General features: G+C 43.5%; 1 protein-coding gene across 1 annotated transcript; it reads right to left on the reverse strand.

Moving 5' to 3' along the window:
- Nucleotides 1-22,085: 22,085 nt before the first annotated feature.
- On the reverse strand, nucleotides 22,086-76,698 carry LOC147893074 (uncharacterized). Its single transcript, XM_087387682.1, has 18 exons — nucleotides 75,250-76,698; nucleotides 74,494-74,604; nucleotides 74,361-74,417; nucleotides 74,194-74,267; nucleotides 73,941-74,040; nucleotides 73,766-73,836; nucleotides 73,512-73,615; nucleotides 73,264-73,367; nucleotides 68,456-68,509; nucleotides 68,259-68,314; nucleotides 67,745-67,783; nucleotides 67,427-67,571; nucleotides 67,143-67,327; nucleotides 66,895-66,962; nucleotides 45,038-45,110; nucleotides 44,826-44,887; nucleotides 25,271-26,639; nucleotides 22,086-22,601 (listed from the first exon to the last, which is right to left on the reverse strand). The coding sequence occupies exons 1-18, from the start codon at nucleotides 75,412-75,414 to the stop codon at nucleotides 22,310-22,312; spliced, it is 3,129 nt and encodes a 1,042-aa protein (XP_087243808.1). The 5' UTR covers nucleotides 75,415-76,698; the 3' UTR covers nucleotides 22,086-22,309.
- Between the last annotated feature and the right edge of the window lie 67,481 nt (nucleotides 76,699-144,179).

A 144,179-nucleotide genomic window follows, 5' to 3' on the forward strand; every position in this document is an offset into this window, starting at 1 on the left:
AGGAGCATGGGACGTGGTGGAAATGTGGGATGGGAGTGGTGGCAATGGGGAGGAAGAAGAAATGGATGGATGGGGGGAGGGCTAATGGATGAGAGATGGGGGTCCAATAGGAGAGGGGGAGTAATGGGAGCCAATGGGAGAGGGGATAAATGAAAAGCCAATAGGAGAGAGGGGAGGAATGGAAAGCCAATAGGAGAGGAGGAGGAAAACCTAATTTTTCTTATATATAGTCTTCCTTCTTCATTCATTCTCCCCTCATTTCATTCACTGAAGCAAGAAAGCAAGAAAGCAAGGACGATCAAGAGAGCAAGGAAGGAAGAGCAAGAAAGCAAGAAAGAGCAAACTTACAAACTTTTTCCAGGTACTTGCAAAATTTTTTGATTAATTTTTCTAGTTTCTTTTTTAAAATTTGAAGAGAGAGGAACTAGAGAGAAAGGTTCAGGGGAGGAGAAGAAGAGGATGGAGGGAAGGGAGGAGGAAGGGAGGCAAAGGGTGGGGCTGAGTAGAGGAAGGAAAGGAGGAGGGAGGGGGGGGAAGGGAGGGACTATGTCTCCCATGGAGGGAGGAAGGGGGGAGGGGGAAGGGGGGGCTGGCGGCCTGGAGGGGAGGAAGGGGGCTGGCGGGGTGGGGAGAGGGGTGGGTGGGGGGGAAGAGGATCGAGGGCCAAGAGAGGGGGCGGCTGGCGGCAGCAGCTGCCAGCTCGGGGGCGAAGAGGGAGGTGGGTGGGAGGGAAGCGGGTGGGAGGGGGGGCGGGGAGGGGGTTGGGTGGAAGGGGTGAGAGGGGTAGGAGGAGCGGCTGGTGGCCGCGGCTGCCAGCTCGAGGGCGGGGCGAAGAGGGAGATGGGTGGGAGGGAAGGGGGTGGGAGCGAAGGGGGTGGGAGGGGGGGCTGACGGCCGCGGCCGCCAGCTCGGGGGCGGGGCGAAGAGGGAGGTGGGTGGGAGGAAAGGGGGTGGGAGCGAAGGGGGTGGGAGGGGGGGTTGACGGCCGCGGCCGCCAGCTCGGGGGCGGGGAGGGGGTTGGGTGGGAGGTGTGAGAGGGGTGGGAGGGGCGGCTGGCGGCCGCAGTCGCCAGCTCGGCGAGGGCGAGGAGGGGGGTGGGTGGGGCGGAAGGGGGTAGGAGGGGCTGAGAGGGGGGGGGCTCGGTGGCAGGGAGGGGGTTGGGTGGGAGGGATGAAGGGGTGGGAGGGGCTGAGAGGGGGGGGCTGGCGGCCGCAGCCGCCAACTCGGGGGCAGGGAGGGGGGTGGGTGGGGGGGGTGGGAGGGGTTGAGAGGGGGGGCTGGCAGCCACGGCCGCCAGCCCGAGGGAAGGGGGGGTGTGGGGAAGAGGGGGGGAGGGTTGGGGGGTCGCGAAGGAGGGGAGGGTGAAGAGGGGGGAAGCCTGGCGGCCACGGCCGCCAGCCCGGGGAGGGGGTTGGGTGGGAGGGAAGGGGGTGGGAGGGGTTGAGAGGAAGGGGGGGGCTGGCGGCCGCGGCCGCCAGCCCAGGGGAAGGGGGGGTGGGAAAGGGGGGGAGGGCTGGGGGGTCGCGAAGGGGGGGGGAGGGCTGAGAGGGGGGGAAAGGGGTGGGAGGGGTTGAGAGGAGGGGGGCTGGCGGCCGCGGCCACCAGCCGGGGGTGGGCTGGGGGGGTCTCGAAGGGGAGGGGATGGCTAAGAGGGCGGGAAGGGGGTGCGAGGGGTTGAGAGGAGGGGGGAGGGGGGGGAGGGCTGGGGGGTTGCGAAGGGGTGGTGGGGAAGGGGGGAGCGCTGAGAGGGGGAGGGGGGAGCGCTGAGAGGGGGAGGGAGCTGGCGGCCGCGGCCGCCAGCCCAGGGAGGGGTGGGAGGTGTGAAGGGGGTGGGAGGGGTAGGAGGGGTTGAGATGAGGGGAGGGGGCTGGCGGCCGCGGCCGCCAACCTGGGGGAAGGGTGGGTGGGAAAGGGGGGGAGGGCTCGGGGGGGGGGGGGGGGGTCGCGAAGGAGGGGGGGGAGGGTTGAGAGGGCAAGGGGGTGGGAGGGGTTGAGAGGAGGGGAGGGGGCTGGCAGCCGCAGCCGCCAGCCCGGGGGGAAAGGGAGGGAGGGCTCGGGGGGGTCACCAAAGAGGGGGGGGGAGGGTTGAGAGGGGGGCAAGGGGGTGGGAGGGGTTGAGAGGAGGGGGGGGCTGGCGGCCGCAGCCGCCAGCCCGGGGAAGGGGGGGTGGGAAAGAGGGGGGGAGGGTTGGGGGGGTCGCGAAGGGGGGTGGGGAAAAGGGGGGAGGGTTGAAAGGGGGTAGGGGGAAAAAGGGGTAGGGGAGGAAGGGGTTAGGCGACGGGAGAGGGGGAAGGGTAGTGGGAGGGGAGGGGTCGACGGGGGGATTTTGGGGGAAGGAGGGAGGGGAGGGGAGGGGAGGGGAGGGGTCGAGGGAGGAGTTTTGGTGGCGGAGGGAGGGGAGGGAAGGGGAAGGGAGGGGAGGGCTGGGTCGAGGGATGGATGGATGGAGGGAGGGAGGGAGGGGAGAGGAAGGAGAGAGAGGAGAGAGAGAGAGGGAGAGGAGAGGAGGGAGCAGAAGGAGAGAGAGGGGAGAGGAGGATTTGACTTACTATCACGAGCAAGAACGACAAATAAGATTTGACTTACGAGAACAATGAAAAGGACTTACGAGAAGAATGAAAAGGACTTACGAGAATCGAGAAGAATGTTGAAGAAAGTATCAAGAAGAATGTTGAACACAAATTTGAATTCAAAAGGAACATATGAGAAGAAAGTATAAGAAGAATGTTAGAAGAAAGTATAAGAAGAATGTTGAACACAAATTTGAATTCAAATTTCCCTCTCTTTTTTGAAAATTCAAATTTATGCGTAGGAGGAGTGGGCTAGTTTTAACTCTCTCCTCATTTCATTGAAGCAACCAAGAGCGGAAGAGAAAGGATAAGCGGAGCCTTACTTTTTTCACTTTTTCCAGGTACTTGCATTCTTTTTTATTCGTCTTGTAATTCTTTTTCTTTACTTACAATTCTTTTCAATTAGTTTCTTGTTAAAGTTTTTGAGTTCTATTTCTTAAAATTCATCTTGTAATTCTTTTTCTTTACTTATAATTCTTTTTCAATTAGTTTATTCTTAAAGTTTTTGAGGAGGGTGGTCTTTTGGAAGGCATTACAATTCTTTTTAAATTAGTTTCTTATTTGAGTTTTTGAGTTCTATTTTAATTAGTTTTTTATTTATATTTGAGTTTGTAAATTTGAGAAATGAGAGAATAGGGAGGGAGGGAAAGAGAGAAATTAAGAGAGAGAAGAGGGGCTCCTTAAATGAGAGAGGAGAGGGAGAGAGGGAGAGAGAGAGAGAGAGAGAGAGATTCACACAGAGAAGAGGGGCTCCTTAAATGAGAGAGAAGAGTAGGGCGAGAAAGAAAGAGAGAGGAGAGAGGGGGAGAGAGATTAAGAGAGAGAAGCGGGTCTCTTGGGGGCCGTGGCTGCTTGAGGGAGGGAGAGAGTAGGGAGAGAGAGGGAGAGAGAGAGAGAAAGAGAGAGAGGGAGAGAGAGAAAGAGGGAGAGAGGGAAAGAGAGAGAGGGAGAGAGAGAGAGGGAGAGAGAGAGATAGAGAGAGATGTTTATCAGAATGAAAGGTGGCGAGAGGAGAGAGAGAAAGAGAGAGAGAGAGAGAAAGAGAGAGAGGGAGAGAGAGGGAGAGAGAGAGAGGAATGAAACTTCTATGCTAGAGGGAGGGAGAGGGAGAGAGAGAATAAGTGGGATGAGGATAGAGAGAAAAATACTTAAGAGTTGTCAGAGAGAGAGAGAGAGATTAAGAGAGAGAATGAGGTGTCTTGACTATGGCTACAAAGAGATTTAGGAGTCAAAAGAGAGAGAGAGAGAGAGAGAGAGAGAAAGTAAAGAGAGTTTTATATTTTTACATCTTTTATATTATACTTTTATAAAAGAGTGAATTTATGGTTTGTTTTGAAGGTGAGATAATATTTTTATATATATTCATCTTTTAAATTGAAAAATTTTAACTTTTCTTTAGATACTTGTTCTTCATTTATATCACATGCAGGTTTAGCCTCTACATCACAACCCCTTCTTTTGCATATTTAAGCCTCTTAAACCCCAGCACATTAAAATGAACACAGAAAAAGAAATTATTTATTGCTTTTCTTCACTTCGACGGTTGGTTTAGCATAGTTTAGCATAGATTAGATTGCCTTAGAGGAGAGACAATTCTCCAAGTTGCCACCAATCGAAGCCATGCTCAAATTTTTCTAACTAGTTCCTAATCGTTGTCAGTCCCTTCGCTCACATGCAGTTTAACACTCATAACATGCTATTAAATAAGACCTTTTACCATTTACCAAGAATTTTATCAGTGGGCAGATTGCATGAGCAGATATCAGTGGACAGATTACATATATCAGTGGACAGATTACATGTCATGTGACATATTGGAGCTTGATGATTATTGGTTATTTTTGTTGCATTTGTATAAATATTTAAGCTCCTTTATTGTCATAAAATCCCTTGTAAAGCCTTCTATGCTATTTTTTACATTTATTGTCATATGAAGCGCCTTGTAATAAACCCAACCATCCCGACCATTCACTAATTAACGAGTATCAGTGGGATGCATAAGTGGATATCATGTGGGCTGCATAAGTGATATCAGTGGAACAGTTTTTAGTGGATAGATTGCACCAGTTGGGTATCAGTGCATAGATATCAATGGATGGACAGATTACATGTCATCACGAAGATTGAAGCTTTATGACTAGAGGGTAAATCAATGGATGGACAGATTACATGAATCTTCACAAAGATTGAAGCTTTATCACTAGACGACATTTTATATTACTTGTAAAGCTTTATTGGCTAATTTTTTTACATTTGTACAAATATTTAAGCCTTGTAAAGCCTTTTAGGCTATTTCCCAAATTTATTGCCATATGAAGCCTTGTAAAGCCTTTTGGGCTATTTCCCACATTTATTGTATCAAGGGTTATATATTGTACTTTACTTGTATGTATCTAAATTCTTCATTATCTTTTCTTGTAGGATTATGGAGCAATCAGCTAATGTGATGGCTATCCTAAATGACTCTGAGATCAGAGAATGGGTTTCTGATGTCACTTTGAATTTCAAAGGAAAGGAATATAGCCCCAATGGCTTTGGTAGGCGGACTCGATATCACATGGGCTAAAGAGCTTGGTTTCTTCATCAAAAGGAAAAGAGACTCTTTCTACTTATGTCAAAAAGGGAGTTCAATGGTGTTGAAGATCCATGGGATGCTACTTTCTTCAAAAAAGATATGACTTCAAGCCTTGTAGTAGGCATAATAATACAGCGAAAAGACACCTTTGTGGATATTTTAACAAAGAGTTCAGATCCTAAAGTTGGCGGTATGCATTTTATTGTGTCAAGGAGAGATGCAAAGACCTTTGTGATGCCTCCTCCTCAACCATCAAAGTTTCCAGAGCTGCAAAGGGCATTGGAGACTCTTTCATATACTTGGGAGCAATTTCCTAGTGTGGTGGCAAAAAGGATGCATGCAAAGATAATGTTTGAATACTTTCAGGATGCAGAATATGCTCCTCATATTCAAGGATCTTCACATGAAGGAGATCAAAAAGCTTAGACTTTGATGTAGGGACAAGAAGAACAGGCACACTGTCACAAACCTGTAGAACATGAGCGCAAACTTCTAGAGCCAGAAATGGTGGATGTAACTAAGGATGATGAAAAACAAGCCTTGAGTGCACGGGAATTAGCAAAAATTGAAAAAGATCAAGGTCGATCCACTGCAGTTATGCTAGAAGCTCTTGCTAGCAAACGACGACGTGAAATGCAAAAGGCTAGTACTGCAAGAGCCACGGTTCCAAGTAGTAAGAAAAGACATCGTCCCACTGTAGAGAAATATAATGTGGATGAAAAACGATCAAAAAAAGAGAAAGATGAAGAAGACTCAGAATCCGAGGCTGAAGATGATCAGGATGAACTCACATCAATCAAAAATCTTAATCTGCGTCTTAATGAAGCAGTTACAGATGATGATGTGGGATATATCTAGGGTCAAAGGACATGGTTTGTGAATGCCAAAGATGTGGAAGCTGTAGCTCTCTTTACTAATAGCCGAAGCCTTGATATATCCTATGCAATGCAAATATATGAGGCTTTGAGAGATGGTAAGAAACCTGTGGCAAGCAATGTGGTCTTGTGCCCAATAATGTTTTCTCCAACCAAAATAGTTTTCTGGATCAAATAACATTTACAGGGCCTACACATTTCGAGGAAACCTTCAGTCAATTCTTTAAAGACACTCTTAAAAATATTCCACATGAACAAGGCGAAGAGGCACAAGGTGAGAATATGCTAAAGGAAGTAAAGAAGGAATTTCTCCTTCATTGCAGATTCCAGCCCATTGATGGTCAACATTGGGCTTATGCTTGTAATCAGATCGCAAGGGAAGCAAAGGAGGGCAAAAGACTCACTCCAAAACAATTTGTAAAGATAAGCTCATTCCATTATTATCCTGCAACAATTTGTATATTAAAGCATGAGATCAAGTATTTGATTGAGTCCGAAAGACTTAATCATTATGTCCATGGAAAGCGTAAGATATCCTCAACATCAGAGGTCTTACAGAAGGCAAGGGTTATATGGACAACATTTGGTTCTCCAAATCCTAATTTGAAGCGAAAGGTCACAAAAGTAGACGCCGACACACTCACAAACTTTTATACTTCTTTGAGTGCAGTTGTGCCTAGGGGAACTCAAGAGCGAGAAGAAAGTATGACAAGCCTCAAGGTGGTGAGGGACAGATATGCCGACTACACTTCTATCATATTTCGTCCTATTGAAGTGTTCAATGAGATGCTTGAAACGTGCATTGCTTGTGAGCGTGGACAGCTGACCTATGAAGCTCCTTTTTTTATCTCCGGCAAGTCAAAGGTAATGGATAAGAAGGAGTTGATGGCAAGGATGTGGAGGCCTGTAAAGTACTTACCTGATAAGTATGCATCCATGGCAGCACAAAAAATTTTAAAGAAAGAATGGTTTTTTGGAAAAAAAGACAAAGACCACTGCATGGAAGAATGCATCAATGTACAGGTGAGGCGTGATGCAGTGCATAGTGCCATTAAGTATTTGCTGTCAGAGAAACAAATTCCACTTACTCATTGTAACATTGACTATAATGTGGTGAAGCATATAGCTTCTTTGTCAACACCCAAGGTAAAGCTATGGGCAAACAGGTGGATTAAAAAGGATGAAGATGGGTCGGAAATAGTAACCTCTTATATGAGAAAAGAGATCCCACAACAGGTGGTTGCATATGTGGAAAGATTAATCAGCGAGATAAGAATGCCGACAGATATGCACCAAAGCTTTCAATTCAATGTAGAGGTTACGGCAGAGTCTGGAAAGCTTGTCAACTTCAGGGGAGTCTCAGAAGATGACTTCTTCAAGAATGAGTCAGCATGGGATAAGCCACAACTATTCTTTATCAATGAAGTTTCTAGCGATGATATCCATAACTTCATTGATAGAATAGTATATACCACCATTAGCAAAGTGGCGATTTGCAACATTGTCATTTTTGTTGATAAAAAAGACAAAGAAGCCATGCAGGTTACTCTAGAGCGAGCATATTCATCAGATTTGAAGATCTATAGTGGTGTTTATGCAGCAAAGAGAGGCAAGAGAGAATGTGGCATAGCGATTCAAACTCTTGAATCATTCTTTCTGTGTATGCGGAGTCCAACCCTGATCACTCCTTACAAAAGAACATAAGAGGGAATTCAAATAATTTGAGATTGATGCTAGAAGAGCAAGATATTCCCAGGTCCATACATTATCAAAAAAACATCTATGGAAGTCCTGCAAAAAGTGGGAGTCTCTTGCTTACCATGATGGAGAATTTGCTGCCGGCAGGTTGGGAGGTCACCTTGTGCAGGATGGGATATTGAGGATCTCCTAAGAAAAGGCAACTCCACAAATATTATTGAAAATAAGCATTTCATGGCTTATTTCTAGCTTCAAGCAGATCTAACCATAGGCTATGAAAAAGAGATAGACCACAAGGACACTGATGACATGGATGATTACCTTGAAGATCATAATGTACCAGTTGATGATGATGAAAAGATGGACTTACATGACCCGTTCACAGAGAGGTTGGTGGATGAAGACAAACATGATGATGCCTTCTTTGATAGTTATGGCTCGCAGGGTTATGAAAAAAGGCCACTACGACAATACTTAGCGGTATGAACTCTCTATTTCTCAACTAAATACAATTTTTTAAATAAGATTTAAATTTAAAGATAATGAATCTAATCTCTCATATTTGTTTACAGGCAATAGAGGGAGAAGAAATGGATGAAGTCAATACAGAGGCACTCCCTTCTACTTCAACAATGCAACCACCTCTAAATTTGATGGAAAAATCAAATTTAACTACATTGGATAAAATGGAGAGCTCATTTGAAGTCAGGATCGTTTTGAAACGAGAACCTCAGTATTTAAGCTTTGGTAGAGAGGAGGTTTCAATCCTCTCCAATCCTTTAAAAGAGGTTAATGACAATGTTACCTTGGCCATTCTCAGGTAACGTTTATTTATTTGTTGCTACTTCAATGAGCTAACATTTGTTTATTTATTCACAGTTCAGTTATATATCAGTTTCCTAGTACAGAATGCAAATCAATTCTATGAGCTAATGTTTGTTTATTTCTTGGTGCAGTGTAGTTATTTCTCAGCTTCCTAGTATAGTGTAGCATCGCGTCTACATGCTCGATGCTCTCCTTTCTTCTATTCTTAGCTCTCCTCAAAAGACTATAGAAGATGTTTGTACCTGGTTAAGCCCTTTGAATTTAGATGGGGTGCGAGTCATCTTAATGCCTTATCATGAGGCATAAGTATCAACTCTAACCTTATTTTTACTATTTCTTTGGCAAGTTTGTGTAAAACAATAATCATTTTTATTCTGGTCGTGTAGCTCACATTGGAGACTGATCTTCTGGGACCTTGAACTCAACCATTTATGGTTTGTGAATTCAATAGAAGGCTATCATGCCAACTCCCCAAGGTAATTATTCTCTTAATATTTTTGATACTTTCTTATTTTGTATCTTATGATCATGACATATTAATATATTTCATATGTCATGCTGGACAGTGCTGCATATATCGGCTAGTATCTGCTGTCAGAACAACCACGGAGCAACAAGATCAAGTAGAATTCAAAAGACGTCTGCCAATGGAGCAAAAAGATGGACACAGTTGTAGGTGGCGAGTTGCCTACAACTGCATGTTGTTTCTTAGAGAGATTTTTGATTTGGAGTTACCCGTCAAAATGGAATCATATACAGAAGCTGATCTGCTAGCATTTCGGGCTGAGAGTATTTTGCATCTAATTACTACCATTGGGAAACAACATGAAAATATGACTACATTGCAGCATGTATAAAACCTTATCTTTATACTTGTATGCTTGTTCCAGCCTTTAATTGGGATGTGTAAATCTCATAACTTTTTTATATTTTCTTCCAAGAGGAGAAGAGACTGAGTCTAATGAAAGCATGCTATCTTTTTACTTTTATGATTATTTAAACCATTATTTTTATTTGGGATGTGTAAATCTCATAACTTGTTTAATGAAAGCTGGCCACCCTTTTGGGATGTTATTAAGGACTTCCCTGAGCAAAGACGATTCCCTGTTAAAGAGCATAAGTTGATCTCTTATTTGATGGGAAGCGACCTAAAGACAACCATAGCAACCTACTCTGGATCCTTGTTTTCCCACCCTCTGCAATTCCAAATCTTTAATAGCATCCTCAACTTCCACCAGCAATGTAGTTAAGATAGCAACATCCAAATCTACGGGTATAGCTCGAGAGGCTCTGCACTCCACAAAAGAACTACTGAGAGTACTTTCCAATCTAATAAACTTTTCCCACTACTTTGTTGATGAGACGATCGCTCTAAATGCCCTATCCCACCTTTCACCTAGGTTAAGGGATGAAAACCTTTATGCTCCACAACTCTATCACCTCCTAGACAAACTTCTCAACCTGCATCAAATTCTTATCAAAATTATAAGGTAATTCAAGAGATCTCCCAATCACACCCGGAATAGCAAAGTGCCACAATATTGGTAAATGATCTGATAGGCCAAAATTTGGCTAGACATCCCCCCCCCCCCCCCATGGGGGCTGAGGTCCACAACCCCTCAGCAAAAAAGTAAAACATGTCCAGTCTACTAGCACTAAAATGAGCCCCATTCCTTTTGTTGGACCAGGTGAAACCACTCAAACCCTCTTTGTCTATATCGAGAGCGTCCACTAGCCCTTTATCTAAACAAACTTCCTCCCAAGCTTCTAATTCAGAACCAAAATGAGCTCCATGACCGAAGTTCTATCCTCATCAGATAAAATCATTTCCAATATCCTACTAGAATCCACTTCCCATCATTCATCAAGCTATCTATCAAAGGCCAACTCTCCGTTCTAGATCAAGCTTCATTTGGGGCATAAACTCCTAGCACATTGAACTTAATACCAACCGCCTCCATCATAATAGCTAGATAATCTCCCTCCACGTCTCTAAAGACCTCTCTCCCACCCAATCTAGACCTTCCTCCCCTCGAATTGAAGAGTTTACAAAGAAATTAAACCCGAGCTTTTGGAAGTCCAACCAAATGCCATCATCTTGACCACATTTGGCCTCTTGAAGCACCACTAGATCCAGATTCCATCTCCTAATAGCGGCAATGCAAACTTTTTCCTTCAATTTGTTGTAGCACCCTCAACCACCACTATTCTTGGCAAGACTTCCTTACGTCTCGATTTGGGCAATAGCTTTGTAAGCATACCGGATGTATTTTCCTCACCTCTAGTAGATCTAGCCATATTTTTTATTCTTTTGGAGACACCCTTTGAGAGCCCTTTAACTTCATCTTATCCGATGGAAGCTGCTTCAAATTTTTCATAATCTGAGCTCTGTCCTCCAAGACTCTCTCCTTTGCATAGGCATTTGGGAGTTCCTTCTGAACGTCATTTTCCACAAGCTTCCTCCACAACAATATTGTTATCTTTTGTCCTCTCTAGAGGTCAAGGGGAGTCTTTAGATCCAACATGCTGATCCTAGAACCTAGTTCTACCTTTATGACCCACCGCCTTCCACTACTCTTGAGATTTATTATCATGAGACTTAGTCGACTCACATTTCGAAGAGGCTAAATCCTACTTGCTGGGTACAATTGCATGCACTGGCTCCAAGGGCTGCTGACCTCCAGTCACCTCCATCCTCTCTTGCATGTTTTGTTTTTGAGTTGTGTTAGTTTCCATGGTCTTTGTAGCTGGAGATGCGAATGTCGTAGCACCTGATAGTAGATTGTCCCTAGATTGCTGAGAGCTACTCCCAGTCTCATGCATGATCGACTCCTTAGGCTTGGGGTGTTCGTTCATTTCTCCTGTCATGTTACCTTCCTTATCGATCCTTGCAAGACTCGTGGTATCCTCCTTTGTGAGATAGTTTCATGCATAATGTCACATCTGCTTACACAGATAGCATGCTAGTTTGACTATAATCACACAAAAACTCTCTTCTAGCTCCAAATATAGCTTTAGTCGATGGCGGAACCACTAGAATCCACCCAAGTGAGTTGGCCACCATGTCGAACAATTTACCCCATCCATGCAAGCATCCCAGGAAAACCACCCATATAGGACACTCCTTAAACAAAAACTCGTCCACACTAAAGGATGGACTCCACGGAATTGTGAGGACCACCACATTTGAGAAGACAAATGAATGACCCAAAATTCCATTTTTAATCTCCTTAAACACACAACAAAGGAGGAAAAACCCTCTTTCGATAAATCTTGCCGCATAGCCTTCCACTATAATTTCACATTCATACACCAAAAACTCATGTAGCTCTTCCAATGTAGGAATCGTGCTTATGAAAAATAAGTAAACTCCTTCATTAGCCAGCTTCTCTACTTGTGGCTTAATGGCATGAAAGTGAACATTAGGGGAGAATTGGGGTCTCCAAAGGGCCCCAAATTAGTGTTTCCTAATTTTAAGGGATTGGAGACCGATTTGAGGTGTACCAATGAGAGCGCTCTGAGGTGTGGGGCAATGCCATGTTGAAGTTGACAAAAGCATTTATGGGAGAGGAGGCCTCTAACCCATAGTTTATACCCATAGTCGTCACTCCTAACCCTTAGTCTAATCTCCAATCCAAGGGATACATTCAAATTTGTGGTAGAACACTCCCATCCATTAGATCAAGGTGTCGATCCAACGGACACCATCAAAGGATAGAGGGATCAAATTTGAACCCTTGAAAATGGCAAGGATCTAATGGATGAGATCAAAAGAGAAGGGGGTTCATTATAAGCCATCCATCTAGAAATAGATCTAAGGGTGGAGATGCAAGGAAAGGCATTGGAATCTAAGCCATTGATCTCAAGGAGATCCAAGGGTGGAGATGTAAGCAAAAGCTGCTCAAATTTGGGCCATCCATTATGCGCCTAGATCTCAACCGTCGATTTAAAGTGCTCCATCCACACCCTCCAAAATGCACCTAGATCTAGGCCCTTGATTAGATTCTTTGATCTCCACCATTAGATCTAGGCCCTTGATTGGATTATTTGATCTCCACCATTGATCCTAGATCTAATGGTCCACATCAAATGGCAACCTCTCCCTCTTTATTACACCTCCATTTTGTCAACCTTTGCCAGTATGGGGTCCACTAAAGGCGCCTCCCACCAATTTAAGCATTCTAAGCACCTCCATCCAAAGCCCAAGGTTTCCCAAATTCAAAATAAAGGTACCCATGCCTATTGAATCAATGCTATGGGTGTTGAGATTAGGCATCTCCAGGGGTGGCTGGCCGACCAGCTCCCACGCAGCAAGGGGGGCCAGAGGGGGTAGGCTGGCCGACCAGCCCGGCTTTGGTCGACCAGCTGGTCGGCCCAGTTGGCTGACCGACCAGGCTGGTCGGTCTAGGCAATCTGGCCGACCCTCCTGGCCTTCCCTATAAAAGGGTCTTCCCCCCTTCCTCATTTGTGCACTTCTTTCAGCAGCTCCTCAAGGCTCTTGTCTTCAGCCTGCTCCTGGCCATCTTCACCGGAGCCTCCCTTCAGCTGTTCTGTTGGCTGCCCACGCTCCCTCTGCAGATCTTCTGGTGCAGGCCCCTCCAGCCTTCTTGCTCCAGGCTCCTCCTGCCTCCTCGTTGCAGGCCCCTCCAACCTTCTTGCTCCAGGCTCCTCCTGCCTCCTCGTTGCAGGCCCCTCCAGCCTTCTTGCTCCAGGCTCCTCCTGCCTCCTCGCTGCAGGCCCCTCTAGCCTTCTCGCTCCAGGCTCCTCCTGTCTCCTCGCTGCAGGCTCATCCAGCCTCCGTGCTCCACGCTCCTTCAGCCTCCTCGCTCCAGGCTCCTTCAGCCTCCTCGTTCCTAGGCTCCAGCCTCCTCGCCTCAGGCTTCTGCCTCCTCGCTCTCATCCAGGCTCCTCGTTCCAGGCTCCTCCAGCCTCCGTGCTCTCAGGCTCTAGCCTCCTTGTGCCCAGATCCTCTGCTCTAGTTCAGCCCCTTCTGCAGCTCCTGTTTCTCATCCTGTTCAGGACTCCTTGTATTACAGTTGCTGCCCTGGTTTATGGGCTAAGTTACAGCAGATCTGTTTGTGGCACATCTTGTCGTCTCTAGTATTCTCTGTGTGATTCTGTAGCTTCAGTTTGCTTACATCTTCCGCTGCCACTCTTGACAATGGGTCCCTTAGCCCATGGGTTACGATAGTAGGTTCAGTTCCGCTTATCTTAATCCATTCCTTACAAGGCCCTTTTGAGACCCCATTTCTCCCCTAATGGATGACAAGGGACCAAATGCTTGACTCCATTTTCCCTGAGTTCTCTTTTGACCGACTTTGCTTCTCATCTATCCACATCTACACATCCCATGCGACCACATTGGATAACTCCGAGAACTCTGACTTGAGCTTCTGTAAGACTATTTCAGTGTAGGATGTGGGACGCTCCTTGGAACCCTCTCCCTCTATCTCTGAGCCTCCTTCTCCCTCGAGCAATCCCCACACAAAAGCTTTTGCATGCTCAGCTAGAAGAAATCTTACTCCCCCATCTCTTCAAACCATGACTACCTGCTCCTTGATGCCTTGGGATAAATCTAGGGATATCCCCTTTGTCATATGCTAGGCATTGGAGAGGCATGGACCCCTCCCTCCGGTTGCCAGAAAAACAGAGCGTAAAAAAGAGCAAAACTTTATGGACGTGGGGATCGAACCCACGACCTATCTATAGACCTATGAATGCTCTAACCACCACACCACACACATGCTTATGCACATGTGTGTCTTAATTTATAAACATATGTTCATAGACAAGCTTGTTAGATATCAATGCTCCACTCTTGTGTAACTACGTGGGAACCAGCTAACTCTACTTGTAAGCCCCCCATATGAGGAGAAGGCATTTGAGTAGCTCGGTTATCCGGTAGGTCAGGCCTGGTTTGGACACCAAATGGGGGCCATGTGTGGCCTGATGGCTGGATGGCTTTAGATAGAGTTGGCACACTGCCAACTAGGCTATATGCAAGTGTAGGAAGGCTTCCCATGACTGACCGCACTGAGGGTAGATGGAGCATTTCTTGGGGCAACCCACTCTCGGGTTGCGGGGCCTATTTGGAGCCCCAGATGATCCCAAATGGCTCTAGGCCGAACATAACCTTAGGTTAGTTGCTCTATTTTGTGCCACGGTTCTAACATGTGGTCGGTGGCCTATTTTGACCTCCAGTCGATCGTTTTGGGCCGACTGGGTCGGTCTCCCAATGGTTCTAATCGACTACGACTGGTGGCTATATAAGAGCAAGCCCGTGAAGCCCATAATCATCACTGGCTATAGCAACTCTGATTCCTTAGCATCCATCCTCTGTCCTCTACTATTTCCAGCATGCCATCAAAGCTTCGCACAGTGGAGCGCATGGCTGGGAGGCAGTGCCATCTATTGTATCATTTTTACAGTAATCAAATTTTTTATTCTCCATACTATCTACTTTTCTCTCTTTTGATCCTGTTATCTGTTGAGCATAGATGTTGTATTGTTCTCTTACAAAGCTCCCTACTATATCTAGAGTCGAAAAAGAGCTTCAACAATGGTTGGGCCCGTCGCATCCACTAGGGACAAACCCGATACCCCTAGATCTATCCTCTTCTCCCCAATCGAGGATCTCACACATTCAAGAATATCACATGTAAGCAACCTCGAAGGTCACTCCTCACTACCTTAGACTCCCAGCACTCTCCCTTTTAGAAATGCCCTATTGTAGTTGAACCATGTAATGGAACCCAAGCAAATGGTGGTGACCTGCACCTCTAGGAGACAAAATCAAAGAAAGTGTAAACCTCCCCACTTTACATCAACATGTTAAGCATGCTTTTGAAGCACAATGTGTGGTGTCAAGCTTTTGACACCGTGGCCTATGAAAAATGTGCCAAGTTTCAGAAATAGATGCCAAGTCAACTAAAGCCTCAATGCCCCTTAATCCCTTAGGCCCCCTTGGGGAGACGTTAATCCCCGGTGTGTCATCAAAGAATCATAGGAGCAAGTGTTCCTTTTGAAGGAATCTCATCTAACAACTCAATGGCATCAGCGAGAATAATGCAAGTGGAGACCTCATGTGAGAAGTTCATTAGGAATCTAGACTTTGGCTAAAGTTTTGCCTTGAATGTATTGAAATGGACCTTGAGTCCTACCCTTGGTAAGGATAAAAAGGTCGCATAAGTCACAGAGACTTCTGTTAATGGAACGCTCCTTTTGGTAGGTTAGTCTTCTTATTGAGTGCAAGCGCATTGTCAAGTTTGAGTAATGTGACTATTAGACATTGAGTGCATCGTCTTATGAAAATTTGGTACTCTCTTCATCCAACCATGTGGTTTCCTTCTTTACCAATTGAGTAGCATGCAATTCAATGAAAGAATGTTGCTTATATTGAGTAGCATGCAATTCGATGAAAGAATGTAGCATGTAATTCCATGTGGTTTCATTCTTTACCGATTGAGTAGCATGCAATTCAATGAAAGAATGTTGCTTATATGCGGAGTAATGAGGTAGTCATCATATCTGTCTAGTGAAGTACTCGAGCATACTTGTCATGACCTATCGAGGATAGAAATTAGAGAAAGAGAAATAGTATAAAGCTCCCTTAGATCTCTCAAGAGGCAATCCCCTTTTGGGACATATCGCTTTATCCCTCCCAAAAGAAGGTAGCAATCATCCAACTATGAAGTCACCCCCTTGGGCTTCGAGAAGATTCTTGATGGTAGAGAAGAAAAGGTTAATATTATTGACGTCTCACAATCCTTGTGGTCTTTAGAGACGAGCAATATTTCTTCACTTATTCAATTGTTTATTTATATATTTTTTTTAATCTATATATTTGATCGCTATACATTAGCTCACCAAACTCTATTGTGGGAAAATTACTTTTAGAGAAGAAATAATGGCTTCGTTTTTTACAATTTTTACAGAGTTAAAAGAGGTAAAAGGACTTTTGACATGATATGGAGATGCACAAACTTCTCTTTGTAGCAAGGGACAACAACTATAATCATGATACATATCTTCCTCTGAACCTATTTGAATACCTACACAAAATAGGGTGGCAAGTACAAATTACTTGTACCTAGTGGTTTGGCCATTGGGTCTCAAGTTTTAGGTCATGGATTCAACTTTTTGGAGGCAAAGGTGATTAGGGCGGTGGTGGGAGGGTAATCTCCATCCCACAAACCCCTCAAAGAAACCAAAAAATGGGGAATAGGCAGGGGGGAATCAATCTATCTATCGAGAATAACCTATTGTAAAAGAAGCTAGAGCATGCCCCAAACACTTGCAAATAAACAACCTAGCTATCCCTTTTGAATGTCTTGACAAGAGTGGCGGAAGCCCTCTAATGTCATAGCCAAGGCCGATTGGAAAAAGGGGAGAAGACACTTCATGCCTTCCCAAAGAGTGTTGACGAGCAACGGAAGCAGGGGAAATAAAGAACAACACATGAAGTAGAGGGATTTGTTGTTGCCCCAACAAAGACCATCTCAACCATGTCCAGCGATGACATAGGTCAGCCTACTCAAAGAATGACAATGAGCAATAGGACCAAAAGCAAATGTCCGAGTATGAAGATGAAGCAGGTCCAACATCGTAAACGTCCGAGTATGAAGATAAAGCAGGTCTAGCATCGCAAAAGGGAAACAATTAAGAGCACCAAGGGCTCATCCGAATGGGAAAGAGAAATGGATTGACCAGCCACCATAAGGAACGGCAACTACATGGACCAAGGCTAAGAGGGATGAGGAGGGGGCGAGGAGAGGAAGGGGCATTGCGAGCCTATGCTCAACGCTGCCCCCACTCAAGAGCAACGGGAGAGAGGACAAGAGTAGTGCAATGATCAATCGTGAAGGGCTGGGGGGATCCTTAGCCTCCCTCTGCAAAAACCTGAAAATTTAGTGCTCAAGAGTAGATGCAGGCATCCGATGCAGCATCGATGGAAGCCCCTCTGCAAAAACCTGAAAATTTAGTGCTCAAGAGTAGATGCAGGCATCCGATGCAGCATCGATGGAAGCTAATCCTTGCTAAAAACTACACGGAACTCTTCACGGATCTCGACCCATTAAGAAGAAATCAAATTCCAAAGAGTTCGTTGAATTGGATATCCATCCCAAACCGCGGGTACCTCACATGCCCACACATGCTGTGCCTTATATATATAAAGTGAGGATCTCCATTTGTCATAATTGATAGCATTTCTATTAGAAGTTGAGCAAGGTGAAACGCTAGCTTTTCAAAAGCTCCGTTGAATTATGTGAGAAACCGAAGACAAAGATTGCCATAGTGAAGATTCCTCATCAGCTAGAGAGGGCGGGTGATAAGGATATTGTTTCAGAGCTATTGATTGGTTCGCCCTGACTCCTTCATAGTCCAAGCTCCACCATTGAGATTCGATCTAGATGACCACATGCACGATTATGTGACACTCCCGTAAGCAAATAACTATGAAGTTCACACCGCTCTGTCATTTTGCACGAGTTGTTGCTCTTCCACTGATCACTAGCCACAAAATTCTTTTGCAAAACCAGCCTATCTTGTGATTCTATGGGATTTTTTCATAAAGTCGCTCCAGCATACATAGATTTTATATTGCGTTCAATTCCACGGATTCAGGGTATCTGTAGAAAACTCACAGGTTTTACTATCCGTGCAACGACCTTAAGGATGTAAGTGCAGGGGGAGATGAAGTCATGTTTTGATGAACCTCCTCACTAATTAGAGGATCCATCTCTGCAACATCGGCAGTAACATCTTCGAATGTGCACGAGAGACTACTCTCAGCACGATTGATAGACTTTTCTTCCGCAATTTTGCTTAGCCATGAAGAGGTTTTCAGTTCGGGATTTTCTTGCAAATTTTGCCCAACGTAAGGTAAATTAGAAGCAGAAAGATGACGACGATTTGCATTACTATGACGGCTGGTGTCCCGCCTCCACAAGACTCTACCAGTCGCGTCCGATCCAACAGGAGGTCAAGGGTTTGCAAATCCTCAAGCTGCCAGAGCAAATCTTTAAGTTTTGAGCGAGCCCTATCAACAAGTGTGACAAATTGATTGTCTACCACATGAAGAACTTCATGATTTCCAAAAACCAGACTAGAACCCCCAAGAAATAAAGGGAGGATTTGATTGGGACTGGTACCTATGATGAGGCCTTGTAAAAGCTAAAAGCAACCCAAAAAATTCAACAAATACGTTTTGGAGAGTGAAAATTTTATTAACTCAAACCATTGGATCTTCATTAAAATCAACGCTTATAATTAAGACACATGGCTTAATGAGGGCTCAAAAAAGAGAAACTTCTCCCTAGGCTGCCTATCGTAATAAATTATACAAGAGTTGGGAGCGTAAGGCTCCATCCCTAACCTCTACAATATGACAAACAAGCCAAGGGGCTGGTGGTCTACAGTCATCCCATCCTAGGTCCTCATGGATGAGACACTGCAAAGGACCTAGTACATCTCCCCCCACTAACTCCTGATGGTCAAAATAAGATCTTCCCAAATAGAAGCCAATATATCAGCCGAAGGAGATGGATGAACGCCTAAAATGTGTGCACATCTCGAACACCAAATCCGCCACAATTTAATGTCAGGTATCAGCTCCCAATCCAAACCAGCTTATGATGACGAAGGCAAGGAATCTTGAGCTGGACTATGAATCCTCTGAATGCATGATGCTAAGATCTATAGGACCATGTCTAAGCGATATTGCATGAAGAACAATCCTAAGACTCATAAGCAAAGGCACAAGAGCCTCTGGAGTCTGCCTCATATAGCTCCTCCCCATTTCATAATAAAAGACTCGAATGTGATATAAGAGAACAATCTAAAAACCAATCCAAACCACCTTGGTAATGTGACAACTCCACAAGAAATGCTTACAGGATTCCTTTGCAAGCTAACATCTCATACAAAGAGAAGGTTTACACATCTACTGGTGTAACCATGGGCCCACTGGAATGCCCCTGTGAATGGTAAGTCAAAGAATGTATGAAACCCCCCAAAATGAGAGCTACTTAGTAATCGCTTGTGACTGCAAATGCTATACGGATGTGGATATATGGTGAATATCTCTCTATTGAATCTTGGATCTGGTCCTTGTCAAATATTGAAAAAAGAGCAAAGGCTCTGAAGCAGTGGGTGCTAGCCAAGACCACTTCCCTAGACTAACTTTGCTAAACGTATCCCCTTAAATATCCAAAGTCTCCATCTATGCTCCTCTCTGACAGTCAAAGGTCACTGCCAAGGGTAACACCATAATACTGTAACAAGATGTTCATGGAAAAGAGGTTGTCTAGCTATCTCTTCTCTAATGGAAGAAATTGCACGAATGAGTGTTAGACGAAAAAAATTGAATGAGCCTTCTCACTAATGGAGAAGTTAAGGCTTCCATAGTGGATCTAGAAAGAGCTTTTAGTTTTCTTTCAATTTTTCTTGCCTTCATTTTTGCAAGAACATGTAACAAAAATGATGACACACATACAAAAAGCTTGACATCATTGAAAATGTGTTAGCACTAATTAGGTACTAAAACAAGACATGATGTCTTTTTTAGGGGTTTGCGAAAAGTTGATACTTCTATTTTAAAAAATAAACCCCTTTTGCATAAGCAATCAACATTATTGGAAGCTTATTAGCAAATTCTTTCCTTGGTTGAAAAGTTCTCGTGGAGAAATTACATTTACACAAAATGAAAATGTAAACATAGGTAAAAGGACTTTTGACATGATATGGAGATGCACAAACTTTTTGGTGACACCAACCTTTAAGGCTTCCATGGTAGATCTAGAAAGAGCCTTTAGTTCTCTTTTAATTCTTCTTGCCTTCTTTTTACAGAGAACATGTGAAGTATGAATAGATTTTTGCAATTCACAAAAAAGTGATGCACATGTAAAGTACGAATAGATGTTTGCCACCCACAAGAATAGCGTCGCACATATTGCAAGCTTGACATCATTGAAAGTGTGTAATCAAGACGGATGTCTTTTTTTAGGGTTTGCAAAACATGTCTTGTCAAAAATTTGTTAGGTCTTTTAAGAAAAATCAATTAAGAAACCTTTTTCACATGCAATCTACATTATTGGAAGCTTATTGGAAAACTATAACCTTGGGTCAAAAAGTTCTTAAGAGTTTTACAATTGTCTTTTAATGGACCGAAAATTTTGATACTTCCAAACAAAAAGCCGATGAGAATTCCCACTTACACAAGCAATTTGTAACATTGGAAGCCTATAGGAAAAATGTGTCCATGGTTACAAAAATTTCAAAAAATGATAGATTTCAAGTCACAAGCTCAATTATCCTTGTCCCCAACTTTAGGGTGAGCATTAAGGATTCAATATTTTGAGAGACCTACGACTTTGATTTCCTTTTCAAAAAGGCCAAGTTTCATTTAAAGGTGAATGATGAATTGCAAAAAGAAGCATACCAAAAGACCCCCCATCGTGTTGGAATCGATTAGACAAAGGCAAACCAAATTTAGGTGAATGATGACTTTCAAAAAGGATCATGCCAAAAGACCCCCCATCGTGTTGAATCCATTAGACAAAAGCAAACCAAAATAAGACCAGAGGCAGCACTTTCATGTCCAAGGGTATTCTCTGATCATTCATCAACTATATAGTCTTAATGCACATTCTTCGTAACTTTTATAAGGACATGGGTTGATCTTTTTTTTTTTTTTGGAATACAAAGAAACATGGGTTGATCTTTAATCAATTCATCTATTTTGGTGCTCAATGAGAGAACTAGCTTTCGAAAAGTGTAGAGTTCCAGCCTCCATATTCCAGGCAAAGCCATAAACCTATGTTCTTTCTTAATTTCAGGACAATAATACTAGCTTGTCTCTTCTCTTCCTTTAGATGCCATGTTTGTTGTACATATGCTAGCTCTTATAATTTGAGGTCTAATAATTTGGTCTCAACCACCTGGAAGAGACAAACCTGTTTTGCTGCTCAATTCACAATTAGCTTTCCAAAATATGTAGTGGTTGTACCCTCAGTATTAGAGTCAGAGATTTTCTTATTTGGGATCTATAATGATGTGATATAAAGTTATAACGGTGTGCACATAATTGCTTTCACTAATGTTCACCTCAAGTCTCGTACAATATCTTGAATTGCATTGATCCTCATACAATAAACTAACACAAAGAAGGGTATTGTCCATACTTGATTCAAAGACCGCAAGAGGGATCGAAATGCATTGTGAAAATGACAACGAACTCCTGAGTGAGGGTGACATTGAAAAGACAGTCGGCAAAGGCATATAAGGAGGAGCTGCCAGGCAATGGGATAAAAAGAATAAGACGAGTTCTAGAATGGTGATTTCGCCCTGCGAATATTTTTCTTTGCTTTGGATTTGGGGTGGGGGTGCCATACCATGTGATGCTCCCTATTTAGTAGGTACAAATACTGACATTTCCGTATTTAGCTACTTGCCAAACCTCAGACGAGATATATTTTAATGTTGGTATCCAAATTATCACATTATTGAAACTTCTGCATTAGCAGCCAGATGAAGACAGCAAGCAAATATAATGAGAGCTCATAGATTAAATAATGTTTTAACTTAACAAGCACTAGATGACCTTTTCATCTGGCTGTTAGGTTAAAAATCGCTTGCATTTTTGCACGCATTTTTGCACGCAACAATTTCCATCAGAATTATGGAAACTGGAATAGGATCCAAGCTTCACGTAAGTTCAAGAAATGTGGAGAAATCGGATCACCCATGAACAAAACTCCACCCAGAAATTAAGTTACATTTCCCCTTCTACAAACACACTCATACAGATACTGGAAAAAGGCGCCAATGTGTGCTGTATCTGCACCAGGAACAATTTTTAGAGCCTCTGCAACCCTTGCAAACCCCATATGATGATGTAAGTCTATGTCCCTGTCCATTGAAGGGATTCTTGGAGCTTCCAAAACCCTCAGTGGTGGATAAAGCGCCCACTGCATTGACCATATTGCTAGAGGTCGCATGTAAGCAAGGGACCTGAAATGGCCACATGTAGTCCACGCTTCTGGCGTTTGGAACCAATAACTGTGACAGGAACATGGCATTACTCAGCCACAAATAATGAAAATTTCCACTACTATATTGATCATAAACTTCATTCAGCTATGTCTAGTCTGCATACTTTCAATCCAAAAATTTAATAAGATAATCTAATTTGACACTTTATAGACGCATAACAACTACTTTTGACTTCAGAAAACATAGAAAAAAAAACAATTATCTGCATATGGAGAAAAAGAAGGCCACTGCAATCAGGTCGGATGAAAAGAAACGGATCACATCAACTGGACTAAATATTCTTGCATTACTTAACCAAAAGAAAACAGAAACAAAATCAAAATATCCAAATTTTCCTCTCTATAATGCAAGGCCAGCACAGCCTCAGTACAAAGCAGCCTCAGTAAAACTTGGGTTAACAAAGGACTTCGCCCTCTCAATTCTGCATTTAACATAGTAGAAACAACCTGGGATGTGTCGTCTAACAGAATTACCTGGCCTTTACCCATCTTTCCTTTTACTTAAAAGAAGAATCTTCTTCTCCAAATTGTTGGAACATAGTATACCTCCACACAAGAAGACTGCAAACTGCTAGAACATGCTAAAATGTTTCGTTGACCAAAAAGGCTAAGAGGCTGCTCAACTTGGACAAAGCAAGGACTTAAACCAACCACTGACTGGTGGGGAATATATAAAAGAGGTCCCTATCACCTGTCGGTTGCCTAGTGCCAGCAAAGTTGTCACCTAGTGAAGCCACAAACTGAGCAATACTGCACCAAGCACCACTTCAAGAACCCTGCAGAAGACAGAAAGTACAGAAAAGAAAAGGGCTTGAAGCAGAGGGCTCCACACCAGTGCTGGTGAACTTCTCTGTGGTCAAGAATGACAGGTGAACGAGCCAGTAAGAAGGCAGCGAGGAAAAGGGCATTAAGGCTCCGTTTACAACAAGATTCAAATGCAACTTTTGTGAGCAAGTAGTCCCATCTTTTGAGTGTGTGTGAGATGGGAGTGAGGAAAAAGGCCATAAAGCTCCATCTACAACCATATTCGAAGCCCACTTCGGTGAGGCTTCACATTGGGCTATGCAGAGCAGCCATAGGTTTGCCATTCTACTCTTGAATTTTGAGAAAGCTTCTAACAAATTTTTTTTGGAGGTCCTTTTACGCTTTGGATCCGACCTCGGGGATGCGAATGGATTGTTGCAGACCACCAAGAAGAGTGAAGGAGATTTGAGAGGCTACAAGTGATTACCAGTTTTGAAGGAAGCCTCAGTCCATCAGCAGATAGTACAAGCATGCTGCATGTTTGCCATGACACCAATCCAAATCCATGTCATTTTTCAGACAATGACATATCTTCATTGGATTTGGGCCTAGAGACTACCGAGTTTGGCATTAGATTCATTCAGGCAACTAGCATTCAGAGGGACCCTGATATGCACATATATCCAAATGGTTTGCTAGTCAGGGTTTTAGATGGGTCGAGTCTTGCCTTTTCAGTATAGTTTGAATGCCTTGCCCTCTCAGATTCCACGGAATGAGATCAACTCTATCATACAGTTGGACAATTGGACAGTTGGACCTACTCCAACTCCATAGGCTGGACTAGGAGTTCCCCACCGAGTTCTAGATCTATCACGATCACTACCTGAGAGTATCCAAGGATAGAGTGATAAATTGGAGGCCTGGAGGACAAACGAGTCTCATGCAATGAGGGTTTCTATTGGACAGCTCTTGGTCTCGTCCCACTAGTTGAGACAAGGAGAGCCATTGGCACACCTAGAGAGCAGCCAATCTGTCGGCTATGCACATTGGGCACGGTGGAGATAGAGGAGCAGTTTCTATGTACATGCCTAGTCTACTATGAGATTCGTGGACAATATCACTACCTTTTCTAGAAGGGACACGAGTTCAAAAAACTTTCGCGGCTCATCCATCTTCATAATCAAGTCTGCATGGGCCTCTCCTTGATCGGGATGCCATAATGTAGAGACACTCTATTGAGATAGATCAGACAACAGGAGCTGAAAGTGACACAATAGACAAAGCTAGACTCGACAAAGCGGCATGTCATAGATTTCTACACATTTGAGTCAGCTCCGGGTCACCATGGAGAGGAGGAGAAGGAGCTAGCCAAGATGAGGACGTAGAGGATTAGCACAATAGGAGACAAGGAGCAGTGGAGCCAGAGACACAAGGACAATGCACAGTTGCAGAGACATACCAAAGCATGCACAATGGAGGTCCAATCTATCCTAGATTTAATCAGAGGATGCGTCAGAGTCGAGGTATCACTCTTATTTGACCACCGGATACTGACATCAAATACATCCATCCAGCTTAAATGGCCATCTTGGTCACAAGCAAACTCAGCCATTACTAAGGCCAGCGCTGAATAAATGTATGTATGTGCACATACATACATACATATATTGTAGAGAGCCAGCAAGCTAAGGTTCCTCACGCGTGCCAAACATTAGAATCATTGTAGTCAATCATGTGAAAGGCTAAAAGCCAAGCAAGGGAAACCAATTGCATAGCTCATCATGAGAGCGGGAGATGTTAGTAACAAACAGTAAGAATGCACATCTTTCAAGAGAAATGATTAAACATATATAAACATTACCAAATAAAAGGTGCAACTCTAAGAAGAGACAGTTCCAAAATTTTGAAATTTCTAGATTTCAAAGCACTCACCCGAAGCCATCCGCAGACCATCCGGCTTTGAAAACACCTTCTGCTGTTTTAAAAGCTTGTTCCACCAAGCCTTCATATATCATAGCTGCAGCAACAGCATATGTTGTTCCTGTCCATATTTCACGAGATTGCATGCAGGATTCATCAATTCTGCCATCTGGATGCATGCCATTGACTGCTCCCATCTTTCCTGCATTCATCTTCATGACATTGAATTGAAAAACCTTTTCCAAAGCACTTCGTGCCTTATAATCATCAAATAGAGGCGGCAAACCAGATGCCCATGCATACCACTGACCAGCCATTTGGTCTGCTTGTATTGAATTGCTGCTGCCATATGTGCGTTCATCATAGTTGAAGTATGAACCATTCCAAAGCTTGTCTTCATATACCTTTTTTGCACGCACAAACTTTGATTGAAAATGTTTAGCGGCACTTTCATCATTCACCTCTACTGCCAAAGCTGCTGCTGCCTGAAGAGCTGCAAGCCATAATCCTCCACAATATGCACTTACACCAGTAACAGCCCATGTGTCGTACGTCTGATCAGGGAAACCATCATTTTCTATCATGCAATCCCTATCTCTGTCAAACTGATCCATGTAAGCCATTGCAGTATACACAGCTGGCCAAAGGGCTCGTGCAAAAGACTTGTTACCAGTTGCAACAAAATCCCTGTACACCTGAAGAACAAACTTTGGGTTAAGATCTTTCCACCTGCTGGTATCATGCAGGTTGTAAGCATTCACTTCAGCCCATGGATCATGAAGCCCAAGATCATGAGGCACAGCACCCAGAACCTTTCTTGGACCTGTATCCCCTTCAGCAAGAAACTGCACTACTTCATTGTTGTATGACAAAGTAGCAGCCGCAAAATCACGCTGGACACTAAGTTCAAGCTCAGGGAACAATGAAAGCAGGGCAAATGATGCATAGAAGTGCACATCATAAGTAGACCACATGAGATATTCTACTCCTTCCAAATATAAGAATTGCCCTACATTTTCCTCCCCATCTTTCAGCAAAGAAGTGCCATAGGGCAGTTTCAAGGAGGCAGAACCACCCATTTCACTTGAACGTGTTGCTGACATCGCCTTCAAAATTGTTGAAGAAATCTCTGAAAATTGCACCTGGTCTGATTCTTGGACATTCCCTGTCAAGTTAGTTATCGAACTCAACTCCTGTGATAAGCAAGTAGGTTGATGATTTATAGCTTCTCCCTTGTCCCCTGCTGATTTGTTAACGTTCCCATCAACCTCCAAGCCATCAACATTTGTCTCAAAAGGAGCCTCATCAGAGTAAAATGATGTTCTGGAGCTGTGATCTTCTGCAGTGTCTTTCTCTGATCCAGAGATGGGAGCCAAACCATCTGCAAGACAATGATCCTCAGATTGGATTTGAAGGAAAACAGTTCAAAATTTTCTCTAGATATGCATCGAGAGAAGACTGTCCCTAAGTTTTTGGGTGAAAAGAAAATATAAAAACGCAAATATGTAACACCCTGAAAGAACCAATAAGCAAAAAGGCCACTCTATTCGACCCCTACACTCATCAAAAGCAGCCAGAATGGAGCCCGAGAGTCAAGCCCTGTTATGCTTCATTACACTATCTTCTTGATATAAACACCAACAGCTAACCTTAAAACTGAAAACATCTAAAGCCACTAGATCACTTGATGAGCAACTCTAGGATTATAGAAATTCATGGAATTGTTCTTGTTTGCTTTTCTGTTTTACCACTTCTCTATATATTATGCCCCTATATCTTATACTTCCATACGATTCAAAATTTCAGAATTTCTCATAATACTCAGAAGCAAGGGTTCTTACTTTAGCGCTAGCCTGAAGCACAACCAAGTCCCTGTTAAAAATGGAGAAAAGTGAATGTATTAAAGCCTCATTTCTTTTGTATTATTTTTTCACCTATTCTTTCTATTTTTCCTCCAACACGGACACATAGAAACTTTAAGAGTGTCAGGGAATTTCCCTTCTTCATGGAGGACGGGAACAAACTTTAGGATTCTCAAGCAAGCAGTGTTACCTTATTTTTAGCAGGGAATGATACCTTCTTCACAAAGTAGGCAGTGTTGCCTTATTTTTAGCAGGGAATGATACCTTCTTCACAAAGCACAGGAAAAAATTTTAAGATTCTCGAGTCTTTACCACAGGATGTACCCTCTTTGTGAAAAACAAGAACGAATGTAGGGTTCTGTTAGCTAAATATAACACTCATGGAATCACTATGCAATGTCGGTACACCTGTATGAATCCCCACATCTCCCACTAGCCGATCAGGCCATATAGCCTCCTTGCAACCCTCTGTGGCTACAACATACTCAGCCTCTGTGGTAGACAAAGCAACACACTTCTGTGCACGAGACATCCATGACACTGCACCAGCTGCAAAGGTGAACACATAACTAAAAGTGGATCTCCGCCTATCCACATGCCCTGCAATGTTTGAATCTATGTACCCAAGTACATGCATCTCTCCTCTACCAAAGTAGATGCACATCTCCTTGGTACCCTTCATGTACCTCATGATACACTTAACTGCCTCCCAATGCCTCTATCCCATGTACCAGCTAACAAATCAAAATTGTCTCGCTTGCCTGCTTTTTATATCCATGCAGCTCAGAACAATGAAGCTAGAACACGGACTGTACTCCCACTCCAAATGCAATGTCCGGTCTAGTAGCTATCATAGCATACATAAGACTCCCAACCGCTAATACCTAAGGAACCTTGGCCATCATGGCCCTCTTCTCGTCTGATTTAGGACTATCTGCATGACTCAGTTTCACATGCATATCTTGTAGAGTAAGAATGATACAAGAGGTAAGGGAGACACGGGGAGGCGAGGGGGCTACTTAGCAAGCGGGGGGCGAGGGCGAGGGGAACAGGGACGGGAGGGTCACGGGGTGGAGTGGGGTGCTTATATCAAGAAGATAGTGTAATTGAGGCATTGAGGAGATCCTTTTCTTGAATAGCCTACAAAAAGATGAATGGCATTGAAGGGAGATTCTGGTCCGGATTATTAATCCTTTTATTAAAGATCTAAGATCCTTTGAGATCCACAAAGTTAGTCATGGCTGACAAGATGATTCCAGAAACAATTACAAGTTGATATTAGAGTAATGAAACATGTAATTGAGATTGAAATTGATTGACAACACAATCCCTACCATTTTAGGACAAAGAGATACTCCTATTCTCACTAACACTCAAAGTGATGTTGCAGATCCTATGTTCCATACTTAAACGAGCCACGTTGAAATACATTATCAATATGTCAAAAAGAGATTGCATGCAAGAGAGATCTCTTTATTCTACTGTCCTACACATCAGAATGTTACATACATTTTCACCAAGGCTCTTCCTAGAAGTATGAAGCTTTGTGCAAAGCTTTAGGCTGACTAATCTATCACTTGTACATGTTCACACTATCACTACAGGGGGGTTTGTAAAATGTTAGTAGTTGGTTAACATGAACAACTCACCCAATGGGCATTTTTGCCCCCAATTAGGGTTATTTCCCTTGGGTTAGTTAGGCCTAGTTAAGGTTGTGATTTTGCTTTGAGGGTACATAACTATAAACATGTGAGTACAAATATCAGCATTTCATTTTGCCTCACTCCACACTCTATCCTCTCCCCATTTTTTACATGTGCAGAAGGATTTGTTTATACTATGACCTACACAGACCATTGGGTGACGTGGTGGAGATGTCATATAGGTAATCTTTGGTATGCGTAATGGACGTTATGGTTTTCAACCTTATGAGTGACTATCATGAGATTAAAATTGCACTATTTGTTCTGTTTTTCGAAGAATGAATTTGGACATGCTTCTAGATTCATCCGCAATATCAATGAACGTCAACGCCATATCAACAAACATCAACATGCGAAAACTTTGTCCATGTTCCGCCTAAAGGTAATGTGATAAGTTCTTTGTATCCTAAGTGGTGTGTTTCACTAGAGACTAAAATAAAATACAATAGTCTACAAAGCAATTGTAGCTTGAAGGAAGAGAGGTGTGGACAACTTTTTGATTAGCCTTCAGACTCAGTGCCAGCCTCTGTCACGACTGAGTCTGCCCTTCACCTTTGGAGTATTGATAGAAACTTAGTATGAAGACTTTTGTATAAACGAATGCTCAAGAGTGCATGAGTATGTGGATCTGTATGTGTAAGAGAATTTGTTTATACTATCGTCTACAACATCATGGGGATTTTATAGTAGCTAGTCCCTACTACGTGTGATGGAGTTCATGGTTTTTGACCTGTGAGTGACTCTCGTGAGATTGAAACTGCACTATTTGTTGTGTTTTCAAAAGATGAACTTGGGCATGTTCCTAGATTCATCTAGATATATAGATCTGTCTAAATTTAAGTTCAATCATAGTCACAAGAACCGTTTTTTGAAGCAATTCTAGACTTTGCCAGGTGTTTCATCTAGAAATCGGGTTTTAAAAATGTATTTTATATGAATTATATATAAAACATAAATAATTATCTTCAGATTCTCTCTCTCTCTCTCTCTCTCAACCCTTGATCATACGATTTCATGACACTCAGGCACGACTTTCAGCTCTACGACGCAGGTCACTCCTTCGAGATCAGCCAGCGATCTCTATGGATGAGGACCTCACACCTCTACAGGTTGAGGAGAGGCGCTCTTTGCTGTAGCAGCGGGATCAGGCCCGGAAGGAGGGAAAGTGGACAGTGGTACGAGAGGGACGCCTTCCTACAAACCCCCGTAGAACACCTGCTCCCTCCCCTACATAGGAAAGCGGGGTCTATGAGACTCAGATATCCGAGACCCTGTCCTGCACCATTTGCAACTGTAATGGTACCTTATGGTCAGAACCAGGAAACTTCTAGGAATCCTATACAGGCCACGACATAGTCTTCTATACAAAGACACATCAGAGTCCAGAACGCCCTCTTCCAATAGTCAGCGGATATACATGGGAGTCTGCCTACAGAGATGAGATGAGGGGTATAGGAGGAGTTCGAGGTTCAGGTGGAGTTGCAATCCTTTTCAGATCCACACTTCGGGGAATCATTTCAGTAGAGCAGAGAGATACACATTCCAGATTTCTTTGGATCCGGATACGACACATGGACAGCCAGGATCTATTTGTCGCAGTTTGCTACTTCCCCCCGGAGACCTCCCACTTTGCCAGAGATATTCGAGGTGATGATGAGACATCTCCATTTGCTGCCCTTTATCAGTCCATTGTTGACTTTTCTAGCCACGGAGAAGTCCTTCTAGTGGGGGACTTCAACATGAGGACAAGGGCCCGTGAGGTACCACTTCTTGATTTCAGAGATGATTCCACTCTACTGGCAGATGTTGACCTTGAGGAGGCAGGTATGCTACGGGTTTCGGCTGACAGGCGAGGTCCATTCTCATCCTATGGGCAGGCCCTATTAGACCTAGGCAGGATACATTATCTCATTATCTATAATGGTCTTGACAGATGGCCCGCTTCAGGTGGTTTCACATGCTTTCCACATGGGAGGGGCTCCAGTGTTATTGATTACATCATGGGATCCCCTGTCTTCACATCTCGCATTACTGACTTCACTGTAGCACCTCTCCACCAAGAGGCTGATCACACATATCTTTTCTTTCGCATCTCCACCTCCCTTCGCACAGCACCTTCCACCCCCCTCAGTGCTTACTCCACTTATCACGAATTACACTTTGATCGGGATCACTCACCTTCTTACTCTGGCCGTCTATACATAATTCTCGCTTATATTGACTTCATACCCCTTTTAGAGGATCGTGCTGCCCTTGTCACCCACTCACTACACGAGGCTGCCATTTACGCTTTTTCCCACACCACCCGCTCCACCCGCCCACCACCCCCTGGAAACGTACCCTGTAATAGTTGGTACGATGATGACTATAAGGCCTTTTGTCGTCAACTCAGATTCGAAACCAAAAACAGTCTTCCGAGCGCACTAGATACACTACGTGAATACCATAGGCTGGTACGGAAAGAAACTAGACTTCGTTTGTCGAAACAAGGAGAAGCTACTGAACATTTTGTTTAGTAACAACTCTAAGGACTTCTGGCGGAGATTTCTAGAAGGACGGTTCCCTCCGCCACTCACTAACACCAAGATTTGGTTTGATTATGCACGAACACTTTATGACATCCCAAATCAGCCAGTCCCTAGCCTCACACATGCCTCATCCCACATCTTGCACCCTCTTCACTAGAGGAGGGGTAAAGGAAGCTGTAATGAAACTTCATAATGGCCGAGCGAAGGATCATGAGGGACTATGCACTGAGTTCATTGCATATGGGATTAACCTCCTAGCCCCGATTTTAGCAAAGCTTTTTAATGAAGCGGTTTGTTTGGGATTTCCACACACTTGGACCATTAAGACTATCTCACCCATCCACAAGGCAAGGGATCCCATGAGCCCGGAGAACTACAGGACCATTATGATTGGACATGTCATGTCCAAGACTTATGCATCAGTACTTGACTCCGAGGTTAGCAGACTTGCAGAGTGTCGAGGACTCAGAGCAGTAGGACAGGCCAAATTCTTGCGTGATCATGGAACCATGGACCACATTCTGATGCTCAGATGTATCATCGAGGAGGCGAGGTCACAGAAGCAGAGGGTTTATTGTTGCTTTGTGGATTTTCGCAAGGCATTTGACACGGTCCCGAGAGCCCGCCTCATACGACGCCTACAGAACTTGGGTTATGACCAGCAGATCATTTGGGCTGTCATGGCACTTTATGAGAGAGTTTCTGGCAAAGTTCGAGCAGGATCCGGGTGGACAAACGAGATCATGAGTACCATCGAGGTCAAACAAGGGTGTCCTTTGTTGCCTACCTTGTTTAGCCTCTACATTGACGAGCTTGAGACAGTGATGCAGACACAGGGGGGTGTAGGTTGCTTTCTTGCGGGCACGCTCATCCAAATTTTGCTCTATGCAGATGACGTGGCTCTCTTGTCTTCCTCAGCAGAGGGGCTTCAAAGACACCTAGACGCACTACAGTCCTTTTGTGAGTCTCATAATTTGAAGGTCAACCTGGGTAAAACCAAGGTCATGATCTTCAATACATCTCGAGCCATCATGCGTCAGGAGCAGTTCACATTTGCGGAGTCATCTGTTGAGATAGTTTCATCACACACTTATCTTGGGGTTATCTTCTCCGGACTGAGCTTCACAATGAGAGCCGCAATGCAAGCACGCTTGAGTAGAGGGTATGCCTCATTGGCCAGGCCAGAGAGGCAGTGCTTCCGCTCACACTTTCAGGATCCACGCACCAAGGGGTTGCTTTTTGACTCCTTGGCTCCCCCAGCGGGGATCTACGGCAGCCCTTGTTGGGGGCCAGACTTGTCGGATACAGAGTGGGCCCGTGTGGAGCGGCTACAGGTTCTCATGCTATCACAGATGATTCGTGGTAAGTCATCCGTTCCTCACCAGATCATTCAGGCTGAGTTTGGGTCACCCCCTTTACAGCTAGATGCTGCATTTCAGGTCATCACATATATGTACCGAGTTAGGGAATATGGGGATTATAGCTCGGGGCGTAGCAGGCTACCATGGATAGCTATATCCTCTTCTATGGCACTTGCAGCAGGAGGAGATCAGAGGTGCTGGTGTGCACGTACAGAGATATGGTTTGAGCGACTAGGGCTCCACATGGATAGACTACCTCCCTTCCAGTATAGCATGGATGCTCCGTTCTCTCCCCTCTTATCACACGAGGTCAACCAGGTTATCCGTGAGGATCTACTACAGCAACACACTTTTCAGACCTGGTTGGAACCGAGTGAACTCCCAGTGAAGCTAAGCTTCTACAGAGATCACTTCTTACATATCACAGCGGAGGGTTTCATTGACCCACCAGGATACACACAGATTCACCTACCCCACTCGATGAGGATCTCTCTTGGGCAGTTCTGGGTCTCTTCACACAGAGTTCGCGTCGAGAGCGGCAGAGCAGAGCAACTACCCAGGGAGCGGCGCATATGCACACTATGTGACATACAAGAGGCTGAGACAGAAGAGCATTTCATCTTCAGGTGTCCTGTGTACTATGAGATCCGAGGACGTTTCCACTGTCTCTTCAGAGATAGTTATGGGATTTTAGCCCATTTCCTCTCCTACCCAGACCAGCGGTGTTTGGCAAGTTTCATTCATGAGGCACTTAGACACCGCGAGAGGATACTCCGAGCATGAGACAAGAGCAGACTTCTTCCTCGGTTGATCCCTCTCAGAGCTCTATCACGGAGTTCTTTCAGCTAGATCACATGGACCCCAACGAGATGAGGCCTCGACATGACCGTGACCCGGAGCCTGTGACCCGACAACTTAGACAGAGCGTCGACACCCATATCACACTTGGAGACATCCCCTCCTTGTTTAGAGTCGGAGCTTGACCGACGGGGGTCACAGTAGCCTTGGTTAGACGCAGAGCTACGACCAGGAGACGTGCTATTATCGCACCTCTGAGTGGCCGACAGCACTCTATTGCCGACTTCATGCCTTCACTACCTCATCCATCCTGATATCTTGCTTTTGCTGGGATGATGATGATATTGATGATGATGCTGAGATTGATATATAGTCGACCATCAACACGACTATGCTGTACTTAGGACTTAGGACTTAGTACTGCCATTCTGCATTTTTGCTTTTTTTTGCATTTTGCATTTTGCATTGGTATCGACGCTCGTTTAGTAGCTCCACTACCACAGCTCGTTGTATCAGGATTTTCACAGTCTCATAGACCCATTGGTCTTCCAAAGACTTCAATAAACTTTCTTTCTTTCTTTCTTTCCCTCAAAAGAGCTCTCAAATATGCATTTACACATTGAGCACTCTCAAAAGAGTCAAGACACAGGTGACAACCTGTACTAGGGCATTTCACCCAATACACTGGCATTTCGCCCGTTTTGGCGAACGTTTCGTCTAGAAACGTTTCTAAGTGTTTTGCATACTAGAAACGTGTTTTTTGTTTACACACTATTCCATTGATTATGGTGTTGCTTTCTGCTCAACCAAAAAAACACACGGACTGCCAATAAAGAAACAATTGCAAATGTTGAATCACTCTTGTGCATCCTAACACTATCAAGCTGTCTTTTCACGTATAAATCTGTAGCCTCATTCCTTCCCTCATATCTAATATGTATCCAAGCTTGCTTGGAAGTCCTGATATGAGGTATAATGAACCTCTGAACAGACAAAGCAATAAGAGACATAGCCTAGGCATCCTTGGCATCCCATCCCCTCTGACCCTGAGTAGGAGCAACAAGTACAACCAGCCTTACCTGAGCTTGCTGCCTATCATGTGCATTACCTCCTTGCTGAGGCAAAAACTGCACCTGATGGGTCCCCAAAGACTCTGTGCAACTAAGAGATAAAACTTCACACGGAATAATTGGTGCCATCCAATTCATCATCCTCGGACAAAACCTTGAACACATCTCTAGGATTCTGATTTTCGTTTTGAGGTTTCTTCAACGATAAGCATCAGACTGAAACAAAAATAACCCAACAAAATTCTGCAAATGACACTAAAGCAGAATATCAAAAAGCTGCAAGTCCTTGGAAAATGTCCCAAGCATTGCAATAGAATGCCCAAATCTGCAAACTACCAAATGGCATAGCATCTGCTTGCAAAGAGTGCAATGTCCTGTAAAGGTCTGCCAATCTCATTGAATCTGCCCACAACAAGCCAACCCAAACTGCCAAAATCTGCAAATGACTGAATTTGAGGCAAAAGCTCCAAATTTCTCACTCAGATCTGAGGGTGTCTCCTAGCCCATTTTGGCTTGCATTTGATCCCTCAAACCCCCCCGGTATCTGGCACCTGCTGCGAGAACTCCCTGCTGGCCTCTTAGACCAGCTTTGATGCTCTAGACAGCAAAGGTTTTGAGCCTGGATGGTCTTCTTGGGTTTCAAGTGCAGAGTTGGGCTTTTCTTGGTGATTTTTTATGCTCATTCCTTAGCTTTGGGACAGCTATTGCTGCCTGAATCTTTCCTGAGACAGGCAGTGGACATTGGCTCAGTTTTCGAGCCTTTTTGGTGTGAGAGTAACCCTTTGCCTAGCGCTCTCTTGATCCTGGTCTTTTTGCAGCTTCTTGGCAGTGGTTTGGAAGGCCCGAGCCTTCCTTTTCTCTACTGTAGGCTCCTTTTTTGCTCTGCTGGAATTTTCCAGCAAGCCTTTGAGCCCGAGCCTACCTTTTCTCTGCTGTAGGCTTCTTTTTCGATGTGCTGGAATTTTCCAGCAAGCCTTTGAGAGGAGCTTTATCTTGGTTGCCACCCTTGGTCTGGCAAGAGGGGTTCACATAGCAGCACCCTCGACTTCCCAAGCCGTTAAGGTTCTACTTTCTCCAGCAGAGAAACAGCAGGTTACTACTGTAGGCCAATCAATTCAGGACAGAGCAACGGTGCGCAAAATCGTTGGACTTACTCCCACAAGGAGTTAGGTCAATGATTGGATCCGAGCGAGTTTAGCACTCGAGGGTAACCACATCTAGGATGTTAACATCTACGGGAGAGTAGTCTTTCTTCTACAATTGAGTCCCCTAACACCACCGAGGCCGTGGCCGAGAAGAGCCCCATCTTTCTAGTCCCTCACCTTGTGTACTTCATCCCCTGGTATCATGGGTTTGCAGTCAAGGACATGGACACGACACATCATGTGCCTTGTTTCCCGATGACACTTCGCTTCCCAAGGCTCCAAAGGGAGTACCTGCCCATCATCCCATCCATTACACATGCTTTTGGCACACTCTTAAGTGTCCCCGCTGGTTTCAGCAGCTCATTGTGGCAAATACAAGGTGCCTCGACTCACGATGATAGTAGAGATTCCAAATTCTCTTCATGAAGAGATTTTTCTTGAGACCCTTGATAGGGACAGTTTCGTCAGAGGAGTTGCACACTTTGCTGAGGGGCTCGTGCAAATTCTTCATGTTCGTATATTTCTTTGCAATGACTGCTCGGAGGCCAAAGGCAAAACGCACCACTTCCACATTGAGGTGGTGGAAGTGGGAGATCCCCTCCACCCATTTCATGAAATAATATGCGGCCAGGATAACATATCTGGTCCTTATTCCTTTAGTTGTTGGGCTTATCGGACCAATAAAATCTATGCCTCATTTCTCAAAGGGCTGATTGGTTAGTATTCTCGTTAGGGGCATCATGTCCGCTTTATGTGGGATTTTCACTCTTTGGTAGGGATCGCATCGCTTGATGAACTCGACTACATCTCCAAAGAGAGTTGGCCACCAGAGGCCTGCTTGTAACATTTTACATGCCATAACGTCAACAGCGAAGTGATCGCCTGATGTCTCGAAATGGGCTTCTTCCAACACGTCGATATATTCGTGTTCGCACACGCACCTGCACATAATGCCATCCTTGCCCATGTGGTAGAGTTGGCTTGTAATTAATTGATATGGTGCAGCATCCTTAATGAGTTTGCAGGATTTGTCCAGGGGTAACCCATTTGAACATCAAAGAGTATCTCGGAGCACTTGGCTTTCTTCTATAATCGGACTACCCCTATGAAAAGGGTCTCCCTTGAGGTTCAGATGCGGATATTAGATCCTGCTAAGTCATCTTCTATGCAGGAACATATCAATAAGCTTTAGGAATTCCAACAGGAGATACTTCAGGTAGAGAAGGAGATATCATTTGAATATATGGCCATTACTTTGTTGTCTCATCTCACATCCCAAGTTCCAATACTCTACTTTTTATTCTTCCCTGATTACGAGTGGCAAGATGAGTTCTCTCACCTGGGAGGAATTAGTGCCTATGGTGCTGGATCAAGAGGACCGTTTTCAAAGTTCAACCCATGGCAGTGGCTCCAATGCCCTTGCACTTTCGAAGTCGGGCAAGTCTCAAGGACGTTGTTCCCCAAACACGAGGATCGTAGCTGAGAAAGAGGCATTAAAGGCGAAAAGGTCGTGTAATCATTGCGGCAAGAACAGACATTACTAGAGGCAGTGCCCGCATCGGGCTAACAACAAAGGCTCCGGTTCCTCCAGAGGGTTAGGATCCTCTTCTTTTGCTATTAATCCCCCTTTTGTGCATATTGAAATGCTTGATTCTCTTGCATCCTCTGTTGGAGAGGAGGTTTTGTCTCTCCATGCCTCAGATGCTCAAACCTGGATCATTGATAGTGGGGCATCCCAGAACATGAGTCCTTCTGCAGTAGGGTTGAAGGATTTTGTGATCTCCGGTGTGATGTCTATATTGGCGATATCTCAACTATCAAAGTTTGTGGTGAGGGCAACCTCGACATCATTCCCAATGGAAAAGGAGGGATGTACTCCTGTCGAGTTCTATTCGTTCCTTCTCTTGGGTTCAATCTATTGTCTATCCATGAAACTTGCCGCCTTGGCACCACTGTACTGTTTGATAAAAATTATGTGGAAGTTCGAGATAAGGCAACTAGTCAGGTGATTCAAAATGGTACAACTAGTCATGGCATTTACACCTTGTTAGCACTCTCCACAATCTCATCGTCTCGTCAAAGAGATATTTGGCATTTTTGGTTTGGTCACTTGGAACGTTGATGCTCTCTAACGTGCTGCTCGAGGACAAATGGTCCTCGAACTACCAAATGTGGGCAACAAGCACGGATAGCACCGGTCATGTATTCAAGGCAAGCAACACTGAGATGTGTTCCCGAAGCAGGCCTCACGGTGGGCTTCCTTTCTGTTAGAGTTGGTCCATGTTGATCTCTTTGGACCCATGTCTGTTGCCAGTCTTGGTGGGGCTCTCTACTTCATGCTACTGGTGAATGACCTCAGTCAGTTTATGTGGATATACTTCTTGCCCATAGAATCTTTGACATATTCTCACTTGCAGGAATGGTATGCCTTAGTTGAGAATAAGTCTAACTTTCATGTCAAGGCTCTTCAGTCGGGCAAAGGTGGTGAATTATGTTCTCATCCATTTGAGGAGTTTTGTGTGATCAAAGGCATTCGACGGGAGTTTGCCAACACCGGCACAGCATCTGAAGTAGGCAATGTTGAACGCAAGAATCGTACCATAGTGGAGATGTCTCAGTCCATGCTTACTCATATGGAAGTTCCTTGGTTCCTATGGGCTGGAGCCACTACCACGGTAGTTCACATCTTGAATCGCTCTCAAATGTCTGCTGTCCCCAAGGCCACTCTTTTTTAAGCCTATTTTGGGAAGAAGCCCGACGTTTCCTATTTCCGCATATTTGGGTGTGATGCCTTTGTCCACATTCCCAAGTAGCAGAGGGGGAAGTTAGATGTCAAGTCCACTCAGACGATCTTTGTCGGATACAATTCCCAATCTACAGGCTATCGACTGTATGATCCTTCCAGGAAAGAGATTATTCTCAACAAGGATGCTTTTTTAATGAGAAGCTTCCATCTTCCGTCATCGATCATTCCCCACCTCTTCTTCCAGCACCTGAGGACGACGACAGTAGCGATGAATCTGTCCCTTGCTCCGACAGTTTCTGAGTCTTCTCCCGAGAATGACCCTGACATTGATCCAAATGATTCCCCCCCTCTCCTGGACGCTAGGGATTGTTCCGGGTCAAGTTCTCAAAAGGTACCTCCTTGGTTGATTGAGACTCTTCGTGATTCAGGTGTCACTGATATTCCTTCCTCATGGCTTCGAGAGGAGGATGGACCCTGGCTATCCCATCGCAATAAGGAAAAGGTTCTGGAGGTAGTTCCACTTCAAGTAAACTATTCCTTGATGTCCCGTATCCTCAAAGATGCAAAGCCTTCAAATGTCCGAGATGCCCTCTCTCAGCCCCACTGCATCCTAGGCAATTAATGAAAGTCGTGATCTCATCAATGTAAAGCGCAAAGAGTATTGATGAGAGAGGTCATCCTTGCTTCACGCCAATCGTGCTCTTGATCCAATTCGATAGACCTCCAGGGGCACTTGATTGACGTATATAGTCTCATCGCCCCCCAAATCATGACTCCCTATATCTGCAACTCTTGGAGTTTCCGAATCATGCAAGCTTGTGGGATTGTGTCAAAGGCCTTCCAAAAGTCTACAAAGCAAGCATAGATTGTCTAGGATCTCAACCTCGCCTCCTCAATGACGGCCCGTAGGGTGAAGATGTGGTCAAGGGTGGAATGTTGCCACCAAAAACTAGCCTGCGCCAATGCCCATAGAGAGGAGGGATCGTGTAGAGACCTTAAGGCATCTACAACTAAAGGGACTTCCTTGCATGATTGCTATTTTGTGGGTTCCTGGAATTGCTGCATCGACTGGGCTTGTTGGAGACAATGTGCCAACTAGTGCGGGGTTGCCTGGTACTTTTGCTAAGCTTCTTCTGTTTTGAAGCATGCTAGACTGAACGGGGAAGAATGTCCCTATATAGGGATAGGATTGGTGGAGGGATGACCGAATCTGTGGTGTGCAGGATGCCACATGCTGACCCAATTGCTGCCGCTGCTCCTTGATGACCAGGCCACACGGTAGTAGAGTGCTTTTGAAGGGTTTTGGCCACTCTTATTCTCTTACGTGGCAGTAACGTACCTATGGTGCCGCTTGAGCATCCACATGGCAGCCTTGTACAGGCTACCCTACTATACTACCAACCTGTAAATGCTGGAATTGTCTTGCGCTTGAAGGGGGAGAGAGATGTAGAGGGAGCTTGTTGGAAAGGGAGATGGAGGTGGAGAGGGAAGGAGAGGGAGATCGAGAGGGACTCGGGAGCTTGGTGAGAGGGAGGTTGGGGTTGCTTGGTGGAGAGGTAGATGGAGAGGGAAGAGAGCTTGGTGGAGAGGGAGAGGGGGTTGATATGCAGGTTTGGAGGAGAGGAGGCCCGCGAATGGGAGATAACGGCTCACCAAAAAACGGGCAGATTTCAAATCTGGAATGGCTATTTTCTGCAGCAAATGGTTGGATTTTTTGGCATCATATGAAATGTACATACAGTATGGGATGGTACAAGACGGTACGAAACGTTTCATCTGTCGAACATAGGCAACCTTGACTCAAACCTCACACTAAATGAAATAGTTGAGGCAAGCTCATGGAGCAAAACCAGTCTAAGTGTCATGGATGATGTCTGTGAGGTGAGGCCGCAACCACAGACTCAAGACCTTGGCTAAGATCTTGTAAGCGGTGTCCATCAAAGTGATCGGTCGCCATTGACGGACGTCAAACCTTCAGGATCAAACAAATCCAACCTTTGCTGAGGACTAAGGAAAGAAGCTCGAGTTAAAGATCTCCTAAAAAGCCATCTGAAGGGAGTTCGTGGACATATTCCCTGAAGTTAGAAGGATGCTGTCAATCCATCCTTCCTTGGGCATATCTGGGATAGGGGGGCCTTGAGGGCCTCCCGAAGCTCCTCCTTTGTGAAACAATGCCTCCAACTAAGTACCCATACTCTAAGAGACCACTGGCGGGAAGTGGGCGTAGATTTCCTCCCGGGCTGTAAGGACCTGGGGGACTCCTTAGACTGAAACAATTGCTGATAGAAGTATGTGGTCATCTCTACAATCTCCTAGAGGTCTGTGTGCGTTTGTCTACTCTCATCCCTCAATCGTTGGAGCTGTGTCCCTGCTGAGCGAGGGCTGGTGGTTTGGAAGAAACCTTAGTCATCGTATGTCCCTACTGTACCCACCAAGCTCGGGAAGAGTGATAGGAGAACTTCGCTTGATGGATCTCCATGTCTTAGAGATGGAGCTTCACGCTCTCATAATGGTTTGTAGAGCTTGTGAGACTTGGTCCTATTCTCTTAGCCACTCTATGGATGCTAGATCCCATCTTAGCGCTCTTTCGTGCTCTTGCTAAGAGTGCTACTAATGAAGAGCTTGAGATTGAAGCTCCTCGTTGCTCTGAATCACGTTTGCCACCCATGTGGCCCATCCGCTCTCAGAAGGGCTCTCTTGCTATTGCCAAATTCCAACCATGGCGTGGTACACCTCTTCTTCTGGAGGAAAGCATCAGGAATACAAACCTCTTTTTGGGGATCCCGCAACGACGCTGCTCTAAGTGAAACACAATCGCCGAGTGATCGGACATTGTTGTGCTTGCCAAAACACCCATGGCTTCCACCTCTATGCATAGCCTAGTCTCCTACATAAACCTTGTCAGGCACTAAAGAAGATGAGCGTGCCTCCATTGATTGAAAGAAAACATCACCTCTCTCCACAGATCTTGACCACTGATCATGAAGATGAATTGATCCACATACTCCTCTCCATTTTACGGGCATCTTTGAGAAGAAGCTCCTCCTTGCTTGTCCTCCTTAAACTCTAGGTCGTTGAAGTGCTCTCCAACAACCCAAGAGTCAACATGTGGGAGGCTCTCCGTCAACTGCCTCCAAAAGGCTGGGCCATGCTGCCTACCAGTAGGGACGTACACATTCAAGATCCCAATCTTGGACTCACCCACATGAAGGCCCATGTGATCAAACACATGTGGGGCCATTGCTTGGGAGAAAGAAATGCAAACCCCTCCACTCCTGCCTATTGCGGGGGACCATTTCTCTAGGCCTCTCCTCGGAAGCAAGCTGCGTTGATGATTGACATCCGATGTTGAGTACATGTGTTTGTGAATCAATAGAAAATACATAACCCGTCCTACTACACATCTCTACAACTCTTGGCGAAGTATCACTTGCTGTAGTTGCTACTGGGCACGATCATGGAGCCCATTCAAGTTCCAACTCACCATGGTCCAACTCATTTTGAGGAGGGGGGGGGGGGGGGGGGGGGGGGGTTGGGTGGGTGAACAAGGCTTTCATGTGCGTGGGAACCTGCACGACAGGATGGATTTCTGTGACTTTGCAAAGGGTTTGGAGGGGAATAATCCTTGTCCGTGTGATGGCACATCAGAGGCATGATGGGCTCAATGCCCACCTTCTGGGCCCACTATATCTTGAGGGGAACATCTGGCCCAAGCATGCTAGCACAATGCTGTAGTTCCCACTATGTATCTTGAGAAAGATGAACCACCGGTGCCACCTCAAGTACAATGGGTGCTAGGCATAGTCCACGTCTGTATAATGGCAAGAAACCCAATTGGTAGATAGCCGTGATCCCATGAGTGATACACAACTCCCTACCTTGGGATCCTAACCACTCCTCCATCACATGGAACATCAAATGCCTCATCATGAGATCAAATAATACCAGAGTGCATTTCTCCTCTCCTATAGTGACGAAGTTGAAGCCATAGTTGCATATGAAACGCATTTGACACATTTACACGTTTCATACGTCGATGATCATTGTGTACTCTAGTATGTATGATCATTGATGACTCTAGCTTTTTGTATGATCGGGATTCAGTATGTATAGTGCCCGTACTTGATATGTATGTTTTTTTTATCATGTCTACACTTTGGAGTCACTCACAATCTTTGTTTGCACATTTTTGTATATGTCATGATGCATACCCTAGGTATACATGCACATATTTTCACATTCCCAATGAAACCTGTTTTCATTCATTTTATGAAACCTGTTTGAACCTCCTGTTTCAGAAACTCCTGGCAACTATGGTTGAAGCCCCAAAAGGGGTGGGTGGAGGAGCCAATCAACCCAATGGAACAACATTTTTGGGGCTGCAAGATCAATATCGTCACCTCCAAGGCATGGGGGTAATCAGATGGAACACCAAGGTAATTCCAGGGACCAGGCCTCTGCAACTTGCTCGGGAGGGTCTGTCCAGGACTCAGCCTTGGGAGGGGTTGTGTGGAACTCCTACGGACCTGGGAGTCCAAAGACGTCAATTCTCTCCCTCTGATTCTCACATCCACAGCATCACTTTGTGCATTGAGTGCATCAAGTTGCAGTTAGTATTGAGCAGGAGAGAGAGTGAGGATAGTCTATCTCCCGCTACAAGACCCAAGTGAAATCAAGACCTAGTAACGCAGAAAATGCTATAAAAACTATGGATAGACCCAAGAACAAAAATGCAGTTTTACAAGCAGGAGATTAACCCAATGGACAGATATGAAATGCAGAAATATCTAGGGGAAGATACCTCAATGTTTAAAAGGCATTTAATCTGCAAAACAAGAACAAGTTCACATGATCTAGAGGTAGAGAAGGGCAGATGGGCACAGCCTAGAATCCCAAGAGAGGAAAGGATATGCAAAAACTGCCCTGCAGGGGAGGTAAAAGATGAGCAACATGTGCTCCTAAAATGCCGAGCATATGTACACATGAGAGAAAGCATAATGATAGCAGGGGGAACCTGAAGAATCTACTGGAATGGCCAGCCCACAAGCTTGGAAGCTATCTAAAAGAAGTCATTGAGCACTACAGTAAAGTCCTCGGGCTAGCACACAAACTAGCTCAGCAAATACACACGACATAGAAAGCTTTTAGATATTTCTTCCATTGGATGTAATGGACCACTATTTAGTTTAATAGTGGTCACCAGTCCCATAGATCCTGAAGGATCTGCTCTCTCTCTCTCTCTCTCTCTCTCTCTCTCTCTCTCTCTCATCCTCGAAATGGAATGATTTGGAAAAAATGCAGAAATCTTTTATTAGGAGACACCTTGGCATCAAGGCTACTACACCCTACTCTGCTACTTCTAGAGACAGGATGCTTACCCATAGAGTTACATGCTTTAAAGAAGGTACTCAGATACATTACAAAGGTCAAAGGCATGGATGCTGAAAGGCTGCCAAAGAGGGCATGGGGAGAAAGTCAAAAGCCCCAAAAGACAAACAAGAGCAAGATTTTGGCATCTGGATGGGCACTAGATCTGAGAAATTGGTTCAGGAAGTGGGAAGTAGAGGAGTACTTGAACTACTCACCAAAGGAGGTAGATGAAGATGCTTTTCATCGTGACCGGCTGAATGCACTACACAGGAAATGGCAAACAGCTAAAAATAGCTACCTCTCTCTCTCTCTCTCTCTCTCTCTCTCTCTCTCTCTCTCTCTCTCTCTATATATATATATATATATATATATATAGTAAAAAAGGAGAAGAAGGCTAATCAAAAAGTATTCCATGCATTCTATTCATCTAACTACAATTGACTGTGAAGAGAACATTATATCATTTTAGCCTTTCCAAATGAGCATTTCTAACTAAAAATCTTTGAAGATAGCTGATGGGGCAGCACACTGCTGTAAAATCATACTCTAAAAACAAAAAAGAGAGGGGTTTTGACCTCATGACAGTCACCCACAAGGTCAAAACCCCTTTGCTCCATGGTGCATAGCAAGGACTAGCTACAATGACTTCCCCCCCAACATCATCAGCCCCCAACGATCATCTAGGACACATGACTTTGTGTTGGCATTGTGGCCAGACTGTCCATCATAAGTCATTTTGCTCCAATCAAACTGTGTGTTGCTTGGGAGACGTAAGACAAACTCAACCTAAAGGTTTGGCACTTAGGAAGAGAGCTAATCGAAGCTCCCTACATCTGAAATAAGACATACTTGTGAAGACAAGATCAATAAATAAAAAAATGCTAACTCTATGTTTATGATAGAACTGCACATTGCACATCTCATCCACTATAAAAGAAAGTGCACTTGACACTAGCATATTTGTGTAGAATTCTTAGTACTTACCAGTCCATATAGTGCCACCTGCAACCATATAATAAAGCTCATTGAATAAAGTGACCCTGTACCTGAAAGCCATTCCCATCCCAAAAAATTATTAATCCAATAAATTTAAAAAGTAATATTTCTAATGCTATGAAAATGTTTAAGTGGACAATAGTGTGGAGCTTGACATAAACTTAAACACACAATCAAGATTTCAAAACGTCAGTGCCTACCACTCTGGAAGCTTCTCATCTTTCAAAACTGGAAATTGCCAGTTTTCAATAGACTCTTCCCAGCTTGGATGATCTGCAATATACTACTTCAGATTAGAAAACAAATAAACCTTTTCACCAAAATATTTGAAGCAGTCATATGCACCTTCATAAGACTAGAACGTATCAAACCTTTCGAATTCAATATGCAGAGAAAGAAAGAAATAAAGATATATTACCGTCTTCTAGAGGCCTCACGGGCCTATGAGACAAAGTACAACCAAAAATAGATCCTCATACAAGCCACCATGGGCTGATACTAGGGCCCTTGCTGTCTGCTATACTAAAACCCAAAATCCTAAGAGAGACAAAAGATCAAGAATCCAGAAACATCAACTAGGATTCTGGTGCCTCGATAGTCCTCCCATGGGATTTTAGCATAACTCGTATCTACCTCTGTCAAGTCGTCTCTCAATGTGGGAGCTGTGGCCTCTATGATCTCTATATGTGATTCTGGTCTGTCTCTGTACTACGCATGGTCTCCATGCCTCTGGCTCCACTGCTCCTTGTCTCCTCTTCTCGCTAATCCACTCTATCCTCATCACAGCTAGCATGCTACATCTAGTACATGATGAGCTTGAGCTCATCAATGTATAGGCTAAACAAGATCGATGACAAAGAGTGTTGTCTCCCGTGCCATAGACTTTCTTGTGTTGTTGCATTTCAATCATATAAAGGACGATAAAGTGGATCAGCCGAATAGTGGTCCAAAACTGTGCCCTTCCTTGAAGGGGCAATGATATCGTCCACGAATCTTGTAGTGAACTAAGCATGTACAGAGAGAATGCTCCTCTGTCTCCACCTCCTCCAGTGTGTTTGCACAATGTCCATCGGCTCCCCGGTATGTGAAACTATGTCGATGCACAGAGAGAGAAGAAGAAAGAAAGAAAGAATTTTTATTGAAAGACTTCAAAAGACCTAAGGGTCTATGAGACTGAACATGGGTGGAGCCTCTCAGCACAGAAAGTTGTGGTATACTACAAAGTTCCTTTAGCCAAGGGATCAAGCCCACGAGAGGCCTCTATGCATGGCAGCTTGAGATGCGTTGAAGATCATGACGTTGGTTTTACTGAGGGTGACCTTCAGGTATGGAGTGCATCTAAGTGTCGTTGAAGGCCTCTGCTAAAGGTGAGCATAAGAAAACATCAATTGCATAGAGGAGGATTTAAATCAAGGAGCTGGCAAGAGAGAAACCTGCCCCCCATAGTGTCCCGATGAAAGTCCCAAGCTCATCGACGTAGAGGCCAAACAAGATTCATGATAAGGACAACCCTATTTGATCCTGATAGTGCTCATGATCTCTTGTATCCACCCTTTACCCATTTGAACCTTGCCTAAGACCCTCTTATAGAGTGCCATGACAGCCCAAATGATCTTCTGAACATACCCCAGATCCTGCAAGCTTCTGAAGGGGCGAGCTCTCAGCACTGTGTAAAAAGCTTTGCAAAAATCTACAAAGCAACAATACACACTCTATATCCGCGGTCTGACACCTATAAGAATGAGTATGTGATCTGTAGTCGCATGGTCTACCCAAAGCCTGTATATCCGTCGAGCCTGAGGCCCTGTAGCTTTTGCAAACTGGCTAAACTCTATGTTTAGCACCGATGCATAGATCTTGGCCACGAACTACCCAATCATAATGGTCTTGTAGTTTTTCACGGGCTCATGTAATCCCCTGCCTTGTGAATGGGAGTTGATAGTATTAAGAATCCAGGCATTAGGGAAACCAGTACAAACTTTGTTAAAAAGCTTTGATAAGATTGGGACCATTGTACTTATTCCATAGGAAACGTATTCAGTAAGTAGTCCCTTATGATCATTTGCTCGACCATTATAAAGCTTCAAAGCTGCGTGTTTGATGCCATTGGCAGTGAAAAGAGGTAGGATAGGGTAGCTGTGAACGGCCAAATGATGGCTGGTGAGGAATGTCATACAATGTGCGTGCATAGGAGTGCCATAGTGTGGTGTCCATGAGAAGAGAGAGCGCTCAAAGCTCAAGAAACTTCCGCCAAAAGTCATTACATTATTACTAAACAGAATGTGTATTAACTCCTTGTTCTGGAGAACTAAGGCCTACTTCTTCTAGTGGACAACTGTAGATACTTGCATATCGTCTCTGCCTCACTTGGAAGATGATGCATAGTCTTATATCTGAGTTGACAATGTAGAGCCTTACACTCATCTTCATACCAACTATTGCACGGTAACAAGCCAAGAGGCGACAGGCAAGTGGAACGGATAATGTGTACAGATGTGTAGCACCTCATGGAGGAAGCAGATAATCAGAGCGACTCGATCTTCTAGGAGCAGTTTGTCCTCGAGATCTTTGAAGAGAATACAAGGGCGTATGGAGAAGTCAAGGAAGAGGCTATGATCAAAGTGAATGTCATGATATGTAGTGTGTGTGGGTTGTGTCATGTTGTGCGTCCTGAGGCAAGGAATTGATCTACTCAAGAAGAGATAGGTGTGAGCGACTGGAGGTGGTGGCGAGATAGAGAAGTCAGTGATGTGTAAGACAAAGAAAGGGGATTTCATGAGGTAGTCGACTGCACTGGAGCCTACATTGTGTGGAAAGCAAGTGAAAATCTAGCATATGTGTCATACCTCTCAACGTAGACCATCCTGATGAGAGAGAAAGAAAGAAAGAAAGTTTATTAAAGTCTTCGGAAGACCGATGGGTCTATGAGACTGTGAAAAAACTGATACAATCAACTGTGGTAGTGGAGCTACTAAACAAGCATCCACACCAATGCAGAATGCAAAAAAATACAAAATGGCAATACTAAGTCCTAAGTACAACATAGCCATATCCCGACTATATATATCAATCTCAGCATCATCGTCAGCATCATCATAACCATCATCATCATCATCGCCAACAACAGGACATCACGATGAATGGCGCTGTGGAAGTGGAGGCATGAGGTCAGCAATAGAACGATGTCGCACCCTCAAGGGTGCAGTCCGTAAAGCAACATCACTCCTCCCAATCCACGAGCTCCACCTATCTTCCGACTCTCGTCTAGGTATGTTGTGTCCCATGTGTACCATTGATGATGGGCAAAGAGCACTTTGGGCTCTAACAAGTCTCTATGTAAAAAGCCAACTATTGCACTCGTCTTCATACCAACTATTGCACGGAAACAAGCCAAGAGGCGGCAGGCAAGTGGAACGGATAGTGTGTGTACGGATGTGTAGCGCCTCATGGAGGAAGTAGGTGATCAGAGCGGCTCGATCTTCTAGGAGCGGTTTGTCCTCGAGATCTTTGAAGAGAATACAAGGGCGTATGGAGTTCCCAGGAAAGAGGCTATGATCAAAGTGAATGTCATGATATGTAGTGTGTGTAGGTTGTGTCATGTTGTGCATCGTGAGGCAAGGAATTGATATACTCAAGAAGAGATAGGTGTGATCGACTGGAGGTGGTGGCGAGATAGAGAAGTCAGTGATGTGTGAGACAAAGAAGGGGATTTCATGAGGTAGTCAACTACAATGGAGCCTACGCTGTGTGGAAAGCAAGTGAAAATCTAGCATATGTGTCATACCTCTCAACGTAGATCATCCCAATGAGAGATGGTCCGTAAAGCATTATCACTCCTCCCAATCCACGAGCTCCACCTGTCTTCCGACTCTCGTCTAGGTATGTTTTCTCCCATGTGTATCCATTGATGACAGGCAAAGAGCGCTTTGGGCTCTAACAAGTCTCTATGTAAAAAGCTATATCTCGTCTTGTTTAAGACTCCGAGAAATTCCATAGATCAAACCATAAGGCACCATTACAATTCCGAATAGTGCAGGTACAGGTTCCGGTGCTCTAAATCTCATAGACACCATCCTTTATGCAGGAGGACCACTAGATGCCCGTCGAGGGTCTATCAAAAGCCGCCCATCTTGAACCACTGCCCACTTCTCATCCTCACGTGCTATATCCCGCTGCTGTAGGAGGGTGTTGTCACATGCACCCTCAACCTATGTCATGCTCAACTGCCACTACACTGCCACATCAAAAGGCCACACAGGCAACCATGTCATCCGTCACGCAGGCTGCCACGTAGGTAGCCAAGTCATCAGCTGCATAGATCAGCCACATCAACAGTTGCACAGAGCAGCCACATCAGCAACTGCGCAGAGCACTATGTCAGCATCCGTATGGTGCTGCCACTGTCCACATCAGCTGCCACATGGCAGACTACCTCGTGGCAGTCGGTGGTTGGCTTGAGCCAACCTAGCAGTCGGTGCTGGTCAGGACAGGGATACATCCCTGGTCGGTCAGTTTTAGGGTCCAAGGGGCCTATATAAGGGCAGCCCCTTGGCCCTTCGTTCCATCCACCTTCAGAGCTTCTATCCCTTCAGCCAGCAACAGTTCCTCAGGCCAGGATTAGAGGCAGGATAGGCACAGCAGTCCAGCAGCCTCTCCCCACCCTTTCACAGGTTGTAGCAGCCCGGTTCAGTCCAGTACAGCAGCAAACAGGGACTACCTTACAGCAGCCCTGAGTTGCAGCTCTACAGTGAGGGTCATTCCCTCTGTACAGTATTCTCTCTTTCCCTTTTGCAGTCAGAGTTATTTCCTCCATACAGTACTTATTCTTTGAGTTGTATCCATCCCTATTGGGCAAACAGATATTCATCATTGTTTCCCTCTTCAGAGAGCCTTTATATTCCTCCCTCAAAGTCTCACACTCACTCCACAGTTCCACTGATGTACGGGGCTATGGGGTGGCATAAAACTTATGATAGGGTGTTGATGTCAGTCAATAAGTGTCGTCCATTGTGATCTCCTAGCCATGGCCCTGCAACGACGAACAAGTTCCACTATCACACCTATCGGTCATGCCTTTGGTTTGATGGACATAGAGGGGAGATCCCCAAGATTGATCTGTGCATCGACATTCTCACAGGTCTGCCGTATCTCTCACTTCGGCCTCCGCTATGCCATCTTCTTGGGGCTTGTTGGTCCGTAATAAAAAACCCAATGATCATACTTTGGGTAGGACCTAATTGAGCACACCGATCTCCTATTGGCCTAAGTGGCCTGATGAATAAAAGTCGCCAAATGTCTCTAATCTGGATGAGACAAGAGGTTGGAGAAGGATCCAAACCCATCCCTAAAAAGACACTGGTGACGACCTAGGATCTTGAGAGCGAAAGAGTGGGGGAGTGGAACGATGAAGACAGAGAGAGAGAGAGGGAGACACAAGAAGTGTGGGTGTGTAAAAGTGTTGAGCCACACCACAAACTCATAGGTTTTATTAGGATTAGGTTTTTTCACCCTATGACTGTCTTAAGACAGTCATAGGTGTCATAACTTTAAAAGGGTGGCAATGTGCCTTTACCCCAACAACCTCCCACCTAAAGGCCAATGTGCCTAAAGGGGAGAAAAGAATAAAATTACAGCAATATACAGTTACTGTATACAAGACCATAAAATAAGAATGGTCTCATCCTAATCCCATGATGTGGCGGCAATGTGCAAACCGCTCTGTAGGCAAGCTCTTAGTGAGCAAATCTGTAGGATTATCATCAGTATGCACCTTCACAAGCTCAAGTCGCTTGTCTTCCAGTACCTCCCTGATGAAATGGTATTTCACATCTATGTGCTTGGTCTTCTGATGAAAGACCGGATTCTTTGCCAACATGATAGCACTCTGACTATCACAATGCAAAACTGGCATATCTCCTGTAATGCCCAAATCTCCCACCAGCCGAGTAAGCCATATTGCTTCCTTGCAAGCCTCAGTGGCTGCAACATATTCAGCTTCAGTGCTTGACAGTGCAACGCATTTCTGCAACCGAGACACCCATGATATAGCACCTCCTGCAAATGTGAAAATATAACCGGTAGTAGACTTCCGGTTATCTGCATTCCCTGCATAGTCTGAATCTGTAAAACCATGCACCAATGCATCCTGCCTACCATAGCATATGCACGAGTCTTTGGTACCCTTGAGATACCTCAAGACACCTTTCACTGCTTCCCACTGCCGCTTGCCTGGATTTGCCATATACCTGCTGATGACTCCCACCGCAAAAGCAATATCCGGACGAGTGGCAACCATGGCATACATCAAAGAACCAACTGCAGATGCATACGGAACCTTGGCCATTTCAGCCTTATCATCATCTGATCTGGGGCTGTCCTTACTGCTGAGTTTTAAATGTGGAGGCAACGGGGTACTAATAGACTTCCCCCCCTCCATTTTAAACCTCTGCAGTACTTTGTCAATGTACTCCTTCTGTGACAGAAACAAAAGTCCTTTGGACCTGTCACGAATAATCCGCATACCAAGAATATGGTTTGCATCACCCAAGTCTTTCATGTCAAAAGATTTATGCAGTTGCTTCTTCAAAGCACTAATCTCCTACTGAGATTTGCTTGCAATCAGCATGTCATCCACATATAGAATGAGTAGCATCAAACTGCCATCCTTTGCCCGTTTGGTGTACAAGCAGTGATCGGTCTCACACCTATGATACCCTTGGGACTGCATGAAGGCATCAAACTTCTTGTACCATTCTCTTGGCGCCTGCTTGAGTCCATACAAGCTCCTCTTGAGCTTACACACAAGCTGCTCTTTCCCTTTAACAGCATATCCCTCTGGCTGACTCATATAGATCTCATCATGGAGATCTCCGTGAAGAAAAGCAGTCTTCACATCCATCTGACATAAGTCCATGTCCTCATGAGCAACAAGAGCTAACACTGCTCTCAAAGTAGTCATCTTGACTACAGGGGAAAAGATCTCATCAAAGTCAATGCCCTTCTCCTGCTTAAATCCCTTGGCAACCAATCTGGCCTTATACCTCGGTAAATCATTTGAATCCACTTTGACTTTGAAAACCCACTTGCATGGCAAAACCTTTCTGCCTGCAGGTAGCTGCACCAAGTCCCATGTATCATTTTGAAGTAGGGAGTCCATTTCTGACTGCATGGCTTTCTCCCACTTCCTTTTCTCTGTTCTTCCCATAGCTTCCTTAAAGCTGGAAGGCTCACCACAATCTGTCAGCATGATAAAATCAGCCACATTATTGGCTCCTGGAACAAACCTGTCAAGAGGTCGTTGTACACGGGTGCTCCTCCTAACAAAATGTTTCGAATTAGGCTGCTGTCTAGCCTGTTCGTCATGCATGACGGGTGGCTGTACCACCATATTTGGCTGCTCTACAGCCCCATTTGCTGGCATATCCAGTGGTGCATCATTGGCAAAATTGTCTGGCTGATTTTCAGCCTGTATACCCTCTTGAACAGGGTTATCTACAGCAGCCTGCTGCTGCATATTAATGGGCATTCTTTGCTGTCCGACATCATCATAAACAACCCTCCTGTATTCCACAGGTTGCACAGGTTCTTTGTGTACACTATCCTCTTTAAAGATGACATCATTGCTGCGTATAATCTTCCCCTTGACGGGATCCCATAACCTGTACCCCATTTCACCGTCGTCACCGTAACCCATGAAGATGCATCTGAAAGACTTTGGCTCCAGTTTGGTGCGCAGTTCTTTGCGTATTTGAGCAAAGCACTCGCAACCAAACACACGTAAGTGCTTATATGAAGGTGGCTTGCCAGACCACACCTCCTCTGGCACTTTCAACTCCAAAGCCTTGTTCGGCGACCTGTTAATTAGGTGAACTGCTGTTTGCACGGCTTCTACCCAAAAGCCATGGGGCAATGCAGCATAAGACAACATACATCGAACTTTCTCCTGAATAGTTCAATTCATCCGCTCACTCACACCATTTTGAGATGCATTATGAGGGGCTGTGAGTTCCTGTTTAATGCCCTTAGCTTCGCAAAACTGTACAAAAGCATGTGACACATACTCACCCCCATTATCGGATCTGAGGCATTTCAGCCTGCATCCTGTCCGATTCTCAACCTAAGCGACAAACTTCTTGAAAGCATCTAAGGCATCGCTCTTATGCTTCAAGAAATAAACCCACACTCTGCGTGTGGCATCATCAATAAAAGTAATGAAATACTTTGCACCCCCTAGTGATAGCTGTGGCATCTCACACAAATCAGTGTGCACTAGATCAAGCGGTGCTCTATTTTGGGGAGTTCTCCTCTTATGAGGAGTCGTGGAATGCTTGCCAAATATGCAATGATCACAAGTAGGCAAATCTGAAAATCAAAGAGACGGCAGATAACCCAAACGTGACAGTTCTTGCATTCCTTTAACAGACATGTGTCCCAACCGGCTATGCCACAATGAAACCTTTGGCAGCTCGGTTATGGCAACAACATGATTACCTACACTGGAAACATAAAGAGGGTACAAGGTATCACTCTTATAACCCTCAGCCACTACACCCTGGCCATCAGTAATCACCCATTTGGAATCCCCAAATGTGGTGTGGTAACCACTGTCATCCAACAAGCCAATGCTTATCAGATTTTTCTTGATTTGCGGCACATGGCGAACACCATCAAGCATAAATATGCGTCCGTCAAGGAATACTATCTGTATACTGCCAATCCCTACAATCTGACATGCATAGTTGTTCCCAAGGTGAACAACTCCATGAGTACCTGTGTAGGAAGTAAACCACTCCCTATGAGGAGTAACATGAAAAGAAGCACCTGAATCCAAGAGCCAAGTGTGCATGTCATGGCCATCAATAACCAATGTATGTGCAATTACAGCAGAAGAGCATAAAACATCATGTCTGTCACTTTCACTGTCCTCTGCTGCAACATTCACTGCATCCAAGTCATCTGCCTTGGCCTTGCCTTTGCCTTTGCTTCCACTGCCTGCATCCTTTGTCTCAGCCTTCTTGGCTTTCTGATCCCGTATAAACTTGAAGCACTTAGACTTCACATGTCCCTTCTTGCCACAGTAAAAGCATTCAATATCCTTTTTGCCACGGGACTGACTGCGGGATTTGGACTTGCCAGCAGATCTCCCCTTCTGCTGAGTCCTACCTCTTTCCTGTACCTGCAAAGCATTGGAAGACTTGCTGCCCATATTATTCTTCCTACTCATCTCCTCCATAAGGAGAGAGCTCTCCACATCAGCATACATAAGAGTGACATTTGAATTTGACAGAGTGGTCTTGAAAGTGTCCCAACTCTCAGGGAGGGTACACAACAAGAAAGTAGCCTTGAACTCCTCATCAAGGTTCAATCCCTGTGCAATAAGCTGTGTAAAGATGGCATTGAACTCACTCAAGTGTGAGGTCATAGCTGTACCTTCCTTCATGCGAAGGTTGACAAGCTTCTTCAACCAATAAACCTTACTGGCTGAACTCTTTTGGGCATACAACTCTTCTAGCCTCTGCCATAGGCCATAAGAGGTCTTTTCAGCCTGAACATTGAACACAAGAGAATCAGTGAGAGTAAGCATAATAGCAGCCCTTGCAGACAAATCAAGCTCCTCCCACTCATCATCTGCCATCCCAGATGGCTTGACACCCTTCACCCTTATGGGCTTAGAAATCTTCTTTAGCAGAAGTACATTCAAACACTGTTCTGCCCATAATGCATAATTGTGTGCCCCTTCCAATTTCTTTATGTTCAGAATTGAAGATTCACTTCCCCCTGATGCCATATCAGATAAGGAAAGTACCTGACTCCCTGTAAGTCAAAAAATGACTAAATAAAATTCTGATTTCTCAGAAAACCTGCTCTATCAAGAGCCAGGAGCACTCACAATAGTGCTGTTTTTACTGTCAAAAAATCTGCAGCAAAACAGAAAATTTTCCCTCCAGTCACTGTACCTTCTGACACACTGTACCGTGCTCAAATAGGCATAAAACAGTAACTTCAGAATGCTGCAACTGTTCCACAAGTGCTTTATCAGTGCATCATCAGCTGACGAAGCACAAAACACTGCTGTCCTGGACACTTCTCCCACCTCAGATGAGGTATTGCACTGATTTTATATGCATAAACCACTTGTCATACACTGTTTTGTCCACTCAAAAAAGGCTCCAAACACCTCAGCCTGTCACAAAACATGCAACAAAGTATGGGACAAATCCCAAACAATCACCCTTCTGCCAAGGGGATAAAAGACATCTGAAGGTCTCAAACAGTAACTCAAGTGCTCACAAGCAAAATCTGGGCAAAAGCCCCTTGATTTGACACCTGTACCAAGTGAAAAACACCCTCAACACTGAGATAGCATACAAAATACAGCGCTCTCCTGGCACTTTCACCTGACAATGTAATGCATAAACGGCCCTGTGTACACAGTAGCAACACAGATCCCAACGTACAAACACTGAAGAGAAAATCTTTTGAGCACTGTCAACGATGGACAGTTAGGGACCGAGTAAACTCGATGCGCCCTGGCCAAGCGTGGCTCAACTGAGATTTTTCAAAGTGTCGTACACAGAATGTGACCTGCAAGAAATGTCACTGAATACACTGCGGAAACAAGACCAATGTGGGCACCCTGGCTCCACACTGCCTCAAGGCATACACTGCATAAACTTCCAGGCAAAAGCCCTTTGAAATTGTCACCCGAAAGCTGAGATTTGCACTCAGCAAAAGCATAAAAGCCCTCTGCAAAATCAAGGCATCTGACCTTCCCGAAACAAAATAACTGTGCAACCACCACACACTGTGGCACTAGTCACCTCAAGCACGAGGGACACGAGTGTACTTGCTGTACCTCAAACACACAGTTTGGAACTGAAAAAATTCCGGGAATGAAGAGCAGAGTGCTCTCTCTTTTCCTTCTTCCCCAAAACAAAATTTCTGTGCCTGCTGTACCTCCTGTACCTGCACAGGGTACCTGCTGTACCCTATACCTGCGAGGGCACGAAATCCCCAAAAAAAAATTTTGCTCTGATACCAGTTGAGAGGGAAAGAGTGGGGGAGTGGAACGATGAAGACAGAGAGAGAGAGAGGGAGACACAAGAAGTGTGGGTGTGTAAAAGTGTTGAGCCACACCACAAACTCATAGGTTTTATTAGGATTAGGTTTTTTCACCCTATGACTGTCTTAAGACAGTCATAGGTGTCATAACTTTAAAAGGGTGGCAATGTGCCTTTACCCCAACAGATCTCATAGTACACAGGGCATCTAAAAGCAAAGTGCTTGTCTGACCTAAATCTCCTATAGATCACATAGAGTGCAAATGCAGTCCTCTTTAGGTATACCCTCAACCCATCCTCTCATTGCATATTGAGTGGGAGGAAACACGGAATTGCCTGATTGAAATCCTCAAAGAGTGGGGGAGGTAGATCTGTGTGGAGCCTGGCCGATCGATGAAGCCCTCCTCTGATATCCATAAAGCCTTGATCTCTGTAGAAGCTTATCCTCACAGGCATCTCACAAAGGGCTAACCAAATCCTATATGAGTGTATCTATATGAATCCTCTTGGATAACTTGGGTAGCCTCGTAGAACAAAGGGCGCGCCAAGGCCATACTGAAAGGGAGGCAATCTATCCATATTGAGTCCCAAACATTACATGTATAGGCATTCCAACATCTCTAATGACCCTCAATTGCTAATGTCATGGATGTAGATAAAGCAAAGCCTGGTAAGGGCTTAAGATTGAGGAACCGTAATCCCTAAATTGGGCAAGTGATCACCTCGAATGATGCATCAAGCTGTAGTTGGGGTACCAGAAACATAGCCAAAATGATCTGGTGTGGGATGGACGGCTTACTGTGGATCATCTGTGTCTCCACTCAAGTCCAGTCTACCTCTAATATATCACACCCCAAACAAGGACTAACATACATGCCCACTCGACAGACCACGGAGTCAAAAGAAAAGAGATTTGGCCCGAGGATCCTAAAAATGAGAGTCAAAGAACTGCCGCTCAAGCCTAGCAAATGCGACGTATCCTCTGCTCAGACAGACCTGTATCATTGGTCACATCCTGAAAATTGGGCTAGAGTAAAGTACTCCCAAATATGTGTAGGATGCAGCAACCTCCACCTGTCAATTGTCCAAGGTGACAGCTCTCTGCGCATGGCTACTCGGGATGTGTTGAAAAGACCATAACCTTGGTTTTACCAAGGTGGAGCTTCAAATCATGCGTCTTGCACGAAGTATGGAGTGAGGCCCTCAATTGAAGAGGAGAGTAAGACCACATCGTCTACATAGAGGAGAATCTCGATCAAGGAGCTAGCAAAAGGAGCCTGCCTCTCTTAGTATCCCGATGAGGTCTTAGGCTCATCAATGTAGAGGCCAAACAGAGTTGATCATAGTAGACGACCCTGTTTGACCCCGATAGTGCTCCTAATCTCCTCAGTCCATCCTATAGCCATCTAAACTTGCACGAGAACCTCTCATGGAGTACCACGACTGCCTAGGTGATCTCTCGACTATACCCCAGATACTGCAAGTGTCTGATGAGACGAGCTCTAACTAATGTGTCAAAAGCCTCGAAATCCACAAAGAGAGAGAGAGAGAGAGAGAGAGAGAGAGAATGTTTATTAAAAGTCTTTGGAAAGGGTCTATGAGACTAAAAGAAACGGATACAATGAGCTGAGGGAAGGAGCCACTAAACAGGCAGTCTCCTTTGTATAGCCCTGCGGCAAACAAGTGCCACCATTACTCCTAGGGGTCGTGCCTCCGGTCTAATGAGCATGAAGGGAAGATCCCCTAATTGTAAATTGTATCTCACTCCGCTGAGGAGACTGATAGGGCCTTGCAACCGCCATCATCGTGAGTCTTGTTGGTCGGGACTCGGTGTTGTGTGGCTGGAAAAATTCAATCATCATGCTCTGGGTGGAGTCTGGCTATGTGTCATGATCTCCCCTGTGTGCGCCCTAAGCAAGCCCTCCATATGTCGGACGGCCTCATGTGTCACAGGGACGTGAATTTTGTGAGCAAATGCACTATGACTAAGTTTGTAACCAGTTTGGCCATGGGGAACTAGCCTAGAGGAGCGGTGAGTTCATGAAAGCCCCTAGTGTTAACATCTAACTGGACACACTGGCTAGACCTAACTGTTGGAATCAAGGCATGGCATCACTTTGACCTCACGGAGGGGTAGGATGGAGTTAGGAAGTTTTCCCCCAGTTAGATTCCCAAGTTTCACGTTGGAAGAGGGGTTAAAAAGGATCAAAAGGTTGCCCCTAGACAATACCAATGTTTGTCATTGGTTAGTGGGGTTAGAACCTTTAAAAGTTGCCCCTAGGAAACCAACGTTTCCTTGGTACAAGGGGTTAGGGGCATTAATGTGCCACGTGTCAGGCATGCAGCCCATCAACTCCAATTTTAGCATCCCCCTCCTATTAGGGCAGCTGGCATTCAGTTCTAGAGCCAGTTCTAGAATTCACCATCTCCTTCTCCTGTTTGCTGCGCCAGACCTTCTCCAAGTTGCTGGTTGCTATCAGGTTGCTGTTTTTCACCTTTTCCTGGCTCTCCAGCCCTGTGGCATGCAGTCCAAGTCAGGGAGCATCATTTGCAAATCACTAGAGCTCATCCTGGTGCTAATTTTCTGCTATACGGCAGTATTTACAGGTGTATGGACTTACAAACAGTCCGTAAAAACGGTACGGAATCTTTCCAAGCTGCGGGTACCTGTGTACAGACTGTACGGCCTTTGCTGCGGGCATTTTGTACTTGCACCCAACCTAAGGCAGAGTTTTCTTGATACGAATTAGGGTTTCCTGCTGCAAATTGCTGTTTTGAGGTCTTTGGCGGGGTATTGGATACCACGGGAACCTGTTCTAGTATGGAGCAGAGGTTTTTGGTTGCAACCCGTGATGTGGGCGCACAATCCCGGAATTCCAGCCCAGTTTCTTCCTCCTTGTCTCTATTGGATCTATTTCTTGTTCCTTATTTGAAATTCTCTACAAGATTTCCTAGGTTTGTTGCAATCACCCAATCACAGAGGGTGAACCCAGGTTGACATCAAGTTGTTGAGAATATGCCTTGCTCTAGCACTTGGGATGCACAGTTTGCCAGTTTAATTCAGTGATGTACCTAGTGTGGGCCGGTGAACAGTGATAGCCAGTGGGAACAGTTCAAGGTGAGCCCTTGTTCTAATTTTGCTATTACTTTTCACTAAAGAAGAAAAAAGAAATGCCGCAAGGGATGCCAACTGTTCGGGACCAATCGGTGTCGCTATGTGATCATTGAACAAGGGCATTCTAGCCAGTATGCAAGGTTTCCAAGCTTTTTGTCACCTACAGATATATCAGTGTCGTTGTTTGTAGTATAAGTGTGACTTAGGACCTCGAGTCGTATTCCGGTGAGAGACGTAGACTTAAGTATGGTAAGCAAACATAGTGCATGCATATGTGAAAGGAACGTGCATCATCTTAGTTGGGGTAATGAAGGCTTTTGCCTTCATTGGGGGTTGAAGGGTTTGAGAGGAGTTTAAGGATTAGAGGGAGGTTCGGGGTTTAGAAGGAGGTTCCAAGGTTCAAAGCGAGATTCCGGAGTTTAGAAGAGGTTCAAGGGTTAGAAGGAGGATCCAAGGTTCAGGTAGAGTACATGGTAGAGAAGTTGTCTCCCTCGTAGATCGTGGAGGTTAAGGGTTGAGGAACTAAGGGTTTAAGGGAAGCATAGGAGTGGGAGAGAAAGAAGACGTAAGAGCATGGGGAAAAAGGAGAGAGAGAAGAAAGGAGGAGGAAAAGGAGGATGGGTTGCAAGGTTGGAGAAGAGGGGAGGAGGAGTTGCAAGGTTAGGACATGCTTTTGGACGTGGAGTGCAAGGAAGCATGGACACTTGAGATAATTGCTTGGATTACCAAAGAAGAACTCAACACAATGCCCCAAAGAGTGTGGGCTACATTCCATTATGGGGTATTTATACAAGTTGGAGAGCTTCTCTCTCTGCATGTAGGAATTGTAAGACATTCTCTCTCTACATGTAGAACTTGCATATAATAGTTGCATGTAGGAGTTGCAAGTTGCATGTAGGAGTTGCACCTATACTTCTTTTATGCTATCTGATGTGGTGTGTTTAAATGGTTGCTAAGTGGCCATAATTGACGGTGTAATCACAGTTAGTTGTGGTTTACCGCCCTTTGGGGTTCCGAAGGCCGGTTACATCATGGATGAAGGCCACCAAGCATCTCTGATCTGGGTAGGATAAGAAACTAGATAGGTATCCAAAATCATCCCTAAAAAGGCTGTGATAGTGAACTCTAATCTCATAGTGCACAGGGCATCTAAAAGTGAAATGTTCCTCTGACTCAACCTCCCGATATTCGCATAAGGTGCAAATGAGAGAGAGACAGGCAGACAGACAGACAGACACAGAGACAAAGAGAGAGAGAGAGAGACACAGAGAGACTACAAGAGTCGAAATCACAAGACCTGTGAGAATAAAGTGTTTCCAAAATGGAGAGAGAGAGAGAGAGAGAGAGAGAGAGAGAGAGAGAGGGGGGGGAGGGAGGAGAGAGAGAGAGAGAGAGAGAGAGAGAGAAAGAGAGAGAAAGAAAGTCTATTAACGTCCACAAGAGACCAAGAGGTTTATGGGACAACAAGAAAACCATCAGCTTAGGGAGGGCACAAGACAGCTCCCACGGAGAGCAGTGACAGCTCCATTTTATTTAAAGTACCTACTTGATAACCTAGATAAAACACACATATATTCGCCATACATCAGTTTAAGACTGAGAGTCTTTTGGCTTTGATTTGAACTCTTTAACAAGTGCTACTCCTTCACAGTATACTGCCTATTTCCCATCTTTCGTGGCAGCCTTGACCTTTGCTAATTCCGTTGCCTTGTTTTTTAGTTGAGCTTGTGTAAGCTCCTCAGCTATCCATACTTTGGTACCCTTCAGCATATAAGATTGTCGTAGAAGCTTGATCCGCAAATCTTTTGATTTTAATGTAAGGATGGCATGACCTTTAGATTGTCCAATAGAAGCTGGTCTAGAGTCGTCATCTTCCTCCTCGTCACCATCCATCCATTCAATGTTGGGCAAGGCTGCTTTGACCTTTGCCAATGTTTCACTAAATGTGTCCTCTTTGTACCAATCTTCTGGGAGTCCCCCTATTCTAGTCTTCATCGCGTTCCTGTCTAGCTTCATGTTCTTTAATCTCTGCTTGAATATCAGTCTTACTTGCTTTTGTGTCCGCTTCCATACTCACTTCCCTCTTAATTGTTTGAACTTCGGTATGCACTAAATCCTTGACTGTGGAGACCAATTGGGGGGTAGGGGGAGAAGGCTTACAAGCCTTTACAGCTTCATCTATAACTGATTGTTGTCCAGGCCCCTCAAGGACCCGAAGTTTCGCTGTCACATCTTCCAGTAAAATCTTCAACTCCCTCTCTTCTTGCTGTAAGAAATAAATCTGTTCATGTTGCCCGAGAATGGGTCGGTCAAAACCACCTCGAGTTTGTGCATATGGAGAAAGTGTCCTGGCAACTGAAGAGTAGAGGAGTCTACTGCTGCTGGCAGGAATAGTTGTTTTTGGGGTGGAGGCAGAGGGGGATTTGGTGGAGAGGATAGGCCACTCCATCTTGGCCATGTCTTCTAGTACCCCCCGGCTGAAGCTAACCCCCAGGCTGGGCTGGGGGTTCAAACCCAGCTCAAGGTTAGGGGACGGAGAAGGTAGCTGCTACAAGTACGGGAGAGGTAGCTGTACGGAGAAAGGAGCTGCTGCAAGTATGAGAGAGGTAGCTGTACGGAGGCGTACGGAGGGCTACGGAAAGAGTGCGGAAGGACTACGGGGAGCTGTACGAAGGGCTACGGGGAGCTGTACGTAGGTAGGCATATGGGAGAGAGAGAGAGAGAGAGAGAGAGAGAGATGATAGGATTGTATTAAAGTCCTCTTGAGACCCTTCAAGATATGATTGCCTTCAAGAGTATCGTGTTTGAGTGTTCTTTTAGATATCTTCCTAGCTTTGTAGCTGGCTACTCCAATAGATTTTTCAGCTTGCCTTTGCTTTCATCATTGATGTGTGCATAGGCCCAGCATCTTAGGAGTATATGCTGCTCATTTTCTGCCTCCCTTGTGGGACAGATTTTGAATATGATATGATATGATATACCTTTGTAGGACTAGAATACACATTTGTAAGACTATAATATATCCAATCGTACAAATTTATATGATATGATTGTTAGAATTATTATTATATTCTAGCAGTTACCAATGTAATGTAATAAGTAGGTTAGGGGCACTTTTCCCTCCTTTGAGGTTTTTCCCCCTAACCACAGTTAGTTCACTAACTACGGTTAGTGAAGGATAAGGTTTTGTCACTTAGACAAAACCTCTCCCTCTTCTTGTATTACACACTTCATCTATTGCAACGTTATGTTCAGCTCTCTTGCTCTCTCTCTCTCCTCTCTCTCACATTCGGTATCAGAGCATCTCTCATTATTGCAAGAAGCCAAGTCATTATATTGGAGAGAGCAAGAAGTGCATAGCCAAAGAGAAGAAAAGGGATTCCGGTATGGCTGTGTCAAATGCATCAGTTCCACATTCTCATGATGGAGGAGATGTTGCAGCCAACTTGGTTGAAGAGCACTATGCTTTTCTATCTTGCACTTCAGACTTTTCAGTGGGTAGTTCTGATATTACAGCCACTAATGATGATGACCCATATGCTTTCTTGACTTGCAGTTACGATCCTTCAAAGGATAAATGCTCCTTTAGTGTTGATGAGACACTTCATACTTGGTATTTTGACAATGGTGCTTCAAAGCATATCACTTTCAAGAAGAGTCTGTTTGTAACTCTGCATTCTTCACCCACCAAGAAGAAGGTAACTTGTGCAAATAATTCTTCTTATTCAGTGTGTGGAGTGGGAGACATTATTCTCACATCCACTAATGGCATAGATTTCAGAGTTTTAAATGTACTTTATGTGCCAAGGATAAAGAAGATATTGCTTTCAATGTCCTCACTCAATAAAGGAGGATTTCAGGTTGTTTTTTATGATGACAAGTGTGCAGTCAGAGACAGAAAATGACTATGCTTTGATGTTGTCTGGCACTTTGTATCGCGGTCTTTTTCAGCTTGATCTATATGAAAAAAGATCCCATCTTGCATTATCAATTAGCACTCCCATTGCTGTGATGCAGAATGCGGAGTTATGGCATGCCAGGTATGGGCACATGAACTATGGCAGCTTAATGACACTTCAGAGGCATGATATGGTTGATGCATTGCCTCCTTTAGAGTCTCCTCCTCCTCATGCATGTGAAGGCTGCATTCTTGGCAAAATGCATACACTTCCCTTCAAAAAGGATGGTGCAACGAAAGCTACACGAAAATTACAGCTTATTCACAGTGATGTCTGCAGTCCCATGGGCCATGGTTGAGAATGAGACAGGACTCTAGGTGCAGACACTTCGAACAAATCGAGGAGGGAGTATATGTCTCATGAATTTGAGACATTTAGGCATCATGCATCAGCTTACAGTGAGACTTACACTTCAACAGAATGGCAAAGCTGAGCGGAAGAATCGCACCGCCATGGAAATGGACAGATGCATGCTCACAAGTAAGAAGTTGTCTCACAGGTTTTGGATGGAAGGCCCCATGTGTGCCAACTATATTTTAAATCAGGCTCCTACAAAGTCTTTGAAGACAATCACTCCCTATGAGGCATGGCATGGGAGAAAGCCTTCAGTGGACCATTTCAGAGTCTTTGTGGGATATAGTTCACAAAGCAAAGGCTATCGTCTCTACAATCCTGCTACATGCAAGATTTTTGTGAGTAGAGATGTTACTTTCTCTGAAAATTCTGCACATACACATGCTGAATTTCAGATTCCAGCCTCTTCAGATGATGTGTTTGAGGGGATGCTTCCTATAGCATTTGGTTCCCCCGCTGAAACTCAGAATTTACAGCAACCTCCGCCAGATCCACATGTACAGATTCAGCCCCCAGCTGAATTAGTACAACCTCAGGGTATGGATGAAGTTGTCAGGCAAGAAATTCAAGAGATACACGCAGCATTCTTTATGTTAATGGCATGCTGCTCACCGGATCAAATGAGGAAGTAATTGCAGATTTCAAAGTCCAATTAAAAGCTACATTTGATATGTCAGACTTGGGCTTGTTACATTTCTTTTTGGGGATCCAGTTTATTCAAGAGAAACGTGGCATTGTTATGTCTCAGTCCAAGTATGTTCAAAAGCTCTTGGACAGATTCAACATGCATGATTGTAAGCCTATGTCCACTCCCATGGAGCCGGGGCTGAAGCTTACAATGCATGATGCAGGTGAATCAATTGATGTCACACTCTATAGCCAGGCTGTTGGATGCCTCATTTATCTCTGCGATACGCGACCTGATATTCAGTTTTCAGTTTCTCGAGTGAGCAGGTATATGCACAGCCCAAAGATTATGCATTGGCAGGCTGTAAAACGCATCTTCCGTTACTTGCAAGGTATAAAGTCTTTTGGCTTGATGTTTCCCAGGGGGGGTGACTTGCAGATGCATGCTTATAGTGACTCAGATTGGGTTGGAGACTATGATACTAGGCAGTCCACCAGTGGGAATTGTTTCTTTCTAGGACATGCTTGCATTTCTTGGTTGAGCAAGAAACAATCTACAGTGGCTACCTCCTCATGTGAAGCTGAGTACATGGCAGCTTTCACAGCGACAGCTGAATGTGTTTGGCTGCGTCGTTTGTTTGCTGGTCTTCATCTTTCATTGGAGGGTCCTTCTCCGATTCTCACTGATAGTCAGAGTGCTATAGCAGTGGCAAAGAATCCTGTGTTTCATGCTCACACGAAGCACATTGAGGTTCACTATCACTATGTCAGAGAGAAGTTACATGCAGTAGAGATCAATATGATCTATGTGTCAACACATGACAATGTTGCAAACATCTTCACCAAAGCACTTCCACGTGAAAAGTTTGAGGCATTTCGCAGTGCCCTGAACTTATCTCCTTTTGGTGATTGATCATTTCCTTGTACATGACATTGGCACTGCAGGGGGGTGTTAGAATTATTATTATATTCTAGCACTGACCAATGTAATGTAATAAGTAGGTTAGGGGCACTTTTCCCTCCTTTGAGGTTTTTCCCCCTAACCACAGTTAGTTCACTAACTACGGTTAGTGAAGGATAAGGTTTTGTCACTTAGACAAAGCCTTTCCCTCTTCTTGTATTACACACTTCATCTATTGCAACATTACGTTCAGCTCTCTTGCTCTCTCACTCTACTCTCTCACAATGATATGATATGATTCATTACAGTCCACTTGAGGCCCTATATCTATGGGACTAGAAGCCACTATCATAATGATAGTAGCTCTTTTAGTGCTTGGCCAACCTATCCGCCATGGCCAAAATTTTACTTGGGTGTCCCAAAGTTCCCTTAAGGTCTGCACCCAGTTCTGGCTGGTTGGTTCATAAGGATTGATGGGCTGAGGTCATTACTGTTGTACCTTTCCTTGTACTTTTCCCTAATATGCATGTATGCTCTGCAGTGAAGAAGTGTATGTTCTTCATTTTCTGTCCCTCTCCCTGTTGGGCAGATTTTACAAATTCTTGCATCCTTGGGGATTTTCTTGGTCTGGCCCATCTATCTTTTTCTACCTCTGGATTGTGGGAGCTGGTTCTTATTCTGCAGATTATGTGCCTTTTGAACATTGAGATATCCTCCCTGAGATATTCTCCATCAGGTTTATCTCTTGCTTGTAGAATTCCATTTTTGTTCCCGGGTCTTGCCATAATTCTGTTGCATTTTCTGCATGACTGCTCTCTGATTTCCCCTACTTCCTCTGGGATATCTATAGCATGTAGCCCCGTCTCTCCATCCACTTGACTCCCTCTCTATGCAAACCTGAATTTTTTGTTGTCTCCATGGCTCTGAACAGGAGTCTGCTTGCATCCACCTTCATTACCTTGAGAAGGTACGTCATGTATTGGACTGAGCTTCAAAGCCCTTCGAGCACTATAATCCTTGTCTCTGCTAGCCTGACGGGTTAGGGGTTTCGCACTTTGATCCCCAGCTCTCCTATGAGAAACCTTTTGTGAATTGTTCCTATTCTTTTCTAATCTTTGGACCATCTGCATGCCAAGGCTGGGCATCCATAGAGGACCACTGTTTGAACAAGCGTTGTGTATAAGAACTAATTTGCTCATGCCAAATATGAAGACATCAAAGAAGTCTGAGTACATGGCACTCCTAAAGCACATTACTACTTTAAAGCATGAAAATCTTGGTTTCTGGATGGCACTTCAAGAATTTCGATTAAAATTTTACAAATCGTAAAGCACTTAAAAGATTGAATGTTTCCAACTTGAATAGTACTGTCGGTATGAAGATTGAAAGATTTTCGACTAAAGATTGACAAACCATAAAGCACTTGAAAGATTGGAATGTCTCCACCTTGAATAGTACTGTTGGTATACAAGCTAAAGAGATGCATGCTAGGATCAGTAGAATGCAATGTCAAGGCATAAATTGAAAAGGAGGTTAAGAAGCAGCATGAGAGGCAGACCACAGCATTGAAAAGTAGAACCAGCAGATTTCCTGGAGGATGGTATATAGAAAAAGAATTCTGTTCAACATTGCATGGTGTAAACCCACAAAGTCAGATAAAAAGGAAAGCCTGGGGAAATCATCTTTTATGCTAGAAAGGACAAGTTCAAATCTTGAAACGGCGTTCAAGGTTACCAAGGACAAAGTTATGAATTACACAAGGGCTAACTCAATGTCAATTGAAGCAAAGGGCATTTAAGTAGAGTCATAGATTCTAAACGCCCTAAAGTTGCCATTTTGTAGCTGCCTATCTTACTCTCTTCAGGTATAACAAATCCCCAAAGCAGAAATGGAACAAGTACTTTTTTTAGCTCCAGGACTAGCATCACAGTGCAGATAAATTTTATGGAGCCAACACCAATGAGAATAACGATTAACTCAGCAGAATCTGATGATGCACATTATGATGACACAACTATAATCACAGTAATTATGGCATTACCACGAATAGCATCATGGACCAGATTTGCTGCAGCATTTCCAAACTTTCCATAGAACTGTGTGTAACGTCTGCATATACAGAATATTTTGGGGTCATACACTGTAGCTATTTAAACATTTTATAACCAGCCTGTATATCTTCAAGACAGAGGGTATACTTCGCTATTGATATGTTAAAGCACAGCTGATTAATCTTTCAATCTAGCCTTTTTTGACAATATCTAGGAAATTAAGGCATGGCAAGCTAACCTGTGATAAGACTTTCCCTTGATAAATTTCACCTCTGGAGAATCCCATGCCAAAGCAAAAACCACTGTCCTCTTTTCGTGGGGTGGGACCACCACTCTTGCCGAAACTGCTGCACCAATGGATGCTCCTTGCAATGAAGGAGGCAAAGGTTTCATGTCCCAGTTACCTTCAGCGAACGAACCATGCTGCCCAAAATTCTCCATATGAGTCAACACTACAATCTATGTTTTCGCACCCCTTTGTATCAATTTTAACAACACAACTTGCCAGCAAGACTTGCAGACCTGTTTCATATCTGACCACATTTCTTTTGCAGAAAAATTGTTATCTTTTCCTGACATTGAATAAGAAGGGCAAACAGACACGGACACATCAGAAGTTTCCTGAGCTGCGATGGCAAAAGTGATCGGAGGAGATGTTTTCCCCGTCCTGCATGACCACATGTCCACAAGTGATATACAATTTGGAGGGAAAAAAGTGTAACAGGCTAGCAAAATTTCCAGCTCTGAACATTACTAGACTCCAAAATTACTATGAGGAACCAGAACGAGCAATAGAAAAATCAAGTATCTCATGCAAACTCACAGTGAAGGATCCCTTACTTATGATACAGGAGTGCACCACGAACTCCATCTTCTTCTCTGAATTCAAAAAAAGGTCATATCATTAATACTGCTCTGCTTGACATAAAATACTTAAACTAGAGCAAGCCAACGCTTTTAAGCGTTTCAAATTTCACCACTTGTATGCAGTAGCTATAATTCCACTTACGATATGCTTCCTTAGACGTAAACAAGTCTACATCGAAATTGAATGACCGAATAAAAGAAGTGTCCACAAAAATTCTGACAATACAGAAGAGTTCAAGGCATCTAGCATCCTTGCTGAACCTTCCACATGAGAAAACAACACTTCTTAACTGATCACTAATCCGAAGAGTTTCTTTGAACCTTCTATTTTGAGAGCTGAATGCTAAATAACTCGGAGGAAACTGTTCTGAATCTTCAATTTTTTTGAGGACAAACATATTTTCCACAGCACAATTGCCGTTTCTTATCTATGCATTTCTATCAATCATGATGCCACATTTAATGAGTTTCACTTTTCTGGACTTACATGAAAGGAGTATTAAAGTGGCCTCCAGAAAGTTCTGAATTGCCACCAATAGAATTCTGTACATCACCGACAAACTCTTTTAAGAACTCTAAACTTACATTATTTGCAACAAAATAATCAAGTTAGCTTACATTTTGTTCTGCATTTCATGATCCACAAACCAAAGCTGAACCCTACAACTCAAACTGGCAACTTACTGTCCAAGTGAAAAGCAAGCTCACACTCGCTGCATCTTTACCAGTATTTGCAAGCTGCAAAGAGGAAAAATATCACTTGTATATGCACACACATATCCAAACACCTAATAGCATTTATTTCTGTAAAAGCCTTTTTCGTACTGAGTTTTTACAAGAGCTCTAAACATGAACGACAAAATCATCAAGATGCAGGCAAGAGAAGGCTGATCAGCAGTTTGCAACTTGCATCAAATTTCAAGATGTGAAATCTGTATGCCCACTACTGCTGCAGAAATACACATAATAAATGAATCTCAAGCACATTCAAACTCATTAGGTGAAAGAAAATCAAGCAGCACGGTTTTAGGACTTGAACAGGGTGACCAGTGAGATGTGGCTGGTCAGGAAACCTGCATTAATCAAGGGCTGAATTGGCATATATGAGATCCTAAATATTTCTAGACCCCTTTCAAACACAACAATATTAAAACCTCCTAAATCGCACCACAAAACTAGTTGATATCCCATATATTGCAACCACCCCTACCTCAAAGAAATTGTAATGACATGGTTGTGACAAAGAGTGATATGCTCCAATCACAAATTAGATTATAGTTCTCCATATTAGAGAAAAAGGATTGCTTGCTACAGCCAAACCTGTAATAAGAAAAGCCTCCAAATCTCACAATGAAAACTTGAATGCCAACTTAGTCCATGTGCTTACAGAGAGAACAATTCAGATAGAGCAAAAGTACACACAGATGTACAGCCAAACAGTCTCATATATAGATGTACAAATCCAAGAACCAAATCCTAACAAATCTGTACCAACACCTTCATTAAACATCTGCTGAGATAGGGCACCAAACTCAGACAATGTTTGCTGATCCCTCTGCTGTAGACTCGTAGATCACCATGTGTCTCGTCAAACTTCAGTGGCTGCCCTAGGTTGACCACTCCCCACTCCAGCTGATTATGGCTCTTTTGTATTTTTCATGGGTGTTGATGCCGCTTAGAGACTCCACCCTTTCATCTCATTGTATCATGTTTTTCAGTCTCATAGACCCTTCGGTCTTTCAAAGACTTTTGATAAATTTTCTTTCTTTCAGCTCCTCACCCTGAAATGTGACTCGCAGATAGGAACTTCTAGAATACCTGGAACCTCCAAGTGGGACTCCTTACATAGGGCACAAGGCCCTCCTATAACAGCCAACTGGACTGACACATTGGCCGACCCGGCAGCCTATAGGAACATGCCCAAACTCATCCTCTAAAAACACAACATAGTGCAGTTTCAATCTCATGAGTCACTCATAAGGTTGAAAACCATAAACTCCATCACGCATAGTAGGGACTAGCTACTATGACATCCCCACTGACGTCATCAGCACCCAACAGTGCGAGTAGACCATAGTATCAACATATGCTCTCATACATACAAATCCACACACCCACACATGCATCCATTTATACAAAATCTTCGTACTGAGTTTCTGTCGGCACTCTCGAGGTGAAGGGCAGATTCAGCCATGATGAAGCTAGCACTAAAGGAGAAGGCTACCTGCCAGCCGACCCAGTATGTGGCTGTTCCAGCCAACCAACCACACTATTTCCTATTTATGCAGGTCTCCTTTTGCAGGCACCTGTGTTCTGGACATCCTATATGCAGCGCAGTCTTCTCCAGGTCCTGCAACAGCCCTTACCATCATGCTCCAGTCACCATACCTGCTGTTGCTGCACTGCCAACCAACCAACCACATTGTTCCCTATTTATACAGGTCCCTTTTTACATGTGCATGTCTTCTGGACGTCCTCTCTCCAGCGCCGTTCTTCTCCAGGTCCTGCAACAGCCCTGATATGCTGCTCCAGTCGCCCTACCTGCTGTTGCTGCATTGCCGACCTGTTCTTGCTGAATCTGCTGGCCAAATCTGTGTGCTGCTCTGCTGCAGCCCTTTGACCCTGTTCATGGCACATTGGCTGGACTGCATTCAGCCCCAAGATCAGCCCACATCCTGGGCATATTGTCAGCCCAATCTTCTGACAGGTGGCCCCGAAGGCTGCCCCCAAACAAACATAAAGAAGGATCTTTGTCTGGCTAGCAATTGGCAGTCATCTTGCTGCCCACATGACAGCTTCCCCCTACTAATGCATCAAAACTACACATTCTGAGGTATCAAGCCCCTAAGTTCTCATTTGGGGGTTTATTGATAGGACATTGCCCATATTTATTTAACATCCCCTCTCAAGGACACCTCGAGGGCCAATGCCCACTCTGTCAAAGAACAGCTCCATCAGCTCCTTTGCTGAAGCTCTAAGAAACAAGTCGAAGATGTCTTCATCATCTCGTCTTGTATCTTGCACCTCTAGTATCCCCAAAACTTCTCCGCATCGTTCTCAAACAACTGGTTCCAATCTAGAACACTGGTACAATTACTAGTTCAATACACGAACATTCCAGAGTAATCCAAATCCCGAGGCACCACCAGATTCATCAAGGCATCCCCCTCAAAAGATAGGAACAGACCCAATCCTATCAGGTACCAAAGATCCTAGGTCTATTTCAACCCGATATAAAACCGGCGGATGCCTTGGTGATCAAGCCACCCAAGTAAGAGATAGACTTCGACAACTAAAAGAGGAACGCAACTTCTGATCAGTGAGGTGTGACAAGAAGGTCAATGTTTATGTAAGAATTCTCCTTGAAGTAAAATCCTACAGGTGAAAATGGGGACCCTGAGGATACCAAGCTTCGGTGTGACGAGAGATGCTAGATGGGACTAACTACCCGATCTGGAAGATCAAGATCAGGAATCACAAGGTTGCACGTGGTTTGTGGGATGTAACTGAAGGAAGAGATACAAAACCGATGAATGTAAAGGCTGCATCAGGGAAGATAACAAAGGCGTAGATCCAGATGATGCGAACAAATGGATGGACACTAAGCCATTCGCAATAATCAGGGACGACTACCGATTCAGTGCTTTTGCACATTAAACTGGCAGAGACCTCACCTCAGGCATGGATGATCCTGAAAGACTTGCACAAGATAGTGAATACCGGCTGCATCGTAATGCTTCAAAATCAGTTGTTCATGCTGGACATGGAAGCAGGTGACCTGGTGAGTGATCATCTACTCAAGGTAAAAGTCTTTAGGATAAAATGGCCGCTCTAGGTCATGAAGTGGACAGCAATCAGTTGGCCATGCTCATGTTGACTAAACTGCCAAGGAGCTTCAATGGGTTTGGTGACAACCCTGGACCTTGGTCCCTTGTTGCTCCAAGTGGAAGAAAGGCAAAGCGTGAGGATATGGTAGTGAGAAGGTGTTCAACATCACTGAACATAAAGGGAAGGGCAAGCCAGAGAAAGGCAAGCTGAACAAGAAAAAGGATACTTCCGAGGACAGAAATTCTTTTGACGGAGCAAGAAAAAAGAGAAGATGAAGGAAAATTGCTACTATTGTGGACATATGACAAGAGATTGCCAAAAGAAAAAGGCTGATCAAAAGAAGAATCAAGAAGAAAAGTCCAAGGTAGATGAACCTGAAAAAGATTCAGCACACATTGTTCATGGTGAGTTGTTCTTGGTGGCTAAACCATGTAGCACCTTGACAGGATGCACAGATCCAGGTGTGACAATGCTCATCTCCAGTATAGAGCAATGGTCAAAAAATCTAAGTTCCCCAGAAGATGAAGATGGGTTCTATGCTGGGCGGAGCGCAGCACATTGGCTGGGCACAGTGGGACCTGTGGTCTGGCGCGATCCTTGGGCCTAGAGTCGGCCTGCAAGCATTTTGTACACACTCTCATGGCTGAAAGAATCCACTGATTGTATAGTTCCCGGGATACTCTAGCAGGCTGCATAGGAGCCAGCTGTTCTTTCTGATTGATCAAGTGACCCATGGATTGCTGATCTATAACATCTTTTCAAAGTTTTCTAAAAGACGTTTCTTTTAAAAGAGTAAGTGGAGATCAATCGGGTAGCCAGCAGCTCAAGCAGTCAATGTAAAGATTTGCAGTCTCCACTTCCACTGAGACATGGACTTTGTCATTCGCTGCTTGCTATATAACCAGATGTGTCACTTACGACGGAGATCAGGTGGATCATACAAGTCGCACCATTTGGGTCATACATGAACTCTCTCCTCACTACGAGCTTGTTTTTAAAAGGATATGCACCTTGCCGCCAGAGCCCCACTCCAACCTGCAGGAGGAGGCCAAAGATGAGCTGGACCCTTGGATTGCTGAAGGAGACTTCAACAACTTGGAGTTTGTATACAACAACCTCAAAGTTGTGAAAATACTCGCAAAGAAAAGAGGATACTGAAAGTGATTTCTGAGTATCAGATGTGCCAAAGCTATTCGTGTTATATGGCTTGCCACCTCATCAGCTTTTCTTGTGTGCTATATAAGTGACAATCCCTTCATTGTGATTAGAATGCTTTCTTCAATTTGTGTTGTGCTCTTTTCTCACCTTCACCCCTTGGGAGAAAAGTGTCTGCCAAAGGCTGAACAGCAAGGGAAAGAAACAGAGCATCATGTTTACATAAAATATTTAATGTCCTATGTACTCTAGAACCAAGGAGACATCTAGCCAAATTACAATGCCATGCCAAGAGAATCCTTCAAGCATGGAAGCATGAAAGTGATTGCCTCTTATCTTCTACAGAGTTTAAACAACTACGAATGCATATCCTTGAAAAAGTAGATGCAGAACACTTTCCTTGAGTACTGAACCTTGGACATCAATATAGTTTACATTTATACGGTCTGTCTCTCTCTCTCTCTCTCTCTCTCTCTCTCTCTCTCTCCAAGATAGTTCTTGTTTCTTACGGTGTAAGAGAACACACAGGTAGGTAAGCTGCTTTCTCTGTAATTATGGGGTATAAATGGAGAGATCTGACGACAAGAAATTTTTAAATCTGGATCTGGTTCACCTGTAAAGGCATTCCAAATATCAATGTCATGACACTTCGAAATCATTTTACAGCAGGCTTCAACCTTGTTATGTGCAAAAGTTTGACTACTTATCATAATGTGGCCACCTATTCAAATGAGAAATGTTAGATCCAAAGTCTCACCATCATAGATGGTCCATGCTCGAGGAAACAAAGCATGGTAAGAGCAATGTTGACCATTCAAATTCCATCCCCAAGAAGAAATGCCAGAGCTCTCGTCCTTTTTCCTGGGTAAATTAGCAGAGCCGTTTCAACATTTCTTTACATATTTAAAATGCAGCCAAAAAATGTTTACAGGGCCAAACCTTTAACTTTGGAGATATACATATCAAACATATAACAACATAAGGGGCTAAAGGGGCATCCAGTAAGCTTACCCAGCTTTCCCAGAGAATCCAGCAGCTAAAACAGAGGAGTACTTTTTGCCACCCTCCCGTGTTATGAAGACCTGGCCCACCAATGACGAGTGTGAATTTTAGCTGATCCTACAATTCAGTTGATCATCATCAAATGCGACCACAAATAAAGGTTTTATCTTTATAGAAGGCTCACAGAAAATTGATCTCCTCGCACAACATCTTCCTCACAAACACCGGGCAGCAATTGAAACCGATGAAATTCACCTCGAAAGCCCCTACCAATGCTCCCTGCCCTAAAATCAATGCCAGAAAAGTGTCAAGTCATTATGAGAAAGGAAGCTACATAAGATTATCACAAATGGTTGGGTTTCTACGTATTATTCTGGGACATTGGCAAGCTATCTTGTATTAAGACAACACATTAAAGAAAGCAATATTATGCTAACCCCATTCCTCCGAGCGGTACACCATGCGAAGCCGCAGGTTTTGACGCTCTGTGAAAAGGATCAATTGGGGCTATCTGCAGGCACAGAGATGAATTAGTCTCCTCACTTAAAAGATGGCATCAGCATAGCAATTGACATTATGGGTCGGAAGAAACTGTAAAGCATACCCTTCCCTTAGCACGTTCTGATCTGGCATACTGCCACACTCGCCATCCTAAGCCAAGCTGGCAGCATTGCAAAGACTAGTCAGGTCTGTTCAATGCTAAATTGTACATATTTAAAAGTTCAAGCAGGGAATACCATTTTAAAAGTCTCTAAAAAAGTGAGACTAAACTCTTTCAAGAAATTGGCAGGGGAATCTAGCTTGCGTCTCCATGCTTGTGGTGGGGGAGCTCCTGGATCGGACTCCAACTGCCAACAGAAAAAAAGAAACGAGTAAGCAAGTGCTTGATGAATGCATTAAATTTTTATCATCGATGATCGACAAGCAGCCACAGGTTGTTGGCCTCTCATAGTGTTTTATTGGAGGAATCTCAACTTGATGCTTTTGCCATTTAAAAACTGAAGGTAACGAATATTATGGATAGATTTCCCATCTTACACTACACCAATTCTCTACAGCATTGAAAGACATCTATAGGCTCCAAATAGAACTTGTTACATAGAGTACCACAAATTCGACTTCTTTTACTACATTATAGTCGTAAACTTTTAACTCTTTAAAAATGAGTTGTAAATAGGGTGCATATAGTGTGCTCTTAACTTCATCCATATAGCTGCACAGCTGACCTTTAAAGCTGTCCTTGCGCCTTTCACAGACTTACAATTTAGTATTGGTAAGAAAATAGAGTACTCTTAACATTAATTATAACAAAATGTAACGCACATCGACAGTTGAACACACTTTTTGGCCAGAGCGACCGCATTTTAGCAACGGTTCTGCATGTGAAATGCAAGACTATTGACCTCACATACTAATTGGAAGTCTGCATCATCTTGGCGCAAATCATGAAAGCTGAAAGGCACAAGTACAAAGAACGATATTAAAAGTATTACCGCTTGCATAGTTGTCCTGTGGACGTAACTGTTCACTGGCCATGACGGCCTTCTATCGTGAAAAATGCTTGTACTTGCCATCATCATCTCTTGCACCCTTTCCATCTTGATACAGGGTAAAAGTCGTAACTTCCTTGCCGATGTCACCACGAATTGCAATCTCATAAAGGGACAGTTGCTTTATTAAGGTACATAATTTCCTGCTGCAATTCCCACTAAACTAAGCCGCACATGTCTTCATTTGTCCATCTTGTCAAAGCAAGAACGTTTGAGGAGGTAAGAAAATGCTGCATCAGTTATAAATCGCTGTCGATGGTATCAAGTGCCAAATGTGGTGCTTCAGGAGGTCGACGTTCATCAATTCTTTTTATCGCACGATGACGTACTTAATCACATGATCAGATCGCAATGGAAAGCGAAGAAATCTGAGTTTCAGCTTGAAGGCGCAGCATCAGTACATGATCCAGCTCAGAACCGAGATCAGCCGTCGGGATTACACTGAGTTTAATAGCACAAGAGGACAGAAAATGGTGGAGAATCAAACATTTACTCGGAGGAGCAAGAATTGAAGGAAGAGATGCTGGTGCCGCCGGCGCGATGAAACAACAAGACCGAATCACGGCCACCAAAAAAGGAATAAGGGTTGGGAAAAGAAGGCTGCGATCTGCCGGCGACGATCACGACGTAGCTACGAAGAGGTGTGTTATTGGCCGTAAAACAGCAACATTCTTCTGCACTTTACGTATAGCATTCCCGAAACCGGAAGAGCAAACCAATTAATCAGCAATGATGCAAGGAGAGAGGTCATGAACGGCGTTTTCTCCTGCGAGGCTCGGGAGCTACAATGAGAAACAAGAGCATGATGCATGTTGTGAGACAATCAGGAAAAGAGTCTGAATTTGTGATGCAAGGCCGAGAGCGAGAGGCAGCCGGTTCTCTGCAAGCAGAAGATGGATTTCTCTGCCATCCATTCTCTCGCTGACCTTCTCTTTAGCCGATTGTTTCTCACCCTTCCGCCATGGCCCTGCATTTGCGCGCCGGGAGCATCATGGAAACCGTCATTGCGGTCCGTTTCCGGTCGTGTGGCGGACTGCAGTGAGCGAAAAGCGAGGCTGGAATGAGTGCATCACCGTCAATCTGCGCTTGTTTGGTTCCTTCTGTTCACCAAGTTCGGGGCTGCCGGGCGATGGCGATCCGGTGCGTCCAAGGTGTGCTCCGGCTCCTATTCTTCGAGTGTTGGTCAGCAAGTTCTGCAATGGCGATCCTGTGCAGGCATGGATCAAAACCGTGGTGTGTGTGAGTGGACTGAGATTCTGCAGCGGTGAGAAACTGCTGAGGTACTCTGCTGATGAGAGGGAAAAGGGGAGGATGGAGAGGGATGCAATGGCGAGGGGAAGGAACAGAAAAGCAGAGGGAGCAGGACTGTTGAAGAAGAAATGGAAGAAGAAGAAGAAGTCTAACAACGCACAGACTCCTCCTCTAATTGTTTTACTGCGATGATTTTGGGGTGAATCTTACCCTTTTTCAGCCTTGGTTGGTGAGCATTGTTGCTTTAACTGGTAATTCCCACCGCCCCTCCCCGTGTCGCCACCCTATTGGCCCCCCCCCCGCCCCCTTTCTACATTTCAAACCATCGCTTTCACTGCCTACTTAACCCAACCACGGTCACGTTCTCCACTACGCATGATTCTACCTTAGCAAATAATGCTTTATGCCAAAGGATTCCCTCCTCGGAGGCATTTTACTCGACTTATGTCGTTTTTGTTAGCGGTTTAGTTGCTGTCTCTACATTGTACGCTACGAGCAGTTAGCCTCGAGAGTTAGCAAATGTTGCATCCTGGTCTTTTGTTTTGGAGAGTGGCTGTCCCCTATAATATAAGTCTGCCCTTTATTTTTATAATTTAAACTGTCCATGATTATACTTTCAGCTAACCCCAACATCTTGAATTTGCTCATGTGGGTATCCTCATGGGTCCTCCACAATTCAACACAGCATAACACTTAAGATTCCTCGGAGGATTCCTCCCAAGCATCCATCTCCTTCCAGCAATCCCCTTACACACAACGTCCATTACGCTTCACCACATCAACCCAGCACCATTGGTTTTATGCCCAAGATTCACTCACCATTGGAAATCTCGGAGTTTGATTTGCTCATGTGGGTCTACTCATGGGTCCTCCACCACTGGAAATAGCACAACACCCAAGGATCCCAGCAGATCCCTCACAAGCATTGACCTCCTGCTAGGAATCCCCCTTACACACATGACCTTCATTAGTTTTCAACTTCACTCACAACCGCACACCACACCAATCTAGCACCATGCCCAAGGCTCAACATTCTCTTTGGAATGTACCAATCCACAACTTGCATGCTCGTGCCTTAACATAAGTAGCCTTGGTTCTGCATCAATGGAGTCGGTGCATGGATGCTTGGCACCAAAGACTAAGCATTCTCTTTGGATTGTACTAGTCCACAACTTGCAAGGGACCAAGCATTCTCTTTGGAGTGTACTAGTCCACAACTTGCATTCCCATGCCTTAAAGCAGCCTTGGTGTGCGTCAATGGAGTAGGCACATGCCGGCAAAAGAGAGAACTGATGCATGGAAAGAGGCACAAGATCGTCAACACAAGCCAACAAAATCACCCTCGTAAGGATCGCGAGAGTTGCACTTGGAAGCACACCTAGCTTTTTGATAGAACATACGTTCTCTAATTTTAAAAGGCAAGCTGTGTTTGTATAATGGTCATGTGGAATGGAAGCTTGTGGGGCGTGAAGGGCAGGAATCAAAACGCAAAACAAATATGAGAACCGTGGTTGGGGTATGGATTAAGAAATTTTCGATTTTTTAAAAGATTTTATTGACGTGGCCGTTGAAAAATGTGGTGTGGTGGCCCCTTTGAAACTGCGCAGTCGGTGGAGTGGGGGCCCGCACACAAGATAAATCCCGAAGTGGGCCCGTCGGCGCGAGTGCATCTGTACAGAACCTTTCCAGATGTCGTATGTTCGTGTCTTTATTGTTTGCCTCTTTATTCGCCTCAAGAGAGCCGGTTATATGATTGCTGATTTGAGTCTTTATTTGGCCTCTACCTTTCATAGAGAGCCGGTTATCCAAGTGCGCATTTGAGTCTTTATTCGCCTTCTAAGTTCTCTCTTCACCCTGCGCCCTACGAGGAATAATTATTGCCTGCAGTACAAAGGGTCATTACCCAACGAACAGACATACATTAACAACGAAAAAAACCCATGAAAAACAACACACATGACAACTCAAAAATAGCAAGACTATTAGCCGAGGCCTCGTATCAGGCAACGCAAATCCTGTGCAGCGTTGCATATCTGATTATGTCCCAAAGAACAAACTTATTTGGACCAAGATCCACCCCAAAGGCAGTTTTGGAGATTGCCACACAAATCGGATGGCTCGTAGCTTGTTGGCTCGATGAGGCTGTTAGAGTCCATCTGCAGAGCCGTTTGTATGAAATGTCCCTTGGGGCCTTTGAAGTAATATAAGAGTATACCACTTTCACAAAAAAAAAATTAATAACACACATTCATTAACAAGTCATTTATCTAGTTGTATCATTTTTAAGGGTAATTACCCAACCTACGCAAGTTAATTAAACTAAGTCTTTTACTTAGCTTAATCTCTTGGGAGCATATTAAGGTTTAAGACTCGTCCGTCTTTGTCTAAAAACTCGTGCACAAATGCACCAAGTCTCCAATTTGCAAATTTCAATGCACAGATTCGAATCCTCAAACCTTCACCTTTCTTCTTTCCTCACACGTGGGACCTTACTAATATAACTTTTCTTTAGCTCACAATTATAACCTAAGCTATGTGTGTTTTGTTTTTATCTTGTTTCATCAATAAGACCCTCTCTAATGGTGGCGAAGTAGCTCTACCCCAATGCACACATGTTGTGACACCATGGGAGGAGCTCCCCTCTACTTCCCTCGTCCCATGTGCAGGGCCCCACTCACTTCAACTATTGCCAACTTAATGCGCATCTTTGTTGGGACAAAGTAAATATATCCCATTGTGTTTCATGTAAACATTCACATATTGATGCATTCTAAATAGCACTCACGTTACATTTACCCGATGGGTCAGTCAATGAGATGGCCAAGGTTTACCTCTCTGAGTACCACGTGTGTCCAAATCCCAATGATAGGTGCGTGTATCCCCATGAGCATGAAGACAAGCTTGTAGGCTTAGGTTTGTAAAACAAAATTAAAAAAGAGAAATGTGGGTTTTAAAACTTGAAAAAACAATTACAATGTTTGCATAAAACTAATTCATGCCAATGTTTTCTATCTTGGAAAGGTAGAAGTTGCATGATGCATGTACACGTGTTAACTTCCTATAGTGCCACATTTATTGGGAGTTTGAGGTGCAAATCACTACATGCATGCCAATCTCTATGACCTACCCTTATGCCATAACATATTCAAAAAGTTCAATTCTCCAAATTAAAGGGCCCTAAACCATAATCAAGCAAATAAATTAGAAGACTCCAAGCCATCAAAACTTTGTACCTATCCATCAAGCAAAGATATTCACTTGTGGCATTACTAATGGGGGGGACTACCATTGTGTATCATATATACTAGCTAAATTATCCCCATTACGAATGGGGGGACCTACCATTGTGTATCATATATATAGCTAAATTATTCCCAATGGAAGGCCAAATTTGCACATGATGTTTACTATTTCCCATAAAAGATAAAGGAGTAAGTCAAGATAAGAAAGAGAGTCCATTTTATAATACAACAATCTCATTATATTCAATTACCCAATTATTTGAAGCTCATTGCAATTGTCAAACAAATCGTTACCCAACTATTTGGAGCTCATTGCAACCCTCCAACAAATCGTTACACTTAAGCCGCATCACATCATCTCTTCTCTCTCAAAATTATTCTTTACGTCATGGATTTTCACATGTAATGACTCTTTGCAAACTTATTCACATTATTAACATTAGTATCACTTAATTCCACAACCAAAAGAACACATCACTACTAATCCAATAGCAATGCATCCATGTCACAATCTTAGCTATCACAGACAACCCTTATTCTATTGACCTTCATAAAGTATTTAGCATGAGTGAAAAGGGTGTATTGTTGTTCACTTTCTTCATTCCTTTATGGCTCCAACTTTAAGCTTTAAAATCTTACAACCTACATGCTACCTTGGAATCCAACGTTCCACACAAAAATATGCTAGTCAATTTTGTGCCTTCAAAGCCCTGTTTCATAGTTGTAGAATACTATATTCTACATGCTACCTTCAAACCCAACATGATCAAGAAGCCAACTGACTAATCACTAGGCCCTAAGTAAAACTCAAGCATAATCTGGTTGCCTCAAATGGTTATCTATTTTGTCCCACAAAATATATTAGAAGATTGAGCCTAATGTTGTTCCGCTTTTGCATGTAACTCATAATTCTAATAATTCATAAAAATCCATATTGTGCAAATCAATCTAACATCTTGCTCAAAACAAGTTTGAGTAGAGATTATCCTCTCATTATCCTACAAAATATGCATTAAAGTGCACATTGGATTGTTTACCAATCACTTTGATTAAAAAGTCAAAAGGTTACATAGAATTTCATTATTTATAAAATTTCCTTTTTTAAAATGATCTCTGATAGCAAGTAGATGATTTTAACAACAATATTTGCACAAAACACGAAAAGCCATTAATTTTACATAAAGAGGTGTACAAAGTCCAAACCAAGGCATACAATTTTCTTTCTTTTATCTTGTTTTCATACTAACACCATGTTCTAAGAAGTTTGTAGTATGTTTTCTTTATTGAAAGGCTTTCTATGACCTCAAACTTTTGTAAGGCATAGACAAGTTCCTCCTTTGCATGTCTTTTTGCATTAATCATGGCCACGTACATTGGTGTTACTTTCTTAAGTACAAGGCATCATTGACATACGTAGTACTTCTAGCTTGAACTAAAACTCTTGATGGATTACAATTGTACAAGTACAAAATATCGCATTTTCTATGTTGAGATAGAGAAAATTTACTTCATGCTTCGATCATAGTTTGCACACATGGGGGCCATAAGCATCAACCTTTTGCAAATAGCAATGCATATGCCAATCATATCCCCATTTGACCTTGTTAGGTCTTTTGCATTGATCACGATATATGGCCAACTGCATTGACATTGCTCTCCTATGTACAAGGGATCATGAGGTACTTCCTTTGACGTGACGGAATTCTACCTTGAACCAAGAGCCTGCCAATGGATTACACCTACAAAAGTAGACCTACTTGAGCATTATGAAGATGTACGTGGGGCTTAGTCAAAGCTGCCCACCTAGTTCAAATCAAATCTACATGGATGGTCTCCTCCCTCCCCATAAAATATGACTCTTAGCTAGTATTTGGACCATGCATGTTGGCAAGCTTGCGGGATTAAAATCCCCTTGGCACATCAACAATGATCTATTTTTGCACCCTTTTACATAGGAGAGGTCCAACAGGTTATGTTAATTGACCAAAAAATGAAAAAATCCAACAAATATAACCATTGTAGCTCCTTAGAGATTCACAGATAGCAAATAAGGCTCCTTCAATTTGTAGGGCCGAACAAGCCATTAAAGCATATCAACGCATTATGTATATGCATTTTATTATGCACATGTTCTAAGGGTGTGACTAAGAAAGAAGCCACATAATACCTTTAAAATGGAATTTATATTAAAAAACATTGCATTTGGCATTGAAACAAAATATTGTCATAGCACCAAAGTAGATGATACTAAGAAAGAAGCCACACAATATCTTAAAAATAGAACTAAGAAATAGTTCCCATAGTACCAATGTAGATGATACTAAGAAAGAAGTCACATAACATTTTAAAAATAGAACGAAAGTCTCAAAACACTACCCTTGGCATTAAACAACATAGCTTCCATAGCACTAAAGCAAATAGAAGTCGTAGCCTAGACTAGGGTGTTTCTTCTTCTTCTACAATATCATTCACGATTGGGACATGCTTTTTCTTTGGGAGTTTGTCAGCATGCCCACATAACAACAAGCTCTTGCACATAGGGTGGTCGCACTCTACACATGCTTGCCAGGATTGTGCCAATGGCAATCAAATCTCAAATTACAACTAGGATGCCAATGCAAAGTACTGCACTATGTCATTATATCATCAAAGGCTTCTTTCTCATCCGAGCTAATAATATTGATAATATTAATTGGAGGAGCATCCCCTAGATAAAGGTAAAGCTCTTCCACAAATGACACCATGCTCTTGTCATTATTCATCCTACACTCAAGTCTTCCACACTACAAGGAAACCTTGAGGGTGCTATCATAGCCCATCATGAGAACAACTATAATCCCAATTGATGATAACATGGCTTCTAGATGAGGATGGAGCAAAAAAGAAAAATTGCATTATGCACAAAACTTATAAACATTGATGCTAGTACTATGAGTAGGGCTTCAATGTAACACAAACAAAATCGAAAAAACTAGGAGCAACGTATCTATTACTCCCACTCCTAAGTTGTAAGAGGTTTTGATGGATGCCAAGATGAGTTTGAAGTAGGAGAACTTGTCAAAGCTCAAGGGCTTGGTGAAGATATGTGCTAATTGTTCATCTTAGCAGAAGTATATCAACTGAGCTTCTCCAAAAACTACCTTGTCTTAAATGAAGTGATGATGCACCTCAGTGTGCTTGATGTGTGCATGAAAAAAATGTTGCTCATGCGCTTGATGTGTGCCTTTAAAAAAAAAGGGCTACTTATGCCCATTAAAGAAGCCTGTGTCAGCAAGGAGCCTTTGGAGCCATATAACCTCACAAGCTGTGTACATTGTAGCATGATATTTGGCTTTTGTAAAGGACAAGGTCACTATGTGTTGCTTTTGACTTGTCATGAGATTGTTACAAATTTGAGAGAAAATTGAAACCACTAGTAGATCTAATATCAATACTACCATCCCAATTCGCATTTATGAATGTTGGTAGTTGAAGTGTTGAATGGTTGTCATGCCTTAAACCAAAATCAGTGGTTTCTTTCATACATTAGAGTATCTATGTATTGCATGAAGATGAACCCTCTTGTATTATTTAATAAACTGGATGAATGCACCAAAGACATAGTTGAGATGGGATCTTGTGATAGTCAAGTAAATGAGTATTGCCTTTGTGTCCCAGGAAGTGGCATGCTTTGACAACTTGAGATTGCATTCCATTCTAGCATCCTTGAACTGAGTGAGAATAACATGAGAATCCAATCTCCAATCTCTTTGCCAACAAAGCAATGCAAATGACTCATATCTTTCATAGAGAATTTTGTTGTAAGTTTTGCTTTCACATTTGTGAGCATCTCTTCACAAGCTCTTGAGATAAGTAAACTATACACATAAAGGACAATCACTACAATGATGTGACCTATTTAGAAAAATATACAACAAAGGATCTAAGAAGTTTTAAGACCAAGTTAATGTAGACAAGAATCAATTTTGGCTTTCTTGATTTCTTGTTTCTGTTCCATATGCATTTCTAGGTGTGAGGGTTAACTCAAGTGCTAGATGCCCTTTTTTTTGTAATACAAGATATATTACCAAAATTATTTTATAGACGGACACGTGGCTGCCAGGTGATGTCCAAGCTTTCCCTCACTAATTACTCCAAACCACAGGTGTAGCTTTGAGTACGCTTATCCTAGTCGTGTCATTTTACACCAAATGAGATGATCGTAAGGAATATACTTGCCACAAAATTAGCCTCTTGATACGACCTATGTGAGCTTTAATACCAACTTTTGAAAAGTTCTTGCACAGAGCAAGATGGGATGGGGATGATGCAGCCCTTATGAAGAATAGGGAAGACCCATAGAAGACATGGAAAAGGGTAAGGCAAGAGCTGGCAAGAGAGATGGATGATGAGGAGTTTGATCTCATGCCTGCATTATTTAACATGGACATACTCTCATAAATGCTTGCCTATTTGCAAGATCCTACCCACCACAAATGGCCCACCTTCAATGATCCCCTTGTGTAGGATCCTCACCCATTAGATGTCCAAACATAATCCTTCTTTTAAGAACCTCTTCAATAACACCTTGATTGAGGGTGGACAAATGGATTTGCAAGGGTCACTCTTGTGATCCCTTGGTGATGAAAATGGAAGCCAAATTTTTGTGACATCCAATCATCTCTTGAATCAATGCAATTATCTAGTAGAACGTTTCTATGTTGGGATGGGAAACATAAGACTATATCATGGATGGAAAAAATTCTAACCACTTTTAGGATGATCCGAAATACCATGCGAGTGTTTGGCTTACTTTTATTATGGTATCAAGGCCTTGATACCATGCGAATGTTTGGCCTACTCTTCAGATTGTCACTAATCAAGGCCTTCAATAGAATCACCTAGTAGGTGGAAACTTAGCACTTTCATTTTCTTCATTTATGTGAAATTAATCAGTGTTGGTCCAATGATTTGTTGATTTGTAGATTGAATAAATAGGGTGTTACTTGTGAAGATTGTGGGAGAGAGGGAAGGAGTCTCACTTGCGGCTTTCTCACATGCACAATGGGGGAATACACACAAAGGTGGAGGCTGAAAACAGTTTTCCTCTTCTTAGTTGTGAAAGCCAAAAGAACTCTAGTACAAAGAAAATAGAAGAACCCTATATGTGGGTCCACTGATATTTTGTGATTGCTGTTGTGCATTCTGTGCAGCATTACCATTTTGTGCATCTACATCAATCATCACATTTACTGGTTTATACCAGCTGCTCATCTCATCAAAAACAACATCTCTGCTCACTGTGAACTTACGTGTAGAAGGGTTATAGCATCTATGCCCTTTCTACTGTAGAGAATAACCAATAAAGACGCACTTCTCAGCTTTTGGATCCAACTTGGACCTCAACTCATCTGGCACATGGACATAGGCAATGCAACCAAAAATCTTCAGATGAGAAATATCTGGTTTCCTACCAGTATACATCTCCTCTGGCATCATGCCATGTATTGCTGCAGTGGGAGTCCTGTTCATTATATAGACTGCTGTAGCAACTGCTTCAGCCCAATAATAATCTGGTAGATCTTTTTCATTTAGCATAGCCCGAGATACCTCTCCAATATGCCTGTTTTTTCTTCTGCAATTCCATTTTGCTGTGGGGTATGGCTGCATGAATATTGCTGCTTTATACCATGCTCCTGCAAGAATCTTGCAAACTCATTTGAGAGGTACTCTCCCCCTCCATCTGACCTTAGGCATTTTATTTGCAGGCCTGTTTCTTTTTCAACCATAGCTTTGAAAGTTTTGAAGTGCCCAAACACTTCACTTTTCTTTTTCATAAAATACACCTACAGTTTTCTGCTGAAGTCATCAATAAATGTGACAAAATAGTGACAGCCTCCAATAGATGCAGCTTTTGTAGTCCACACATCAGAGTGGATTAATTCCAATGGCTTTTTACTCTCTTGAACATGCCTAGGAAAAGGTTTCCTTACCTGTTTCCCAAATTGACAGGCTTCACAAACCTTGTGCATTTCTGCAACCTTGAATTTAGGCAATCCTGCAATAATATTTTGGGCTTGCATTGATTTAAGTCGCTGTATATTAACATGACCAATGCGTTTGTGCCAGATATCAATATCTGCAACTACACCGGTCCCATGTGCAAACATTGCTGCACTCAATTCAGGCATGTCTGCATCCAATGTAAACATTCTGCCCTTCTTCTTTCCTTTTGCTATCAAGCGACCATTATTTTTCATATCCTCAACAAAGCATCCATGAGGATTAAATCTGACCTGCAAGCCCTGCTCAACCATCTGACCAACAGAAACCAGGTTCTTGGTGATGTTCGGGACATGAAATACATCAGACAAGTATTTCTTTTTCCCATCCTGCATAGACAAAGGAATTTTGCCAATCTGCACAATAGAATGTGCAGTATCATCACCAATCTCCACAAATCCTGGCTTTTCCATCTTCCTTGCATCTTGCATCCATTCTGCATGACCTGTCATGTGGTTTGACGCACCTGAGTCAACATACCACACATCATTTTGTTCTTCTGCACTTGTCACAGAATTGGTCATATGCTGCACCATAAAAAGATGCTCATTTCTGTCATCACCCTGCCTGCTAGAAGATGCATAATTGCCTTGCTGCAATTTTCCATTCATAATGTCATTCTACTTTTTGTAGCAGTCCTTAGCCATATGACCCATTTTGCCACAATAGTAGCATTCAACATTGCTGTTTGCATTTTGGCTTCTCTGCCATCCACCACGGCCTCTTTGGCTCCCCCTGCCTCTAGAGTTACCACGTCCTCCTGCATAGGACTGGTTTTCTTGCGTTTGCTGCATATTCTGATTTCTACCACGGCTTGCAGATCGGCCTCCTCTACCTCTGCCTCTACCTCTGCCAGCATTTGAGTAGAAGACAGTTTCTTTTAAAGTTCCTGCTGAAGAAGATGCACCCCCATTTCTCTGCTCTTCAGAAATTAGAAGAGCAATCAACTCCTCAAAATCTGGAAATTTTTCACGGACGGCAATGGATGTCCGGAATTGTGTATAATCCTTTCCTAAACCATTCAAGGTCACAGAAACCAAATCGTCATCATCCACTGGTGACCCAATGGAAGCAAGTGCATCTGCAATTTTCTTCACTTTCATGTGGTAGTCATTTATGCTCAAATTTTCTCTCTGCACATTGTGCAACTCCTGTTTGAGTTGCATTTTCCTGGCTTGCGTATTTGTGCTATACATTTTTGCCAAAGTATCCCATGCCTCCTTTGGCGTATTTGCATCCTGAATATGCACAATCATGGAGTCCGAAATACTGATAGACAGCCAGTACATAACTTTCCTGGCTCTCTCATGCCATCCTTTAAATGCCTGCATTTCCTGTTGACTGGGAACATTAGGAAGAACAGGTTCTTCTTCATTTCCTGTAATGAATTCCCAATAGCCTTTTCCCATCAAGAAATTCGTCATTCTAAACTTCCATGCCTGGAAGTTATTCTTGTCAAGCTTTTCAGTGACAATCTGTGAAAGAGAATCAGATGCCATTACAGAACACTGCAAAATATTCTGTCACTGCAAAAAAACACAGCTTTTGCCTCACACGGGCAGATCTGCAAAACTGACGAAAGTGGTATTTCACCACACAGTCACTTCCTAGTGACGATTTTGCATCAACAGGCAACAGGCATGAATCTGCAACTCCCAATATCTCTGCACACATGCATACAATGCAATTTCTGCGGCACCTTTCCACCAACTAGCCGCGCGTAGTGGTCGCACAACAAAAAATTGGGCCTTTTTTTGAGTGCCTGCGAAAAACTTCCGCCTTCAAAACGGGCCACGAAACGGCCTCAAATCAGAAAAATAAAGTCATTGAGGGCTTTGCCCAGCCCCGCAGCATATACTGCACTCTCGCCACACCGCAAAGGGCGTCTCAACCTGAAACAGTGCACTCCTGCACTTCTGGCTGTGCTACCTGCAGAGATTTGCTCCCAAACTCGAAATAGGAAAGCAACACTGGTCCTCTTACCAGGACACCATGAACTTGGCTTGCTTTCTTGAGCTCCTTACCACGAACAAGGCTCTGATACCATGTGAAGATTGTGGGAGAGAGGGAAGGAGTCTCACTTGCGGCTTTCTCACATGCACAATGGGGGAATACACACAAAGGTGGAGGCTGAAAACAGTTTTCCTCTTCTTAGTTGTGAAAGCCAAAAGAACTCATGTACAAAGAAAATAGAAGAACCCTATATGTGGGTCTCAAACCAAACTCAACTAACTAAGGTGGCATACTAACTGAGCCACGAACTAGTGTAGATAAGGATAGCTGTCATCCAGCTATTATTCGTGAGTGGTGTACCAACCGCATCTCCAGCTAAAAAGTCGGTGACATAAATGCACAACAGTCACCCTGGCATATCGCGAGTGGAGCTCGATATCTCAACATTACTAAGATAGAGTTGAGGGACATCCGATATTAAATTTATATCTTAGAGAGGGTGATGCTGAATTTTTGGAGGAGTTATTCACATAAAGGGAGCTAAACCAGCCTCAGATATGCAGACCAAATAAAAATAAAGAACACACATGCACAAACCCCCTAGTACCCAATGATGACATGATACTTGTTGGGATAGGTTATGTTTAAGGTTAGTTGGTCACTATCCATTAAGGGCACAAATTGTTTAGGATTTTGGTTGGGCTTGATGTGTTCTATGAGCACATAATTTAGAAGCACAACATTCTCAAGCGTTGCTCATCCTTTGATGGTATAGGTATGCTTTGTTATTTGATTCTCGAGTCAACACTATCTTGCAAGTTGTCTTTAATTGTGTAGAGTGATTTTTTATGCAAAATCCTAATTCAAAGTTGGTGTGATGTATTTTGAGTGCCTTAAAGTTGTGGTACACGGACACACTATTTTTCAATCTTCATTGCATGTCAGAGCCAATACAAAACCAGAAAACATAGAGCTACAAAACAATTGCTATGGAGGTAATTTGCTTTGTTTCAATCATTTGCTTTTTGACTCAATCAATCCATTGGTTGTGCCTTGAGGGTACCAAAAGGACTTAAGTTGTTCTCTCCTTTATGGAACCTTTATAGGAAAGGGATCTTATCATGGTAGGGAGACAAAAAAATTTGATGGTGGGAAAGTGAGAAGGAATATTATTTCTAGCATGGGAAAGGTCTCTTATTTCCTCAGCTTGGAATGATTGCATTGAGATGGCATTACATGAGATTATACCATCAATAGTGATTCACTTGGCAATACCACAACAAGAGGAGGCCCCAAGGAAAAAGGGACAAAAAGGTCCACCTATTAGCCTTCCATTGTCACAATCATTGAGTCATTGAGACCTTCCGTTGTTGCAAGCATTGAGTCATTTAAATTTAAGTGATGATCACATATATAATCTACTAAGGCTTTGGGATATTCCTTTTTTTAAAAACTGAATGATGAACTCCCCCATGCAAATAATACTAAACGTATAAAAATCCATGCCCTTTGATGAATTCTAAATTATGCAAAATCTGAAAACAATGCATTTTCCCTTTCTTATGTTATGTGACATTACAATCAAGTGTAGTTTATTATGCTTATACACTTGAATTTCCATGCTAGATGTGCACTGATGATACATCATGAACATGTTGTAACCCTTGGTACCACATTGTTTGACTTTTCTTGGGATTTATGGACCCATGTCCTCCCACCAACAATGTGGTCCTGTGGAATTTTTTATCAGAGGAACTCTAGGGAAAAAGTAAGAAAGGTGAAAGTGAGGTGTTCATGCAAGTTTTATATCCTAGGGAGGGTGGATTTTGGCACTTATTTTGGTGCTTGCAATAAGTCAGGACTACACATCCTTAGCATTGACAATTTGAAAAAAGTAGTGGATTTGGTTTGTGATGGTGGGTGGGTGTGTTTATGATAAGCCTCTCTTCAACATCAAATAAATGTGTATGTCAATTGTATTTTTTTAAAGGAAGCAAACATTGTTGTTTATTCAATCACAATTTTGGCATCTCCTTCTCCAAATCCCTCTAAAAAGTAGTGACTAGATGCTATACCCTATGATTGGAACATCATCTCTCCTTAACTCCTAGAGCAATGGTAATTGTGACAAACAATGGATTTTTTTTTTGGATAGTGTGGTGTTATGTGGATGGGACACATGGCCCTATTTTGAAGAATTTAATCAATTGTGTATTTTTGGACATTATTCCTCATATGGGAGCTTTGACAAAGTTAAAAGACTAATTGTTTTGACAATTCCCATATCACTTGGTTTAGAATAACCTATCTGTCAATTTATTTCAAATATAGATCTAGGCGAGAGTGCTTTTCCCCCATCTCATTATGTGCCTTTAAAGGATGAGTTTGGTTCACTACTTTCATGATATAAACAAATTTTACGGCCATCATATATTATATATTTTGAACAAAATTTTGATTGAGCATTAAATCTTGCATGCAACCCATTGCTATTGATTGCAAATGATGCGACCCAACTAAATGTGTGCATATAACATTTTGGTGGTTGAGTCTAATGAGGAATGGTTATGGATAAATTTGACCAAAGTAAAAGGCATAAATATGTGTTTGTGCTTGTATGTGTGGCAATAGTATAATAAAATATGGTGTGCATAAGGCCCAGGATTGAGGTGGCAGGGCATGACCATGTGCCACCCTTCCACGTAAGAGGACCCATAAAGTGTGTTGTACATAATCCATGGTAGTAATAATATAAAATGATAAGGTGGCATGGGTCCTCCATGTACCACCCCTCCATCTAGGCATCCCACACCTGCATTTAGTGAGATATGGCCCAAGGACCATGGGAGAAGTAATATAAAATAGGTGGAGATGGATATTATTCCCTCCATGTAGGATAGGCCCATGGGGGGGGGGGGGTGTAGAAAGTCCAAGAATGTAAGTTAAATAATGGGAAAGTAGGATGAGGTGGCAAGATTCCTTGTGCCAACCCTCTAAGAATGCAAGTTAAATAATGGGAAAGTAGGATGAGGTGGCAAGATTCCTTGTCCTCTTAGATGTTTGAACATATTATAAAATTAGGAAGAGACCGAGGGAGTATCTTAGACTTGGGATATGGGGGTTGATGTATGTGGAAAAATGAGGCAAAGGGTTGTCGCACACAATTGAGAGTGTATAACCGCCTAGCCCACATGGGAGACTCTTCCACACACACCATGCATGTGGGAGGATGCATTTATTGGAAGAGACCCCCTCTCTTGGCTATAAAAGGAGGGGGCTATTCTTTGATGGAACACGCTCATTCTTGTAAAGCCACCTAGCTAGTACTTTGATTTCTTCCCCCCATCTTTCCTTTGAAATAAAGTGTGACCCTCCTCCCTTGATGTCTCCATCTCTACATTCCACCTCCCATCATGTACATGCTCCTCTTCCCCCTCTCCCTTCCCCCTTGTGGCATAGTCCCTCTCTTCATTCGCACCCCTCTTAATCCTTTTTCCCCACCTATGTTAATGCTTCTTCCCTCATGTTCCCTTTTCCTCTATGGCCCTCGAGAGTCGCCATGCCTCGCGTCTAGCATCATGCCTCGAATTCTTTTCTAGTTAATAGAATTGGTGTGGCTGCTGGGATCGAAATCTCAATAGCTAGTGGTGTAAAATTCGTTACTCCTATGGCTGGGTGTAGTTCTTAGCACCTTCCGTGTGCGGTTCTTTGCTTCTGTGCCTCCAATCTGTGTATCTTATGCTCGCAGTTCTCCATCTTTATGACTGCAAAACTTCTCAGTTTCTATGCCTTTAGCCTACGGTTTCTGTGCATCTTATGAGTTCCTACACCTTTAACCTGCGGTTCTCGTGCATCTTTTGGGTTCCTACGTGTCTTCTATGCGGCGCCACGTTTCTTCTGGTTGACCATGCTTGCAAAACCACTCATGTGCATCTACAACTCTCGCACGTCCCTTGCTTGTAGCTAGTGCATCTGCGCATCATAAACAGATCATGAATCGCGACTGTTTTCTGAGTTCTTGCATCTTCTGGCGCATCTGTGCATGTGGACATATTGCGACTGTTTTCCTGGGTTCATGTGTCTTTTGGCGCACTTGTGCATTTCGGGCTCCTACAAAAGAGCTCGCGCCCTTTTCTTCTTCTCCTTCTCTTTCTCTTCTCCTCTCCTCTCTTTTTATTAAGAAGTGGGAATTGAACCCAAGACCTCCCCATTCACAAAAGAAAGACTTACCAATGGGCCAACAAATAGGAAGTGATGAAAGTATAATGATATTGCTTATATGGTGAAATCTCATGAACTGTAGCTCTCTAACGGTAGGGAGTTTCCTCTTGTTGTAAAAAGACTTTTTCAAGTTCACTCCTTGGATGCACGCCACACGAGGAGGGTGGATATTTATGTCACTTCTCGATGAGTTCAAGGATTTGGTGCTCGGTCCTCCACTCATTACAGCTACCAATTGGCGAGTTGTCTTCCTTGATCTTCATGTTGATCCAATAGACAAGCCTCATTTCGTCCTCTCTCTTTTCCATTTTCCAAGCATGGCTGACATTCCCATGTTCTGTGGATGGGTTGAAGAAAATCCAAATGAGTATCTTGTGGCCTTCAAGTGCCGTTGTGTTTCTCTCAACTTTCTTACTGAAGATAGATGGCTATTGGTTCTTTCCACATTTTTAGAGGGTCTGCTTACACAGGTAGCATGCTAGTTTGATTATAATCCCACAAAAACTCTCTTCTAGCTCCAAATAGCTTTAGTTGATGGCAAAATGACCAGAATCCTCCCAAGTGAGTTGGCCACCATGTCGAACAATTTTCCCCATCCGTGCAAGCATCCCAGGAAAACCACCCATATAGGACACTCCTTAAATAAAAACTCATCCACACTAAAGGATGGACTCCACGGAATCAAGTGTGGTGTGAGAAGCAGGCTGAAGACGTTTGCCAAAGTTGGCCAAGGTTGACAGTAGCGATGATTGAGTATTTTGGTAAAGAAGAGGAGTTGGAGAATGTGTACCTGCAGGTGGCAAACTTGAAGCAGTCAGAAGGTGAGATGGCGTGTCGATATGTGGATCGAGCGGTCGTGCTCCTGGACCATTTACTTGCCACACAGGAGGACAATGCCAGATTTTGAGTTGGAATGACTCAACATGTGTTGGGCTACCTTGTAGCAAGAGCAAGTGATGAATTCCGCCTCAAGTTTAAATGGGAGAATCCATAAACTATGGTGCTAGCACATGAAATTGCTCAAAAGTTTGATAAAGTTCAATTTGACCCCGCTTCAAAGAAGATGATTGTCCCTCCGCAACCCCCTCAGTTCTTGCAACAACAACCTGGGGGGGTCCAACTCAGGGGCATACCCCCACCCCTCATCAGGAATGTATCCATTGCCTCCACCTCAAATGTATGGTCCTCCCTTAGATGCTTACCCTCAACAAGGAGTATATCCTCAACCTCTACCTGGAAGATTTTCCCAGCCTCGCCCACGAGCCCCCCTCCTTCCTACTCCCCTGGCCCTTCTTGCTAAAGAACCTGGAGTCAATGACCTAGCCAAGGCCCTAAATGATCTTTAGCTTGAGATGGTGGGCATCAGAAATCAAGCCAATCATCCTCCAAGAGAATGTGCCAATGTTGTGTGCTACGAGTGCCACCAGAAGGGTCATTATCACACAGAATGTCCCAATATTCCAAGGGTGAATCTTCTAAGTGAATCAGGCACCGAGGACTCTGACATGGAGATCCTTGACCTTAGGAAAAGAAGTCGTACCACCTCGGACCCCTCTCCAAACTGGGCCACCCCAAGAAGAAGGTGTCCTTCTCAGAGCCCTCACATGCTGAGATGGCAGACCCACCAACAGAGAAGACTAAAAGGTCTCGCAGGAGTAAGTGATCGCCCTCGGATTTTTCCATCGTCTTGGGGCAAGAGGACTATTTGGTTGTTCAGGACCTTGCTCATCGGTCTTTGAGCATCACACTCCCTCAACTAATAGCATTAAGCCCTAAGGTGAGATGTGAGCTGCAGTAAGGGCTCTCAACAAGGAGGAGCAAGAAAGAGGGAAAGGTACGAGAGGTCTCTTCTATCTCTGAAGAAATTGATTGGCACCCACATACAATAGATGTCATCATAGATAATTGCCGTGTCAAAAGAGTGTGTGTCGATGGGGGAGCTGCATGTAATATCATGGTGCCTTGTATCATGAAGAAATTGAATTTGAAATGCACAAGGCATTCCTCCACTCAAATCAAGATAGTAGATGTTCGATGACTCGCCACCCTAGGAGTCATTGAGGATTTGCCCATCACTATCAATGGGTTAACCACCACCATCAATTTCTATGTAGTGGACATCGAAGATACATGGAGTTACCCAGCCATACTCGAGAGACCATGGTTGAGAAAGAGTGATGCAGTCAGCTATTGGAAGACATGACACATGTCTTTTGGTACTTCTAAGGAGAAGATCCCGGTGCAACCAGGTGCCACTAGACCAGAAGAAGAAGGGGAGCAGGACACTGATACTCTCTCATCCTCGGTGTCTAAATCAATGGAAGAATCAGACGGGGGGAGGAGTTCTCAGAGGAGAAAGTTTACATGATGGGGGTGTCTCCAACCCCACCACCTACAGAAAAGGTAACAGCTAGTTCTCAACAGCTTGAATCTATGCTTTCCCCAGACCTCATGCCAAGTGAGAAAGACGAGTTCCTAGAAATGTTCAAAGATTTCCCTGACCTGTTCGCAACTAGCTACTGCCACCTTCGCCATGTGACTGCCATAGAGCACAAGATAGAGCTGAAGCATGATGCAAAGCCTGTGGCTTAGAAGTATTGGAGATTAGGGCCCTATAGACTGATGCTTTGTGCTCAGAGTTGCAGAAACTTGTAGAAGCTGGGTTTATTGTTTCGGTTCACAATACTGAATGGGTTTCACCGGTGGTAGTCACCCCAAAGAAAAACAACAAGTGGCGGGTCTGCATCGACTATAAGAAACTCAATGCAGCCACCAAAAGGGACCATCATCCTCTTCCCTTTCAAGACCTCATTCTTGGTCATGAGATGTATACTTTCTGTGATGGTTACTCTAGGTTTTATCAAATCAGAATTGCTGAGGAGGATGTGCTTAAAACCACATTTGTTGCCACACCCTGGGGGATGTTTGCATTCAAAGTAATGCCATTCAACCTCACCAATGCTCTTGCTACCTTTCAAAGATTTATGCAGATGGTGTTTGCTCCATATTTGGGGGTATTCTTGGAGGTGTTTTTAGATGATTTTTGTATATTCTCGGACATAAGAGCACATTATGAAGGTTAGGTTGGCCTTCCAAGGGGTCAATGATGCAAATGTTAGCCTCAACCCTGATAAATGCACCATTGGAGCCACTCAAGGGAAGTTACTGGGACATATTATCTCATCCGAGGCATCAAGCCTGGACCCTGAGAATGTAGAAACTATCCTCAAGCTCTCCCCGCCAACAACAAAATGTCAGGTATGCTCATTTGTCAATCTAGCAGGATACTATCACCGCTTCATTGATCAATATGTTGCTTTGATGTGACCCATGACTATGCTATTAAAAGATGGAGTTGATTTCTCTTAGGATGAGGATTGTGACCATGCGTTTGTACAAATCAAGAGTGCTTTGGCTTCAAAACCCATTCTACGCAATCCTAATTGGTCAAAGACTTTCTATATCAATCTTGGTTTGGTGAGCATACTCTATCAGGTATTCTTCTCTAGCAAGGGGAGGACATGTATCGCGTTCGATTTGCTTCTTGATAATTGCTCGAAATTGAACGATGCTACTCTGAGGCTGACAAGCATGCTTTGTCTTTGGTATTCTGCATTGAGAAATTTAAGCATGATGTGGCTAGAAAGGCCATCATAATTTGCAGCAATGGTCGTGCAAAGTAGGTTCTTCAATCACCAAATCCCATGGGCCGGTTGGCCAAATGGTTGGCAGTTTTACAAGAATATGATTTTTCTTTCAAAATTGTAAAAGGGGGTTGTTCCAACTTGAAGAATGCTTTGATTGATTCAGAGGAGTGCCTCGATGTAACCCTTGTAGTGGCCATAGAAGTTGGGGATCCATGGTATCCAAGTGAGAAACAGTACCCTGTCACTGATCTCCTGCTGTCCACGTCTCCTGCCCAATCTGAGTCACAGAATCCGATCAAGATGTTGCCCTTGGTATAGGTGATGCCATAATCAAGTGTGCCTTTGATGTATTTCAGCACCTGCATCCCTACCCTCCAATGGCTCTCTCGAGGCTTATTGGAAAACCTGCTTAGTATACCAGTCGCAAAGCTAATGTCCGGCTGTGTGTTGCACAGGAAGATCAAGCTACCCACAAGCCTTCTGTACTTCACTTTGTCCACCAGTGGTGATGAATCCTTGTTTGAGAGCTTCGCGTCAACCTCCATAGGGGTACCAAATGTTTTGCACTCAGCCATGCCAAATGCTTTCAATATCTCTCCAGCATATTTCAGCTATGAAATGAAGATCTATTTCGGCTCCAAACTTCAATCCCCAAATAGAAATGCATCAGTCCGAGGTCTGTCATTTCAAACTCTCTTCCTAGCAAATGCTTCGTTTGCGAGATCTTCTCTTCATGGTTCCCTGTTATGACAAGGTCGTCCACATAAAGAACCACAATCATACACCTGCCTCCTTCTCTGAAGATATATAAATTTGCATCAGATGGGCTCCTCCTGAACCCGTTTTGCAGAAAGTAGGCATCAATTCACTGATACCACGTTTGTGGGGCCTGTTTCAGCCCATAAAGTGCCTTCTTTAGTTTGCAGACTTTAACTTCTAAACCGGGGATCTCAAAACCTAGTGGTTGTTCCACGTATACCTCCTCCTTGAGATCTCCATTCAAAAAGGCAGATTTCACATCCATCTGAAACACGGGCCCACTTCCCTGGGTAGCTAAAGCCAAAACACTACGAATTGTGGTTAGTCGAGTTGTGGGAGCAAAAGTATCTTGATAATCAAAACCATGTACCTGTGCAAATCCTTTTGCCATGAGTTGAGCCTTGTACTTATCCAACGTGCCATTGGACTTGTACTTGCTCTTGTACACCCACTTGGTTCCGATTACCTTGTACTTTGGTGGTCGATCCACAAGGTCCCAAGTGTTGTTCTTCATTATGGAGCCATACTCTGACTACATAGCCTCCATCCACCTATCATCGCCTTGTGCCTCTTCAAGACACTTGGGTTCATTAGCACATATCACTTCTGTCATCAAAGCATAGTTGACTAGGTGTTCCTGCGCCCTTCTTTGCTCCTCTAATCTCTTGGACTGGCGGTGTTCGGATGGTTCCTCCTCAATGGCTGGAGGTTCTCTGCCGTCCAAAAGCTACTTTACCCACTTCGGGAATGGCCATTGCCATTGTGGTTCTGCAGGCTCTTCTTTATCTTCTTTGTCTTGAATCCTCCCAAGCACCATTGGGGGAGTTCGGTCTGCTATTGGTGGCAGTACTGGATGGATATCATGGTCTTGGTTGTGTGGGAAGGAAGCATCCTCCTCCAATTGATGCGGCTATTCTGAGAAGACCACATCTCGACTTACAATAACCTTCTTAGTAATAGGATTATAGAGAGGTAACCCTTCGCCTCTTCACTGTAGCCCAAGAAAATACACTTCCAGCTCTTTGATTCCCATTTGGTCCTAGTAGCATCAGGGACATGCACAAAACAGTCACATCCAAAAACTCTGAAATGTGTAGCTGAAGGTTTCTTACCAGAAAAGGCTTGCAAAGGAGTCATCCCGCTGTTCATAGCCTTCGTGTAGCTACGATTGAGGATGTAAACTGCAGTGTTATACATGCTTCAGCCCAGAAAGATTTTGGCAAATCTTTCCCTTTCATCATACTCCGGCCCATTTCACAGATGATGCGCATCTTGCATTCTGCTACTCCATTTGGCTGTGATGTATGTGGTGGGGGTTTCTGCCTCTTGATTCCATGACTTTTGCAGTAACTTTCGAATTCAGTCGATGTGAACTCTCCACCTCTGTCTGATCTCAGCTTCTTCACCTTCCTCCCCGATTCTTTCTCGACCATTACATGCCATCCCTTGAACCTATTGAAAGCCTCATCTTTCGTCTTCAGGAAGTATTTCCATATCCTTCTACTGTAGTCGCGATCAGCATCATGAAGTAGAAGGAACCACCCAAAGCATCTGTCTCCATCTTTCCGCAGAGGTCCGTGTGAACGAGCTCTAGAGGAGCCTTTGCTCTGCTGGCCTCTTTAGGAAAGGGCTGCCGATGCTGCTTGCCCATCATGCAAGCTTCACATACATCGGGCATATCTGAAATTTTTGGTAGGTCTGCAAGCATTCCACTTTTATGCATCTCCTTCACAGAACTAAGATTTAGATGACCAAACCTCTCATGCCATAGCTTAGTGTTCTTCACATCCACTCGAGCACTGAAAGGTGAGAGTTCGTAAGTGTTGTTGTGCCGTCTACCTTTACCAACAACCTTTCCTTGAAGATCTAGGATCTGTGCACCATTCTTATCGAATTGAACTTTGAGGTCCCGATCCGTGATCGCAAAAACGGACAACAAGTTCCTCTTGATATCTGGCACATAAAGAACATCGGACAACTGTTATCTAACTTGAGAGCAATCGTACCTTTTCCTTTTGCTGGACATTTTGCATCATTGTCAACTGCTACCATGATGTCGTTCCCTACCAGCTGTAGAGAGGTATACCAATCCTTCCGACTGGTCATGTGGCATGATACACCACTGTCAATGATCCAAGGTTCATTTATAGGTACATGAACTGCCTCCGTGCAAATCTCCTCAATTGCGATGAATAGCTCTATGGGTACTACCTATTACTGGACTCTTTCTTCACTCCGTTCTTCTCATCTGCAATCTTCTTGCGGCACTCATTCTACTTGTGCCCTGCCTTGTTGCAATAGAAGCACTTGATCTTCTTCTTTCTCTTTTTATCATCAGAAGAAGATGGGTTACTAGAGTCCTTACCCTTACCTTTTTTTGATCCGGTCTAGAAAGCTGAATCTTCTCCAGTCCTCATCTTTTAACGCATCTCCTCCTTTAGAAGCATCACGCTGAAATCCTCAAAGTTGAGGGGTGGATTTCTATTCTACATATTCAGCGTCGTAACAAGACCGTCATACTTTGGTGGGAGAATCTGTATGCACCTTTGTCCTAGATTCTCACTGGTGATGGTGATGCCAATCACAGTCATCTGATCGCATAGATTCTTCACCCTAGTGATGAACTTCTCTGCCGCTTCAGACTCAGATAACTTTTCATTCGCGAGTTGAGTCTCCAGATTCTGAATCTGCATCTGATTCGTGGTCTCGTACTGATTTTTCAAGACCATCCATGCCTCCTCTACTGTGGTGACATGTTGAATTAATGCCATGACAGCATCACTAACACTGCAGACCATAGAACACAACACATCTGCATTTCTTCTTATCCATGCGAGAATCTCATCTACAGTTGGTACTATCTATTGTCCTACATTGGCTGGATTCGGGGTCTCGGAACCGGCCTCACATCCACCCCAGTAGCAGTGTCCCAAAGCTCATATGCGCTTAGGATGGTCTTCATCTTGAACTTCCAGAGAGGATAGTTAGAGCCGTCCAACTTTTTGCTTTCGCCGAACGGTGGGATTCACAGTCTTGCAGCTGGGCCATCTCTCACAATCTGCTCGCAAACAGAAACACACTATCAAATCTTCTTGCTAGAGTCCAGACTCTGATACCATGAAAGAAAATAATACAACATCTGTGCTCAACAGATAACATGATCTCGTACGCAAGAGAGAAAACAAGATAATATGGAGAATCAAAAATTTGATTAATGTAGAATTGATACAATAGATGGCGCTGCCTCCCAGCCGTGCGCTCCTATGAAATAAGCTTCGATGGCATGCTAGAAACAGTAGAAGATGGAGGCTGAATACTAAAGAATCAAGGTTGCTATAGCCAGTGATGAAATGGGCTTCACGGGCTTGCTCTTATATAGCCACCAGTCATAGTTGGTTAGGCTCAATTGGGTGGCCGACCTAGTCCACCCAAAACGGTCGATTAGGGGTTAGCCCCAAAATAGGCCACCGACCATGCGATAGAACTGGTGCGCAAAACAAAGCAACTAACCTATGGTCTCCATTTAGCCCACAGCCATCCAGGATCATCTGAGGCTCTAAACGGGCCCCGTAACCCGAGAGTGGGCTGCCCCGAGAAATGCTCCATCTACCCTTAGTGCGGTCAATCAAGGGATGCCTTCTTGCACTTGCATGTAGCCTAGTTGGCAGTGTGCCAACTCTATCTGAAGTCGTCGAGCCATCAGGCCACACATGGCCCCCATCTAGTGTCCAAACCAGGACCTACCGGATAACCGAGCTACTCAAATGCCTTCTCCTCATATGGGGGCTTACAAGTAGAGTTAGCTGGTTCCTGCATAGTTACACGAGAGTGGAGCATTGATATCTAACATTTATCACATACCAAGGATTTTCCTTGCAATACCCAAATCCTTCATTGCAAATGTATTTGCCAACTTCCCTTGAGCACATTTATATCCTGCATGTTAGAGCTTGCAACAAGCATGTCATCAACATACAATAACAAAATCACATATCTGCCATTGTCTAGTTTCTGAGAATAAACACATTGGTTTGAATGACATATACTAAAACCCTATTCTGCCTTAAACCTATCAAACTACAAATACCACTGCCTTGGAGCTTGCTTTAAACCATACAAACTTTTCTTCAACCTGCATACCAATTCCTCCTTTCCTTTGACCTCATGTCCCAGTGGTTGCTACATATAAATCTCTTACTCTAGATCCCCATGAAGAAAAGATGTCTTCACATCTACTTGTTCAAGATGCAAGTCTGATGCAAGTCTTCTTTAGCCACAAGACTCAGATTAGTTCTAATTAAAATAATACTAACAATAGGAGAGAATCTTTCATCAAAGTCTATACCTTTCTTCTATGCAAACCCCTTTACAACAAGCCTTGCCTTGTACCTCCCATCTTCTTCCTTCACCTTGTAAACCCATTTATTCCACAATGTTTTTTTCCCATAGGCAAGTGAACTGAATCCTAAGTTTGGTTTTGTAATAAAGAGTCCATTTCCTCTTCCATGCCTCGCTCCCACTCCCTTTTGCATTCTACTTGCATTGATTCTTTGCACGTTTTCGGTTCTCCAGAATATGTTAATAGAACTTTTTTTTTTTCGAAAAAAGGTGATCATATGAATCTCAGAAAAATTTGTACGTCATCAAAGTCTATCTCATTGTAGTTCACCTAGTCCATCAAAGGACAAACAACATAGCAAAACTTTCAAAAAGGGAACATAAAAATATCTGCTTGTAGAAGTCTAGGAAGGTACTTTAGGTCCTCTTATAAATGTGAGAGGGGACCTCAAAAGAAAAACTCTTTGTAGAATCTTCACTAAAGTCAGCTCTTTGAGAGGTGAAAGTAGCAGTAGCTTGAGAAGGTACTCCTTGTAAATGGTCAAGAGAAATCTCATGTTCTTGAGATAAGTCACCATGGGTCTGTAGCACATCATCTGAAGAAGGGAATTGAGTAGCACGACTCTTAGCAGCATTTTTTTGAGTAGCTAAATGATTAGCTTCATCTTGAGATGGAGGCTTCATGTGAAGGTAGTGTGGTAGTTTGTCACACTCTTCTTCCAATGTACACCAACTTTTGTGTTCAGCCAAATCTACACTCAACCTGGTGTGTCCAAGATTATAAGCACTTATTTGGAATTACAATATCCTTTTTTCATGTCCCACCATGGTATCAATACATATTTCCATATCATTAAATTGAATTTTTTAAAAATAGATCCAAATGAACCATAAAGCATGTGCCCTTATTTGAAACCAAAGCTCATGCTTGGTTTTCCATGCATCTCCCTAATATTTTCAGAGACATGCTTGATCCAAAGTTTACCAAACACTTCATACCATCTTTTCCTGCTGTCTTGCAATGACCATTTGGCATTTAGAGTTTTGAAAAGCTCATCCATGTCAGTAGTAGTAGGTGTGGGTATAGGGAGAATAGTAGAGCTTCCTATCCAACTAGACTCTTTAGAAAAAATTAACACAGTACCACCTATCCAACAACTAATATCCCCCTGCCAAAGCTCCAACCTGATTTAGTATCAATGCCTGACTTTGATTGGTTAAAGCAAACACTCTTCTAATTTTGTCCTAGGTCTTTCACCTTAAATGTTCAACAATGAGACACTGATATACATGGTTCACCTAGTGTGGGCTACATCCATGGAGAAACATCTAGTCCTTCATTTTTCTTATCTAGCAAGTGAGAAGATACAAGATACAGGCAGTATATCCACTACTCTCCTGCTATGTGAGCCACACCCTTATCTTACAATTTTGACTGCACAACTCATGAGAAACTTATGCACCAATTTTCATATATTTTTAGCTTTCGATTGCCCTTGGAACCCCAAGCGATAGTACTAGGAAGGGAGTTGCCCCTCCTACCCCCCTTCATGGGATGGATATAAACACCTAGGTCCAAAGCAAGGCCTAAAACAAGCTCTAAAAAAGATCAGTCTCCACATACAACACTAATTTCAAGTTCAACTCGAGAAAATTTATTGTGAAGAATAGCAAATTTAGTGGATTGTGCAACTCAATCTATATTGAGATGCATTTAGATAATTAGGTGACAATCAACTTAGGGCAACTTACTTCAACAAGTGACAAACTTGATAAAAATCAAATAAATATCATCAAGGGACATTGCAAGAATTATATATCCATTTAGATTTTCTATTGATTAAGCACGACAAAAAGTCTAACATTTTACTCAAGTGCTTCAAGCAAGCATTCTTACAAAAATAAGAAAACATCAATGTTTATGTGCATTAAGCATAATTTTTATTCTTTATGCATCAATCAAATGATATGTGAAAGGATTTCTTCACAAAGTTTTCATCTACAAACAATTAAATATAACTAAATTTGCAAGGCTTTGCACATGAATCATTTGCAAGGCGTGTGTTGAAATTAGCGTTTTGCATTGGTGGGAGACCCCATTCATCATAGAGCTCCTTGGATAGGACATTCACTCCTGCTCCACCATCCACTATGGCTTGGACTTCATCATATGCTTTATGGATCAAAGGCACAATGATGTTCTCTCCCAGAGATTGGGACAATTCCATAAGAGGATTCCAATGGGAATTGACATAGGGCAACTTATAATGCTAGAGAGTGCGGGACCTTTAAGTTGGCATGGTGGCACATTATGTTGTGGATTTTGTTACTGGAATAGAGCCTCAAGTAAATGTTAATTCTTGGTGGGGCCAACAAGTCAGGGATTTGGATCTCATGCTTGCTTCTCAGCCTCAAATTGAGCTTGTTCCTTTTGCACCCATTGTTGAAGTGCCTAAAATCGAGCCTTACATTAGGGCATGGATCTTCTTTTATTTGAGGCTCAGGAGTTGATGTGGATGAGCTTGGCTGCTCATTGCTTGGCGGAGGGATAGGCACTTGTGCTTTCTTTTGAAGAGGTCTTCGGGATTGAATTGGAATATTAGGGCCATTGGTGGCCTCTTTTTGCTAGCATGTAATTACATTCACAGGTTGTTATAATATGCTTAATGGCCCTAGACTTTGATGGTGCACCCCAATAATGCCGATTAGGACATCAGGCTTAGCATCATTTGTTGTGGGAACTTATTTTTCATGGGACAATCCAAACAGCCATGGCCAATGCTACAATCTCTGTAGAGTGGTTGAAAAGTAGTGGGGCTTCGGTAATCCTCTCCACAATCGTAGCACTCGATCGATGCTTGATATGTGTTGGACCGAACTTGATTTGCATAGACATATACTAAACCTTTTGCTCCTTCCACATAGTACACTGGGTACTCAGATTCATACTCAAATTGCGAATCCACTTCCTCAGCTTGAAGTTGTTGTATTGGAATTGCTGGAGCTGCATTTGGTGCTCTTGGATATGGTCATGGATTTGGATTCTTGAGTAATTGTGGGACTTGGGCTCGGGCGAGAATAGGATTCAGCCTCGGAGTTGGGGGTGCTTGTGCAAGTGACGGTTTCTTGTATAGTGGAATAGGCTGGTTGGTATTGTTGCGATCGGGGTGGGTTGTAGGGTTAAGTTAAGGGTAGGTTAGGTTATTTTTTTCAAAAGGGGGGGGCAGCTGTTGGGAGGGTGGGCATGGAGGGGGGTTAAGACGGAGAGGGGGGGGGGAACGGGGCGAGGGCTATGGGGAGTGGTGGGGGGCAAGGGGCAAGGGCGGAGGCACAATGGGAGCTGAGGGTTCTAGGTCAGAGGAGGCACGACAGGGCGTAGTGGTCAGGCTACCAGGAGTGGGGCAGAGCATGGCATTAGCCACTTTAGGTGGTAGACGAGGAGGCACTGCCATGAGCACTAGGCACAATGAGCAGGAACAGGAGAGGGAGGCGGGGCAGGTGGGCACAAGAGAGGGCACAACAGGGAGGCACAAGAGAGGGAGGTGGGGCATAGTGAAGGGGCAAATTGATATGTGTGTGTTTGTGCCTATGGGCTTGGAGTCCTATGCAAGAAGTGTGTGTGTAGGTGTAGAAAGTTCTAGTTAGATGTGTCAGGATGGTGTGGTGATCATAGGAGTTGATTCATTGAGATAATCAGAAAGATGATTGTGGATCTGGGATCTACCTACATGGAGGCAATTGCTTATATATGTAACCACTCTTGGAATAAAGATTTACTTTGTGTGCCTCATTGCTTCCATATGGATTAACACGTCGTATCAGCGCTTGGTTAGAATCTGAGTGCCTAGAATGAGATTCCTAGAAGGTTCCAACTAGATTCCATCTTCTTCCCAAATGCCTCCTATCTCTCCTTCTTCTACCTTAAGCTTGGGAAGCTATGTTCTCTCCATCCACGCAATGCTTTGAGGAGTCCTTTTAGCCAGACCTTCCTTACTCCTAGGTGACCTTCCTGACTAGTGGGATTGACAAAATACGTCGCCATGTTTGCGCACAGTCTCTGTGACTTTCATGCCATTTTTGCAATGCTGCTCACCTCAGTCAACTACTTCACAATTCCTTTAAGCTAAGCTTGCTCTACACCTAGAGCTACCCTCTGAAGAATTTTGGGGCGACTTGGTCTAGAAATGAAGGAGAACTAGGCAAAAAAAATGAGTCGACTTTTTGTGAGAAGACAATTTCCTCAAGCAAAGGAGTTGCTGCTGCCTCAGGAGTTATAATGCACCATCTTGGCTATGGTTTGTTCTGAGCCTTTCTTGCATATGGATCTATGATTGTGTAGCAAAAGACCCTATCTTGGTGATGCTTGGAGTGAGGTATCAAGCCTCCAAAGTTTACATGTACTTTGCAAGCATTTCTAGTGTATTTTTTGGAGTTTTTTAATGCTACACTAAATGCTTGAGGAGTAAACATTTAGTTTAGAGATTATTCTTCCAAAATTCAGTTCAAAGTGTGTCATTTCAGTTCTAAGAATGTTAGTTCAGTTGGTGCTAATCTCTTGACAACATGCCAACCTCAAGTTCTCAAAGCTCTTCAAATGTCAAGAAGACTACAAAGACAAAGTACAAGGTGAAGAAGACTCCAATTAAGAGGTTGTGGGAGAAGCAAACTGGTTATGATTATGCCAAACATTATATTTTTCAGAATTTTTATTTTGCAATTTGCTTCTATATGGTGAAGGTGACTTTTTTGTTCAAAAAGATTGTTCTTTTGTAAAGGGATTAGACACTTCCATTAATTTGGTAAGACTTCCCAAATGGCTTCCAAATTGAAAATAGATAAGTTTGAAGGAGAGGGGTTCCACAATTGGCAAACAAAACTAAAGTTTATTCTCATGAAAAAGGGAATATGAAAGGTAGCAAATGGAAAAGAAACTAAACCTACAACTAGAGAAGGAGAAGCTTCGTGGCTTCCAAAAAATGAAAAACCACTTGCTATAATTGCTCTTAGTTTGAGTGATTCCTTTATTCATCACATTGATGGATGTGAGACTACTCATGCTGCATGGACTCATCTTGAGCATGTGTTTGGAGCATAGGGAAGATGCTCTAAGTTTAGCTTGCTGATCAAGTTCTTTGACTTAAAATTGGATAGAGGGGAGTCCATCTCTTCACATCTAAATTCAATAAAGAGCATTTTGACATAGTTATCTAGCATTAAGTTTAATCTTGATGAAGATATTGTAATTGCCATTTTACTTAGAAGTCTCACTGAAGAATATGACACTATTGTAACCACACTCACCAATATTCCAGAGATAAGTCTAGTAGAAATTGAAGCATCACCCTTGGAAGAGGAGAGAAAGATATTACAAAGAAGGGGCATATTAGAAAGAAGGGGCATATTTGGCCAAAAACAACTTAAGCAACTTCAAGGGAAAGAGCAAAATGAAATGTAGCTTTTGTGGCAAACCTAGACACTTTGAAAAGGAATGTTATGCCAAGAAGAGATGTTCAGCCAATCTTGTTGAGGAAGCAGAAACTGAAGAAGAAGGATAACCAAAGAATGTCAAAGCTCTCACTACTTACAACACCCAAGTCAAATCTGACAAGGGTAAGGATCCATATGTTTTCTAAGTTATATGTGTGTGAGGTCAATAATGGTTCTCTGCCATGGATAGTCCATCCTTAAAATATTGTTAGTCTTTTGAGATTTTTCCTTGTTGGACTCATTGGGCTTTACATACATAGTCAATGTCCATCTCCTAGTTGTAAACCAAGAATCCTAAAGAGTGAGTCATAGGTTGGGGCCATGAGTATTGCCACATGATGGTGGGCAAGTCATGGAGCATCCCATGTACTACTACTGAGGGATGAGGGTCATCAATTTGTGGGGGGGAATGAAGGGGCAAATTGATGTGTGTGTGTGTGTGTGTGTGCCTATGGGCTTGGAGTCTTATGCAAGAAGTGTGTGAGTGTAGGTGTGCTAGAAGGTTCTAGTTAGGTGTGTCAGGATGGTGTGTTGAGTGAGTGATCATAGGAGGTGATTGATTGAGATAATCAGGGAGATGATTGTGGATCTGGAATCTACCTACATGGAGGCAGTTGCCTATATATGTTACCACTCTTGAAATAAAGAGTTACTTTGTGTGCCTCATTGCTTCCATATGGATTAACACACATCGAGCACAAGAAAGGGAGGTGGGGCAGGGCATGCTCCGTCACCTATGTGGTGGGGAACGGGGGGGGGTGGAGGGGGAGGGGAGGGGGGTGGTGGTAGTTGAGAGGGGGGGGGGGAGGGGGGGTGGTGGTGGAGAGGGGGGGGTGGGGGAAGGGGGGGGGTGGGGTGGTGAGGGGGAGGGGGAGGGGAGGGGGGGGGGGAGGGAGGGGGTGGTGGTAGAGGGAGGGGGGGGGGGGGAGGGGGAGGGGGAGGGGTGGTGGAAACTTGACGAATGTAAAACCTTGATGAAAATTCAAAGGGAGAAGGGGATGATCACTTGCAATGCTCTCCTAAGTTTTTCTCGATGTAACAAAATTGTTGAGGGTGAATGGATGGTGGGTGGATGGCTAGGTTATCGCTACGAGAAGGGCTCGATTAACTCACTGATGAGGATAGGACTAGGGTGGTGGTTGATGGTGGAGAGGGAGGAGGGTCTTGTGTGGGGCTCCAAAGGGGGAAGAGGATGGAGGCTAGATGTGAAAGAAGAAGAATGAGGGGGTGGAGTGGGTTTTTATAGGAATGGGTTTAGGATTAGGGTTAAACCCTAAACTCTTCTCGGGCCATAACTTTTCATGGTTAGCTTGGATTGCTCTTCTGTAAAAAGGTGAAATGTTTGAAATTGTGAGCTCTATACATTGGTGTCCAATATATAGCCTGATTTGTTCTTCAAGTATCTTATTTTTAAGAAATATAGAAATGTTTTTAAGGTAGTAACCCAAGGTTGATGCTTAGGGTTGATATTTTTGGCTGGAAATAGAAATTTTTTTACTCTCCTTGCCCTTGAGTGCTATGTTTGTAAAGGTTTGTGGTAGCTTGTTTTTTATACATATTGGCGTATGTTTACTCATTACTTGAGACAGTACCAAATGTTGGCCCTTTCCCACAACTTTCGTAGGAAGAGCAGGGTATTCTCATCAGTATGTAGGGTTTCGAGGCTTTTTGTCACCTATAGATATATCGATGTTGTTGTTTGTAGTATAAGTCTAGCTTAGGACCTCGGGTCATATTTTGGTGAGAGACGTAGGCTTAAGTGTGGTAAGCAAACATAGTGCATGCATGTGTGAAAGGAACGTGCATCATCATGATTGGGGTAATGAAGGCTTTTGACTTCATTGGGGGTTGAAGGGTTTAGGAGGACTTTAAGGGTTGAAGGGATGTTCAAGGTTTAGAAGGAGGTTCCAAGGTTTAGAAGGAGATTCCAAGGTTTAGAAGGAGGCTCCAGGGTGGATCCAAGGTTCAAGGTAGAGTACATGGTAGAGAACTCGTCTCCCTTGTAGATCATGGAGGTCAAGGGTTGAGGGACTAAGGGTTTAGGGGGAGCATAGGAGTGGGAGAGGAAGAAGGTGTAAGAGTAGGGGGGAGGAGGAGAGGGCACAGAAGGGAGGAGGAGAGGGTGCAGAAGGGAGGAAGAGGAGGGAGGAGAAGGGAGGAGGAGAGGGTGGAGAAGGGAGGAGGAGAGGGTGGAGAAGGGAGGAGGAGGATGGAGGAGAAGGGAGGAGGATGAGGGAGGAGAAGGGAGGAGGGGTTGGGAGGAGGAGGAGTTGAGAGGAGGAGAGGGAGAGGAGGGGTTTCAAGGTTGCAGGAGAGGGGAGGAGGAGTTGCAAGGTTAGGACATATGCTTTTGGATGTGGAGTGCAAGGAAGCATGGACACTTGGAGACAATTGCTTGAAATACCAAAGTAGAACTCTAGTACTTGCATGTAGGAGTTGCATGTAGGACTTGCATGTTGAGGATTCCTAAGAGAGATTATTCCTGCCTTATGCAAGTACAAGCGGAGCTTTGTTGCTACTACTCTACACACATATTCTATGCTACCTAGGTCCATGTTGGCATAGAGACAACAACCACATTGGAAGGTCAAGTATTTGAAAATAACTTAGCAATCCTACAAGCACTCATGGCCATAGAATACCCCAAGATAGACCTTTCAGCACTAGCTAATAGCAATCAATCAAGGAAAAAGGAGGAGGGTGTGCAATGCTGAAAGGACAAGGGAGAGCAGTTTAATGAATTTGGAAGAATGTTGACCAGAGTGGTCGTATTGGATTCTACAAAGCCCACAAAAGCACTTGAGTCCCCAAATTTCTAATGGGATCCTAAAGGACTTGAAGGTGCATGTATGGCCGAAGAACCGCTCCCTGGACTCCTATTGAAAATCCATCACTAGTCAAAAACTTTTTCTACCAAAAAAAAAATAAATCCATCACTAGTCTCACAACGCCAAAAACTTTGCAAGTTTAATGCCAATGTAATAATGAAGAGTGAAATGGCGAATACTCACAAAAAGAAGTGCAAGGAAACACATATGAATTGGACCAAACATCCTCCACAACATCCAATGGAGCTAGTAGCCATGCAAGCACCTCAAAGTGCCATGATGGCTTAAGGGAAGTTCTCGATTGCTTCAAAAACTACACCAAGGGAGAAGCAAAATTAGCAATGCCCAAGACAGTTAGGGAATCAAAGCTCACAAAAATAGAGAATATTCAGGGTACACTAGTGTATGAAGGGCTAGCTAAGATAAGAAAATTGAATCTTGCCTTGGATGGAGAAGAAGAAAGACCTATATACATCGACGAACAACTTACTCTAGAAGAAGAAAAAGAATTAAAACCATTGTTGATGGAATATTGAGATTGCATGTCTTGGTCCTACAAGAAAATGAAAGGAATTTCCCTTAAAGTTGCAATACATACAATATCGATTAGTGAAGGATCGAAACCTAAGGTATGTGGACCCTACAGAATAAATACCAAGTATGGCACCCATGTCTATGAGGAACTAGAAAAGTTATTGGATGCCGGTTTCATTTATTAGATCAAGCATACCGATTGGGTGTCACCAATTGTGATTGTTCCTAAGAAAAATAAGAAGCTCAAAATATGCGTGAATCTCAAGAACGTCAATGTAGCAACAATCAGAGATCACTACCCCCTACCATTGATTGAACTCGTTTTAGAAAGGTTAGCTTGGTCTAAAGTGTATAGCTTTTTAGATGGGTTCAGTGTGGGTACAACCAAGTCTAGATCACTCCTGAAGATTAAGCAAAGACAACATTTGCCACTAAATGGGGAAGTTTTGCACATTGAGTCATGCTATTTGGATTATTCAATGCCCCAACAACTTTTTAAAGGGTCATGTACACTACTTTCAAAGCATTCCTAAACACATTCCTACAAGTCTTCCTCGATGACTTGTGCATACATATAGGAAAGAAGGATCACTTGAAATTCCTTGAAGAAGTACTAAAAAATTTAGGGAGTATGGAATGTATTTAAATCCTCTCAAATGCAAATTCTTGGTAACACATGGAGTAGCTTGGGACACATCGCCTCTCAACATCGGATTGCAACTAACATGGAAAAAATAAAGATCATCATGGAACTTCCCCTCCCACTAAATGCAAAGGGTGTTCAAGTCTTCATGGGCCATGCTGGATACCATAGAAGGTTCATACTTAGGTATGTTATGATTGCAAGGCCCCTATATAAGCACCTAGTCAACTTCATATGGGTAGATGAATGTGAACAAGAATTTGAAACCCTCAAGTGGAGATTGATCTCATAGTCCCTATCCTAATGGCACCAAATTGGGACATTGAATTTCATGTACATACAGATGGTTCCAACTATGCAGTATGGAGTGTGCTATGTTAACCTGGAAACACAACAAAGACTACCCAATATACTTTGCAAGTAGGTAGCTAAATGATGCAGAGGTGAATTATAGCACAATAGAAAGAGAAGCTTTGGCAATGATTTGCAGCATGAAGAAATTTTGACACTCTCTATTGGTGGCTATTGACTTTATCTTCTACATAGATCATTAAGCCTTTTTGTATCTTGTGCATCAACCATGTACCATAGGTGGGATCACTCGATGGCTTCCACTCCTACAAGAATTAAATAATTGATGCTATGCTTGACTAGTCTGCAGACATCATTGGGTACTTAATGGCAAGAAAACCACCCCCTGACATGAAATCAATGGATGCCAAAAATTTATTCTAAAAGCTACACCCTATCAACTCATCAGGACAACTATACAAGATGGGAAGGACCAGGTTTAAGGAGATTTCAAATGCCACATGAGATTATGCCAATCCTCAGTGAAGTCTAAGGATACTTCCAAGGGGAAGCAACAACAAGAAAAATCCTCCTCTTAGGCTACTTGTGGCCAAACACTTTAGGCAAAAGTGCTGTGATGTATGCCAATGAGCTATTAAACCACAACACAAGGACTTTAATCCCCCAACAATAGTTGTTGCACAAAAACATTTGAAAAATGGGGGATTGATGTTGTGGGTCCCATACATCCAATAGCAAAGGGAACACATGCATGCTACATTATTGTGGCCCCACTGATTACTTTATCAAATGGATTGGTGCTAAAGCAATTAGATAGACAGATGCCAGAAGCACATCAAAGTTCTTGTATGAGAATGTGATCACCCGATTCAGATGTCCCATTGAAATTATGTCAGAGAGAGGCACTCATATTGTGAATGAGGTTATCCAAGAACTCTTGTCTGGCTTTATGGTGATCCATAGAAAAAGCACACCCTACTAGCCCCAAGGGAATGGACAAGCCGAATCCACCAATAAAATATTATGCATTGTCCTCACTAAGGTAGTAGAATGAAAGCATCTTTATTGGGTAGAGAAACTAAATGCAGCATTATGGGCATATCAAACCACACTTAAGGTCAGTATAGGGAATACACCTTTTCAGTTGGTGTACAGCCATGAAGCTATGGTCCCACTGGCATTTGTAATACCAAGCCTATGCATAGCAGTATAGTAATGCATGGGAGATCACGCATCCCTGAAAGAAAGACTATATCAATTGGAGAAGCATGCATAGACCGAATTAGTCGCCTACCATGCCCTGCCATGACAATAGAAAAATGAAGAAGAAAGGCATGGTTTGACAGAAACCTTAAAGACAAAGACATCAAGGAAGGTGACCTAGTCTTGCTCTCCAATGTTAAGATTCGTAAGGGAAAGCTCAAATATCTAGGTCAAGGACATTATAGAGTTAAGAAGATGAGTTTAATTGGAGTTGTGTTGCTAATAGAAACTCTAGACAGAGTCCAATTTACCACAACAATCAACGGGAGACGATTAAAGCATTACTACATCAACACAGGAGCCATCCCTAACAATAATGAGGATTTAGGAACCCCATGATGGAATGCAATGCTCAATCCTTCTTCGATTCCCTAGAATCATCGTGTTGGTCCTCCTCTGAGTTCTCCTCTCGCTGACATCCAGAGATTTGGCCTTCTTTGGGATGGGGCTTCCTCGGAGTCTGCTTTACCCTCCTCATAGGCACAGGGGTCATCTCTGCCATGGGTTGTATCTTTGGGAGAGGGAAGATGGTGCTCTTCTTGGAAGTCTATTGACCCTCAGGAAGCCTCTCTATATCTGGGAGGTTATCGAACACATTTTGTTCGATCGGGAGAGGGATCTCATGGGGAGGGGAAGGCCAAGGGGAAGGTTGAGGGGAAGGCTGAGGGGAAGGCTGAGGGGCTGAGGGGAAGGTTGAGGGTCATGCTGAGGCTGAGGCTGAGGGGAAGGCTGAGGGGAAGGCTCATGCTCTTGGGGATGGGGAGCGAGGGCTCACAGGACTTGGGAGGAGAAGAAGGATTAGGAGACTGGTGGGGAGTGGGCTCACGGGACCTAGAGGAATTGGGGGAGGGCTCACCAGAGATGGGGGAGGTGCCACCAGACCCAGATAGGTTCGTGTGCGTGGATGCCATGGAGGTGGTGGAGCTAGAGGAGGAATGGTGGAGGTGGCGTCCAGTGGGTCTAGCAGTGTTCTTCACTCTTGCCATTGAATAATGAGAGTTAGGGTTTTTAAAATCTTTTTATAAGGGCCCATCATGTTTTGACATCTCTTTTAATTACACTTAGGGTTTCATCATGCCCCCTGCCCCACCCTCATCGCCCTCCCCCCACTTGCCCTCCCCCATCCCCCCATCCCCCCCTCCCCCCACCCTTGCTACTACTCCACCCCTCCCCTTGCCCCACCCCATGCCCCTCCCTTCTCTCCCCCTCCTTCACCATGTCCCCAATTTCCCCACGTCATGTGAGTGCAAAAATTGTGGTCAAAATAAGCAAGATATTAAAGAGTGCGTACACAAATTGTGGTCAAAACAAGCAATATATTTGTTTCATATTTGTTTTGACTCCCTATGGATGCTTTCCAAGCACTATGCCTTGGGTATGCCTTCTATTCTTTGATACAATTTGAACTGATTTTGCAAGTTCTGATGCCTTTGCCTTTTCAGACGTCAAAGTCCTTCCTAGTAAACATCTAAAAAACCAGTCGAACATCTCATGCAATGCATTGCTATGAGTGACACCACCACCATGCCTTGAGTTCTTGAAGTAGGCTACTTTGTCTCTATAGTGCGACTTCTCCATGCCTTGTGTATTCCAAATTGACAAAGGACCCCAATTTTGTACAAACCATGGTCCGTGTGCATAGAGAATATGCTGCAAATAGGATGAGAATCAAATCAGCAACAAAAATTGTTTATAAAGCAAGTGCTAAATATTACGATGGTGCCAAGATTACCATGTAATGCATAATGTGCAACTTCCCCCATGCTTTCACTATTAATTGCATAAACTCTTTCACATCCATCCTGAACCTTTCATAATACATCTCATCGATTTGAACCTGGTGAAGCAGTTTTATTAATGGATCTACCTTTGTCCATACTTTAGCTCTCAAAATTGCTACTTGAGGATGAGAAGCCTTATTGGTCGTGCATTCACACAATGCTTTCCACTTTTCCCAACCCAAACTACTTTGAGACAATGTATGTTTGTCTTTGTCGAGATTGTGGTTCGATAGGAATCTCCTTGCCTTCCCTCCACCCATGGACACTTTTGCAGGAAGATTCTGTGTTGCCCCAGACATTTTCTTATCCTCCTTAATTTTGACATGTCCTCCATGGAATCCCATCTCTGACAACAACTTCTCAGCTTCTGCAATGCACCGTGTGGATACTTCTTGTGGAATTAAATTCCAAGCATAAACAAGATGCAAATACAACAACTTATCAAGTACACACAGTTCTGCGTGTAAAGTACATATGTGTACTCTCTCAAGTGGGATAAGTAAGATGGGATCCCACTTTGGATCCTTCTGGTCATGATTCAGAGCTTGCGTTTGGCTGCAAGATAGAATGCCATTCTCCCATTGTAAGCCAGCCTTTTGCTTATGTTGCGAACACATGCAATAAAGGCATGTGTTCATTGCATTTGCCCCTATATCACAACCATGCAAGCACTTGAGGGTTTTCAAATCACCAGTAAGATGCCATTCAACTTGAAAGGTTCCATGGCCATTAACTGTTAATGTTTGCCCTTCCTCTTGTCTTCGGATGGTCGATGGGATTCCTATTCTATCTAGAACCCACTTCAATGTCTCATGGCACTCTTTTGGAGTCTCAAATGTTGCAAGCCACCATATATCTTTCTTTGATTGCACTGAGAAATCTTGCTCTACTTCTTCATCCCCTTGAACAAAGGTTAAGGCTTTATTCATAATGTAGATGCTGACTCTCTCTAACTTGTGTTCTTTCACCAATTGAGCTTCATCCATTTTGATGACAAATATGAGCTTTCCATTGCAATCTATACAACAAAAGAGAAAAATCGTTAGGATAAACATGATATAGGAAATGAACTAAGTAAAATGCAATGCTATAATGGATTTCCTCTTACCATCTTCTCTCATGCCATAGAATTTGACCATTTCTTGTTGTAGTTTCTCAACATCTAAGTAGACATTTTTGAAAGCATTCATCTCAAAGGTTTGCAAGCCAGATTTCTTTTTACTCTTCCAACTCATTGTGCCCCTTACACAATGGTACCCTCCAAGCATTTCTCTTGCACATTGGTTTGTTTCTCGCCATGCACATCTCATAGACCAAGGTGTGGATAGGGGCATTGTAGACTTCTTATACTTTCTCAAAATAGCAGACTTGAAAATTTTGAAAACAGATGTGTAAGCTTCACAAATTACACTGGCAGTATCACAAGCTATAAGAATCTCCTTTGCATCCACAATATCCTTGAAGTCCTTCATCACCTCCTCAGCAACTTGCACATGTAGGCGCTTGTGTCTTGGGTCCCTTAGTATCCCAATGACATCGCTTGACTTTAATAAACTAGCTAGAGCATATGAACGGTCAATATCATCCCCGTTCGTTCTTCCCATCACATCTTCCATGAAGTTCCTAAAGAAGAACATAATAAAAACCTTAGTCACAAATAGTGTACCACAAAAGAGTGTAATCTCATTGGACATATTTTGGAAGCTCCCCTCAATCCTAGACTACGTGTGCTTGCATATTGAGCCTCCAACTCTAAGTGAACCTGGTACTTGTTGGAGACATCCTCGAATGGTGCCATGACTAAAGGAGTGTAGAGAAGGAGAAGGTGTGGAGATGCAGGCTTGAAGGAGTAGCATACAGGAAGAGGTAGGGCGAGGAGGAGGAGGGATGGGGGAGGGAGGACCAGTAGTTGAAGAGGAGGAAAGGGGGGTAGACCAGCAGGTGTGGAGGGTGAGGAGGAGTAGGCATGGAGGAGGAAGGAGGGAGGAGGGAGGAGCAGGAGGGAGGGGGGAAGAGGAACAGTAGTGGAGGAGGAGGGAGGGGGAGGGCAGGAGGAGTAGGCATGGGGGGGGGAGGGAGGGGGAGGGTAGAAGGAGCAGGCATGGAGGAGGGAGGAAGGGAGGGGGAGGAGGAGGAAGGGGGAGGAGGGAGTGAGGAGGGGGAGGGGAGGAGAGGGGAAGGGGACGAGAGATGGAGGGAGGGGGAGGAGGAGGGAGGGGGAGGAGGGAGTGAGGAGGGGGAGTGAGGCAGGGGGAGGGAGGAGGGGGGGAGGGAGGGAGGAGAGAGAATGAGGGAGGGAATTGAAAATTTGAATTTTGGAATTTTGGAATTTGGAATTTGGACTCAACCTTGGCTTCTTTCCACCTCACTCTGAGGGGTTTTTTATTATCCTCATGATTTCATGATGTATTCCGCTTTGAGCTTGCTCTCATGGGTTTTTGTTCTTACTTAATAGAAGTCTTTTTCATGGAAAAAAAAAAAAAAGATATCTGTTATGCAGTAAGTTCACTAGCATAGTTTATGGCAAATCCAAAACAGTCTCATTGGAATGCAACCAAAAGAGTCTTGAGATACATTAGAGTACAAGACAGTTTGGAATAGAATACAAAGGAAGTCATCCACGGTTGCATGGATGTTGTGACAGTGACTATGCCAGAGATCATGAGACTAGGAGATTGACATAGGGATATGCATTTTTCCTTGGTCAAGGAGCTCTATCCTAGTTGTTAAACAAACAACCAACTGTTTCTTTGTCTTTGATTGAAGCAAAATATAGGGCACTCACTACAGGTGTATTTGAGGCTATATGGCTCAGAAGACTATTCTCAGAAATAGATTACTTTAATGACTCAAAGCCAACAACAATATACTATGATAATCAATCGACTCAAGCATTGGCCAAGAATCTAGTATATCACTACAGGACAAAGCACATTGATGTCAAAGATAACTTCACCAGAGAAAGAGTGTTACTTGATGAATCACACTGCAACATTGTGATAGCAAAGAGAATGTTGCAGACATCTTTACCAAACCACTCGGTAAAGAGATTTTCGAGAAAAACTGCCTAGCTCTTGGTTTGATGCAGAGGAAAGACATTCCCATTAAAGGGGTGTGATGGAATGTAATGTTCAGTCCTTCTTCAATTCCCAAGAATCATCATCTTGAAGGAAGGCCTACTTCATGATGTTGATCTTGAGGGAAGGTGTGGAGAGTTTATGCTCAACATCATGTGATCATGTATGCATAGCAGCATCATGTGATCATATGTGCATAGCAGCATCATGTGATCATATGTGCATAGCACTAACCCAATAGAGTGCTATAAAGGAAAGGGTTAGATGCCCTAACCCTAACCCTAACCTTAAATGGGTTTGTATATACTTAATTTTTTCAACTAAATCTAGTGTACAGTCATTTGTGGTGTGCAATCTAGCTATGCCCTCTCTCCTCATCTCCACTCTTCTCTTCTCCCCTCTTCTTATTTGGTCAGGTTGTGTTTTTGAAACATTGTTAGAAGTTCAAAGAGTAAGCTACAAGACCCTGCAACAAGATTATGAAAGGGTTGTGCACGATCTTGCCGTGGCTTTCAAAAGTTTTGAAAAGTAGTCCATCGTCTTGAGAGATTTCCAAAATAGAGTGGAAGTCTTGGAAATGGCCCATGTTGATGTTTTTGAGCAATTTAAGCAGCTTCAACAGATGCTGAGGGATTCAAATGAAGCCATTGCACAGAGTGAACAAAGAGTGGGGGAGAATAATGTTGGGATATCTCAAGGTGTATGCCTCAGGCACACCTTATGTTTCTATGTGTGAGTGCTAGAGGCACAGTTAGGTGCCCACAAGCACAGTTAGGTGGTGGAAAAGCCACATAGGATGATTGAGTGAATCTAGGAGCAGATTGAGGAGATGATTGAGGAGCTTTGAGGTCATCAGTGATGTCAGTGACCTTGTATGAGGTGCCTACTTAAGGACCTCTTTCTTCTTCATTCTATGTGCAAGTATTCTGATTTTGTGTCAACTCTACTCTTTCCTTTCAGTGTTCCAACATGGTATCAGAGCCATTTGATCCCCCTTGAGCCCATTTCTGCCACATCATCATCATCTTCTTCTTCTTCTTCTTCACCATCTCTCCCTCTTCTCCCAAAAATTTGCTTGAGCTTGTTCTCCTTCAATCCTCAACCATTTCCCACGCCCTTTCTGCTGGAGATCCCTCTGGTTGGGGCAAACTTTGGGCTGGAAGGAATTGACGAAATTCGCGCGCTGCTCGTCGCCATTGCAGAAAAGTCGTCGAAATTCTCTACTGCAAGTTCTCTGCACCAGCTCTGTCTTTTCCTAATTCCTTCCAGGGCAAGCTTCTCCATACCTAGAGCTACCTTGTGCTGAAATCTGAGTAGCAATGGCTGCATATTGAAGGAGAAAACATAGAAAAACTAGTCGACTTTGTTCAAGAACGTGAAGGCGACCTGACGCATATTTTCGCCTCTTCTTCCTAGAGGATCTACTGTGGTATACCAGCTTTCTTTTGCCTCAGAAAGCCCTCTTTCTTTTGCTTTGAAGAGTGTGATATGAGCCCTCCAAGTTCAGCTCTCTAGTTTTGACAGTTTTGACATACTTTTGAAAATGATGCTACATAAAATGCTACTCTAGCATTTCTGGTCTTTTGAAGTTTTTAATAACTTCACTACAAGTGTTGCTTCAGTTTTGTTTTGACTTGCTAGACTTGGTTGTGATTGGAAAGTGTTTATTTCATTCACTCCTATGAAGCATGCAAAAGTAGCATCATTGTTTGAAAACTAGTCACTACTATTTGCTACATCAAGTGGCTATACTTTGGAAGTATTTCAGTTCTTTTTGCCTTGTAAGAGAGATAGACACTGCCCAATATCTGGGTTAGACCCTCTCATGGCTACTTTATATAATCTTGAGAAGTTCAATGGAAAGGGGTTCCATACATGGCAAATGAAGGTAAAATTTGCATTAATGCGGGAGAACTTATGGGGACTTGTCAAACCTACTCCTACCGCTTCTTCTACGGCCTCAAATGCTGGAGAATCTTCAGCTCTGACATGACCGGCAAGGGATCCAGCAAGAGAAGAAAAAGCATATGGTATAATTGCTTTAGCTTTGGGTGATGATTACATACATCATATATCTAACTTGGAGTCTCCATCGGAAGCATGGCAGAAGCTAGATTTGATTTTTGGTGCAAGCTCTCATATTTCTAAACTATCACTTAAAATCTCTTTCTTTGAATTAAAGATGGCAAGTGATACTACTTTAGCTACCCATGTCAACTATATGCGGAGTCTTATGACTCAGTTAGCTTCTATCAACTCTCCTATCACCCCTGATGATGCTATGGCAGTACTACTTAAGAGTATGCCTGAAAGCTTTGATCACATTGTAAGCACTTTGAATAATCTTCCCAATCCAAACCTTGAAGGCATCATCTCAGCTCTCCAAGAAGAAGAAAGACATATGGAGTTAAGGAAAGGCAATGACACTGCTTATGTTATGAAATTCCAGAAGGGCAAGTATTCTCCTTGCAATCACTGTGGAAAGACAAATCACCTTTCAAAGGACTGCTTCAAAGTTAATCCATGTAAGCACTGTGGCAAAAACAACCATAGTGAGAAGTTCTGCAGAGACAAAGCAAAGACAGAAAATGTAAATCTACTTACAGTGAATTTGCCTCCACAAGATGAGGCATCACATGAAGATTATGCATTTTAAATCATCTCTATGTATGCTCCAGATCTCTCTTTTATGTCAAGGTACTCAGCCTGGATAGTCCTCCAAAATGAATGAAAATAAATTATTGTGTGTTGTGTTTTGTGTGTTTTGTAAACACCTCTGGTCACCTTATGATGTAGGCCAAGTGTATGTTTTGTTCCATGGTACCTCCTATAGACATTGTGTGCATGTACATGTAGGGGAGATAACCATTGGAAGGTCTGTTTGTATCCCTTTCTGTTTACCTTACACCCAAGGAAACCCTTGCTAGCATGAGAACCTAGCCATAGATTTATCCTTGACCACCATGAGATGGCATGAGAAACTATGAGACTAGATGTATCCTTGACATAGCCTGAGGCATTTCCTTGAGGGGGGTTTTGTTGGGACATCTCAAGGTGTATGCCTCAGGCACACCTTATGTTTCTATGTGTGAGTGCTAGAGGCACAGTTAGGTGCCCACAAGCACAGTTAGGTGGTGGAAAAGCCACATAGGATGATTGAGTGAATCTAGGAGCAGATTGAGGAGATGATTGAGGAGCTTTGAGGTCATCAGTGATGTCAGTGACCTTGTATGAGGTGCCTACTTAAGGACCTCTTTCTTCTTCATTCTATATGCAAGTATTCTGATTTTGTGTCAACTCTACTCTTTCCTTTCAGTGTTCCAACAAAGAAGGAGAATATCTATAGCCTTAGGATGAGGGAGGAAGGAGCCAAGAAGCAACTTCATCATGTACAGAGCAATACTATGGTATTGACGGCCACAATAGTTTAAATAGATGCCTATCCTGCTATGCACCAGGGTCCAAAATGCATGGTCTACCATACCCCCATCATAGATGGCTACATGATCCAATGGCCTGCGTGCTACCACCCTATGCACATTTTTTTCTTTGGGGTGTTTGTGCATGCTAGATCGCTATGTAGAGAATGCCATTTTCCATTGCCCAAGTCATGGACAGATCAAATGTGCCTGCTTGCTCTACAACTACTATCTATGACAAGAAAGTAGATGTTGTAGCTCAATTTTCCTTTAGGTCAAAAAATGCAAAAGACAAGGAGCTTAAAAATGACCGACCCTGACCATGAGGAAAAGGATCTTGAAGTGAAGAACTAGGCCCTTTTTAGAAAGGAGCAAGAAGGGTTGAGCCTACAACCACATGAAGCTCAAATCAAGGAAAGAGGAAGCGACATGAAGGGAGGGGCATCTAAAGGAAAGAAGTCTTTGAGATGTAATCTGTGTGTAACTTATTGAATTATTAATCTTCTTTAGAATTTACTTGGGCAATGTTTTCTCAGCTATGTGACTAGGTGGTGTCCTTTGACACACCAAGGACCATAATGTGAGATGAAAGATGTTGATTAGACAACTAATGTGAGATGAAAGATTTCAATTAGACAACTAATGTGAGACTGAAAGATTTTGATTAGACAACTAATGTGAGATGAAAAATTTTGATTAGACAACTAATGTGAGACTAAAGAATTAGAAGGTCGAGCTCAATGAACTCTTTCCCTAAAACTCTGTACACGGATCCACCTACTGTTAATCTATGGCATACCCAAAATTTTTTGGAATGATTTTGTTGTATTTGAAAACGATGTTGGATGACCTCCTTGCAAAAATAGACTCGAAGAAGAAGGAGGAAAATAGCTACAAGGAGGACATGCTTCGGTGGTGGATGTATTACTTGGAGTTGACAAAGATGGTGAATATTAATTTCCTTGACTATTGTTTTTCTTGCTCCTTTAAGGTACTTGTCAAGCTCATGATGTAGGTTTCTTTTGGCAGAAGATGATGGAGGCACGAAGTGTTATAGAGCGCATATACCAAGATGAAGAGGATCCTAAGCAACTTGGAGGAGTTACTATGGGTGTACAAGTCGACATAGACATGAAAGTAGTGTGTGATCTGAGTGTGTGAAGAGGTATGCGATGGTTCATTAGACTATCCTAAAGAGCTAGGAGATGATTTCTATAGAGAGGTTGATAAGATAGTTGGGAGTTTGGAATCTCCTTGAGCCACAAAATGTCATTGTATTTTTGAAAAAGCAAAAATCTTATAGGAATTTCTTGGACTTTCTCAGCCTGCCATCTTGGACATGTGGACTTTCTCGGCCTACCATATTCATCCTTGATCTATGGTGCTTGTAATACCTAATTTTTTGTAGACTTTCTTCCATGTTAGTACTTAAATGTTTTAAGTAGCCCGGTGGTTGAAATCTGATAGTTAAAGATAACCAGTCTAAAGGGGACTATTTAGTATAGAACTATGCAAAAAATTTTAGGATAGCACGGTAGTAGTGCATGGATAGCACAACAATAGTGTAGGATAAGTGATTGCCAGCACAGTGGTTGGTTGAACTAGGATATTAACAGCCATCAATGAGGTGGTTTTCTTCTATTATTACAAGATCAATGGATTTGTGGATGTGTGGATTTGTTATGGATTTTAATAAAACCAGCATGGGCATGGTTGTTGGGAATACTAAAAACAAGCATGGGATTTATCGTTTGGGATTAATTTTATAAAAATAATTTAATAAAGCCAGCATGATGGTTGTTTTGGATATAGCATGAGATTTATAGCATGGGATTTATCATTTGGGATTTACAAAAACAAGTGCGGTGGTTAGTTTGGGATTTACTAAAAGAAACATAGTCCCAAATACATTCTCCATTTTTTAGGATAAGTGGAATATTGTTTCTTGCAATGAGACTACATTTTCTTAGTACTATCTTAGTCATCCTTGTCTACCAAGACACCCCAAGATGTGCTCATGCATGTTTGTTATTGCATAACCATGCGGGTTAGCAGTAGTGACCTAGAGAGGTGTGTGAGGGCACATTAGCTGCAAGGGTTGACGGTTCGGATCTCCAAGCAATTCTAGTCTTCAACGACTACTTCTCTAACCATTAGACGGTTCTGCATGCATGTTATTACTAGCATTCCAATGTCATTGTGTACACAGATGTTGTGCAAGTTATTGATCTAGATTATAGTGTTCTTCAATGTTCTATCATTCTCTTGCATATCTATATTCTGTTCTTGTGGATGTTATGCATATCATTTGTCTATTGTTTCCTGTAGTGTATGCATGTATTTATGATTCTACACATTGGCGATCACGATGCGCATTCTTACCATCACACAAGGAATTCATGATCGGGGGCAATTGAGTGCTCATGTCATCCCCTCCTTGCCATCTTTACGGAGGCACTTCACATGGAGGTTTGCATGGAGTTGCACTCACTCCAAAGGAGATTCGAGAGGAGATTGCTGTGGTGAGGAGGCACATCCGTGGATTTCAAGATGAACTCCATCGGACGCGATCTGACCCCCACCAGCATCCTGCTTACGGTCGAGCAAGTGTGGAAATTCTAGTGAAGAACCTCATCTGATGGTCATGGCAGTGCATTTTGCGATTGTTTGCTTCCCAATAGGCATGCACACACACATGATCAAAAGGGCCTCTTGATCCCTTGACACTGATGATGCAGCTGAGATGGCACAATAATGATCCTGAGCATGGAGACGACAGTCCACAAGAAGCTCTGGGAGGGGTCAATTGGTGTCAGAGTCCACTGCACATTTAGTTTCACTGCCAAAGCTGCAAGTACGGGTCTCGATTGATGCACGCCGGGTGCTGAGTGCATCTTTGTCTCCAATTGTAGTTTTGATGGCTTCTCGCAATCTCTTTGGTCAAGGAAGGCCATTTGGAGGAGCGCCAAATGTGGGAGGCACTGTGATGGCTACGACAGTTCCTGTGGTTGTGACAGGTAACATCAAGTATGCCAAGTTTTTGGGGAAAAAGTCAAACGATTCTGATGCGCATGTTTGGATGTTCAAAAAGGTGTATGGGATTAACAATAAGGGAGTTGTGATATCGCTCCAACAAGAGGCAATTTTTGAGTCAACCTTATCAAGTACGGTAACACGCTGCTTGGCAGAGTATGTACTAAACAATTTTGCCACATATGATGTAGCCCATGATGCATTCTTGAGGCAATTTGGTCAAGAAAAAATGATTCCACAAACTCTGGAGAGATTGCATAGCTTGGATCAAGGCGATAAGGATGTGGAAGGTTATGCATCCAAATTCAATTTACTCTTGCAACGTGTGCCAGCAGCTCAAAGACCTGCTCAGGAGGTACTCAATTACTACTTCATTTTGGGGTTGTCACGGGATCTGCAAATGGCGTTGGCCACAATGGATCAGACATGGACAACGCTTGTGGTGATCATGGCGCAAGCAATGCGAGCGGGGAAATCGTTGCACAGGAGGACATCCAAAAACTGCAAATCGGGGAAGAGCAAATCCAAGAAGAAAATGTCAAAATCCAAGAAGTCGGATGGCAGTGAGGAAGATTTGGATGCGACCAGTTTGGACGGAAGGTGTGAAGGTACCAATTTGGAAGATTCTGACTCAAAAGTAGAGACGAAGACCCAGAGAGCCTGTAAAGGAGGTAAGGGTGCACCAATGGCTTTCGGAGAAGGATCCATACCTAAAGGCTTGAAGGAAGTGTACTCACTGTTGCAATCTTGGTCACAGTCGAGTGTGCTCTTAATGCGAATTGGTGTGTGATTGGCTTAACTAGTACACAGAACACAGTGGAGTGCCATTACAATGGGCATGGCCAGTGGTCAGCAGAGCAAGATGTGGCTGCATCTTTTGTGCAAGAAGAGCCGCAACAGCAAGCATTCCAACCCTAGCAACAGACGTTCCAATGAGGTAGAGGCGACGGTGGCCACAGACACAGATGTGGAGGTGGAGGTCATGGTCAGAATCGCTTGAAACCTATCGGTTTTGCTTGGGCGAAGGCCATTGGTGGAGTCTTAGGAATGGGATCGGCAATGCATGAAGTGGCAAAAAATGTCTGGAAAAATGTGTAGCACTTTGATGGTACACATTGTTGATGATGATTTGCTGGTGTGCCCAGAGATTAGCATAATCACCCATGCTAGTACCAAGCTGTGAGGACCGATGACTCCCAAGAATGGTGACAAGATGCTGGATTGGGGTCAGCTCAGGAACATGTGTGATGCCAATTCTACGAGTTGGTGACAAAGGAGCCATCATTGATGTCTCTTCCAGAGTCCGCAATGACACCCAGTGAGGTACGAAAGGTGCAGTTTGCAGAACCAATTGTTCAATTAGAGGTGGAGACTCAAGCCAAGTTCAAATTACACTTACCAGGAAATGGTCCGACGGTGGTCGAAGCAACTCCGTTGTTGGAACCAAGCTAAGAGGTGGGCAAATTCTCTGCAAAGGGAGTCGGGGTTGGAATGCATTTTGGAGGCTCCTATCCAAATTTCATTGGGCCGATTGCTTAATCTGGTTTCGAGATTCCACCAGCAATTGTTGCATTCCCTGCACATGGAGTCTGAACTAGAAGAGGTGGAGCTATGTCAAGTTGATTCATGCCTAGTTCCAGCAGTTCCTTTGACTGACATGAGAATTTCAGTGATTTCCACAAAGGCACAAGGTCGAACTTTTGCTCAGGTGCTAGTAGATTGGGTCAATATTGTCACTTTGAAGACCTACCAAAATGGGGTGGATGTCTTGGGAGCCAGTGCCATTCTTAGTCTGCATGGCTTATCAACGCTGGGTTCAACCACTCGGAATCTTGCGGGCTGTTGTTCTAGAGGTGGTGGACATATCATTCGTGGTGTCCTTTGTGGCACTCAACATGGAAGCTGCGACACCAAAGTATAGCATCCTTTTGGGTAGGCCTTGGTTGCAGCAAGCAAAAGTCGAGAAAAATTGGGAGCAAGACGTCATTTCAGTGCGGAGAGGAAAGAAGAAAGTGCAGGTTACAATGGGAGTGGCAGCACCATTGGCGGATGCGGTTCTCGACCTGTGTTGGCTGAGATGGTGAACATGGTGGACGGATTGGAGGATGATGAGGAGGAAGCCTTTCTTAATCCGGAGTTGGTTCCTATCTTCACCGTCGATGTGGAAGGTATTACAGATAGTTACATGCATCAAAGTTGCCTGGTGGATGTGGTCAGCCTTGTTCCGGAGGAGGAGTCTGAGCCCCAGCAAGTAGCAACTGAATTGGATATATGAGATCTCCTATAGCAGGAGAGGAAATTAGAAGAACGAATGAGCATAGTCATGCACGTTTAGGACGACGCTCTAGATACAGTTTACCTTGGAGCAGATGGCACATCTAAACTAGTTAAAGTTAGCACTTTGTTGACAACTGAATTTCACAGCGAATTGATTGCCTTGTTGTGAGAATTTTCCGATGTGTTTGCCTGGGACTATGTGGATATGAAGGGTCTGCATCCAAACTTTTACCAACACTAGGTCAACCTCAAACCAGATGTCACTCTGATAAAGATACAGAGGTATTGTATGAATCTGCACATGTCCAAGCAAGTACGTGAAGAACTGGAATGCTTGTTGTGGGTGAGATTCATCGCACCGATTGGGGAAATACAGAGTGGATTTCCCCAATTGTCATTGTGCCGAATAAAAACAAGAAAATGCGGATTTGTGTCGACTACCATAAGCTGAATGCAGCCACACTTCTTGATCCATTTCCCTTGCCCTATATGGATTCTATGCTCGATGAAGTGGCAGGGCATGAGGTGTACTCCTTCTTGGATGTATATAGCGGGTACAACCAAATCGGAATGGCTCTAGAAGACCAACCCAAAACAACATTTATCACATCCTGGGGGGTTTATGTTTGCACAATTATGTGGTTCACATTGCGGAATGCTCCCTCTACCTTTCAACATGGCGGGCACAATGCAAGAGATCTTTAGGTCCTATTTGACAGATTTCATGAGGATTTTCTTGGATGACCTTAGTGTGTTTGCCACATTTGATGAGCACTTGGAACACTTGCGGAAATGTTTCCAATGATGCAAGGAAGTCTCCTTCAGGTTGAATCTGATGAAATGTGCATTTGCAATCCATAGTGGTTGACTCCTAGGGCATGTGATCTTGGCAGAAGGAATTGCGGTGGATCCGGATAAAGTGGCATTAATTATGTAAGCCCCAACACCAACAATGCCTAAGGAATGCTTGTAGTTCTTGGGCCAAATTTGATGGCATGGCAAACATCTGTGGTTCTTGGCTCACATGGCGATTCCTTTGAATGCATTGGCACATGTGGAACCAAAGGCATTTGTGTGGACCACAGAGTGCGACCAAGCATACCAGGAGCTGAAGATTTAGCTTTCTAGAGCACCGGTGCTACTATCTCTAGATTGGGAGAAGAATTTTCATGTGTTTGTGGATGCCTCGGATAGAGCTATTGGGAGCGTCTTCATGCAGGAAGATGCGAATAAGTGCTATCACTTAGTCTACTATGTGGGCTGATGGCTCTCAATGGCCAAAAAGAATTATTGCACCATAGAGAGGGAAGGACTGGGAATGATCTATTCTGTCAAGAAATTCTGGCATTATTTGTTTGGCCAACTTTTTATCTTCCATGTTGATCATTCTGCATTATTATATTTGGTGAAGTAGGTCGATTGGCACGATAGGTGTTGCTCTTGCAAGAATATGACTTTGATCTGATTCATCGCCCGGGCTCGCAGAATGTAGTTGCAGATTATCTTTCCCGACTGGAGTCTTGGGAGTTGCCAATGAGAGTGGAGGACGAGTTCCCTGATGCGGAGCTATAGCAGCAATTTTTCGGGTGGATCCCGATCACAGCAGAGGCCGAAGTTATCCTAGAAGGACCATGGTCATGGTATGATGAGATTCTCTCATTTCTATCTACTAGCATCATGCCCAAGTACATGAATCGGGATCAGAGGAAACACTTAGCATTGTGGAGCTAATCCTTTCAAGTAGTTCTGGGACAGTTGCACCAACAACATCTGACTGAGGTGCTGTTGTGGTGTGTTCCACCTCATGAGCAAGAAACAGTCTTAATGGAAGCCCATTGTGGGGTGTCGGGTGGCCATTTTGCAGGTGAAATCACCACTGAAAAGAAAGTTGTGTAGGTAGGGTTATGGTGGCCGACCATACAGAAGGATGCTCAATGGTTTGCAAAAAGTTGTGACCTTTGCCAATGGTTGGGACAGCCCATTGATCGAGACCACATACCACTTAATCCCATCTTGCCTCTGGAACCATTTCAAAAATGGGGCATGGATTTCATGGGTCCATTCAAGCCCGCAACTGCTTGCACACGAAATCGCTACACTTTGGTAGCCATTGATTATTGCACCAAATCGGTGGAAGCTTGGGCCTTGCGGGACAACACCACAAAATTGGTCTCAAGGTGTCTATACTGCAATGTGTTCACTCAATTCGGGTGTCCAATTGAGATTGTTAGCGATAGGGGGACTCATTTTGTCAACAAAGTCATCAAGCAAATGAATGCTTTTTATATGGTTATTCACAAGAAATCTTCCCCCTATTATCCACAAGCAAATGGACTGGCTGAGAGCCTACCAATCATATGTTCAAGTTGACCATGTCGCTACTAATGAATGAACACTGCATGGATTGGGATGAGAAGTTGCTCTCATCACTATGGGCGTACTGTACATCATTCAAGGTGGCCACAGGGTTGACTCCCTTTAAATTGGCATTTGGGCTAGAAGCAATCATGCCGATCGAGCATATTGTTCCAAATCCAAGGATTGTGGTGGAGGACAGGATTCTTCCATAGGACTCTACGGTATTCTGGTTGGATGTTTTAGACCAATTGGATGATTTGCGGCTAGAGAGCTATTATCTGACCTTGGAGGTTCAAGCCAGGCGCAAGCGGAGGGTGGATTTGGCATCCAAAAAGAAATATTTTGAGTGCGGACAACTGATTCTTCTGTTCAACACTCGCTTTAGAAAAATGCCAGGGAAGTTGAAATTGCGATGGTCGGGTCCATTCTTGGTTTTTCATGATTGTGGATTGACATCGTTTTATCTTGCAGATTTGCAAGGGCACATAGTTCCACATCCATTTAATGGGTTTCGGCTTTGTCCATACCATCATGATGGTAGTGTTCAATGCCCATTCCCCATTTGTAATGAGGCGCAGATTTCCTGGGTTGAGAGGGAGGCGGCCGAGAGCTATCACATGAGGACATGTGGCTGAAGGGTTCCTGACATAATGACAACAGTCTTCTGTAAGGTCCTAGCCTAGCTGCCTACTTGCTCATCATCACACTTGCAGTTCTCTTGAGTGCATTTGCCTTTCAACTCTCATCGGCGTTCATTGTTATCTTGTTTCTTCTCCTTCGCCTCACCATGGGGATGGCTCATGCTCAATTTCTTCCTCTTCTTCCGTTGGTGTATATAGATTCCCAGTCGACTGATGCTTGTCTCCAGTGGCTACGAACTCGTAGTTTGAGTAGTATTGATTGGCAAAGGGTGGCTATTCATCCATCAGCATCGGTGCTTTGCTAGCAGTTGGTGGTAGGAACTGTTGTGGAGTTTTTGGATGAGCATTGGGAGCTGACAGTGCAATGAATTCATCAACATCTCTTTTTGCCTATGGATGGAGGGATGATCGTGTAACCAACATGTACACTGGTGGTGATGGAGGCAGAGTTTGGAGCTCCTACTAGGGGCAAATACAAGTAGAGTGGGTGTTCAGATGCTCAGATAAGGGACCTATATTGCTGGATACTCGAGTCGCTATTCTTGTAGGCCAAAACGTATACCATCACTCCTCAAACTCGAGGGATGATAGATGTTGCTGAAGAGAGGGGGGTGCCATGGGCTCGAACGAGCGGATTCATGCAGAGGCTTTACAGGTGGCAACTCATGTGGATAAGAAGGAAGCAGTGAATTCCAAGATTGGGCAGGTCTTGGAGATTTTGTTTCCCATTCATCTGGAGTATACAGCACCTCAATGGTCGATTGCCTTGGTGCTTACTCTTGCACCTGAGGGGCCTACACAGGATGAAGCTGAGGGATCTTTTCATGGAGTGGCTACTACGAAACAATGATGGAAGAAGCCTCGCCTTAGCCAGGGGGCGGTATCTCCCCTTGCACCTTCAACTCCTTTACATATTGGTGGTGTGGGAGGCATTTCCACTAGTGGGGTGGTGAAGATGCAAATTGCTGTGTCTACACTGATGGCGTTACCAGTCATGGTGGAGTGGGTGAACATGACTCTAGTGTCTACTACAGCGGTGATCCTAGGCAACATTCCGGTGGTGGGAGGTTCCCTTACGTAGCGGTGGATGGAGCAGCTTCAGCAGAGTATAGCAACAATGACTACGGTGGCTACTACAACATCAGTGGTGATGTAGCGAGGATGTCGGTTGCCGAAGTGTTAACAACGATCTCAAAGTCTATGGGTGTACCTCCAATGTCTTCTACCGGGTTCAATTTTTGGTCGCAGCCTATGCATATATAGATGCAATTTTGTTCACATTTGCTCACGTGGATAGCTTCACAAATTGGTGTGGGAGGAGAACCTGCTAGAGTGACTAGTTTGGAGGCAAAAGTCACGCAGTTGCGCATGGAAAATGAGTCTCTACGAGGTTAGTAGGAGCGGGTGTGGCAATTGGAGGACCGGATGACAGTCCTTGAAGCCAGAGTTCAAGTGGCAGAAGCACATTCGGAGGCCACGTAGCAATTGCATGTGGAGTATGTGTCGAGCATTGAGCAAGATTTGCTATGCCGATGTACTACTGATGCGCTGGTAGAGTATTTGTAGGCTTTTTTGAGGAATGTGAGTGTTAACGTGGAGTAGATGTGGGCTCGCTCCTGGAAGCTCTTCAGGGTGATGTGCAGGCAGAATGGGATAGGCAAGTGGCAAGATGGAGTGTGGCTGTTGTTCCGCAGACCTATGGGAGCTGGTTCCGCACGAACGACAACCTAGGACAGATGGAGATGCAAGAGCTGGTGCAAGTTCTGGTCAGCAACAGGGTCCATAGGTGCCAACTAGTTGTAGACCAAAAGGGTCTAGCACTTCTTCTAGTGGCAGTGGTATGGATAAGGGAAAAGGCATGGTTGCGGAGTCAGTATAGACTGAAGAGGATTGGCAAGCCAAGTATGAAGAGCTGGCAAAAGGCATTGTGGAAGACGTTCTCAATAGAAGGCAAAAGAATAGATGCACTGAAGTGGCAGAGGCATTCACTTTGTCTGTGGTTGGAATTATGCATCCATTCTTTTAGTCTGTCATTACCTCCTTGTCCTCCTTGGTGGAAAGAGGCAGATAGGTTTCTAGGGAAGTATTTTAATAAGCACACACCTTTTTCGAGGTTACCAAATCCCCCTTCCTATGAGCCGATGGTGATTCAAAGACTTGCAATGGCACATGAATGATGGGAGCAGCAATTACCATCGGGTGCATGGATAAATGAAGTATTACCCATAGAGTAGTGGCCTTAACAATAGGTAGTGGATAGATCCAAGCCTCATCCATTGCAATGGCTAATGGATCTAGAGCCAGATCAAAGATTGAAGATGTTCATGTAGAAGCGACAGTTAGAGATGACTGCGGATGCTAGTTCGAGTGGAGCGATGATGCAGTTGTCGATAGAGTTTCCTGAGAGTAGTGATGCAGGACTGAGCAAGAGGGGTGACATTGTTGCACCTATGCCATACATTTCTAGTTCGAATGAAGAGTAGAACTATGGCGATGGCTGCGGCCTTGCAGAATAAAGTGTCATTGTGCAACTAAGCACATATGTCATTATAGTGGTTGCTTTTGGACAAGCAACATCAAAGATGTCCAGAATGCGGGGATGCTTTTGGACAGGGAGGAGAAATAAAAAAAGGACGTTCATACATGCATTGTAACTAGAGAGAGTGGATGTTTTTTTTTCTCTGAATGTTTTTTTCGGAATGAGATGCTTTGTAATTCTTATGTACTGAGTGTAGGGTGAGATTTAAGTTACCACACCTAGTTCTCTACCAAGGCTATGCCTAAAATGATTGTTGCACATACACTTTGCACTATGTGAGGCATCTGACCTAAATTGGGGGATGTGCATGTGTCGTTCGCACAGTCCACCATGAGTGCTATGTGTTATTGCATAACCATGCGGGTTAGTAGCAGTGACCTAGAGGGGTGTGCAAGGGTAGGTTAGCCGCAAGGTTTGATGGTTTGCATCTCCAAGTGGTTGTAGTCTTGAACGGGTGCTTCTCTAACCATCAAACAGTTTTGTACACATGTTATTACTAGCATTCTGAAGTCATTGTATACATAGATGTTGTGCAAGTTATTGCTCCGAAATACAATGTTCTTCAACATTCTATCATTCTCTGCATATCTATATTCCATTCTCGTGGATGTTACACGTATTGTTTGTCTATTGTTTCCCATAGCATCTGTGCGTATTTATGATGCTATAGTGTCTAAATCCAATTTTAAGTCACTCTTTACCTTTTTTCATTGTGGCATAGGTTGCATCTAAAACTCAATTGCTCTTACTAGATGAGAGTACACAATGTTTGTGGACTCTTATGTAGCAGTTTGTAATTGCAGCCTCTCTTGGATGTCTTTTTGTACCAAAAAGCTCCGACTACTACATCCTACTTCTCATAGGTTATTCCCCAATTATCTTTAAATGCTATTTGAACCTTGTGCTTAGGTTTTGTGCATTGCAATAGAAAGTATGAGTCATCTTCCTCATTCTCCTGAGAGGCAACGACAACTGCAAAGTTATTCCCGCTTTTAGACAATCAGTGAGGTCATCAAAAATCTCCTAAAACTATGGTGAATAGTTTGTATCTCCATTGTTTGTCACTCCATCTAAACCTAGAGGGAAAACTTGAACTCGCTCCCATATCTTCACAGTTGCAATGTTCTCACAATCATCATGATCCCCTTGTTGAGATATCGAGCTCCACTCATGATATGCCAGGGTGACCATTGTGAATTTATGTCACTGACTTGTTAGCTGCAGATGCGGTTGGTACACCGCCCATGAATAATAGCTAGATGATAGCTATCTTTATGTACTCTAGTTAGTGGGTCAGTTAGTATGCCACCTTAGTTAGCTGAGTTTTTTTTGAGACCCACATATAGGGTTCACCTATTCTTTTGTACTTAGAGTTCTTTTGGCTTTCACAACTAAGAAGAGGAAAACTATTTTCAACCTCCATCTTTGTGTATATTCCCCCATTGTGTATGTGAGAAAGCTGCAAGTGAGACTCCTTCCTTCTCTCCCACTCTCTTCACATGGTATCAGAGCTCGGCGGTTCGTGGTAAGGAGCTCAAGAAAGCAAACCAAGTTCGTGGCATCCTAGTAAGAGGATTAGTGTTGCCTTCCTTTTTTTTTCGAGTTTAGGAGCAAATCTCTGCAGGTAGAATAGCCAGAAAATGCAAGAGTGCACTGTCTTAGATTGGGACGCCCTTAGCGGTGTGGCGAGAGGGCAATATATTCCACAGGAGTTTTTGATTTGAGTCCATTTTGGGGCCTATTTTGGTGGTGGAAGTTTTCCGCAGGCACTCAGGAAAGTGCCCTGTTTTTGTTGTGCGACCACTGTTCTATAGGTCGGTGAAAAGTTATCATTGAAATTACATCGTATGCCTATGCATAGAGATATTGGGAGTGAAAGAATCATTCTTATTGCCTGTTGATGCATAATCGTCACTAGGAAGTGACTGTGGTAAAATACCACTCTCGTCAGTTTTGCAGATTTGCCCTTGTGAGGTAGAAGTTGTGTTTTTTTTTTGCAGTGATAGAATATTTTGTAATGGCGTCTGATGCTCTTTCATAGATTGTCATTGAAAAGCTTGACAAGAACAACTTCCAAGCATGGAAGTTTAGAATGATGAATTTCCTTAAGGGAAAAGGCTATTGGGAGTTCATTACTGGAGGTGAACAAGAACCAGTTATTCCTTGTTGAGGTAAAGGCACTGGCCACCCTATGTAACAGTTTTTAGTCTAGTACTGCTAAGTACACTAAGTATGCATTGTACTTAGTGCCTAGTGGTCCTAGCCTTATCCAAAGATATATATACTACTGTGCGTACTTGGGGAGGTACCACTCATTGCTTATCCCCACCCACTGGTGTGTGACTACTGTGGGTGTGTCTCCTCACTCCCTACTCCTACTCACTCTGGTTCTTTGTCAACTAGTATCAGAGCTTGTAAATCGCAAAGCTCAGAGGTGAGTGGATGCAAATGGGGCTGGAGGTGTAAATTTCTGAAGAAAACTTGAAATTTCGAGCAAGCCGCGATAGTACCCACTCGAATGGAGACCTTGGTTCTTCCTGCCCAATATCACCTTGCCTACCATCAAGATAGTTGTTCCAGGACGCTTGTAGGTATGGGCACCACATACTAGCTAGGTGCGGATGGGCCAGGCCCCCATTATTTGATCATCTCCTCCTTGCCATCGTCACTCTTGAGCTTCCATGGGACAATTCTCTTGAATCGTTGTTGTGCATATTTTTTTGCTAGAGAAGGAGCCTATACATGCTCTACTCTGTTCTCGGAGACAGAATTCTGCTCAGAGGCAATACCTTCTTCATTGCTGCTAGACATGGCCGCCACATTGCTGCTCAGAAGGAGTGTCTCCTGTCCTTTATTGGTTTTCTGTCTCGCCACTTCACAAAGCAAATGCTTCTACCCAACCTTGCTGAAGCAAGCTACACCACCCAAAGATAGAAACATTGCTGTTCTAAAAGCCTGATGACAAACCAAAGTAGCTGCCACCTTTTTTTTTACTATTGTGTAGCACTCAGCTGTCATCTTTCCTCAGCTGAAGCTGCTGCTCCTTTTCTGAGATCAACATCGCTAGTTGCTGCTACTGTGGCCGACCACAGTCTAAGCAGTCCTCTTCCAGTTGCTGTGGGCTGCTCATTTCTGGTTTTGAGAGCTGCTCCTCACATTTTGCCATTAACACATTAGCTAGGTACTCTGTATTACTTGCATTGTACTTTCCATTCCTGCCATTTTCATTTCCTTGTACCGTGTACTGCACATATACACGTACAGGTGCAGGGGTTCTACTTGTGGCAGGGCTTACACTCGCACTGAGGCTTAGCTTATGCCGCAAACAGTGTCGAGACAGGTCTTATCACTTGGCCAGTGATTGTACATCAGTGTTGGCACTGAGTGTATGCATTGGGAAGATCTGTGCTTGATACTTGCAGCGTATGTTATGTTGGATGCAACCCAAATGGATATGTAGTCAAATGCCTTGTGAGTAGCAGCTATTGATGACACTTACTGTGTTAGTGCACGGAATGTGCTATCAGTTTATGGGGCTTATGATGCTATAGTGCTTGGAATTACTACTGTAATTTGTTGCTGTGAGTACATTCACTTTTGGGGCAAATTTGTTCAATTTTGTCCAACTTTGACTTTTGTTAAATTGGGGCTTTTGTAGCCTGACCGACAATTTGTCTAGTGAGAGTACTCAGGATGCATTCTCTTGTCTCGTGGAGCGCATATATGCCTTGAAAGTGCAAAATGAATTTGAGGTTTTTTGGTCAAAAGTCAAAATTATCAGGTTTTACGATCAAATCTCTGATTATCTTCACGCATTCAGAGGGCTTTTGAGCCACTTCACCTCTAGATTGTATATTCAGTTGGGGGGGAAGTTACTGGAGCATTTGGAGGTCTAAAATCAGGGATTTTCATCAAAAAATCAGAGATTTACTATTTTTTTTTGACGTCTGGGACTGTCACACAGCAGGTTTGACCTGATTTTGACCAACAGAATTCAAATAGTGCAGCTGTAAATTATTATATCAATTTTGGAATTTTTCTGGAGCGTTTATACGTAGCTGTACCGCATTTTCGCCAGTCAAAACAGCAGAACCAGCTTGCTGCTGTTTTTGCAGCAAGTGGGAGAAGAATATTCAGTTGGTTTTGTGCCACTGAAACAGTACACAGTTCACTTTTGATCATACTTCCGCTGCGGGAGAATTTTCTTGGAGTGACTAGTGCTTAATTGCACACCTACAGGGAGTCAGGCAGTTCCATTGAGGAACAAACTCTTCTTTCTTTACCATGAGTTCTAGCAGTGACGTGTCGTCCTTGTTCCAGATAAAGAAGCTCGAAGGAGCTAAAAACTACGACATATGGAGGACACAATGCTACAATGTGTTGATGCAGAAGGACCAGTACAAACCTATAAAGGAGAAGGGTGTTAAGCCCTCCAACATTACTGATGAGCAGTGGGAGAAGATGGACAACTTGGCCATGTCAACCATAATGCTTACAGTTGTTGATTCACTGGTTGTAGGCATCAGAGATGAACCTACTGCGTGGAGAATGTGGCAGCGTCTTGAGGATACATATGCCAAGAAAAGTGCCACGGGCAAAGCTTACTGGTTGAAGAAGCTTGTTGGGCTTCAGATGAAGGAGGGGACACCTATGTCCACTCATATTATTGAGTTCAACAGCATTTTCAGCCAGATGATCAACCAAGGGTAGAAGCTCGATGATGAGCTGAAGGCTACACTTATCCTATGTTCTCTTCTTGATTCATGGGATACATTCAGGACTTCTACCAGCAATTCGAATACCATACTGTTATTTGCAGAGGTGGAGAGCGCTCTTCTACAAGAAGAGATGAATAGAAAGAATAATGCTGTTGGGAAGTCAAATGCCTTGAATGCACGCAGCAGGTCAAAGACACGTGGTAAAGACAAAGAAAGAGAAAGGAGCAAGTCTCGCTCGAAGAAAGATCTTGTCTGCAATTATTGTGGCAAGAAGGGACATGTAGAGAAAGAAGATGAGAAGAGATAATTGCAGGGACAGAGACAAGACTCCATGAGAGAGAAGAGAGTCGACTGTCAATGGTTTTAAACATGTGCGAGTGATTCCACGAGAGAGAAGAGAGTCAATTGAGAGTAGATTGTAGATCACGGATTCCTCAATGTATGGAGAAATCATCCTCGATTGAGAGTGGATTGTAGATTGCAGATCATGGACTCCTCGATATGTGGAAATCTAATCCAACTGTAGCGCCTTTTAGTACACAATTTAGTACTATATCTATGATAGAACCTTTGCCAAAAAGAGTACTTTTTTAGACACCATAGCATGCTTTCACCCTATTGCTGTCCTACAACCTCCACAAGCAAAAAACTAAATTGCTATTACTGTCTTGCAACCTCCACAAGGAAAAATTGAAATTGCTATTGATGTCCTAAATCCTACACAAGCAAAAAGAAAATTTCTATTGCTGTCCTATAGGCTCCACAAGCAATTGTGCTCTGACTTTTGGTAGCTGTGGCAGCACCTAGCAAATGTGATTTCTTATTGCAGCACTTGGAAGCCCTTGAACATCAAACAACAGCTCTGGCAGGCAAGGTCAATGTGATAGAGCAATTCTAGGACACCTTCTTAGCCTACAATTAGCTTCTTCTTGCATTTTTCCCGCTTTTGAAAGATGCCCAAAAGCAAATTTTGACTCCTCAAGCCAAATAGCCAAACATGGACCCTGGATCTATTATTAGCAATGGGATTTTAATCACTCTTTTGTGCTAACCACAAAACTACCCCAAGGCACAATTAAAGCACCAACAAGTGCACAATTCTCCTGGGGTCCCTGGCAATTCATTCCCTGAGCCTAGTCCACATACCAGGACTCCCAGAATTCTTGTACCACCAAGGTAGAAGGTATTCATGTATACATAAATTAAATTACATTAGAACTTTAAAATCATGTCCACGTGACAGCATGCAAAAGACATTCTCAGTGACAATGAGCAAAGGACTCAGTCAAAGACATTGTGCAAGGAGAAGGAGACATCAAAAATGGAGGTTGGAACATCTAATGTTGAACCATAGAGAGTGGTCAGCAAAACAGGGAAATTGATTATGGTCTCCCACAGTCAACCAATGGGGAATATGACATTAGCAAGAGGGCCTTCTACTAGTGGTTGTCAGTTAGGTAAGATGTAAATGGATGAAGGCATGTTGGTTCTTAAGCTTAAGGAGAGAGATATGCATTAGATGTCAACCCCTAACTAGATTGATTCTTCTTGAGATGTCAAAGATATTCCATACATGGATCAAGGCATGGAGTTGCCAAAAGTGGAGATGCTCAAAGCGAATCACAAAAAGCAAATACCTGAGGCAAAGTGACAAGCTAGAAAGTCACTGCAGTCTATGAATTCAAACACTAAAAGTATGAAAGAACTTACTCGCATTGCTACTTAGGGGGGGTCACTCATCTTATGTAACCCTATCATGTGAGTTCAACAGAAGGATATTTTTAATTTCTAAAATTTACAAAATTTAAATTACATAAGGGATTATTTAAAATCATTTCAAAAAAAATTTATAGATTTGTATAGAAAAAGGGTACATTTTATTAATGAAAAATATACAGATAAGGGATTTTACAAATAAGCCTTGAACGCCGGTGATATAGAGAGTTTATACATAGTAACCCCCTTGAGCATTTCTAGGAAGGGCAAAGACAATAGATTCAGTATTCTCAAGGATGCATACAAAGCATTGGCAAGCTAACTATAGCTCTTCCATGGCCACCAAAGGGGGCATAAGGAAAATGTCAGTCTTCTTGTGGAATGTCCTTGGGGTGCAATACCAGTAAGCAATTATGACGTATGTCAGTTATAATCTAGATATCATCTTGCATCAAGAAGTAAAGTGTGGAGATAATGATCAATTTTGGTTCTCTTTAAGCCTTGCAGGGTATAACATTTCTATAAATTGCCCAACTCATGGTAGGGGTGGTAATACCATGGCCTCCAAAGTCTCACTTGGGGGCAAGGAGCTATTTTGAGGAGATGAGGGTTGGTCTATTGCCATTGCTGTACAGATAGAAAGCATTACCGCTAGCATGCAAAGTATGTATGCCCCTAATAGCTCTTGTGATACAATTGCATGTTAAGAATGCCTTATGCCAAAAGATGATTGTTGGCTCTTTCCCATATCTTCCACAAGAAGAATAGGGTGTTCTAGATATGCAGTGTTCTGAGGATTTTTTCACCTATGAATATGTCCGTGTCTTTGTTTTTAGTATAAGTGTAGCTTAGGACCTCGAGTCATATTCTGGCGAGAAACATAGGCTTAAGTTTGGGAAGCAAACATTGTGCATGCATGTATGAAAGGAACCTTCATCCAACATGGATGGGGTAATGAAGGATTTTGCCTCCATTGGGGGTTCCAAGATTTAGAAAGAGTTTAAGGGTTAGATGTAGGTTCAAGGTTTCGAAGTGGTTCCAAGGTGCAGAAGAGGTTCAAAGGTGTAGCTTCATAACTACATGTAGACGCTACAGCAAACAAAGATAAAACGATACATGCAACATCTACAAAAAAGGAATATAGAGAATGCAGATAAATACACAACAAAGAAGATCTCTGTATTTTGGTGCAAGAGCTTGCACAACAACAGTGTAAAGAACAAATGTCGGAATGCTAGTAATAGCATGTGTATAAGAACCGACGGTTAGAGAAGAGTCCGTTGAAGACTTAACCACTTGGAGGATTGAATCGGAAATCTTTGTGGCTAACCTACCCTCGCACACCCCTTAGAGTTACTACTGCTAACCCAAATGGTTATGCAATAACACATGGCACTCACGGTGGACTGTGCGAACCACATAATGCACATCCCTGGAGTAGAAGTTAGATGCCAACATAGTGCATGTGCATCAGTGCAACAATCATTTTGGGCATAGCCTCGGTAGAGAGAACCAAGTGTAGTAAGCTAATCCTAATCCTTCACTCAATACACATGAATAAAAAAAATCTCATTTTTGAGTCAATCCAAAAAAAACATCAATTGTCATCAGTATAAATGCATGTCTAAACATCCTTTGTTGTCTTCACCTGCTTGTGCAATAGCACATAGCACTCCAGCTATCCTTTATCCTCCCTGTCCAAAAGCATCCTGCACTCCAGGTAATTTTGATCTTTTCTTGTCCAAAATCATCCCACACTTCGGGTGCTTTTTATCTTGTGAGGCCACCCAAAAGCCATCGTTGGATCTCTACTCTTCATCCTAACTGAAAATACACTGAACAGATGCATCAACATGACTCCCACCTTGGTCAGTTCGGCATCACCACTTTCCTAACACTCCTTCCGCAATTGCTTCTCTAGTTTTGCTCTACTCAAACTAGCGCCAACCATCTCTAGCTACCTCTTCTCCAACCAAAGCTTCAACATATAATCCTACACCATATTCATCAGTCACCACTATAAAGGGTGCAGCTTTGACCAATCGATTGCCTACTGTTCATGCCATTGCTCAGTGGGCAATAGCTTCTCAATCCATGCACTCGGTGGCAAGTGTTGTTGCCAGTGCTCTCGTTGCATAGCTGGCCGCTGAATTACCATAGGCTCATATGAAGGAGGGTCAGGTAATCCAAGAAAGGAAGTGTGCTTATTATAAAACTTCTCCAAAAAATGATTTGCTTCTTTCCACCAAGGAGGCAAACAAACATAGAGAATGCTATTGTCACTTCAGCACCTCCACTCTTTTGCCAGATAAAGCAACCACATCCACAATGGCATCAACCAACTATTCATACCTTGCATGCTACCATGGACTCTACAACCATGAACCACTTTGCGATCTCGAACCCGCACCAGCACCCGCAACCCCATCCATTCCAAGTCGGCATTGCTACGAAACCATAGCTGCATGCCAGGATGCAACTTATCTTTCCCAATCTACACGAATGTCCCCTTGGAGAGCCTCTAGGAGTGCACCCATCTGCTCCATATTAACACTAACATTATCTAGAAAAGCTCGTAAATACTTAGCCAGTGCATCGGTAGTATGTTGGCGTAACAACTCCTCCTGAATGCCAGAAACATACTCCGAATGTAACTACTGAGTGGCCTTTGAGTGTGCTTCTGCCACTTGCACATGTGCTTTAAGAACCGCAATGCCACTGTTGCTAACCCGCATGGTTATGCAATAACACAAGAATAGGGTTTAAAAGAGGTTCTAGGGCTCAAAATTGTCGGAGGTGATGCCGGGGCATGGAGAGAATCTGAAGACATGGGAGAGTATTATATGGAAGAGTGTTAGTTGTGGGAGGGGAATCGGAGGGAAGGGAGGGAAGAACTGGGAAAATGGTTTGAGAATCTTGGTAATCATTGAGGGTAGGATTAGCAAAGGAAGGACAAAAGTTAGGTGTGAGGGGCTAATAAGTTAGCAATTGTTGGGTTAGTTGAAAGTGGTGAGAGGCATGAGCAAAGAGACAATGAAGGGAGTGTGAAGATAGTGGGAGAGAGGGAAGGAGTCTCACTTGCGGCTTTCTCACATGCACAATGGGGGAATACACACAAAGGTGGAGGCTGAAAACAGTTTTCCTCTTCTTAGTTGTGAAAGCCAAAAGAACTCTAGTACAAAGAAAATAGAAGAACCCTATATGTGGGTCTCAAACCAAACTCAACTAACTAAGGTGGCATACTAACTGAGCCACAAACTAGAGTAGATAAGGATAGCTGTATTCCAGCTATTATTCGTGGGCAGTGTACCAACCACATCTGTAGCTAACAAGTCGGTGACATAAATGCACAATGGTCACCCTAGCATATCGCGAGTGGAGCTCGATATCCCAACACTCCCCCTCGAGCTCAATCCCAATTCCTGCACACCAAGCAGGTCTCTGAACTTGCGTAGCTTCTCTGCGCCCAATGCTTTCGTGAATATGTTAGCTACCTGATCCTCTGTGCTGACATAAAATAGATCAATAAGACCTAGTAAAACCTTCTCCCACACATAGTGATAATGCACCTCAATGTGCTTTGTTCTAGCATGATAGACTGGGTTATTTGCCAAGTGTATACTGCTCATGTTGTCACAATAAATGACAATTGGCCCATCTGTAAACTGATGCATATCATAAAGTAGCTTATGCAACCAAGCTACCTCACATGCAGCCATTGCTGCACCCCTGTACTCAGCCTCTGTGCTCGACAAGGAAACTGTAGCCTATTTCTTGCTGCTCCAAGTGACTGCAGCACTCCCAAAAGAGAACACATATCCACTGGTAGATCGTCTATTAGAAATACTACCAGCCCAATCAGCATCAGTGTATCCATGCAACTGTATCTGAACTCCAGCCTCATAAAATAGTCCATACTGCAATGCGGACTTCACATACCTGAATATGCATCTAGCCGCATCCAAATGCGGTTTCCTTGGAGCCTGCATAAACTGACTTACCAACCCAACAGCATAGCTCAAATCTAGCTTGGTAATAGTCATGTAAATCAAACTTCCTACTATGCGTCTGTACATAGTAGGGTCTTCCAGAAGCTCACCTACATCTGCGCTCAGCTTCACATTCTGCTCCAAAGGAACTGAAATAGGCTTACAGCCTGTCATCCCATATTTGGACAGCATGTCCAGTCCATACTGCCTCTGCAAGAGCTGTATCCCACTTGGTGATCTAATCACCTCAATGCCCAAGAAATAACGCAGCTCTCCCAAATCCTTCATCTCAAACTTCTGCCTCAATAGCATTTTCACATGAAGGATATCTTCATCACTATCACCTGTGATGATCAAATCATCAACATAAATGACAACCAGCATAATCCCTTTCTCTGTTTTTCTCACATAGAGTGAGAAATCTGCCTTGGAAATCTGAAAGCCAATAGTCACAAGATACTGTCCTATCTTGTCAGACCATGCTCTAAGTGCTTGCTTCAAGCCGTACAAGGCTTTCTTCAACCTGCAAACAAACTCAGGATGAATAGCATGAACATAACCTGCTGGCTGCTCCATAAAGACCTCTTCTTGCAAATCACCATGCAAGAAGGCATTCTTTACATCCATCTGATGTAAAGACCATCCCTTTGATGCAGCCATAGCAATGGCTGCTCTTACGGTTGCCATCCTTGCAACCGGGCTAAAAGTTTCTTCATAATCAATGCCATATGTCTGTGCATACCCCTTGACAACTAATCTTGCCTTGTATCTATTCACAGAACCATCTGCATTGTGCTTGATCTTATAAACCCACTTACAGCCAATTGCATTCTTGTCTTTAGGCAAAGGCACCAATTCCCATGTAGCATTTGCATCCAAGGCATCCATTTCTTCATCCATGGCTTTCTCCCATTTTTCATTTCCCATGGCTTGCTCAAAAGAAGTGGGTTCTGGTTCCTGTATCACTTTGACCATATAGGCATAGTGAATGGCTGTAAATCCATCATATTTCAGCCTATCCACAGGATACCTAACCCTGGTAGACCTGCGCAAAATACGCTCACTTCCAGGTGCTCTCAAAACATCCCTGGTCTTCCTTATTCCAGGTGTAACAACAGAAGGAATACCCAACTCATCATCAATGCTCTGCTCTGAGCCACTGGATTCACCATCCACATAAGAGTGACCTGATTCACATCAAACATGGGCTGATCTACCTTCTCTTTTCCTTTTCTTGATACCTGCATACCACTATCTGCATTGCTTTGAGGAGATTCTCCTGATCTCAATCTACCTATCCATGGCGAAGTATGTGAACCATTGCTAGAGGACACTGCAGGTCCACTGATATTTTGTAATTGCTGCTGTGAATTTTGTGCAGCATTACCATTTTGTGCATCTACATCAATCATCACATTTACTGGTTTATACCAGCTGCTCATGTCATAAAAAACAACATCTCTGCTCACTCTGAACTTATGTGTAGAGGGGTTATAGCATCTATACCCTTTCTGCTGCAGAGAATAACCAATAAAGATGCACTTCTCAGCCTTTGGATCCAACTTGGACCTCAACTCATCTGGCACATGAACATAGGCAATGCAACCAAAAATTTTCAAATGAGAAATGTCTGGTTTCCTACCAGTATACATCTCCTCTGGCGTCATGCCGTGTATTGCTGCAGTGGGAGTCCTATTCATTATATAAACTGCTGTAGCAACTGCTTCAACCCAATAATAATTTGGTAGATCTTTTTCATTTAGCATGGCCCGAGATACCTCTCCAATATGCCTGTTTTTCCTTTCTGCAATTCCATTTTGCTGTGGGGTATGACTGCATGAATATTGCTGCTTTATGCCATGCTCCTGCAGGAACCTTGCAAACTCATTTGAGAGGTACTCTCCCCCTCCATCTTACCTTAGGCATTTTTTGCAGGCCTGTTTCTTTTTCAACCATAGCTTTAAAAGCTTTGAAGTGCCCAAACAGTTCACTTTTCTTTTTCATAAAATACACCCAAAGTTTTATGCTGAAGTCATCAATAAATGTGACAAAATAGTGACAGCCTCCAATAGATGCAGCTTTAGTAGTCCACACATCAGAGTGGATTAATTCCAATGGCTTTTTACTCTCTTGAACATGCTTAGGAAATGGTTTCCTTGCCTGTTTTCCAAATTGACAGGCTTCACACACCTTATGCATTTCTGCAACCTTGAATTTAGGCAATCCTGCAACAATATTTTGGGCCTGCATTGATTTAAGTCGCTGTACATTAACATGACCAATGCGTTTATGCCAAATATCAATATCTGCAACTACACCGGTCCCATGTGCAAACATTGCTGCACTCAATTCAGGCATGTCCGCATCCAGCATAAACATCCTGCCCTTCTTCTTTCCTTTTGCTATCAAGCGACCATTATTTTTCATATCCTCAACAAAGCATCCATGAGGATTGAATCTGACCTGCAACTCGTGCTCAACCATTTGACCAACAGAAACCAGGTTCTTGGTGATGTTCGGGACATGAAATACATCAGACAAGTATTTCTTTTTCCCATCCTGCATAGACAAAGGAATTTTGCCAATCTGCACAATAGGATGTGTAGTATCATCAACAGTCTCCACAAATCCTGGTTTTTCCATTTTCCTTGCATCCTGCATCCATTCAGCATGACCTGTCATGTGGTTTGACGCACCTGAGTCAACATACCACACATCATTGCTTTCTTCTGCACTTGTCACAGAATTTGTCATATGCTGTACCATAAACAAATGCTCATTTCTGTCATCACCCTGTCTACTAGA

This window comes from Dipteris shenzhenensis, chromosome 16 (assembly GCF_047967505.1).
Source record: "Dipteris shenzhenensis isolate YYH24624 ecotype China chromosome 16, Dip_SZ_1.0, whole genome shotgun sequence".
NCBI lineage: Eukaryota > Viridiplantae > Streptophyta > Polypodiopsida > Gleicheniales > Dipteridaceae > Dipteris > Dipteris shenzhenensis.

Excerpts from the sequence above, each read along its gene's own strand:
- LOC147893074 (XM_087387682.1), bottom strand. The coding sequence starts at position 75,414 with ATGAGATTGCAATTCGTGGTGACATCGGCAAGGAAGTTACGACTTTTA. Across the intron at positions 45,111-66,894 it reads GGTCCATGATGCTATTCGTG|ATCATCCAAGCTGGGAAGAG; the intron begins GTAATGCCATAA and ends AGTATATTGCAG. Across the intron at positions 22,602-25,270 it reads TGGTCTGCGGATGGCTTCGG|TTATTGGTTCCAAACGCCAG; the intron begins GTGAGTGCTTTG and ends TTCCTGTCACAG.